At 43.6% G+C, this 120,917-nt stretch overlaps 3 protein-coding genes and 1 long non-coding RNA gene across 6 annotated transcripts in view; 3 read left to right on the top strand and 1 right to left on the bottom strand.

Annotated features, from left to right (window-relative positions):
• Nucleotides 1-14,732, top strand: part of GALNT16 (polypeptide N-acetylgalactosaminyltransferase 16) — a 107,402-nt gene extending 92,670 nt beyond the window's left edge. For 2 of the 3 annotated variants that reach the window (XM_040226207.1, XM_040226206.1), the window contains 6 exons: nucleotides 24-150; nucleotides 1,310-1,402; nucleotides 2,704-2,787; nucleotides 8,659-8,800; nucleotides 9,601-9,723; nucleotides 12,598-14,732. In XM_040226207.1, the coding sequence (XP_040082141.1) occupies nucleotides 24-150; nucleotides 1,310-1,402; nucleotides 2,704-2,787; nucleotides 8,659-8,800; nucleotides 9,601-9,723; nucleotides 12,598-12,735 (707 nt within the window). In that variant the 3' untranslated portion in view covers nucleotides 12,736-14,732. The remainder of the gene's footprint in view (nucleotides 1-23; nucleotides 151-1,309; nucleotides 1,403-2,703; nucleotides 2,788-8,658; nucleotides 8,801-9,600; nucleotides 9,724-12,597) is intronic. The other variant, XM_040226208.1, reaches the window with a different exon arrangement.
• A 7,296-nt stretch (nucleotides 14,733-22,028) lies between these two features.
• On the top strand, nucleotides 22,029-38,006 carry LOC120852777. The gene is made up of 2 exons (XR_005718644.1): nucleotides 22,029-23,419; nucleotides 37,807-38,006. It is a non-coding gene; the product is annotated as an uncharacterized LOC120852777 (long non-coding RNA).
• Nucleotides 38,007-39,926: 1,920 nt separating this feature from the next.
• On the bottom strand, nucleotides 39,927-53,123 carry ERH (ERH mRNA splicing and mitosis factor). The gene is made up of 4 exons (XM_040226210.1): nucleotides 52,754-53,123; nucleotides 49,307-49,394; nucleotides 44,410-44,530; nucleotides 39,927-40,427 (listed from the first exon to the last, which is right to left on the bottom strand). Exons 1-4 carry the CDS (start codon nucleotides 52,754-52,756, stop codon nucleotides 40,325-40,327), a joined length of 315 nt encoding a protein of 104 aa, XP_040082144.1. The 5' UTR covers nucleotides 52,757-53,123; the 3' UTR covers nucleotides 39,927-40,324.
• Nucleotides 53,124-53,215: 92 nt separating this feature from the next.
• Nucleotides 53,216-105,039, top strand: SLC39A9 (solute carrier family 39 member 9). The gene is made up of 7 exons (XM_040226209.1): nucleotides 53,216-54,005; nucleotides 72,532-72,640; nucleotides 90,072-90,269; nucleotides 97,501-97,569; nucleotides 98,620-98,705; nucleotides 99,201-99,335; nucleotides 101,055-105,039. Exons 1-7 carry the CDS (start codon nucleotides 53,892-53,894, stop codon nucleotides 101,283-101,285), a joined length of 942 nt encoding a protein of 313 aa, XP_040082143.1. The 5' UTR covers nucleotides 53,216-53,891; the 3' UTR covers nucleotides 101,286-105,039.
• The last annotated feature ends 15,878 nt before the right edge of the window (nucleotides 105,040-120,917 follow it).

Below are 120,917 nucleotides of genomic sequence, written 5' to 3'. Positions count from 1 at the left end.
CCTGATGGCTGCTGTCTCTGCAGAGCTGTCCTTCCGGGTGTGGATGTGCGGCGGGAGCTTAGAGATCGTGCCCTGCAGCCGGGTGGGCCACGTCTTCAGGAAACGGCACCCGTACAACTTCCCCGAGGGCAATGCCCTCACCTACATCAGGTAGGTCACAGTGCAGAGAGCATCACCCCAGGAGCCAGGCACCGAGACCCCAGCCCTGTCAGCGACTCCTGTGGCTTTGAGCAACTACCCCAGTCGTAGTCTCCCCGTTTGTCCCTTCCGTTCTGGGATCCTGGTACTGTCAGAGCTGGAAAGATGAAGTTGGAAGCGTCTCCTCCAGGCCTGTCTTGTCCTGACTGTCTTTGTTCATGAAGGTCTTGGAAAACTGGTGAAACGAACAGCTGGGAGCTGCCCTCCACACACTGGGTACCGGTCACGGATGTTGCTTCCTCGCTCTGACTGGGTCAGCGTCTGCCCATCCGTGTTCCCAGCCACAGCGTGCACTTCATCTTGAAGGGGAGTGGGCAGGTCCTGGAAGACCACCCCCTCGCCCACTCTCCGGATGGCGGAGGCAAGGGGAGGTGGGAGGCGTGCCAGGAGCACTCTCCTCTTCTGAGGACGAGCCTTTATCTTGTCAGACTTGCTTGTTGGCAGCGGGGGCTCCTCAAGTCTAGCTTATCAAATGGCCGTTTGTTTTGCTCCCCTTATTCCATTTTACTGTTTCTATAATTATGAAAGTAATACATGGTCACTAAAACTTCAGGCTGTATCCATGTATATTGTATGTATATAGATATGTATATCTGTACATATACTGTACATTATAATTTTTACTCTTCATATCACATAGGAAAAAGTGAAAGTCCCTTTCACCGAGTCTTACGCCTATCCGCTTATTCTCTCCAAAAGAAGCTGCTGTTAACAGATTTCAAGCCTGTCATTTCAGATTTTTTTCAAGGCTGCCTAGTACTCTGCTGTGTGGTTGTAGTTCATTATTCTCCTATTGATGGCCATTTAGGGTTGTTGCCAATGTTTATGACACAAATATTCTTGTATATGTCCCTTTGCCCAAGTGCTGGTGTTTCAGTAGAATAGATTCCTCTAAGTGGAGTGTCAGAGAGGATCCATTCCTGCAGATTTGATGGATGCTGACAGATTATCCTCCAAAAAGACTGTTCTCATGGATACTCCCACATCAGTGCCATTTTGCACACACTCCTGAACGTCTCCTCGCCTGGTACTGCACAGAACTGATCTGGATCCCAACCCTAACTCTATCCCCAACCTGGTGACCTTATTTTGCTTCTTCCTCTCCTTTTAGGAATACCAAGCGTACCGCAGAGGTGTGGATGGATGAGTACAAGCAGTATTACTATGAGGCCCGGCCATCGGCCATCGGGAAGGCCTTCGGCAGGTGGGCCCCTTCCCTAGCCTTGTGCCTTTGCTCACAACCTTAGTGAAATACTAAATCGTGTGTACTCCAGAGAAGCGTTCAGGGTGTCCTGAGCAACTGAACCCCGCACTCCTGGGCTCTTTGGAGACTGTAGGGTATACGAGACAGAGACAAGGTTCTGGTCCTGGAAGAAGAAGCAGCTTCATGGGGAGAAATAACCAGAGAGGGCTTGCTTTTGCAAGCACTGCCCATCCACCAGCTGCCTGCAGGATGGATGTCTGTGGAAGTGCTTAAGGATGGCTGTCTGCAGAAAACACCAGGGGTTTGGCTTCCTTGCTGTTTCAATCTGACAGCGATCTGTTAGCTTGTTTTTCTGCCCTGGACTGTTATGACTACAGTCTAATTAAGCATTTTCAAAATCAGTTGAGTATGATGTGACCAGTATTTTTTTTTTTAAGTGACAAAGAACTAGAACATTTCAAATTAGAACAGAAAATAACAGTTGATTGCAGTTGAAGATAGATACTGTTTTGTGAAACTCTTATTTTAGTTGTATGTCCAAATATGCCCATGGGTATACTGGGTCACAATGTAAGATGTATATATTTCTTACTTAATGTTGTGGTCAGAAATGTTTGAAAACATTATTAGTGATCTTCAATGAATTTTCCTCTATTTATTTGTATCTATCCCTTAAAGAAAAAAAGTTATGTCACTCTTTGTTTTAGTGTGGAAGTAACATTTGCTGAGGGCATACCCTGTGCTAGGCACTTATGTCTATTCATTTGACTCTCATAAAAACCTTTGGAGGTGGATGATTGTACCCCAACGTTACTGAGAACAAACAGGCTCAGAGGGTGGTGCTGGTCTTCTGTCAGTGCCCATTACGATCCTTGGAGCTGAGCAAGATGTCCATGGACACATCAGACAGTTCTTATTTGCTCAATTTTTGGAAAAATGTTTGAAACATGGTTTTCTTGTCGGTAGACGCTTTCTGCTCAGCTGGAATGCAGGAAAGGAAAACTACTAGCTCATTAAGGCTCTGCTCTCTCTGTGAAAATAAGCACCAGGCTATGGTATGCTCACTGAGGTCTTGAGGAGGAAGAAGCCAAGATTAAAGCTTGGCTCCAATTTGAGGAGAGAAATAAGGCATGGCCAGGAGCCCTGGGGCGAGCTTGTGGGTCAGAGAATGAAGTAAGGCTGGAAGACAGACTTGGATAGCTAGCTCCAGGAAAAGGGACCTTCCCCCCGGGGAGGTGGAAAGAGGGGGCTGACTTCCCAGGCTTCTTCCCACTGCTAAGCCTTTCCTCCTCCTTCTCCAGCGTGGCCACGCGGGTCGAGCAGAGGAAGAAGATGAACTGCAAGTCCTTCCGCTGGTACCTGGATAACGTCTACCCAGAGCTCACGTGAGTGCCACCTGCAGTTACTGCATCTGGCCTGGGTGGGGGCCAGCGGCGTGGGGACCCTTGACCCTGATGTCTCCCCGGCCCAGGCAGTCTGGCTCTTTCTAGCTGTTGGTGTTTGTGACGGGTCTGGAGGAACCTGGAGGATGTTACCAGGAGTGAAGAGTGAGATGTGGTAGGAGCGAAGAGTTTAACAGACTGGGCCTTAGAGCTAAAAATGGGCGTTGTCCGGACTTCCCTGACCAGTGGTTAATTCTGCACTTCCACTGCAGGGGGCACGGGAACTAGGAGCCCACCCACAGCCAAAATTAATTAATTAAAATAATCTTGAAAAAAAGAAATGAGCATTGTCCCCTTAGGAAAGCAACAGCACATTATGTAGCAAAGGCCGCAGAAACACTCACTTCCTTTGACTCTCTTCTCTCCCTTCTGGGAGTTTATCCCAAGAAAATAAAGCAAACGAGCGAAAAAACTGTTGACAAATAAATGACCACTGTAGACTTCTTTGCTGTGAAAAAAAAATAGAGACAAACTAACAACAGGGGCTGGGTTTAGTGAATCATGATCCATTGACCTAAACAAATATTATGTGTCAATTAATATTATAATCATAAACTGTGAGTAAAACATGGAGAAATGTTTGCTTCAGCAAATGAGGAAAGAAAGTGAAAGTGAAGTCGCTCAGTTGTGTCTGACTCTTTGGGAACGCATGGACTGTAGCCTACCAGGCTCCTCCGTCCATGGGATTTTCCAGGCAAGAATACTGGAGTGGGTTGCCATTTCCTTCTCCAAGAGATCTTCGCGACCCAGGGTAAAGTGAGCAAATGAGGAGCCAACATGCAAATGGTGTATGTATGTGGGCTATAGGACAGTAAGCTGTAATGACTGGGGGGCCTGAGGGTGGGCAGAGTTGATTCTTTTTATTTCAGAATCCTTCTCGGCATCTTGCCTATGTCATTCCTCACCTCCTCCAGGTCTTGAGTCATCTGTCCCGCCTGCAGGAGACGCCCCTGAGCTCTGCGTTTGCAGACTGACCCTTCCTCAGCACTCCCTGCTTCTTTTCCTCGACACCCTTATTGTCATGGAGCTTCTATGTGGGCAATTAATGTTATTGTCATCTTCCCACATTTGACAGTAAGCTCCATGAGGCGAGAGGAATTTATCTGTCTTGTTCACTGCCTTATCTCCAGCCCCTAGAACAATGCCTGTCACAGAATGGGCACTCAATAAATAGTTTTATTTTATTTGATTTTTGTGTGCCAGATCTTGTTTTGGTGCCCAGGTTTCTTGCTAATTGTGGTTCCAGGGCTTAGTTGCCCCATGGCATGTGGGATTCTGGTTCCTTGCCTAGGGATGGAACCTGTGTCCCCTGCGTTGGAAGGCAGATTGCTAACCACTGGACCACCAGGGAAATCTCTAATATTTTTTTCTAAATAAATTGCATAGTCAATAAGGCTCAGTAATAACTTTGAAATTAGCATTCTCCCTTCTAGAACTGTCATCTCAGGAACAGCTGTCTCCCAAAGGATGCTGTCATGATTTTCCAGAACATTCCACTGCTCAGAGCCTCCATATCCTCAAAGGAAGCAAATCTTTGAGGGAAGATTTGATTTTGGGAAAACAGCCACAGTTAGGTTATAACCAAGTCCAGTGAATGACTTAGTTGATTAACCCAGATATTACAGTCCTGGGTCCCAAACACAGGGTGAAGACGGAAACAAGTAACAAGAATAAACTGACTCTGTGAGCAATGTTCAAGGAATTCCAAAACAATTTGAGGGGCAGCAGCATCCTTGGAGAAAGTTGGCGGCCTGGATAACCCCAACTCCCTAGACGATGGCTGTGAAGGGAAGAACATTAGTTTATGCAAGTATAATAAATGAACAGCTTCCTCAAGTGGCCACTTTTAAAAGGATAGTTTTATTCAGACGTGCCATTTCTGAGCGAAACAAGCATAGTCAGGTCTTTCTGTTCTGTCAGAGCTCATATTATCTGGTTGGAGCCAAGGACTCCGGGCCTCAGGCAGGAGCTGGGGAGCCGTGGAAGGGGATTGACGACGTACACCTCCTCCCACACCCCAGTCCCAGTACAGTGCCCCACATCATCCCCTGAGGACCGAGAGGAAGAAGTATTGGTAGTTTATAACTAGCATCAGTCTGGATCCATCACAAGACAGGAGAGTGGATGAAACCAGCCGTGCTAAATGAGGAGCATAAGTCATCTTCCATTTGTTTTGTCACCATGTGGAAGCTTAAAAAAAATGAATTTTTGCTGTTAAGGTAGAAACTGCAGTTCATTTATCCAGGTTACTCATCGTCAGTCTGTTCCTTCATGTTCTGCCTCGGTTCTCGGGGGCCTGGAATGGATCAGATTGTTAGATAGAAAGGAGTTCTACAGGCCCAGATGACACCGAGTTTCCTCCACAGGGGACCCCAGTAGTTGGGCCACACTTGAATGTGGTCAGTGGGGAGACTGAGGCTGAAGGGAGAGGGCTGTGCTTTCCTAGGCCTGCCTGCAGTCCTGCTGTTGCTCAGCCGCTTTTCCAGATCAGAGTTCTGCGGCTGGCTTCAGCAACTGCTTATATATACTTTTATTAGGATGGTCAGGAACAGTTGTGCAGGCTGTGCATTGCACAAATACCACATTTGAAGGGTGCTAGTCACACAGTATTGTACCTTTATTACAGTTCCTGGCAAATGATGGTAAAAATCTTCTAACAAAATCAGTATATTATGATGGTTTTCTAACATAAGTAAAGTGTCTTGAAAAAAGGATGCCTATTTCTGTTTCTAGAAAGGCGTCATACGGGCTAACAGGAGCCCTGGCAGCCCAGCTTCGAGGTGGTCCACAGAGAGGAAAGCAGATACAGACTTAAGAGGGCTGCCAGCAAACAGGAGAGCTTAGCCTGGCTCTGCCAGGAGGCAGGGGAAGGGTGGTGATGGCCATCCCAGCTGCTCCAGGGCTGCTACCACATCAGATACCTCGGGAGCTGCATCTGGCTGGTCTTTATTTATTTATTTTTAATTTATTTGGCTGCACCAGGCCTTCACTGTGGCATGTGGGATCTTTAGCTGGCACATGCAAACCCTTAGTCGTGGCCTGTGGGATCTCGTTCCCTGACCAGGGAGCAAACCCAGGTCCCCTGCATTGGGAGCGCAGAATCTTAGCCACTAGATCACCAGGGAAGCCCCTGCATCTGGTCTTGAGATTGCTGCCCGGGCCCCTGGTTTCCTCCATAAGCGTCAGTGGGCAAGCTTTGGTGTCAATGACCATTGCCACACTTGGACAGTGCCCACCTCATCTCTGCAAGCTGATTGTCTTGCACATCTTCCTAAGCAACAGCAGTTAGGGAGGGGAAGAGAAGAGAAAGGTCTGGAACAACCTTGGCCTCTCAAAGAGGGCCCCGTAGGACCTTGTCTCTGGGTAGAGGGGAAATACAGTCCATTGCCCCTGGATGAAGCAGCGGGGGTGGAGCTTTGCCTCTCAACAGTCTTGCACCTAGGAGGTTGCAAACTTAAATCCTACAGTGATCAGACAGGTAATGTAAATAAGTCAAGTGAGTGGGGATGCAATAGGGAGTGGAGGGGACTGTGGCAAACTGAAATGGGCAAGCCCCACCCATAGGGTAGACAGCTGCTGCTCATGACAGTGTGTTAGTGCTGAACCAGAATGCAAGTTTGATGTGACTTGACCTTCCTATATTTTTGAGAGAAGCTGGATTTTTCTGTGTGATGTTAAAATACTGCCAACTAATTAAAAGCACCAACGACCACACTGTGCAGGTCAGACAAAACCTGTCCAGGGCCTGATTTAGCTTGGGGGCCAATAGTTTGCAGCCTCTGTTCTCAAACTGCATATGACCTCTTGCAAGAGACAGGGGAGCGGTTCTGAAGGGGCACTGCTGTCAGGAATATGGAGAGAAACTGGAACGTTCTCCACGAGCCTCCAGGGGAGCGGGTTGGTTCTGGAGCTCCGGGGGCTTCCTGTCAGCCCTGAGAAAGGGAGACCTGGTTTGGTTGATGTCCACATCAGAGACTGCCAGCAATGTTCTGATCTGCAGCCCCCAGGAGGTTCTCTCCTCAACAGACATGATAGAGGCAGATAAATTAGACATCGGTCAGACTATAAGCCCCCTGATTTCCCATCACCTGACCTGTGGGTCCATAATTCAAGCGCATACATAACCTTCTAAACCCAGGAATACAAGCCCGTGTCAGCTGGGGCCAGCATCCCGTTTGGGTTTATTACCCATGGGGTAAGACAGTATGTCGTATATTTGAGCTTGTGTGTGTGTGTGTGTGTGTGTGCGCGCGTATGTATGTGTTTAAATATACTTTCCTGTGCATATAAAATGTTCTAATAACACACTGTTTTCAAAACCTACCTGTTTTACTTAACAGTATCTTATAAACTTCCCCATATTACCAGATAGTCTTTCTCAGAGTCCTTTTTAATAATGGCTGAAGGGATTTCGACAGATGAATCAGAATTTACTTAGTCCTGTGCCTATTGTTGGATATCTAGGAATTTCCAGTGTTTTCAGTATAACCAGTCACTCTGAATGAGTATCATTTAAACTAAATCTCTGCACCCATCTATAATTATTGCCCTAGAATAGTAAGTTTCGGGAAGTGGGGTCATTAGGTAAAAGTATGCACACTTTTAAGGCCTTTGATACATAATACCACACTGTCCTCTAGAAAAGGTGGGCCAGTTTATGCTCCCATCTGTGGGGTATGAAAGGATCCAATCCCACAGCCACTGCCAACACTAGGTAGTAATATTTAACATATATGGATATATGCATATATACACATATATACACACATACACTTAAATATATAATTTGTATATTAGTTATATATTATACGATCTTCCCTGGTGACTCAGATGGTAAACAATCTGCCTGCAGTGCGACAGTCCTGGGTTCGATCCCTGGGTCAGGAAGATCCCCTGGAGAAGGAAATGGCAACCCACTCCAGTTTTCTTGCCTGGGAAATCCCATGGACAGAGGAGCCTCGTGGGCTACTGTCCATGGGGTCGCAAAAATCGGACACAACTGAGCAACCGACACTTTCACTTATATATATACACTTAAATATTTTATGTATATAAATATATAGAAATTTCCCTGGTGGTCCAGTGGCTGACTCCATGCTCCCAATGCAGGGGGCCTGGGTTCGATCCCTAGTTAGGGAACTAGATTCTACAAACTGCAAATAAGAGATCGCATGCCGCAACTGAAGATCCTGCAGGCCACGACAAAGCTCAAAGATCCTGCAGGCTGCAACCAGGACTCAGCACGGCCAAATACATAAATATTTTAAAATTAATAAATAAATATTCATATATGGCAAACAAACAATGGTAACTCTTTAATACATATTTCCTTAGTTATTAGTGAGACTGAACACATCTTTATATTTGTACATTTTACATTTGCCTCTTCAAAGCAACTCCTTCCTGTCCTCTCTAGATTGCCCACTGAGCCCACATCTGAGTCTCAGCCTTTCCTCTTTCAGGACTGGGGAGCTCCGGCTTCTGGTTTGAGCTCTCTCCCACCAGCTCCTCTCAGCCCTGGTCTGAAGGGCAGTCCCTGGAGCTCCCAGAGCTGCCCAGAACCCAGGGTGGGGCGAGGCCCAGTCTTCCCAGGGGGGCCCCTGCTCCCTCACCATCCCCTGCTCACCTTCCCCTGCTGCCAGGCCTGCCCCTCAGTGTCCCTCCCCATGGAGACCTGGGTGCCCTGGGATTGCCTGGGCCCTGCTCTCTGGGTAAGCATGGGTCACCTCAGGGTGGGGGGCCTTGCTCTCTGGGTAAGCATGGGTCACCCCGGGAAGGGCAGAGGCCAAGCCTGATCGCTGCCTTTTCTTTCAGTGTCCCCGTGAAGGAAGTGCTCCCGGGCATCATTAAGCAAGGGACTAATTGTTTAGAGTCCCAGGGCCAGGACACAGCTGGTAACTTCCAGCTCGGAATGGGGAACTGCAGAGGGTCTGCCAAGAACCCCCCAGCGGCCCAGGTACGTTGCTTGGGACCTCCGGATCAGGCCCAGGAGAGGGGTTAGGGGCCTCCCTCTGCTCAGTCTCATCCTCTCTCTTGTCTACACCCTCCACAGACCCACTTTTCCAAGGACCCTGCCAGCTGCCCCTCACACTCTGCTCCTTGGGTCTGCTCCCGCCACACTCCACCCACGTTGTGGCCTGTCACACAGTTGCCCCCTGAGCACCACCTGCTTTCTGCTTGCAGGGGCAGAAATGCCACCCAAACAGAACCTAGTACTCTCCTCGGATGCAGCTGTGGGCAGCCTGCATAGACAGGCATCAGAGTGTCCAGGACTCCTGTGAACACGTGTCCAACATATGAGAGTTCATGCACCCATGCCAAACTAGAACAGGTCGTGGAGAGCCCGGCATGGACCTGACCCCAGCTGCCCTGCTCCCATGTCCTACCTTTCTCCCCATCCCCTGAGCATCCTTTCACACATCCTCTGGCTGGCTCCAACTAAGCTTCTCGATCCCAATATTTTATGATGAAAAAGTTCAAACATATAGAAAAGTTGAAACAATTGTACAGTGATTAGCCATCCACCCATCTCTAGTATTTGTAGAAAATTCTACCAAAATACACAGTGTATTTGCTTTATCATCTATCTACCCATCTATCCCTTCATTGCTGTATTTTTTGGCTCAGGCAACCCATTCCAGTATTCTTGCCTGAAGAATCCCATGGATGGAGGAGCCTGGTAGGCCACAGTCCATGGGGTCACAAAGAGTCGGACACGACTTCACTTTCTTTCACTTTCTGCTCCTTATCTTGCAGGCGTGGCTCTTCACTGACCATCTCATCCAGCAGCAGGGGAAGTGCCTTGCTGCCACCTCCACCTCCGTCTCCCCAGGGTCCCTGGTTGTACTGCAGGCATGCAACCCAAGAGAAGGCAGGCAGGTAAGCCTGCTTGCCCCCACGCACAGGTTGACCAGCAGCCCGGGGAAACATAGTGAAGGTGTGACATATAGACTCAAATAAGCCCTCCAGAGTGAGGACTGGGGATGCCTAAGCCAGTATCCAGGCAAATCTGTTGTTTTCCTCATGAGGAAGTACTTTGGGTAAACAGTTGTTAAATGTCCATCCCGCATCCTGTGAGATCCATGCGGGCTCACTATTTTTATCTTGTCAACACTGTATCCCTAGTCCCTGACAACCAGTACAGCCAAAACAAACGTGAGGTTTTAATGAGAACCTGTGCCAAGGGTTTTACGTAGATCATCTCATCTAATCCTCCCAGCAGCCCAGCAACCTGGGCCTTAGTGTGTGCATGCGTGCGTGCTAAGTCGCTTCAGTCGTGTCTGACTCTTTGAGACCCCATGGACTGTAGCCCGCCAGGTTCCTCTGTCCGTGGGATTCTCCAGACAAGAATACTGGAGTGGGTTGCCATGCCCTCCTCCTGGGGATCTCTCCAACCCAGGGATCAAATCTGCATCTCGTATGTCTTCCACATTGGCAGGCAAGTTCTTTACCTCTAGCACCACCTGCGAAGCCCCAGGCCCTAGTCCTAACCCCATTTTAAAAATGATAAACTGAAGCTCCTTGAGTTTAAGAAATGTATCAGATCACACCTCTGTGAAGGGGTGGAGCTGAGATTCAAACCCAGTGTGACTCCTAAGGCCACAGTCCTGCCCCAGCACATAGTAGGTGTTCAGTAAGTATCTCCTGTCTGATGGCTGGTTGGGGAGACTGAGACCCAGCCATGGTGCTTTCCAAGCTGGCATGCCGGTCTCATGTGAACACTGCCTTCTCCACTTGTCAAGCTTTCACTTGCCCTGTTTTCACTAATCCTGGCAGACAGGTCAGGCTTGCCTGTTGAGGAAGAAACAGATGCTCAGAGAGAGCAGTCACTTGCTCAGGGCACACAGCAGCCGGTGACAGAGTCAGCCCCGCTCCATGCCTGGCTGAGAGGGCTGCTCATCTTCCCGGGAATGGACCGGAAGGCCAGAGTTCTGCTTCAGCCCCTCCTCTGCCCGCCCCTTCTCGGTAACACCCCTGTGCCTGACCCTGGCCAGCTCCCTGGCCAGCTTGCAGGGCAGTGAAGGGGCAGGAGGGCGCCTGGCCTCTCATTCAGTCGCCAGAGTTTTCTTACCTCCCCCTTTTCTGTTGCCTGGGTCAGCTCTTTGTTCAGGGATGACTGGCAGTTTGCTATTTCATTCTGGAAAAGCAACCAGATCCTTCCTCTCCCTCCAGCCTCCGCTGTGTATGTGCGTGTGAGTGTATGAGAGAGAGAGAGGCTTGGGTACCATGGTCTGCTCGCTGGCTGGGACTCTGCAGCACGTCCTGCCAGCCCCTGCCTTCACTGCCCCTGCAGGGATGCGTGTCTCCAGGCTCCCCTTCATCCGGGGTGCTGGCTTCTGTGAGAGTCAAGCCTTGAGCCCACTCCTGCCCGCTCCTCGCTGAGGTCAAAGTCAAGGCAGTAGCTCCCAGGGCAGCCACCCCTCGCTATGCTCCCCTTCATGCTGACCCAGGACTCCCAGGAATCTCTTTGGCCATATTCCTTCTGCCCTGCAGGTCCTACAGGGCCCCCAACAGCGGAGCCCCTCTTCCAGAAGGACAAGGGTGAGCAACTGTCCCACTACCAGCGACTTCTCAAGTCTAGGCCTCCGTTCCTAGTCCTCTGTTGACCCCATTTCTGAGGCCACCTGGGTATCAGTTGTGGGAGAGATACCTGTGCAGAGCGGTGTCACCCTCTTCACCTCTCTGAGCCTCCATCTCCTCACTTATAAAATGAAGGGCTCCCTCCCTGCTTTCCCTTGGAAGGAGTCTACAAGAACTGAGACTGTGGCAATGGAAGGGCACCGTGAGATGGTATTTTTTCTCTGGCCAGGCGACTCTGGGGGAGGGACCCCAAGACTGTGTCTGATGGCACCAACAGGAAATGAGAATCCCATGATTTGGGGAGCACTTCCTCATGACTGATCGATTCAGTCTACATTCATTCTTCATAGAACAAAACTAGATGAAAGATGGATGAAAGAATGGCATGGCCCAGCAATGCCCAGCCGGGGAATGTGGCCAGCCCCTCCCAGGGGGTCAGAGACTAGAAGACCACAGGCAGTAGGATGCTGTGGGTTCCAGAGGGACCAAAGGCCCTGTCCTGCCCACTGCCCAGGATCTTTAAGCCAGGAATCCCTCTCTGCTGGGACCGCATGGGCAAGAAAGCCTGTTTCTCAGCAATCTGTATCCCCCAGCCCGCACTCCTCAGGGAAATCCAGACCCTGCAGCACCGCCCCCACGCCTTCCACCTTGTTTCCACCTCCCAGATGGTTCCCTTCTCTGCCCACGCCGTGTCCCCCTGCAACTGTGGCTGCTCATCTCCCTTCTAACAGTGGCTCCAGCAAGTACATGGCCCCTCCCACCCAGAAACTAGGACCCCACCTGCAGCAGATCTTCAGCTGCAGCCAAAGAGACTGAGCCTGTGTCTAAAGGGAAGCTGGAAATGCAGATTTCTATGTGACGACTAAGCCAAACTTTAGATAAGCGCTGTACAGGCCAAACAAAATCCACCTCTGGGTTACATGCAGCCCATGGACCTCTGATCTAGACAGTAACTTCATGCCAACCCATGGAAGCAAGAACACATCAGGAGGGCTGGGTTTAAAGCTTGTATGTGGGGTGCAGTGCCTCTTGTCCTTAGTGCAAAGGACACAGACTATTTAAACAGGACTGTGTCCTAGGGCCACTTACACCCATGTGTAATGTGGATATGGATGTTGTTATTATTAATCCTTGTTTTTCTCTCCCCCGCCCCTTTTCTGCCTCTCCCCTCAGAGATGGAGGAGAAAAGCCTCTTTCATCCAGCATTCAGTCAGCGGCCTCTGCCTGGAGGCCAAGCCCGCCCAGCTGGTGACCAGCAAGTGCCAGGCTGACATCCCAGCCCAGCAGTGGCAGCTGTTGCCGCACACATGACCGTAGCCCCCGGCCTCCTGTACCTTTTGCATGAGACTTTGGGACCAGAAGGGGGTTGGGGTGGGGGAGTGTAAAGCGGGCCGTCGCCTTCTCGTCACATTTCTGCCGGAATCCTCAGCCAACACCGCTGCCACGACACACGATGCTCCAGAGCGGGACGGGGAGGACGCAGGGGAATGCCCGCTTGCTGTCCTGGCCACCACCCGGACTTGCCTGGGGATAACTGGACTGCGACTGGGCAGCCTGGCCCTTTGTTACTGCCCTTCACCCTCCCAAGGCCTGGACAGTGGTTTGGGGCCTCTCCTCGTGGGCTGGGAAAAGGAGGACAGCAGTCCCCCCAAGTCTTGCTGGGCCCCGGGGGCCTGCCTGTGGGGTCGGGCACAAGAGGAGAGCGTGGGCAGCCGTGGACAGGAGGCAGGCAGAAGGCAGAGGGAGGGGCAGCCTGTGGGCAGATGGGGAACAGGAAGAAGTGAGCCGCTCAGGGGTCTGTCCTGGGCAGGCGCTGGGTTGGGGGCGGGAGGGATGGGAGCCAGGGCCAAGGATGGGTGAGCTGCAGAAAGACGGGAACAGAAAAGCCGCAAAGCACGGAAAAGAATTGGTCTCGTATGGGGACCTAGTTCCTCCCAGGGCGCAGTGCCTCCAGGCCCGCGCTCTGCTTCCCACGTTCTCAGCAAGGCGCTGCAGGGGCACCTCCAGGGGCACCTCCAGGGGCAGCCTCAGGACCCAGTTCATTAAACAGATCCCACTTCTGTTTGGATATGTGTCAAGATCAGACCTCTCCCTTGGGCCTTAAAGACCAGCAGGTTCCCTGAGCGCTGCCTGGGCGCACCGGGTGGACCCCGGTAAGGACAGGCTCCACTGAGCAGCTCCGTCCTCCCTGCTAGGTTTTGACTCCTGCCTTCTCTAAAGCCCTTGCCTCTGTAAATACAGCATCATTACGGGGTCAGGGCACAGGGCGGTAAGAACGAGGAGCATCGGTAAGCCATGGGGACTGTCATCCAGGCTGGACTCCCCCACTGCCGGAGGGAGGCCCTCGGAGCTCGCCTACTGCAGCGGCCAGCAGGCTGGCTGGCGGCCCCAGTTTGTACAGAGTTCCCAGTTCCTTCTCACACCCACTGGGCCTCTCTCCCCCTCCTCCAGGGCCTGGTCTTGGAACCGCTTCTGCTATTAATATTTCCAACATTCCTCTTCCCCCGCCCCACTGGCTTAGGCCCAGTGATCTTAGGCAAAAGTCTGGTGATACCAGGATTCCTGCGGGGGGGGTGGGAGGGAGGGGTTGTCTCCCACCCAAAGCAAATCAGCCTGGAATGCCTAAGGAGTTCATAGATTCTGGAGGGCCCCAAAATCTCCTGAAATGGTCCCCCAAATAGTGCATGTGTGTGCATATATGCACTGTCCTGGGGAGAGGATCCATGGATTGTCCTAGGTTCATACAGAGGCCTCTGGTCCCTGGAGGGTCTGGCTTTTTCTGGATTGGAGCTGCCGCGCCCCTCCCCCTCCCTAGTGTGCCTCAACTGCTTTGGTTCCGCTCCCGCTGCACAGCCTTGGGGCTGTGGCCCGCGACACCCACCCTGGAGGGCTCTCAGTGGTTTCCTTTCACCTCCTGGCTCTCCGCAGTGCTCCTGGGCCTCAGCTTGCACCCTCTGCGCTCACAGCAAGGAGCCCTTGGCCCCCAGAGCCACACTTTTCCCATCCTCTGTGAGATGTTTATCCACTGCCATCTCCCTTGTGTGTGTGTCTGCCCCGGCGGGTAGCGTGGCCTTTGGGACTGGAATCTCGGGCATCTCTTACTGAAAGTAAGAGGACTGCCATTCAGCCTTTCAGAGGGCCCCCTCCTTCCCTGTGACTGGGGGCTCAGCACTTGTCAGCCTCCTTTGGGACTCAGCCCTGTTCTGTTTTTGCTTTTCCTCTTCTTGACCAAAGCATGTGCCACTCGCTGTCCCTGAGGACCTCGTCTTTATGAAAAACACCTGGAATAAAACCACTTCTCACATGGGCACGTGCACCAGCGCCTTCCTTTTGATTCCAGAGCCAAGGCCTTCAGCACCTCCCTCCCGCCCTCTATTCCAGAAAACAGCACGCTCAACTCTCACCTCCCCCTGCACTTGGTAGCTTGCTCCTCCACCTACCTCCCCCTCCGTGGGACCTCAGGGACTCCTGGACAACAGGCTGGCTGCCCTGGGGGAAACCATGAGATGGGGCAACCAGGACGGGAGCCCAGGCTCTTGTGACCTCATCATGGGATCCTACTTTGGGGCTTCGAAGTGGAAACCAAGGGCCTTCTCCGAATGCTTGTCTTTCGGTTTCGCCAGCCCTCTCTCCTTCCCTAGGTGCCAGCTGGTCCCTCTGAACTGCCCTTCCTCTCCCCTGCCACACAAGAAGGCAGCGGTAAAAATGCAGGTAGGGCAATTTTCCTAAGTAAAATCAGCGAAGTCATTCCAGCATGAGTCTTACCACCCTAGCCTTGTTTGCTCGGGTAGCAGATGCTCTGTCTAATGTTTCCATAGAAACCAATGGAAAGCCTCACCGTTTCTGTGATCAGAAACTGAACCTACTCAGGTAAAAATAAGCACGGCCTCGGCACACAGATGAACTGTAGTGGGCAGGCCAGCACATGACTAAGCCTCCCCGGACACAGCCATTCCTGCCCCCACCCTGACCTGGTCTTAGGGTGGCTCATTTGGGATTCTCCAGAACTGACCACCAGGCCCAATGGGCCCAGAGCAAAGTCTGGCTGGTGATGGTTCCGAGCACACGACATGGCTACAGAGTCCGTCTGTCCATCATCCTCTCAAGGAGCTCAGCGCACGGCCCATCGCCTTCTCGGGCCACCCTCCCGGCCTGGCTGAGTCAGCGTTCCTTCCACTTGGGTCTAGCTTCACTCCCACCCTTGAAGGGCTCTGGTGCTGACTTCTCCTGAGTTGCGCTCTCTCTTGCCCTCCTCTAAGCCTCTCCAGAGGCCTGTTCTCTCTCTCACCCCTCTTTTTTTCCCCTGGGAACTAAGGCTATCTGCTGTTAACCAGCCCCTGGAGGATTCAATAAAGCCCCGGGGCTGGCCATTAACCACGAAAAGCCTTGGGCCTTATGTAACCTGAACCCATCAGAAAAGAGGAGTCTTCCAGAGTGCCCAGGGAGGGGAGGCTGGGCGGCAGTCTGCGTGGGGACAGCAGCAAGGGGTCCTCCGTCCCTGGCCTCTGTGACTTGCCTTCACAAAGGCTTCTCCTGGAGAGACTCCTGCCTCCCCCGGGATGGGTATCTCCGCCCGCAGCTAGGAAGATATCACCCAGGCAACATCTCCATCCTCCCAGGGGTCTGGCGCCCCAAGGCCTGCGGAGGATGGTTTCCGGTGGGGCGGGGTCCTCTTCCCACCAAAGAGACAGGAAAGGAGGCCTGGAGAGGAAGGGCAGCAGTTCACGTGTCCACAGCTTTATCCTCGTGAGTGTTCACAGAGTCTGTGCTATTTCTGAGTCCCCTGCGATGGTCTGTTTCCTCCAGAACAGGAAGGGGGGGACACAGGCAGCTTCTCTCACCTTAAAAGGTCTTCACAGTCAGGCTCTTAGCAAAGACCTTGCGGTGGAGCAGGGAGGGAACACTCTGTCCTGACCTGGCAGCTGGGCTGTGGGCAACTGAGCTGGATGGAGGCTTTGGAGAGCTGGGAAGGGTGTAGCAGGAGTGGGGACCCAGAGACTTCCATCAGCCCGGAGCCATCCCAGTCTGCCACTAGCTAGCTGAAAAGTTACTTCATCTCCCAGCCTTGGTTTCCTTACCTGTGAAATGTGTTCACTCATAGCTCTTGAGGATTTTTGTGAGGACTGGTTTATTTAATGACTGCAAAGCACCCGGCCCTTTCTACTGCTTAGTAAGTGTGTGTTATTGCTGCTATTAACAAGCATTTTCTGAGTGCCCACTGCACGTCGGGCACTTTGCCAGGGGTGAGGACACAAGTGTAAACAAGACAGAAACGTTCTAGAACTGTTGTTCTAGCAGAGGAGATGGACAGATACAGGCATGCGTGCGTGCTGTCTCTTCAGTCGTGTCTGACTCTACGACCCTATGGACTGTGGCCTGCCAGGCATCTCTGTCCGTGGAATCCTCCAGGCAAGAATATTGGAGTGGGTTGCATTTCCTTCTCCAGGGGATCTTCCCAACCCAGGCATCGAACCCAGGTCTCCTGCATTGCAGGCAGATTCTTTACCACCTGAGCTACCAGGGAAGCCCGGACAGATACATAGGCACTAGATGATAAAACCACAGGGGAGGTGGGAGCTATGGGAGCACCACAGAGGGGCCTGGGAGCCAGGGAGTCATAATGCTTCCTGATTAGCTGGGCTCTACATTGACAAGACCTTCTGGGTTTTACCTGTCTCGGGCCAGGTAAAGCATGGGCTGGGTGAGGCCTGATGAAGCCAACTGGCCATAGCAGCCCAGCCGGAAGAGACTCAGCGGCAATTACCCAGCGGTCTTGCCTTTTTCCCCCAGTGCACGCAGCATGGTGATGCTGTGGACCAGGCTGTAATCAGAGAAGAATTCTAGATAGAACTACGGCAGCCATTTAAACCCAAACAGATGTGTCGTCTTCTTTTTGAGCCAGTGACTATTCCTCCAGGGTTCAGTTTTCTCAGTCTGGGGAGGGCCAAGGAAACGGTGGGAAGAGATGCCCTGGAAAATGCAGTGATTCTTATGTGGATAGAATGAGTACAAATGACCGGGGAGGTGTTCAGAAAGACTCGGCTTCTTCTTGCTCTCTTGCTCCCTGGTTCCGGCTATCTCTGAGCCCTCAAGCAATCGGAAAATCAGACCTGTCTTTCAACAATTCTTTCAAATAAGTTGAGTGTCAAGGTGCATCCAGATAACCTGCTGGGATCACCTGTGCTTGTTGGTGTGCTTGTGTCCAGGCTCCCACCTAGATCTGCTGACTCCCAGTTCCATCTGTGTGATGGTGGGTGCCCCGGGCAACATTGTGCTCACCACGTTTGTACTGCTCTGAAGCGGGGGGAGTGTGGAGGGGGGAACCGTGCCGGGGAGAGTCTGGCCAGCTGGCTGCAGACTGTGCACACTGAATACACTGGCCCCCGACCTCACTGCAAGAGGAAGAAGCCAAGGGGGAGGCATGCGGCCCCTTGGGCTCCCTGGGAGCCGGATGAATGTGGAGACCAGGTTTGGGGGCCAGAGCAGAGCCAGAACCGGCTCCCCCTTAAGGAGAAACGCCCCCAGCTGGGAAGGAGAGTCCGGAACCAGGAGAGGAGTCAAGGGGCCTCGCTGGGGCCTCTGCCACCATCTGGGTGAGAAGCGGCTGTCAGCAAGCCAGGAGGCTCTCTGAGGCCCACGTGGCTTGAAGCCCCGCAGCCCTCTAGGGCGGCTGCAGAGCTCCAGGCTCCTCTGCTTCCGGTCAAGGGTGGCTCTAGCCCCGATGGACGCTGCTCTCCAGAGCCTGTTCTCCCTAGGGGTGGGAGTGTCGGAGGTTGTTAACGTGTCAGGTCACAGTGAGAAAATGGGAGCTCCCACCCTCTGTCCCTCACCCTGCAATCCAGCCAAACTACTCTGCGTCCTATTTCTGGAAGTTGTAGCTTGCCTTCTCTTGTTTATACTTTTGTGTTTCTTCTACCCTCTACTTATCCCCATGGATCGAATGCTACCCATTTTCCAGCCAAATGCTGCTTTCATAAGGAAACCTGCCCTACCTTCCACCTGCCTAAAACCATCTCTCTGGCCTGTTTCTTCAGTATCTTGAATGTTCCTCTCTGGCTGCAGTGAGCACCTTCTTCCTTATGCCTCCTTATGCCAGTGGACTTGTCTTCTCTCTTCTATTGAAACTGAACTATAGGATCTGTGTCCGCTTCAGCCTCGTACTTCCCACAGCCAGATCACAGAGCCTGGTTCTCGGACTACCGGTAAATGCTGGCTTGTCGAATGAATGAAATGAAAGATTGTAGCTGGGTTTTGCTTGTTTTGTTGTGAGTGATAAGGTGTTTCTAGCATTTAGGAATCAGAACATTGCATTCAGAAAGCATTCAATCTGTATTTGTTCATTTTTTCTCTCACTTTTCTTTAAAAGCTTGGCATCTTCACAGCTCCACGCTTCCTGCTTATTAGTCTCTGAGCCCCAAAATGAAACACGGAGGATGCCGGGGGCTCCCACGATCGAGCATTTCCTGGGATCCCAGAATAGAATAGGGCTACCACGTGTGTTTTCTCATTTGGTGCCCATGCTTCCGTAAGGTAGGTTCTGGTGTGACCTCTTTAGGGATGAGGCAGTGGGGGCTCAGTCAGGAGAAGAAACTTGCCCAAGGACAAATAGCAAGGTTTAAACTCAGTCCCACAGAAGTGCAGGTGGGCCCACAGACGACCAGCATCCGCAACGTGTGGGAACTTACTAGAAATGCAGACTCTTGAGCTCCATCCAGACCTATTAAATCAGAAATCCTGGGAGTGGTGTTCAGCCATCTAAGTTTAACAAGCCCCTGGGGCATTCTCATGCACACTGGGGTTTGAGAGCCACTGGTCTGATGACTGAGATGGTTCCTGGTCTCCTCCTGGAGGGCGTGGGTTACCACCTGGCACCGAGGGTCAGAGAGCTGACACTGTGTGCGGCAGGCCCGGCCTCTGCTAAGCAGGCTGCAGAGCTCTGGGCTGTGATGGATGACTCTGGGGCAGAGGGTGGGTGGGCACGAGCCTGGGCCATGGCTTGCCGCTGAGCCAGATGCCGCATGCCAACCTTGCTCTGTGTGATTTATGAGTTTCTTCCTCAGTACCAACCACAGATGGCTGACTTGGTTACAGAAGAGTTTCTACTCCAGAAGATTCATTAATCAGGAAATCAGCGCTACACCTCCCAAGCCTACAGGATGGGTATACGTTTTACCATGAGTTGTACAATTAAGTCCTTTTTATGGATCAGCCAACTGATGACATTCATAGCCAGTGTGTGTGTGTTAGTCATTCAATCATGTCCGACTCTTTGAAACAAGCTACCATGGACGGTAGCTCTCCAGGCTCCTCTGTTCAAGGAATTCTCCAGGCAAGAATACTGGAGTGGGTTGCCATTCCCTTCTCCAAGGGATCTTCCCAAACCAGGGACTGAACCCAGGTCTCCCACATTACAGGCAGATTCTTTACCATCTGAGCCACGAGCGAAGCCCCTCCATAGCCGATACTATCATTTATCCACCAGGGACTGAGTCACACATTTCAGCTTCTTTAATCCTAACAACAACTCTATTGGGTAGGTGTTTTATTATCACCCCATTTACAAACTAGGAAATTAAAGCCCAGAGATACCTGCCCAAGATTACCCAGCTAAGTCAGAGGTAGAGCCAGAATTTGAATTCATGAAGTCTGACCCAGGGTCCAGGCTTCTTCCTGCCCTTCATTGCCTTTTACATTTTAGTTTGTATCCTTGTACCAACTTCTGTATTTTTATTTTCCCATCTTGCAGTTAAGGAAAGTAAGCTCCCTTGTAAAGCTCTCAGTCTTATCCTGGATCCCACATTTTGTCCCCCTACACCCACATCCTTCCATGGCTGATTCTTAGATACCAGAGAGGTAGGGAGGGCTGGGGTTGGCTCTACTATCATCTTCTACAAATGTAGACACAGGTTGAGAGGCTGAGACACCCAGAGTCACGAGGTAGAAAACTAGGAGCCTCAGGAGACCTGAGAACACAATGTTCCGTGACGCAGTGACGGGCAATTGCTGACGGCTCTGCCTGGTGCCAAGTGTCAGGAAGATGAGATGCCCCTGCAAGACCTAGCCCCCCAGGCCAGGGCTCTTTGCTACATACACTGTCTGCTGTCTCCCTGCATCCCGACCAGGACTACCTCCACGTGCTTTCCTGACCTTAAGGTTCTTTGTTCTGCATTATTGATCCTTAGACGCTAGTCCTGTGCCTGGTCAGGTGGCACCTCCTTTTGCACACCAGACTCTGTGGCTTTGTCCAGCTGGGCTGAGGACTTGGTTCTTTGCAGAGCCCAGTAGGTTCATCCACAGTTTTCACCAGGCACCTGGGTCTTTGTACGCTCATTAAGCAGCTGGGCTTATTTTAAATTTATAACCAAGTGTGTCCATCCCAGTTATTTCTTGGCTGCTATATTGTGTGACAGCAGGGGTGGAGAGGAGCATCCCGGCCTGGCAGGAAGAGAACGACCGCTCCAGCTCTGGCTCAGCCCTTTATGAGCCAGGTAATCTCCAGCAAGCAGCTTAGGCTTCCTGAGCCTCAGGGTCCTCAACTGAAAAACGGGGGTGATGTGGGTGAAGGTCAAATGAGAAGATGTCTGTGGTTAGGTCCCAGACTAGAAAGCAAATACAGCCATCCAGGAATGATCAGAGAGTGTTTTTTTGACCCTGGGGCAGGCCAGAATGGCCAGACACCAAGGCTGTGGATTTCCTAGCTGCTAAGGACATTTTCCAGCCATCAGGAAAAGACCTAGCAGCTTATCTGCTGGGGCACGTGGGAGAGGGAAGCCGACCAGGAAAAGAGGAGAAGCAGAATCCCAGCAGAAGCAGAATCCCACTTTGTTCCTGGCTGGACCTTGCTGATATGGTTCCAAAACCTTTCTCTTGGCACTTGCTTTTACCTTTGAGAAGTAGAGAAAGCCAATTCAGCAGCAGACTTGATGTTTCAACAAGGATTTGAGAAGCTTCAGACTGGTGGGGAGGGCAGGATGGGAAACCTGAGGGAGGGTTACGAAGCAGAAGCGGGGTTCCACCTGGGGTCCTCAGAGCAGAGCTGCCCTCTCATCGGCATCCCCTGGCTGACATGCACCAGGGCTCGCAGGGTATGCCGCTTAGAGCAGGGGAGATGGGGGCTGCGATGACTGCCCTTGGCCAGGGTCCTCTGTCTGCGGAAGCCACACAGGGCCTAGCCTCGCCACTCTCAGTAGGCCTGAGGGAGAGTAACAGGGCCACCCCTTGAGAAGGCCCCACAGATCCCAACTGATGACACAGAGAAAGTCCCTGTGTCACTGTTGGGAGGCCGCTTCCCAGCCCAGGGTCTGCTCTGCCCAGTGAGGCAGCACGCTGAGAGCTGCGGCCTGGCTGTTCCTCTAGCTAGCTGGGCAACCTGCCCCAAGTCACCTCACCTCTCTGAACCTCAGTCTCCTGCCTGGTAAAACAGTGATGAAACTACCTGCTTCTGAGGGATGTAGTGAGAGCTGAACGAGGTGACATTTGTGAATGGACCGGAATAAACAAACAAAACGGGGCATGGTGTTTACAGGGGTGTCCAAAGCCTGTGAGGGAAGAAGTGTTAGTCTTGTTTGCAGTTGGACCCCCAGAGTTTGACGCAGAGGATGTGATCAGTAAGTGTTCGTAAATGAATGAATGAATGAGTGCAGCTCTGTGTGAGACAAACAAGTCTCTGAAGCCCTTGATTCCATCCTCAGCCCCAGCCCTGGACCAGGTTTCCCAGGCCTCCAAAAGGGCACATGCATTCAAGATAGGTATGTGTCAGAACTGCACACTTTGCAGGCAAAGGAGTCAGGGCAGGCACTGATCTGAGAGATGGACAAAGGATGTAATTCATGGGCAAGAATGCTGGGAACTTCCTTGAGATTCTCCACCTCCATCCCTAACCGCTGGGGGAGGATCCTTCCTAAAGGTTCCTGAGGGTCCATATTTCCTCCTCTTACTTTGAATCAGGGTTGTATTCGAATTGCCTGACTTCCTTACATTCCCACTAGAATGCAAACTGCCTGAAGATAAAGACAGCGCCTCGCACAGCACCTAGCACATGGTAGACGCTCAAGAAATGCTGGTTGAATGAAAGAACAAGAGCAAGAAGGCTGCTGTTCTCTCTATTCTGAGAGACTAGTCTTAGTAGGGTTTGGGGGTGGGGCATGTCAATTGTTCTCAGCTTTCTTATATTATATGGTTATTGTTTGGGTTTTCAAGGAATCAGGCGAGGTTTGACCAGTGAAAACACTTTTTCAGCAGGCACAGGGAGACCCAGTATTTGAAAGTTAATGCCAAATCAGTGCTTGATTAAACAGACAATGAATGTGAGAACAAGGATAATACAGCAGAGATAATGCAGCAAATTCAGATGGGGATCACCTACCTTGTTAGAAAACTGCCTTACATACTAATGAATTCATTAAAGGCTAAGTCAGTGAAAACTGCAGCTTCGGGATTAAGGTTTTAGTTTAAACTGCCAGCAGAGAGAAACTGACAAAGGCTTCTCTGTGGTCAAAGCCCTGGTCTTCTTGAAGCTTTTGCCCAGGGCCATGTCTCAGCTCCTCGTGTTGGAATCCTTAGTTTATTTGCATACAAACTGCAAACATCTACAAAGTCTTTGCTCAAGCAATTTTTAAGTAAAATATTATTGCTTCCCTGAAGGATATAATTCGTTGGGTTTTCTCCTCAATATTCATCTCACTTAGCAGTCACTCACATTGACCCAGATTTTCCACCCCGGGAGTGTACAAGAGTGGGAGAAGCCAAAGGAAGGTGGAGCAAAGAAAGGCATGGCTGGTCAGGCCCTGGAACCTGCTTTATAGAACGTGCAGGACGGGACTTCAGTGGTTCTTTTTTTAAAAGATATTTAATGTGGATCATTTGAAAATCTTTATTGAATTTGTTAACGTTATTGCTTCTGTTTTTTATGTTTTTTGGTTTTTCAGCCTTGAGGCAGGGAATGAATCCATACCCACTGCACTGGAAGGAAGAGTCTTAACCACTGAACCACGAGGTAAGTCCCCAGACCTAAGTGTTTTAAGTATTATTTCATTTGATTCTCAAGCCAGCTCTTTGGGAGTTGACCTTATCATTATCTCCATTTGTAAGGAGGAAATCAAGTTTAGGAGATGTTATGTGAGTCGTGCTCAAGGTCACAGAACTAGGAAACAGCAGGACCAGGACTCCAAGAATGGCTCCAGAATGAGATCCTTGAATCATATTCTCTGTAAATCACTTACCCTTTACAGAGCTCTAAATGTACCAGGCAGTCACCTAATGCATAAACTGTTAAGAATCTCAAAAACAGTGACAGCAGTGTGGGGTCTTTCTAAGCATGGCTCCCTGAACTGCACACCCATAAAGCTGGCCCTGAGTCAGGGTTCTGGGTGGAAACATGTCTGTTTTGTCTTGGAACCGTGTATTAAGTCTGGCACATGACAGACATTTAGACTGTTGGCTAACTGAAAGAAGCAATGCAATAAATATTCATCTACCACTACATACCAAGCCGTGCTCTACGCACAGGGAGTATAGCAGTGAACAATACTTACAAGGTCCCTGACCCCCCAGGGCATACATTCTAGAGGGAGAGAACAAGTAACCCACAATATGTATCAGATTATTCAGAGATGCTGATAGGTGTTACACATAAGTAAATAGGGCCTATGTGATTGAGTTACTAGGAGGGTTCAGTTCAGTTCATTTCAGTCGCTCAGTCGTGTCCGACTCTTTGCGACCCCATGAATCGCAGCACACCAGGCCTCCCTGTCCATCACCAACTCCCGGAGTTCACTCAGACTCACGGGTAAAGGCTTTAGGACAGGGGTTGGCACTGATGCAAGATGTGAGTGCTAGGAGGCAGCCAGAGGAAGAGCGTTTTGGCAGAGGGGGTAGTGAGTGCAAGGCCTTTCACTTGGCCAGAAGGAAAGAACCACGTAACTAGGGGACGCACCTGTACTGGGGTTTCCTGTGTGATGAGCTAGAGTCTTGAGTTCTGCCTGCTGCCTTCCTGTCTGTCTCATTTTGTTCTGCTCCCCCTTTCCAGTCACTTTGCCAGTCCTTACTCCACTGTTTTGTTTTTTTTTTTAATATTTATTTTTTGGACTGTGCTGGGTCTTCGTTGCTGTGAGGGTTTTCCTCTAGTTACGGTGTGCAGTGGCTACTTTCTAGCTGTGGTGGTGGGTTCATTGCAGTGGTTTCTCTTGCTGTGGAGCACGAGGTCCAGGAGGCGCAGGCTTCTGTAGTTGCGGCATGTGGGCTGAATGCCTGCAGTTCAAGGACTTTTCGAGCACAAGCTCAATAGTTGTGGCACATGGGTTTAGTTGTTCCTGGGCATGTGGGATATTCCCGGATCAGGGATCAAACCTGCATCTCCTGCCTTGGCAGGTGGATTCCTTACCACCAATCCATCAGGGAGGCCCACCAGTCTTCTCTGAATCCCTCAAATACACTAAACTTTTCCCTGCTTAGGGCCTTTGCACTGTAGATCCTCTGCCTGTTACCTACTTCCCTCACTCTGACTGGCTGGCTCCTTCTCATTTTTCAGATCACAGCTTAATGTCAAGCTTGAAAGGGGGTCTCTGCCTCTGCAAGCTCAAGTAACTTGAAATATTATTCTCTCTCAAAAAACCCCGATGATTTCCTTCATAGTAATAGCCACATTAGTTTTTAGTTTTGACTGTAAGCACCATGAAGGCATCATGGATTGGGGTCATGTCTGCTTCATTCATTTATGAACTTCATTTGAGGTAATAAAATGAGAATTGACCTCCGAGCCCCACATTACTTTATAATGAAACCAGATTAATAGGTAAGTGCAGGTGAGAGTAACTCTTTGAAACTATAATTCAATTAATTCGCTAATTGATTAACTAATGAGTCGACAAACATGTTGAGACTCTATTATTTAGAAGGCATTAGGGATTCCAATATGAAAGACTGGGTTTCTTCTTCAAAGAGCAGAGCTTATTGAGGGAGCTGGACAATCACACCAACAATGCCACACAGTGTGATTAAGAGTCATGACAGAGAATGCTACTAGAGCTTAGAAGATAGAGGAGTGAGTGGAGGGATCAGGTGATCAGGGAGGTCTTCCTGGAGGAGGTGATACTGAGTTGAGCCTTAGCCTATGATCAGGGGTAAGAGTGTGTGGGCCTTGCAGAACTAGACTGCTCATAAAAGGAAGGGCCTGTGCAAAGGCAAGCAAGAGCTCATACGGTGTACTCAAGGGACAGAGAAGTGTGGTAGGAGCAGGAAGGGGATGGGTGGGAGCTAAGTTTGACAGGTGCTAATCATAAAGAGCCTCGGGGATCCAGCTACAAACTTGGATTTTTATTTTAAGAGTAATAGAGAGCTTTAAGAATACTAAGCAGCAAATCGACATGATCAGACTTTTATTATAGGAAAAAAATCTCTGCTGCACAGCAAGAAAGAGGGTGGGCTAGGAAAGAATAGTGGTGGAATCTGTTCTTTTATCACCAGGACAGTCCCCTTCTTTTCCAGGGAAATGTTCCTTCTCTTGTGGTTTGAATAGAAGCTTCCAGTAAAAAATTACCTCACAATTTAGTGACTGCAAATAACTAATATTTGTTATCTCATAGTTTCTGTGGGTCTGGGATCCAGGAATGGATTAGCTGGATGGTTCTGGCTCAGGGATGTCACGAGGTTGCAGTCAGAGTGTCAGCCAGGGCTGACATTCAACTAAACCCAGTCATCTCAAAGCTCAACCAAACCCAGAGAATTCACTCCCAAAGCTCGCTCACATGACTTCTGGCAGGGCTCTGATAATCTGCCTCCAAGCCTGCTCATAAGGGTTTCTCTACTGGGCTGTCTCACAACATGACAACAGGCTGCCCCCCAAGTGAATAATCCAAGAGAGAGTGTGCCTAAGATGGCAGCCACAGCCTTCTTATAACGTAACATAGGAAGTGAGAGTCCATCATTTCAGCCGTATCTTTTTATTAGAAGAGCAGCATCAATAAGTCCTCACGTGAGAGCAGACCTTTACTCAAGGGCACAGCTACCAGGAGGACCATCATGGGGGACCATCCTAGGGACTGCCTACCACACCGCTGAATTAGTCATTAGGCCAGCTGACCCAAGCTGGGCCAACTAGAACATTTCCTTGGGATCTGTGCACTCAGTCAGAAAGAAGAAATCTTTCTAAAGTAGTGAAGCTTGGACCTCCCTGGTGGTCCAGTGGTTAAGAATCCTCCTGCCAATGTAAGGGACATGCCCTGGGGTCCATGCTCTGCAGCAAGTGAAGCCACTGCAATGATAAGCCCAAGTGCCACAAATAGAGAGTAGCCCCTGCTCACCGCAACTAGAGAAAGCCCACATGTGGCAACAAAGGCCCAGCACAGCCAAAAATCAAATTAAAAATATGTATATATACATAATTTTAAAAATAAAATAATTAAATTAAAAATATGAATATATATATATAAACAAAATAATAAAGTGGTGAAGCTTGAAGACTACGGATAGTCACGTTCTCCATCAAGTGGAAGAAGCCGGTCTGTGGGAAGAATGAAGCTGACACTGAAAGGGAAGCGGAAACCAGAAATAGTAGACTTTGCCAATTGCAGTAGTGGGCTTTCCACGTTTCTGGTTGCATTTGACCCTAAGCCCCACTTGTGCTCGGGCCATTCCTGTAGTTTGGTTATATGCATCAATACACAACACCTCCTCTAGCTTTGCTAAGGTAATTCAGATGGGTTTTTGTCATTTGTAGCAAGAAAAATGACAGCTGACTCACTGATGCAGTCACACAGGGAGGCAGGCGAGTCAGTTAGGAAATGGAGTAAATCTGGTGGGCGCTGATAATGGGCTGATCTGGGGTGCTGGGAAGGGTGATCAGGGTCTAAACAGGAGAACAGATAAGCACTGATGGTGGGGACCGTATAGGACTATCTTATTCATCATTGTACCCTCAGAGGTTAACCCTGTGTCTGGCACAAAGTAGCTGAAATGAATGAATGAAGGCAGGGAGACATAGAAAAAGCAGGACTTGCTGACTGGCAGGACATGAAAATGAGAAAGAGGGAGAAGGAAATTGTACTCAGATCTCAGGCTTGAATGACTGGCTGGCGGGCAGCCCTATTCAAGACGGGAAATGCTGCCTTGGAGGGAGTCAAGCGGAAGGGTGATGAGTTTGCTCTTGAATTACTGGAGGAGTGGCTAGTCTTAAGGAACAAAGATGTTAACCTGTTTACATGAGGTTGTCTCTGTCACTGTCTGCCTTAGCTCTGGCCATGTAACTGAGGGATACAGCTACACGTACTCAAAGTCTTATTTATGGGGCTAAAGAAAGACCTAATTTGGCAAATAGAGAATGACCACAACTGCCTTGTGGGAACTGGTGGCCCTTGATTAGGAATGGTCTGAAATTAGCATGACAAAAATCAGTGGTCAAGTGCCAGCCTAATGAGTCCATCTGACTCCCAGCACAGTTCTTCACGGTCCCTGTATGACAGTCTACTCCCAACAAGCTTGGGAGAGATTATGGAATGGGCTGAGAAGTTTGAAATTGGGTATTCAGAAAACACATTTGTTTTTCTCTAACGGGAACAATGTGTCAACACAAATACCCACACTCAGGCTGGGTGTAGTTGGCAGCTCTTTAAAAACTGGCATTGGAAAGCTGTCAGGGGTGGGAAATGCCCCCTCTCAGATTGATACTTTGTCCAGCCAGAAGCAGTCTAGGGAGATAGTTTAAGTAAAGGTTATTAAATTCCGCCAGAATTTAGTTTGAAGCGCTGACTCTGTTCACACCCCTGAGCAAAGCTCATCAGCATGTGTCAGAAATACAGCTTCAGTGGCTCCAAACATCCCCAGCTGCTCTTGGTTTTTCGGGAATGCCAGCCTGACACAGTACAGCTAGCTAGGCTTCCCAGTAAGCTCCTCCTGCTCCAGTGGCCCCAAGGTACTGAGCAAAGTCTTCCTCTGTCATCCAAATGTGTCCTGCTTTGAGAATGCCAATGCACTGGCTTGCCCTCTTGGGAGCTCAGGTTGCAGGGAGGGAGGTGGGCAGGTGGAATGCAAGAATAAACGGCGGTGCTGTAAATGGCCAAGCACTACAGAGGGGTGAGGAGAGAGTGCTGGATGCCAGCACCACAAATGATCAGCCTCACAGCTACCTCTACCCACAAGAGCAGTAGTCAGGACAGGATTGTAACTGCGTTATCAATTTTCTTTTAAACTTACCATTATGGGAAACTTCAGGCACATATGAAAGCCAAGAGCAACTTCCCTGGTGGTCCAGGGGTTAAGAACATACCTGCCAATGCAGGGGACATGGGTTTGATTCCTGGTCCAGGAAGATCCCACAAGTCTCAGGGCAATGTGCCCAAAAAAACTGAAGCCCGTGTGCCCTAGAGCCCATGCATCACAAACAGAGAAAGTTCGGACACAGAACAAAGACCCATTGCCGCCAAAAAGAAATTAAAAAAAAAAGCAGAGAGATTAACACCCATCTCCTAGTCTCAACAATTTTAGATTATGACTAACTTTATTTCTTCTTCCTGGGCTTCCCTGGTGGCTTAGAGGGTAAAGCACCTGCTTGCAATGCGGGAGACCCGGGTTCAATCCCTGAGTTGGGAAGATCCCCTGGAGAAGAAAATGGCACCCCACTCTAGTAGTCTTGCTTGGAAAATCCCATGGACGGAGGAGCCTGGGAGGCTGCAGTCCATGGGGTTGCAAAGAGTTGGACACGACTGAGCAACTTCACTTAACTTTATTTCTTCTATATCCTTCCGTTGGATTATTTTGGAACAAATCATAGATATTTTATCACTTTATCTGTAAATACTTCACATATGCTCTAAAAGATAACAACTTTAAGAAAAAAAGCATAATGCCATTATCCTACCTAAGGAACTTCATAACGATTCCTTAACTCTGATGGAATTGTATGTGCCATGCCAGGCTAAGTTGTTTCAGTCCTGTCCAACTCTCTGCAACCCCAGGGACGGTTGCCCACCAGGTTCCTCTGTCCATGGGGATTCTCCAGGCAAAAATACTGGAGTAGGTTGCCATTTCCTCCTCCAGGGGATCTTCCTGACCCAGGGATCAAACCCATGTCTCCTGTGGCTCCTGCACTGCAGGCAGATTCTTTACCACTGAGCCACCAGGGAAGTCCATGGAACTATACACTATAGTGTGAGCAAAGGAGGCTCCTGCGCTCCCATCTCCTTTACTCTTCATCCCTCAAGCAAGGTGTCAAATTCAAAGAAACAAAAAAGGCAGAGATCAGAGTCAGGTAAAACTGTGCCCACACTAAGCTCATCCCCAATGTCTCAGCAACTCTAGTATTTTAAAACATTTCTTGAGATAGGCTAAAACAGAAATTAAAGAAAATAGCAGCTCTCACATTTTTATCAGACCTTCGGCATTTCTCAGAGCTACAAGGACAGCCCGTAAGAGAACCACGAAGTGCTGGAAGATAAACCAGATTCTTTGATCCGCGGATGGTCGGGCTGCCAGAGTCCGAAGTGAAAGTGAAAGTGAAGTCGCTCAGTCGTGTCCAACTCTTTGTGACCCCATGGACTCCCACCAGGCTCCTCCCACCATGGGATTCTCCAGGCAAGAGTACTGGAGTGGATTGCCATTTCCTTCTGCAGGGGATCTTCCCGACCCAGGGATCGAACCTGGGTCTCCTGCATTGCAGGAAGACGCTTTAACCTCTGAGCCACCGGGAAAGCCCGGTGCCACAGCGTCCAAAGCCTCCACTAAGGTACAGGGATACTTCATAGACTTCTTTTAGGAAGTATTGTTTTAATAACAGTATTCAATATTTCTGGGGAATACATTTTATTAAAGTATAACATATATGTATAGAAAAGTTCACAAAACTCTAGGAGTTTGTTTTGTAAAAAGTTATTACTTATCGAGCTCTACATTTGTCTTGAGGATTAAGTTAAATACTAAAAATGGGACATAAACAGCTGGACAGCTACTAAGGCAGCCAGTCATATAAATGTTTACCATGTGAACTCATCTTTGCAGGATGAGACGGCATCTCCATGGGTGGACTAGGGTAGGAATCAGAGCTAAGTAGGAGATGTCTGTGCAGAGGGTAGCCAGGTAGGGGCTGTCAGAGCCCCATGGGGTGAAGAACCTGTCCACCTGAGTGATCCTCCTAGCTATGGGCTCACAGGACAGCATGCTCAAACGCTCTGTTGTTTGAGGAGTGACCACCAGCCTTTTACATGAAGGAAAGACACCAATTTCTCAGTCCAAGTACTTTAATAGCCCCAGAGGGCCTGGCTCAGAGAAATACTGAGAAATACCCATAAATACTCAGAGAAATATCCACAAAATACTGGGGTATCAAGGCTTTCTATCTCAGATTCCTTAGGGATGTATCAAGACTTCATGCTAAAGAGCATTTGCCCTCATTAGTGTCTGTATCATCAGATCATTTTATGAGACTCCTCTGAAGGGAATATGAGTCTAACTCCACTTTGTCACTACAACTGCCACTTCCCATTGGGATTGGCTTAATAATTGGAAAGAATATTATGGCAGTCCTTTCTGGAATTGCTTCATAGGTAGAAGGAAGTGGATGACCATGCTTCTCACAGGCTTTGGGGCTCAAGAATAATGTCAAGGACAAAGTAGACTCTGGAATGGACAGGCCTTTGGACAGAAGGGGCCTAGCATGATCCAGTGCCTGTCACACTGTTCACCCTGGAGCAGTACTGAAAGACTCAAACATACTCCTTCCCTTAAAGACTAGAGGGCAATACAGTTGGCCAAGCCTTGGGAGTCTTGGAACAGAGCAGATACTCCACAACACATGCCAGTAAGTGAAGGTAGGAGTTAGCATTACCATGGCAACCCCTCCAATCTCACGCTTCCCAGGAAGAAACCATGATCTATCCCATTTCTCTTAAACTATAGTCCAGAGACCTTAAATTCAAACATCTGTTGACAAGCGGTCTGTCTCAGTTAAGTGATGCAATCAGTCCTCATTAGCCTTCTCCCCACTCTCTTGAAAAGCATAAAGGAAATTACCTTTAGCACAGAAGAGGCTTTTAAGCCAAGCTCTTCAACAGTATACCTTAAACTGAATAGCCCATTGAAGCACTGAATTACAAAACAGAAAGGAGAGGGCTAGAGAAGCTGACCCAGGATCTCTAAATGTAGCTGAAAGGATTACTATTGTCTCCAAAGGTAAACTATCTTCTTAGCTCAGGCTTACAAGTCAAACTACGTAGTGGAGAAGAAAGTGAGTAACAAGAAATTATCACCCTCTAAGGTTTCTTTCACTGAAATTCCCTTCAGACCATCAACTAGCTTCTTCCAACTTCTCCATCTCCCAACTGTCCTCTTGATTTCAGTCTCTTGGCCCCTCCTAATCTCTTAGTCCATCATTCACTTGCCTTTTGTCTGGTCCAGGGCTTGGGTAGCCTTCTGATATTATGCTTGTGACGTATGATTGTCACCTAAATTCTCTCCTCTCCCATTCTAGTATTCCCTCCTGTAACAATTAGATAGTGTTTCTTGTACTAAAGTTGTACTTTTATCTGCCTTCTATTAGATGGTGGGATTTATACTGCCTAAGATGATTCTTGTTCATTTTGAGATCAATTATTTACTTTGCAATGCGTAGTCAGATTTGCTATTTACTATACATCCAATTCACACCAGGCACTTTTCTATGTTCAGTTCAGTTCAGTTCAGTCAGTCAGTCGTGTCTGACTCTTTGTGACCCCATGGACTGCAGCACGCCAGGCTTCCATGTCCATCAAACTCATCTCCAATGAGTCAGTGATACCATCCAACCATCTCATCCTCTGTCATCCCCTTCTCCTGCCCTCAATCTTTCCCAGCATCAGGGTCTTTTCCAATGAGTCAGTTCTTCGCATCAGGTGGCCAAAGCACTGGAGTTTCAGCTTCAGCATCAGTCCTTCCAATGAATATTCAGGACTGATTTCCTTTAGGATTGACTGGTTGGATCTCCTTGCAGTCCAAGGGACTCTCAAGAGTCTTCTCCAGCACCACAGTTCAAAAGCATCAATTCTTCGGCACTCAGCTTTCTTTACAGTCCAGCTCTCACATCCATACATGACTACTGGAAAAACCATAGCTTTGACTAGACAGACCTTTGTTGGCAAAGTAATGTCTCTGCTTTTTAATATGCTATCTAGGTTTGTCATAGCTTTTATTCCAAGGAGCAAGCAGCGTCTTTTAATTTCATGGCTGCAGTTACCATCTGTAATGATTTTGGAGCCCAAGAAAATAAACTCTGTCACTGCTTCCACTTTTTCCTCATCTACTTGCCTTGAAGTGATGGGACCAGATGCCATGATTTTAGTTTTTTGAAGGTTGAATTTTAAGCCAGTTTTTTCACTCTCCTCTTTCACGTTCATCAAGAGTCTCTTCAGTTCCTCTTCGCTTTCTGCCATAAGGGTGGTGTCATCTGCCTATGTGAGGTTATTGATATTTCTCCCAGCAATCTGACTCCAGCTTGTGCTTCATCCAGCCCAGCATTTCACATGATGTACTCTGAATATAAGTTAAATAAACAGGGTGACATATACAGCCTGACGTACTCCTTTTCCAATCTGGAAACAGTCTGTTGTTCTGTGTCCGGTTCTAACTGTTGCTTCTTGACCTGCATACAGATTTCTCAGGAGGCAGGTAAGGCGGTCTGGTATTCCCATCTATTTAAGAATTTTCCAGTTTCCACACAGTCAAAGGCTTTGGTGTAGTCAATAAAGTAGAAGTAGATTTTTTCTTGAACTCTCTTGCTTTTTCTATAATACAACGGATGCTGGTAATTTGATCTCTGCCTTTTCTAAATCCAGCTTGAACATATGGAAGTTCTTGGTTCAGGTACTGTTGAAGCCTAACTTGGAGAATTTTGAGCATTACTTTGTTGGCATGTGAAATGAGTGCAATTGTGCAGTAGTTTGAACATTCATTGGCATTGCCTTTCTTTGGGATTGGAATGAAAACTGACCTTTTCCAGTCCTGTGGCCACTGCTGAGTTTTCCAAATTTGCTGGCATATTGAGTGAAGCACTTTAACAGCAGGACTTGAAATAACTCAACTGGAATTCCATCACCTCCACTAGCGTTGTTCATCGTGATGCCTCCTAAGGCTCACTTGACTTCACATTCCAGGATGTCTGGCTCTAGGTGAGTGATCACCTAGACCAGTGATCTGGTCGTTTTTGCATAGTTCTTTTGTGTATTCTTGGCACCTCTTCTTAATATATTCTGCTTCTGTTAGGTCCATACCATTTCTGTCCTTTATTGTGCCCATGTTTGCATGAAATATTCCCTTGGTATCTCTAACTTTCTTGAAGAGATCTCTAATTTTTCCCATTCTGTTGTTTTTCTCTATTTCTTTGGATTGATCACTGAGGAAGGCTTTCTTATCTCGCTCTCCTTGTTCTTCTATGGAACTCTGCATTCAGATGGGTATATCTTTCGTTTTCTCCTTTGCCTTTTGCTTCTCTTCTTTTCTCGTATTTGTAAAGCACCTCAGACAACCATGTTGCCTTTTTTGCATTTCTTTTTCTTGGGGATGGTCTTGATCACTGCCTGCTGTACAATGTCATGAACCTCTGTCCACAGTTCTTCAGGCACTCTATCAGATCTAATCCCTTGAATCTATTTGTCACTTCCATTGTATAATTGTAAGGGATTTGATTTAGGTCATACCTGAATGGTCTAATGGTTTTCCCCACTTTCTTCAATTTAAATCTAATTTTGCAATGAGTTCATAATCTGAGCCACAATCAGATCCGTCTTATTTTTGCTGACTGTATAGAGCTTCTCCATCTTCGGCTGCAAAGAATGTAATCAATCTGATCACAGTATTGACCATATGTTGAAATCCATGTGGAGAGTTGTCTCTTGTGTTGTTGGAAGAGGGTGTTTGCTATGACCACTGCATTCTCTTGCAAAACTCTGTTAGCCTTTGCTCTGCTTCATTTTGTACTCCAAGGCCAAATTAGCCTGTTACTCCAGGTATCTCTTGACTTCCTACTTTTGCATTCCAGTCCCCTATAACGAACATCTTTTTTTTTTTTTGGTGTTAGCTCTAGAAGCTCTTGTAGCTTATCACAGAACCATTCAACTTCAAGCTTCATAGGCATTAGTGGTTGGGGCAGACTTGGGTTACTGTGATATTGAATGGTTTGCCTTGGAAATGAACAGTGATCATTCTGTCGTTTTTGAGATTGCCTCCAACTACTGCATTTCAGACTCTTTTGTTGACTAGGAGGGCTACTCCATTTCTTAAGGGATTCCTGCCCGCAGTGGTAGATATAATGGCCACCTGAATTAATTCGCCCATTCCAGTCCATTTTAGTTCACTGATTTCTAAAATGTCCATGTTTACTCTTGCCATCTCCTGTTTGACCACTTCCAATTTGCTTTGATTCGTGGACCTAACATTCCAGGTTCCTATGCAACATTTCTCTTTAAAGCATCGGAGTTTACTTCCATCACGTCACATCCACAACCAGGTGGTGTTTTCACTTCGGCTCTGTCTCTTCATTCTTTCTGGAGTGATTCCTCCACTGAGCTCCAGTAGCATATTGGGCACCTACCAAGCTGGGGAGTTCGTCTTTCAGTGTCATATCTTTTTGCCTTTTCGTACTGTTTCTACGTTATCTCATGGAAAACAGTGTGGTATAGGATATTTTGCCCCTCAACATGTAGGCACATGGAAGTTTGTTAAAAATGTGGAATGTGAAAGTCCACTTCAGACCCAAATCTGCACTTTAGCTGTGCATTTAGATGCAAGAGCTCAGGTGTGCAACATTCAGAATGAGAGGTAGTGCCAACACATCAGGATCTCCCAAAAAACTCTCTCTTATTTTTCAGTTGTTATTAAGTGCTTAAGATTATGTTTCTTGGTAAATTTACCCTTTTATAATTATAAAAACAGCCCTCTTTTGCCTGGTAACATTCCTCATTATGATGCTTGCTTTGTCTGATACTATATCTATGTCAGTTTCTTATGCTTAGTGTTTGCATGGAATATCTTTCCCCATCTTTTAAACTTATCTGTGTTTACACACACACACACACACACACACACACACACACACACACATATAATATTTGTTTGTTTGGGCTACACTACATGGCTTGCAGGGTCTTAGCTTCCTGATCAGGGATTGAACTGGGCCTCCAGCAGTGGTAGTGCAGAGTCCTAACCATTGGACCACCAGGGAATTCCCGGTTTTTATTTAAACTGGGTTGAACATGTAGTTTTGTCTTGCTTTACTGATCCAGTCTTTTAACTGAAGCATTAAGACTATTTACATTTAATGTAATTAACAGTAGGATGGGGGTCTAAATCTACCATTTTGCTATTTGTTATGTCTGACCACCTGTTCTTTGTTCTGGGGGTCCTGCAACAGACTAGATATAACATTTGTTCTATAACAAATGCCTGTGCGTGAGGGAATTACTGGGCAGGAGGAAAGCACTCAATATCTAACTCTTTCCTTTTTCTCATTGGTTGAATGGTTTTGGTGAATGTCACAAAATGTGCTGATTCGTTCTACTAAAAATACGTTAACCTCCCCACACCTCCCATAGCTGTTACAAACTTTTCCCGCCATCTTCAGTGCCCTTGTATCGACTCCTCCCTTTCCCCAAGATGGTAACCAATTTTACCTATTTAATGGATTGAGATCATCTAACACAAACTCTCTGCACCTTGTACCTTTTTCTGAGTTTAACCATTCTACCAGTACACCTAAACATATATTTCAACTGGCACTGATCTTTCATCAATTATTTAATTACTATATATATATATATTTAATCTTAGACTTTTCCTTTACTTATATACAGGAACAAATTGCCTTTGAAAGTGTACTTCCAACTCATCATTGCACATTGCCACCCTTTTTCTTTCAAGTTTCCAATGAACCTTGCCTTCTCTGCTTATATTTCACTATTTCCCTTACTCTTTACCTGCAAATTTGGCTTTTGTCTTCATATTAAACCAGTGAAAAGGCTTTCTAAACTCCAAATCCTAAGACTTCTTACTAATATAATTCCTCACTTTACCTGTTTACTGAAAAATTCTCTTGACTTGGCTTCTGAGACATTATATTCTCTGGTTTTCTAATCTCGTCTACACAGAAGAGTGAAGTTAATTCTCATGTTGCAAAGATTTGACAGGTTATGCTTTAAAAACCTTTTAGACTATCCATAGCCTTTGAAATAAACTCTGTAGCTTCAAGTTCAAGGAACTCCAATACCAACCTTCCTGGCCTTTATGCCATATACCATCTCTCCAAAACTTACTGTACTCCAGCCACAATGGCTTATTTGTTGACTGCAGCCATGAAATTAAGACACTTGCTCCTTGGAAGAAAAGCTATGACAAACCTAGACAGCATACTAAAAAGCAGAGACATCACTTTGTAACAAAGGTCTGTCTAGTCAAAGCTATGGTGTTTCCAGTAGTCACGTATGGTTGTGAGAATTGGACCATTAAGAAGGCTGAGCACCGAACAACAGATCCTTTTGAACCGTGGTGTTGAAGACTCTTGAGTCCCTTGGACTGCAAGGAGATCAAGCCTGAATATTCACTGGAAGGACTGATGCTAAAGCTCCAATACTTTGGCCACCTGATGTGAAGAGCTGACTTAGTGGAAAAGACCCTGATGCTGGGAAAGATTGAGGGCAGGAGGAGAATGGGATGACAGAGGATGAGATGGTTGGACAGCATCACCGACTCAACACGAGTTTGAACAAGCTCCAGGAGTTGGTGATGGACAGGGAAGCCTGGCATGCTGCAGTCCATGGGATCGCAAAGAACAGACACGACTTAGCGACTTTCTAGCTCTGTTCCTAAGGAAAAATAATGGTGGGATGTATTACTAGGCAAAACTGCTGAAGGTAAAAATGACCTCTAATTAGTAATTTATGCCTCCACTGGTGATAAGACACAGGTTTGTTTTTCTAAATGCGGTGATTCTTGTAACAGAGACACATCTCTTGTAACGACCTACAAGCACTGTCTATGGACACTGGCTCCTACTGTATACAAGGCTTCTAAGCCAAGGTAATCCTTGCACTTACCTGTCTTGTCTCTTGCACCTGACCTACCACTTGTCTGTCTGTGCAGAGGCTAATTCTTAGATGGCTGTGTGAACTGCCGTGAGGGCTACTCCCTCCCGTGGAAGAGTAATGCTTGATGCTGGGTCAGCAGGCTGTTTTCTGTCCTGTGTTTTCAAGTAAACTGGTGATATATGTGACCTACTCAGGTCTTGTGAATCCAAATATTTCTATCTTTAAAGTTCCTTTGATAGTCACCAGAGATTCATTATCTAGTTACTTATTTTGGGAGGGCCTCATATTCCCTTCAAGATCTTTGAGGTTAAGACCATGTCTTTTTCTTTTCAATTAATTAATGTAGGTTGTGCTGTGCAGCATGTGGGATGGTTCCAGGACCAGGGATCAAACCTGGGCCTCCACAGCAAAAACATCAAATCCTAACTACTCGGGTCACCAGGGAACTCCCAAGACTATGTCTTTTTCACCTAGCAAAGTGATCTGAATCAATGTGAACCTATTTTTTTCACCATTAATAAAGGAATAATTATTTCCTATCTCAAAGGGTTGCTATGATGATTAAATAAGATATATATAAAAATGTTTCCCAAGCAGTAAATGCTATGCCTAAGTGGTGATCATACTAACACATAAATATATAGTCCCTATTCTAAAAGTATCCCTATTAATGTAGTAATGTTTATTAAACACTTCATATATTAACTCTGATTTTCATTCCAACCTTAAAAATTAATAAAAACAATTTGATAAAGAAGTGGTCATACTGATATAGAACTGATTTCACACTAAGAAATGCCCTGCCCTCTTTCCTCCAACCCAAAGACTGGTCTACTTCTAGGACAGAAAGAAACGGTCTGCTCACCCTTGTTGAAAGTAAACAGCTTACCATCATTCTCATCCCAAACAACAGGAGTAAGATATGCAACCTATCCAAACATGCCATATACATACACATACGTGCCAAAAATACCCAAGGCACTTTAGTGAGTTGCTGGCAATATTTTAAGCCAGAGAAATACAAGTTGAGTGAGACTGTTAAAATATCCCCTTTCTAATCCTGGGAGGTGTTAGATCAAACATTAAAAAAACAGAAGCAAGCAGCACCGTCAAGAACTATTTTAGAAATTTCCAGGTATATAAAATAAGGTGGATTACAGAATATCAGGATCTTTGTTAAGTTTTCTGGTATGTTTCACCTTTAGGCAGCAGTATAAAACATCACTCTATAAGCAGAAATCAAACCTGTTTGACTTGTAGTCAGAGAAGGGCCACATGGTCAGTACTCTTAACCCTGTAAGAACATGGAACAGTGGCTGTAGCTCAACCAAACCACTGAAAAGTTTCATCACAGATTCCACCTTAACAATGGAAAAAGCCTACTTCTGTTCCTCTTCTGTGTAATAATGGAAATGGTTAAATGTATATTCCCCCATGTTTATTCAAGTCCTGTTCTTCCTTAAGCTTTAAAAGTATAATTCAAAATACTGCTCACCTTTTTCCTCTCATCACCCAACATCTAGGACCTAGATGTTTTCTTTCACATTCCTTAGAAAATCTTACTTCCTCTGTAAGTCCAACACTAAGAAACATTTTATCAGACTCAAGGGATCCCATTCCCTCCAGATGTGTTCTAGAGTATTTTTCAAAAAGAAAAAAAGAAATGAAGCCAAGATCGTATCTGTTAGAGAAATAAAACTATACTAGACAGGCCAACTGAAAAGTAGGGCAGTCTGACTGACTTTAGGATCTATTTTTCTGTGAGAACATTTTTTAAAATTGGCTGATTCACAGTGAAATATTAACTACAGCTACATATATAACTTCATTCTGCATAAAACAAGTATATAATGCCAGTCATGAAGCCTCCAAAAAAACTGCCCATCTTACAGTGTGTAAAGTTATTGTTAGCCATTGGTAAAGTGTGATACTAACAGAATCAGGGAATGTCCACATACTTTGACTGGGGATACGATGGGAATGCAGTGTATGTTCAAGTCACAGTGTGACCATAATCTTTACATTAAAAGCAAGATCATCCTGTACTCTTCTGTGGTCTTTCCCTTACCCTTGTACAGGAGCGGTAATCAGCATTCCACTGCTGAAGGCTATTGAAGGCACAAGGACCTTCCAGAAAAAGGACATCACCAAGGCTAGGGAATTAACCTGGGTGCTGCTGTAGATAAACTATGTCACCAGAAACTGTTTCATCATGTTTGCATCAACAGTAGGTGTAAACCTTGGAAATACAATTGAGATTCCCTTACAAAAGGGAAAAACTAGGAAAAATGAGGTAAAAACTCTAGCTTCGTATAGCCACAGGAAAACATATTCAGCACATATATAGGCTTTCAACTTCATCGTGTAGCAGGCTATTGGTTTAGAAACTGATAATGCTTTACAAGAATACCCAATTCACATCAGAGACACAAGAAAAGGGGGAAAAAAATCACTCAGGGGGGAAAATATAACTAAAGAACATTTATTTGTTTTTCACCAAGACTTTATCTTGAGGACGTAACTAAACTGTGCCTCCACTCCCCACCCCAATTTGAAGGAGGATTAGTACAGTGGATGTTATAAAGCAGGTATGAACAGTTTGAGGGACTGGAACCAACATTAACTGACAAAGACCAACTTTCATCTAAATCATCATAAAAATGTTTAAGTAAAAAAAAAATGGGGGGGGGCAAAGGGGTTTTCAGATTGAACAAGATCATCACATTTTATCTAATACATTCAATTCTGGCTAGGGTATACCAAAATGGAAACAGGATAACTATAATACAAAACTTCCACTACAGCACACTGCACACACCTGCGTTCCAAGCCCACCCCCGCTCCCCTAACGCTTCCAAACTCAACTATTTCCCAGCCTGTTGGGCCTGTCGACGAAGGAGCACGTAGATCTTCTCTTTAATCCAATCTTTGTTATAAGGCTGGTATGTCTGGGTATCAGCTCGGTAACTGAGGAACATAAGAATAATAAGCAAAGTTACAATGGTCAAATACCGTCACGGTTTTAAAACTGGAAATTGTTAACTGTTCTAGAATGGCACAGATGTGCACATGTTCATACATGAATACAATGAAAACGTAAAACCGCTGATTACCCAACTGTTGAATTTTATGCAATATGAAGTTTAGATCATCCAGTACAATCTCACAGCAGAAAAAGAAACCGAGGTCTAGAGATCTTAAGTTCAACGCTCAGTGTGTTACACATCTACTTCTTGACAAAGTATGCCCAGAAACCATGTGTTCTTTTTCCTACATAGTTAACTATTCTTAGGGTTCCTTCAGTGATTAAAAAACTAACAAAAACTTTAGATTTACTATATTTACTTTGAATCAACTTAAAAAAAAAAAAAGAAGAAGACCTTTAAAAATATGTTGCTGACACAAAGATTTCTTCCCTGGAAAGCATTAACAGAAGGAAAATTTTATATACACTCAGTATTTCAGGATTTGCTTTTTAATGAACAATGCTGCTAAGTCACTTCAGTCATGTCCAACTCTGTGCGACCCCACAGACGGCAGCCCACCAGGCTCCCCCGTCGCTGGGATTCTCCAGGCAAGAACACTGGAGTGGGTTGCCATTTCCTTCTCCAATGCATGAAAGTGAAAAGTGAAAGTGAAGTTGCTCAGTGTCCGACTCTTAGCGACCCCATGGACTGCAGCCTACCAGGCTCCTCCGCCCATGGGATTTCCCAGGCAGGAGTACTGGAGTGGGGTGCCATTGCCTTCTCCGGAACAATGCTAGAGGCTGAGAAGAGTCTGGAGTATAAGGAGTGACATCAGCAATGAAACTTTAACAGGATTCCAGGGTTTTTGGAGTACAATGCATCACTTAATAGACAACTCACTCAAAGTATGTTTAGAGGACAACAGATAGAAATATTCCACTGACCTACAACTGAACAACTACAACCAGCTAAATTGCTGATTAAGCAATAAATTCATTTTTTAGAGTAAAGAAACCTAAAGCTATAGTATAAAAAAAGAAGATAATAAGCAAGCAGAGACAGCAGAAACACAAAGTACATCACAGTGTTTCAAGGCCATGAGCACTATCTTTTAGGTTCTCAGCAAAAAAAATTATATACATATGACCACAAATGACAGTAAATACCTCTAACTGTTAGAAGCAGAAGTGTTAATCACTCAGTCATGTCTGACTCTTTGCAACCCCATGGACTGTAGCCCACCAAGCTCTTCTGTGCACTAGAGTGGGTAGCCATTTCCTTCTTTAGGGGATCAAACCTGAATCTCCAGCACTGCAGGCACATTCTTTACCATCTGAGCCACCAGAGAAGCCTATAAAGAAGTTGCCAACTGCTAGGTATTGCTCTGAGCACTCATCTGAATAAACTCCATCCTATTTACAACTCTGTGAGTAGATACAATTATCCCTTTTTAATAAAGGAGGAAACCAAGGCTCAAAACAGCCTGTAACTTATTAGCTAAGTGACTTCAGGCAAGGAGTAAAAGCTTAAACTCTCCTGACCAGAGTTCTTATTGTCTGTGAACCACTGATCTAGAAACCTATGATCCATTTTTTGGGGGTGGGGGGTGGGGTAGAGTTTATCTCTTCCCTCTTACCCACTCCTCCAGGTCCTCACTAAGCTACAATCCAATCTTTGAAGAGAAACAAACTCCAAAGTAGGAATGCTTTATACCATTAATAAAGTCTTCCCCTGAATGGTAAGGTCAGGATGGGGTTTAGTAAAATGCACAAGCTCTCTACTTTTACAGAACATTTTGGCTTTTAACTAATGTCCTTTTGTTACAGTGAGAAATAATTTAAAAAGTAAAGTCACTGTAACTCTTCAGATTAAGAGTGACAAGAAAATACAATTACTACATGACTATTTTAATTTTACAGTCACTATCAAGTAACTCTTAAATCACATTCCCTAATCCCTTCACCCTCCTAGATTTCTCACCTCTTTTCACAACCTCCAACACTTCCTCCCTCACCCTTAATTCCAAATGGTGTCCTCCTTTCTATTTTCCTGAAGTAACTAAAGCAATTAGAAAACCTCCCCAAGCTTCTACCACATCCGCCTGCCTTCCCCACTTTACTATTAATGGATTGTCTAAGATCCTATCTAAAGCCATCAATTTCTCCCTCTACTACATCACATTAGCCTGCCAACATACTATTATTTCTCTCACCTTAAAAACAAAATTAAGGGGGGGAAAAAGTGTTTTTTTTCTCCAGCTATAACCCCATTTCCCTCCTCTCCTTTTGAGCCAAATTCTACAAAAAAATTGTCTGTATTGGCAGCCTACAATTCCTCTCTTCTTACTAGCTCACTGGAATATATAAAGATTTTACTACTGTCACTCTAGGCCTTCCTAGGTGGCTCAGACAGTAAAGAATCTGCCTGTAATGAGAGAGACCTGGGTTCAATCCCTGGGTCGGAAAGATCCTCTGGAGAAGGGAATGGCAACCCACTCCAGTACTCTTGCCTGGAGAATTCTACGTAGCCTGATGGGCTACAGCTCATGGGGTTGCAAAGAGTTGGACACTACTGAACGACTAATATTTTCACACTTACAGTTCACTCTACCAAAACTGCTCTGGAAATCATCAAAGACTTCCACAGGGCTACGCCAAATTTCAATTCTCAGTCCTCATTCATTTGATCTACCAACAATATGAAGTATCAATACTTTTGAATGGGTTGGTCCACCAAATTCATCTCCCTCTACTCTCCTCAGCCTCCATTTATTCTTCTGCAGCTTCAAAGGCTTCATTTTAGACTGATTTATTCACTGTGCAATCCTCAGTGCCTTGGAACACATATGGTACATAACCGGCACTCAAATGTTACATGAACATATATGTGTCTCTTTCTGTGTGTCAGGCAATAAACAGATCAACTATAAACATTACAAACCAACACAGTATGATATATATACAGCTCTATTGGCCTCAATAGTTTTTTGAGTTTTTATATCAAAATAATCATAACAAAATTATCACACATTATAAACACATTTCATTAAAGGCCAGAACTGGATCACTGAAATACTCTGAGTGAGCAACGTAAAATGACTATAACTGAAACACAATAAAGAGGTGAAGAAAACTGCTCTTGAAAATTCCAAGGAAATGCTTATTTTCACCCGGATCTTTTGTGAGACAGCAAGCCCAGGCTTGGTTCCAGTGTTGAAACAGGAAGTGCCTCAGAGTAGGACCTACATGATTTTCAGCACTGAAAAATATTTTTTTCTTGTAGCATAGTATCTGACACATAATAAATATGCCTGGTGACTGAAGCTCTCATTATAAGGTACTTCCATTTTCCTCTGTAAAATCTGCTGTACTTAATACCCGGCCTCTCCAACAATGCTGAGAAAATGAAGTATTATAGACTCACGTGCTCCTTGGTAACAGTGGTGACAGGTAATTACTGATATAAATTATAATAAGCATAATGTTAGGGGAAAAAATTTAGTTTTACAAAACTCGGAGAATAGAAAAGGTTAAGTGTCAAAAAAACAAACTTATTCTAACATACCAAAATACACATGATCAATATTAGGAGGAATTAAAATTAAATTCTATTTCAGTCCTACATATATTTTAAAAAATCATGAAAACAGAATAATCTTAGTTTTAATTTAAAGCTAACTGCTTTAGGATAAAGACTATAATTGGGGAAAAAAATAAGTAAAAGATTATTTAGTTTAAGGGACAAAGTTCTCGGTTCAAGGCGGATGCACGCTAACTCCATCAATTAGCAAAATTCATAAGGTTTTCTTGTGCCTTCAGCTTTATGTTGACAATGTATGAGCCACGTGTAACAGAAAGATTAATTACTACATCACAGGCAAAACACAAAGATCGTGTCATGCAGAGTGCACTCCTAATAGCATAAATCACCTCCAACAAACAAGATAAAAACACAATTTAAGAAATATGGTGGCTAATACTTACACAAGGCAGCTGAGGTCTGCCAGGTCATCAATAAAATCAAACAACTGACTGATATCATATGTGATAGAGGGGCTGTTGGGATTCATTCTCTTCAGATGTTCTTCATACATTTTACAAACACCTAAGAGAGGGGAAAACCAAGATCTTACAATTGTATGAACTTTAGATATGAGTAGGGCTACATGCTTATATCACAATACTTTGTCCTACCCTGTACATATAGGTCTTTGTGTACCTCCAAATTGATTTCATAGATTTCCTAATAAAAAGTAACAGCCAACCACAGAGTTATCAAAAGCTATCTTAATAAAGCTTGGTTCACTACACTGTGATCAGAAATATCACTTAGGAGTTTCTGAATAGAAAGGGTGAATGGAAAGGAAATAAAAACCAGGAAAATTAACTAATTGTGGCACTAACCCACAGCTACCATCATACTTAGTGGCAAAAGACAAAGGTTTCCCAGTCAGACTAGAACATCGGCTCTTGTCACTTGAGTCATGTTCAACATTGCACTGGAAGCTCTAGTAAGGGTGATTTGGCAAGGAAAAGAAATGACTGGCATTCACACTGGAATAAGTGTACCTATCTCTATAAATGTATACAGAATACCTTAAGGAAACCACAAAACACAAACTATTAGAACTAATAAATCAGGGTGGTAAGACTGCATGATGTAAAATCAATATACAAAAATCAGTTATATTTCTATACCCCAACAATAAAAACACTGAAAATGAAATGAACAACATCAGAAAAGAATAGAATTCTTACAAATAAATTCAATAAAGAGACATAAGACACTCTGAAAACTGTAAAATGTCACTGACAGTAAAGATTTAAATAAACAGAATGCTATCTCAAGTTCATGGACTGGGCGACTTAGTATTAAATACTCCCCCAAATGATCTAGACTCAACAATCCATGTCAAAACCTGAGGTACTTCTGTAGAAACTGACAAGCTGACCCTAAACTTGACACAGAAATACAGGGGTCCAGGACAGCCACAACAATCTTGGAAAAGAACAAAGTTGGAAGAAAGACGTACATTTCCTCATTCCAGAACTCATCACAAAACTACAAAACTGTAATCAAGACAGTGTGGGACTGCTTATTCATGAAGACAGGCATACAGACTAATGGAATAGAAACAGGAGTCCACAAATAAACCCTCACATTTATGGTCAACTGCTTTCCCAAAAGGATACCAAGACAAATCAATAGAGAAAGAGTATTTTATCAACAAAGGGTGCTAGGACAACTGTGCATTCATACGCAAAAGAAACTTGGACCACTCTCATGCCATGTATAAACAGTCACTCACAATGAATGGCCCAGAGACTTAAATCTAAGTCAAAATTATAAAACTCTTGGAAGAAAATGTAGGCACAAATCTTTGTGACTTTGGATAAGCTTCTTAGATAGGCTGGACTTCATCAAAATTTAAGCCTTTTGTACTTCAGAGGACACTGTCAACGAAAGTGAAAACACAAGCCACAGACTAGAAGACAATCTTTGGAAAACACGTATCTGATAAAACAGGGGTCCCCAACCTCTGGGATCAAATGCCTGATGATCTGAGATGGAGCTGGTATAACAATAATAATAGAAATAAAGTGCACAATAAATGCAATGCCCTCAAATCATCCCAAAACCACACACACAACTCCCCCCCCCGCCCCCCCGCCAATCCCCCACAGTCCATGGAAAAACTGTCTTCCACGAAACTAGTTCCTGGTACCAAAATGGTTGGGGACCACTGAGATAAAACTATTCTCAAAAATATACAAACAATTCCTAACACTCAACAATGGGAAAACAAACAACTCAAGTAAAAAACAGGCAAAAGATGTGAACAGACACCTCAACAGAGAAATATACAAAAGGAAAATACACATTATGAAAAGATGCTCGACATCATGACACGAGGAAATTGCAAACTGAAATCAGGCATCATTATACATCTATTAGGATGGCAAAATCCAAAACACTGACGACACCAAATGCCACCAACAGGAACTCTCATTCATTACTGCAGTGAATGCAAAGTGATACAGCCACATGTGAAGACAGCTTGTCTGTTTCTTACAAAGCTAAATACAGTCTTACCGTATGATCCGACAATCACACTCCTCAGTACTTACTGAAAGGAGCTGAAAGCTTAGGTCCACACAAAAACCTACACAGGAATGTGCACAGCAGCTTATTCACTGACAAAACCCGTAAGAAACCAAGATATCCTTCAACAGGTGATGGATAACCAAACCGTGTTATACCCATACAATGGAGTATCAGTCAACAACAAAATGAAATGGGCTACCAGGCCATGAAAGACATGGTGACATCTTAAAAGCATACAACAGAGGATGAGATGGTTGGATGGCATCACCAACGCGATGGACATGAGTTTGAGTAGGCTCCGGGAGTTGGTGATGGACAGGGAGGCCTGGTATGCTGCAGTCCATGGGGTCACAGAGAGTAAAACACGACTGAGCGACTGAACTGAAGTAAAACAGCTGATCTGAAAAGGCTGCATACTATAATTTCAACCATACAATATTCTGGAAAAGATGAAACTCTAAAGACATTAAAAAGATCAGTGGTTGCTGTTTAGGGGAGAGATGGGTGAGCAGGTGGAGCACAGGGGATTTTCAGGGTACTAAATGTTAGACACATGTCGTTGCACATGTCAAAATCCATACAATGCTCAAAGCAAAGAGTGAACATTAATGCAAACTAGACTTTAGTTAAAAATGTATCACTACTGATTCTACAATTCTAACAAATGTACCACACTAACACAGGATGTAAATAATTGGGAAAACTGGGAGGGGCAATGCAGGGGTTATGACAGAACCAGTACTTTCTAATCAATTTTCCTGTAAACCCAAAACTACTCTAAAAAACTGAGTCTATTAATTTTAAAAAAGGGATGAGGGGAGGGAAAGCTCTGTATCCCAGATGAATATTAACTACTATAACAAAGAAAAATAAGAAAGTAAGAAAATTACTATTTGGCAACCACCATGTGAGAACTGATTCCAGTATTTCCATTTTAACCTTTAAAATGGAAAATAAACTACCATTTCTAATTTAAAAAGAAAAAAGGAGCTAGAAAGCCACAAAAAGGCATGGAAGAAACTTAAACACATTGCTAAGTGAAAGAAGCTGGTCTGAAAAGAGCTACATGTCAATGATTCTAATCTATGACATTCTGGAAAAAGCAAAACAATGGAGGTAGCAGAGACACCAGTGGTTGCCAGGGGGCAGGGAGTGAAGTGAAGAGGGATGACTAGGGGAACACAGAGGATTTTTAGGGCAGTGACAATCTCAACATTACAGTAAGATACTGTAATGGTGAATATATGACATTACACATTTGGCAACACCCACAGCACTGCACAGCACAAAAAATGAATCCCCAAAGAAACTATGGACTGTATTCTGCTTCATCAACTGTAACAAATGCACCATACCTCATATTCTTTTTTTGGGGAGCGGGGTGGGGGGGTCGGGGAGGGGTATGTGTGGCATACAGGACCTTAGTTCCCTGACCAGGGGAACCTGAGCCCTCTGCATTGGAAGCAGTCTTAACCACTGGACTACCAGGGAAGGTGTCATTAATAGGGGAAACTGCGGATAGGGAGAAGTACATGGGAACCCTCTGTACTTTCTGTTCAATTTTTCTTTAAGCCTAAAACTGCTCTAGAAACTAAGTGTATTAAAATATTTTTTTTTAAGTTCAGTTCAGTCGCTCAGTCGTGTCCGACTCTTTGCGACCCCATGAATCACAGCACACCAGGCCTCCCTATCCATCACCAACTCCCGAAGTTCACTCCTTCCTAAAATCAGCAAAGGTTAGTAAAGAGTATTGCAGAATCAAAGGCCAAACATGATAATATAGATAAAGCAATAATCTAGAGTGTGTGCACAAAGTCTACCTTAATGGCAAGTAAGGCCATCAGCAGAGGAAGGGACTTGAGAAAAGGAAAGAACACAAGCTTTGCTCGTCTTTAAAGATTAGAATAGAATCTGAGGAGCCATTTCTGATTATGAGTAGCTTTTTGTCCCCTGGAGGTTTACCCATCATTGGTTTTAAAAAGAGATTTTTAAGCCTAATCCAATTTAGATAATCAACAATTCCAGGGACATGCCAGCAGCAAATTTTATATTCCTATAAAATCTTTACAGGAAGAGGCGAAGAACGTGCAATTTGCTAGCAAGGGTGCAGGGTGTACACAAGTGGTTTACTGGATGTAATGATTTAATGATGTAATGAAAGGACATAGGATGAATCCGGTTTGTGATGATCCAATCTATGTGCTCTAATGGTTTATTGAGGGTTAATACCTCCCTTCAGGGTGGTGCCAGCTTATCAAACGTATAATAAATTATACTGATTTGGTTCCATTTGCCTTTATTCACTGAGCTAATTTTTTATTTAACATTCTGATGGACATCTTAGCTTTTAATGTTTGTTTAGTAATTAGACTATTAGGTTGTGAAGGCCCTATTAGGCTTCTCAAGCCTGTTTTAATAACTCTATTGAGTTTAACTAGACTATATAAGGGATATCTGTAAAATATTTATACAGCACAGTAACAAATAAAGAATATTTACAAAACAAGCAGAGGCCTGGGAAAGTCACTATATATATAAGCTTGATTCTAAAAAGTAAACATAATAGTGAATGTCAGGGTAAACAAACTCAAGACACCTCAGAGTCTCAGCACTTACCACTCTCACCCTGGGAGCAAGCATGGACCAGCTGTTGTGGATGCAGTTAGCGTGGGGGCCAGGAGTCTCTATAGCCCATCCCACCTCCAGCCCCCAACCCCTCACCACCCCCAAAACAAAATCAATGATTTCTACCCCTTGATTAGTGTTTAAACTCACCTTCCATACACTCATTCACAGATTCATAGTCAGCGTAAGTTCTGCCTTCTGGCCTCTTAGTAGGCTGTACCAGCAAGATGGTGTGAGACTGCACAGGGAAAAGTGATATCAATATAAGTTTCTAACTCAGTTTTTGAGAAATTCATAGTACGGGATAAAATCCCCATTACCACACAATTTTTGTTGGTTATTAAGACACTATTAATCAGAGTGCTCTTTCTGCAGTATCGATGCCTCTGCCCAAGCGCAGCGGCAGAAGCTGGAGTCACAGCTTTTCTGTACGGTCTTAGTCTCCCAGTCCTTAACAACTGCTCTCTCAAACTCGCTGCACTCACTGCCTGTTAAATTCTCAGCATACACTACCTTGTACTGTTTTTTCTCTTTTGCACCTTTCTTCCCAGCCAGATTATAAACCTGCTTAGGTGTTCTATCTCCATTGGTCACTCTAATCCCATTAGGTTCCTAATGAAAACAGATATGGGTTGATGAAAGGAGAAAAAAAGGAAAACACTATGATGATTACAAGCACTTTATTAATCTGTTTTTTCTAACTTTAGCATTACAGTGAAATCACATCTTATCCAGAGATTAAAACATTAAAGGTATAAGATAAACTGGCAATCTAAAATTAGTATATACCGTTACAGTTACCCTAGAAAATCCATTAAATTATTCACCCAGTAGGTGAGTCACCATAAGAGGCTGTATTATACTAAAATACTGTATTTTTAAGCACTAGAATCACAAAATAGCTAGAGGATGATGACACAGGAAATGTGAATATGCCTAAAGAACAGCAGATCCTTTCGTCTTCCATCTCGCCCTCACTGGGGAGCATGGTTTTGTTCATGGGCCTATTTCAGGGTTTTTCAACTCTGGCACTATTGCATCAGGGGCTGGAAGATTCCTTGTTGCAGAGGCTGTCCTGTGCATTGAAGGACGGTGGTATTCCTAGCCTATGCCCAGTAAGTACGCCCACGCCCTCCTCCCGACGTGTGACAACTAAAAATACCTCCAGAACACCGGTCTGTTCAAAGTGTAACCCCTTCTGGTTTTTTTTTTTTGCCAAGTGTATAAGGTTCACTAAATTCAAATATGATGTAACCTCACTGTAAACCCAATGCTAAACCAAACTGTAAGCTTCAGGAGATGGTGAAGGGCAGGGAAGCCTGGTGTTGCAAAGCGCTGGACATGACTGAGTGACTGAACAACAAATTCTTCTCTTCTGCTGTACTAGTTTTTAATAAAAAACAGACAAACCTCTTAAGGACAGGAACCAAACGTTCTGAAATGATCAGACTTTTTAATGACCAACAAACTGCAACTGAAATAGCTATGCAGAGTTTCTGAAGAAGCACTGCCCCCGCCCAAACAGAACTTTGAACATGATGTGACAAAGGGATTTCTCATACTCCTCCCTCTCCACCAAGAAGCAGTCACTCAGATTAAAAGTCTGTGAGGATCTGAGATAGACCTCGATGACAAGAGACGGAAAGTAATGCTCACCTATAAAGACCTGGACACAGCTGAGCCCTTTCTTAAACAGTGATCAAAAGAGAACACAGAATGTTAGATTACTGGCTATTTAAAAACCACCAATAGTTCCAATGGCTCATATGTTGAGAAGAAAGTAACTTTATAGAAACTATACTGACATTCCTGCAGAAGGACCTGTCCCACATACTAGCCAGACCAGTTGCTACTACATTAATTTTCTTCTTATTCTAATAAGAAATAAGGACCAATTCACTTAAAGAGTAAAGATATGAAAATGGCTATACAGTATGCTGCTTTTTATATTTACCCTTAAAGTGAAACTGAACTAAGTTTACTATTCTTAATACTTACTGCCCAAAGACAAGGCTTAAAAATTAGAAACAAGGAATGGCTAAATTTACAAAACTGTAAACAAAATTATCAGATCTTTCCTTCTTCTGAACAGATTTGGTCCGGCATTCCTTAGGTTACTCTCTCTTAGGGGAATGACCAGTAATAAATAAATAAGCAATAAAAATATAAGTACATACAGGAATATATATATCTATTGATATTTGCCACAATAGAAAAATAACACTGTGAAACCTAAAAAAAAGTTATGCAGAATTACCTTAATGATATCCTATTCTGTTTACCAAGCAGTTATGATCCACTTTAATGAAGAGTTAATCTGTTAATCTGTTTTTAAAGTCTCACAAACATGAACCCTAAGAATAGTCAGTCATTCTACTGTTACAGAAATTCTACAATACAACGCATCTCTCAAACTACCAAAAAAGAAAAGAATAAAAGAAAAGAAATTGAACCAATATTTAAGACTTCTGAACCAGTATTCACTTTAAATACAAATTCCAATTTTCAATTCTACACGAAATGATAAAAAATTATCACTGATAATTGCTCAATGATAATGGGGTGTTCATAACTGCTGTCATATCCCCAGATTTTAATCTAAGCATTTAAAAATAATACCAAATAAAGGCAGAGAAAGAAGGAAACTCCGAAGTGAAATGACTTGCTCAAGGTCACACTGGTAGTTAAGACAGGAACTGGAAATCCAATCTAATTCCCAGTCCTCCTTGGGAGACTATGTTGGGTCAAACACTAACCTATCTCAATCCAGAAAACTACGACCTGAAAAAATTCCTTGTTAACAATAGCTGCATGATGTGTTAATCTGCAGCAACCAGAAAACGAAAATTAAAGTGTGGAAGCAACCACGATGACTTGGAATCCTCGTGAGCATCTCCTTTTTGCAGATTACAAAACACAGACACACAAGCCCAAAAAACAACCCTTCCCACCCATTCCACTCAGATTCTAAGGAAAGTGGACCCTGAGGTGAATCTATCTTTTTCAGCTTCCAGACCCAAGAAGACTATAAATAAAGATAAGCACAAGATGGATGGCTGGAGGGGGAGGGGGACACCAAATCGGCCCCTAAAGGTCTTAGAAAAGAGGGAAAATGTATTTTTTCAAAAAAGGCAGAGCCCAGAAAAACAAAAGGGAATGTGGTCGGGAAAGCACGCTACAAAGCAAAGATGCTCCCTCCCGGTCCACACGGGGGATGCAGTACATTCAATCTGTCAGCTTCGGGACGGAATTGTCAAACATCCTTCGGCCATTGTTCCTATAGAAGGCTGGGGCATTTGAAGGGAAAGGGCAGCACCCCCACGCCTGCCTCTACCAAGCAGCAATCGGAAGAAAGAGCAACCTCCGCAACGCACGCCGCGCCCGAGCCAGCAGGCGGGCGCGCAACCGCGGGGCGGACCCGGGACCCAGGGCCTAGCGCCAGGCCCAGTGTCTCCGCGGCGGGAAGGAGAAGGGTCGACCCACAAACTGGAAGGCCGAGCAGCAGCACGCTCGCGCTGGATGGGGTGGGGAGATATATGGGCGGCGGTCGCCCCGGAGGGGGGTTAGGGGTTCGGGGAGCCGGTTAGGCCTTCTCACCATCGCGCCAAAGTCTCCCGCTGCAGCCGATGCCGACTCCGTCGCCGCCGCACACGAGCTTACCCGCAACGCCGCTAACAGCCAATCCCCGCGAGAGGAGCCGCCGGAAGTCGTCAGAGGCGCACCGCGAAAGAACCTTTCGGACCATAGAGGCTCACAGAGTTCCGGCAGCTAGAGCAGAGAGTGACTCTATTTCAGCCATCTTGGATAAGGGAAAGGAAGCACACAGGGAACGTATCGGAACTTGAAAAAAAAGCACTTTTTTCTAGACACGATTTTCGGTACTCGCGTTATTAGATGCGCGGCTAAAGTGATCACCGGTATAGACAGTGACACAAGCCACCTTTCAGTGGCCCCACTCAAAAATGGCGGCTGTATAAGAACCCTGGGGCATAGGTCGGTTGTAACCCCGGAAGTACCCTTCTAAAGGAGGGGGCTGTAAGGCAATCCGGAAGTGGATGTAATGAAGAGGTGCCACTTGGCGGCCATGGCAGCTGTAGTATCGGTGGCTCCGGGTCAAGGCCCCTCGGAGTGGAGTAACACGGGCAGCACTGGGTATAGGGTAGAGACAGCCTTGTATCAGCTTCACTGCTGAACCCCACGACCCGCCATTACCGGCCTGCAGGACGCCTTTCCTCACTCTAGACTCGGAGGAGAGTTTGCCGTGATTGGTGGGCTGGTCCCGGAGCTGGGAGGGGGTGGCGATCACCTGCGGGGTGCTCAGGGAGATAAGGGAGCAGGGAGAACGAACTAGTTCACTGGGGTTTTCGTCCTTTTCTTGCTGCCATCGGGAACATTGCTTGTGGAGGAAATAGGCCCATTGTGCTGCCCGCATTCCGACGATTGAACCAATAGCTCCTTCGTATAGTTTCCCATTGACTCCTCATCTCTGTTAACCCATGGGAATCCAGTGACTGGTATATGAAAACTTACGCGCTGGGACCTAAGATTGCTGAAAGTTGTCTCTAGTATCAGCAGAAAAGGGGCTCTTTACAGATACGTTCAAGAGAGAAGTGCCTCGTGAACGCATCTGCCGGTGGGGAGGACGAAAGAACTGGAAAGTCCACCTGTTCTCTTGGAACAATCACACGTGTTTAAGGACCTGAGCTCCCGAAAAATTATAGACTAGTGGTATTGGATGAATAAAGAAGGCAGAATGGATGATTTCATCTCCATTAGCCTGCTGTCTCTGGCTATGTTGGTGGGATGTTACGTGGCTGGAATCATTCCTTTGGCTGTTAATTTCTCGGAGGTAAGCGCTCAATTTTCTATTTTCTATCAGCTGTCAGGATGGCAGCAAGGAAGTAGTGACAATTGAAAGGGAAGCTGCTTCCCCATTTAATAGCAGAGCTAAAGGTTTTCTTAAGGATGACTTTTTTCAGAAGATGCAAAACATTTAATAATAGAAACAAACCTCTTATTTAGCACGAATTCTTAACGGAGAGGGGTAGGGGCGGGGAGTGGTGGATCCACTGAAGATCCTTGGATACTCTGAACTTCCTGAAATTGCATACCAAAATTTGCGACTCTACATTTTCCGGGAAAGACACCGTAATGTTATTTTGATACCCAGAAGTTTCAAAGAATCAAGGTTCTGGATTGCTGTCAAAATATACTTAAAGAATATTGTTTGTTCATATGAGCTGAAGTCAATATAATTTCTTTTTGAGATAATCAGGCATAGCTTTTTGGGAAAAGGTGGTTTTGTTTTGTTTTGTTTGGTTTGGTGTGGGGGGGGATACCTGTAATTAGAATGAAGTAAGGAAACAAACTAAATTGTTCTTAACTCAAACTTCCTTTTAAAGAAGAACATTGGATAGGTTTTTGAAGTTGTTTCCAAATCTATTTGCTTAGAAATGAATTTTTTTGTTAGTATGGTTTACATTTTGTTTTAATTTCTTTGGTTCTTTATTATCACTTGAATGAACATTAACAGGGAAGAAATATAGATGAAAGCATTGTTCAATGGAAGTGCAGATGGATTCTTTGGGCTGTTGTAAGGAGTTCACAGCTTGCACAGTGCTCAAAGATTAGGGGAGAAAAACTACTGCATTCAGGATTTCTTGATACCTTGATGTTCAACAGTAAGATAGTTTCAATGTCAGTCCTGAAAGTGCTTTCAAAGAAAAGGGAAGTGGAGAATGGTCTGAAGTAAAGGAAAGGTATAGACCAGCTGTGAGGTAGGCCTTGAGTTAACCTGAGGGAGGAGAAGGCATTTGGTGGTAAAGAAAATAGCCTGTGGGTGGGAAGAAAGTTGGGACTAGGTGTTATGAGTTTGAGAAATAAACCCCACAGTCAGATAGAAGGGGGACTTGAATTGCTACTACTCCTTATCTGTTTCCTTTTTTTTTTTGTTTTTTTTTTAGCATCTAATGATAACTTTGAGCTACAATTTTTTGAGCATATACATTACCTAATTTCATTAAAAAAAAAAAAACAGGTACAGATGAGGAGACTGAGACTTAAATTATGTAACTTGGACAAGTTTATGAAATGTGTTAGAATCAGAGCTGATCTAGATTATTCTGGCTCAGAACAGTTCTTAGCCACCCAGTAGTCCATGTACCAAATCTAGCCTGCAGACGTGTTTATTTATTTGGCTGCACCAGGTCTTAGTTATGGCATGCAGGGTCTTTAGCTGCAGTGCGTGGGATTTTTTTTTTTTCAGTTGTGTTATGTGGGATCTAGTTCCCTGACCAGGGATCGAACCCCAGCCCCCTGCATTGGAAGCATGAAGCTTCAACCACAGGGCCACCAGGAAAGTCCCTGGATTTACTTTAGATTAGCAGAGTGTCGATTTTATTGTTACTGTTTTTTTGTCTTTATTCCTCAAAGTAACAGTTGGCTAGAGCTGAGTAGTGGTAGATTGTCATGGTCCTTCTTAGCTGTGAAGCCTACTTCACTCATTTGAGCTACCTGCCTGCCCAGTACTTTGTGAGTGTGCTGTCTCTCCTCTGACTAAATCATGAAAAAAAAGTAAGAGTTTCAGTTGCTCAGTCGTGTCTGGCTCTTGGCAACCTCATGGACTGTAGCCCGCCAGACTCCCCTGTCCATGGAATTCTCCAGGCAAGAATACTGGAGTGGGTTGCCATTTCCTTCTCCAGGGGGTCTTCCTGATCCAGGGATTGAACCTGGGTTTCCAGTACTGCAGGAGGATTCTTTAACACTGAGTCACCAGGGACTGTCTTCTAATTACATTAGAATTGAGTTGACATTATTAGGGCTGACATTTGTGAAGTTTAAATTGGTTTGTATATTTAAAGCCTCAGTAGAGAAAACATTTATGAAGAATTAAAATTAATTCAAATAAAAGACCGATAAAACTTTTTATTTCTATAAAATTCCTAGACCTTTTCCAGTTTCAGTATTTTCTAACTGTCTTCAGTGATTTTTGCAATATGCTGCTGCTGCTGCTGCTAAGTCGCTTCAATTGTGTCCGACTCTGTGCGACCCCATAGACGGCAGCCCACCAGGCTCCCCCCTGGGATTCTCCAGGCAAGAACACTGGAGTGGGTTGCCATTTCCTTCTCCAATGCATGAAAGTGAAAAGTGAAAGTGAAGTCGCTCAGTCGTGTCCGACTCCTAGCGACTCCATGGACTGCAGCCTACCAGGCTCCTCTGTCCATGGGATTTGCCAGGCAAGAGTACTGGAGTGGGGTGCCATTGCCTTCTCTGTTGCAGTATGCAGGTATATGCTGTCCTCTTTTCTCACTGAAGGAAATGTGTCCATGAGTGGTGTATTAAGTAGGCCATTAATAAAGATAATTAGTATGATATGTCATTTATGGCTTTCTAAATTGATGGTCAGGTGGTCTTTTTCCAGCTGTACTTGAAATGCTATAACTCACCATTCATATCTGTTCATTATTATACCAGGACCAATGCATTTTAAGCTGTTAGGATAAAAAAATTAAAGTTATATATAAATTAGTCAAAGACACTTTAGAATTCAGTTGATTTTTGTCTCCTAGGAATTAGCATTTTTTCCCAGATATTATACTATTATTGTAAATCAATGTATCATGAAACTACTAGATAATAAATCTGTAAAAAATGAACTTCATTCATGGAGACCAAGAAACAGAGTTTCTATCCTTAGAGAATAGCTCCCCAAATTCCTACATTGACTAAACAATTTTTCTTTTTAAGGAAGTGTAGCTTTTCTTTGGGACTGGATTATTATAAATAAAAGGACCAATAAATCTAATTTATCTTGTAGTTAACTTTCATTTATGTGAGAAGATATGGGTTTTATTCATATTCTTAATCTAACTACTACTTTGTCTTTCAGCACTTTTTTCTTCAGAATTTCTCAGAGCAGGAACAAAAGATCAATAAAGCCATTAATGATGGCAGGATTAGTATTTAGAAATGAGATAAAGTCAAGTAGTCTGAAATTACTGTAGCAGTGGTATCTGTCTGCCATATCTGACCATCATGAGGTATGTGTGGCATTGATTTCTTAGTCACTTTCTCCAACATGCCTTGTCCCCAAACCAACTTTCTTGACTCATGGTTTTGTAACTTCCTTATGCCTAAATGGGGCTTCACAGATGGCGCTAATGGTAAAGAACCCACCTGCCAGTGCAGGAGACATAAAGAGACTCAGGTTTGGTCCCTGGGTTGGGAAGATCCCCTGGAGGAGGACATGGCAACCCACTCCAGTAATCTTGCCTGAAGAATTCACAGACAGAGGAGCCTGGCAGGCCACAGTCCGTAGGGTCGCAAAGAGTTGGACACTACTGAAGTGTCTCAGCACACATGTATGCCTAACTGATTTCTAAAATAAAGGAACAAAATCTCTGATTCTCAAATGCATTTATATGGGACTGATAAGCAGCCGTGAAGAGATACCCCCACATCCAAGGTAAGAGAAACCCAAGTAAGATGGTAGGTGTTGCAAGAGGGCATCAGAGGGCAGACACACTGAAACCATACTCACAGAAAACTAGTCAATCTAATCACACTAGGACCACAGCCTTGTCTAACTCAATGAAACCAAGCCATGCCTGTGGGGCAACCCAAGATGGGCGGGTCATGGTGGAGAGGTCTGACAGACCATGGTCCACTGGAGAAGGGAATGGCAAGCAACTTCAGTATTCTTGCCTTGAGAACCCCATGAACAGTATGAAAAGGCAATATGATAGGATACCAAAAGAGGAACTCCCCAGGTCATTAGGTGCCCAATATGCTACTGGAGATCAGAGGAGAAATAACTACAGAAAGAACGAAGGGATGGAGCCAAAGCAAAAACAATACCCAGTTGTGGATGTGACTGGTGATAGAAGCAAGATCTGATGCTGTAAAGAGGAACCTGGAATGTCAGGTCCATGAATCAAGGCAAATTGGAAGTGGTCAAACGAGATGGCAAGAGTGACCGTCGACATTCTAGGAATCAGCGAACTAAGATGGACTGGAATGGGTGAATTTAACTCAGATGACCATTATATATACTACTGCAGGCAGGAATCCCTCAGAAGAACTGGAGTAGCCATCATGGTCAACAAAAGAGTCCGAAATGCAGTACTTGGATGCAGTCTCAAAAATGACAGAATGATCTCTGTTCGTCTTCAAGGAAAACCATTCAATATCACAGTTATCCAAGTCTATGCCCCAACCAGTAATGCTGAAGAAGCTGAAGTTGAACAGTTTTATGAAGATCTACAAGACCTTTTAGAACTAACACCCAAAAAAGATGTCCTTTTCATTATAGGGCACTGGAATGCAAAAGTAGGAAGTTAAGAAACACCTGGAGTAACAGGCAAATTTGGCCTTGGAATGTGGAATGAAGCAAAGACTAATAGAGTTTTGCCAAGAAAAGGCACTGGTCATAGCAAACACCCTCTTCCAACAACACAAGAGAAGACTCTACACATGGACATCACCAGATGGTCAACACCGAAATCAGATTGATTATATTCTTTGCAGCCAAAGATGGAGAAGCTCTATACAGTCAACAAAAACAAGACCAGGAGCTGACTGTGACTCAGATAATGAACTCCGTATTACCAAATTCAGACTCAAATTGAAGAAAGTAGGGAAAACCGCTAGACCATTCAGGTATGACCTAAATCAAATCCCTTATGATTAAACACTAGAAGTGAGAAATAGATTTAAGGGCCTAGATCTGATAGATAGAGTGCCTGATGAACTATGGAAAGAGGTTTGTGACATTGTGCAGGAGACAGGGATCAAGACCATCCCCATGGAAAAGAAATGCAAAAAAGCAAAATGGCTGTCTGAGGAGGCCTTACAAATAGCTGTGAAGAGAAGAGAGGCAAAAAGCACAGGAGAAAAGGAAAGATATAGGCATCTAAATGCAGAGTTCCAAAGAATAGCAAGAAGAGATAAGAAAGCCTTCAGCAATCAATGCAAAGAAATAGAGGAAAACAACAGATTGGGAAAGACTAGAGATCCCTTCAAGAAAATTAGAGATACCAAGGGAACATTTCATGCAAAGATGGGCTTGATAAAGGACAGAAATGGTATGAACCTAACAGAAGCAGAAGATATTAAGAAGAGGTGGCAAGAATACACAGAAGAACTGTACAAAAAAGATCTTCACGACCCAGATAGTCGTGATGATGTGATCACTAATCTAGAACCAGACATCTTGGAATGTGAAGTCAAGTGGGCCTTAGAAAGCATCACTACGAACAAAGCTAGTGGAGGTGATGGAATTCCAGTTGAGCTGTTTCAAATCTTGAAAGATGATGCTGCGAAAGTGCTGCACTCAATATGCCAGCAAATTTGGAAAAGTCAGCAGTGGCCACAGGACTGGAAAAGGTCAGTTTTCATTCCAGTCCCAAAGAAAGGCAATGCCAAAGAATGCTCAAACTACTGCACAATTGCACTCATCTCACATGCTAGTAAAGTAATGCTCAAAATTCTCCAAGCCAGGCTTCAGCAATACGTGAACCGTGAACTCCCTGACGTTCAAGCTGGTTTTAGAAAAGTCAGAGGAACCAGAGATCAAATTGCCAACATCCACTGGATCATTGAAAAAGCAAGAGAGTTCCAGAAAAACATCTATTTCTGCTTTATTGACTATGCCAAAGCCTTTGACTGTGTGGATCACAAGAAACTGTGGAAAATTCTGAAAGAGATGGGAATACCAGACCATCTGACCTGCCTCTTGAGAAATCTGTATGCAGGTCAGGAAGCAACAGTTAAAACTGGACATGGAACAACAGACTGGTTCCAAATAGGGAAAGGAGTACATCAAGGCTGTATATTGTCACCATGCTTATTTACCTTATATGCAGAGTACATCATGAGAAAGGCTGGGCTGGAAGAAACACAAGCTGGAATCAAGATTGCCGGGAGGAATATCAATAACCTCAGATATGCACATGACATCACCCTTATGGCAGAAAGTGAAGAGGAGCTAAAAAGCCTCTTGATGAAAGTGAAAGAGGAAAGCGAAAAAGTTGGCCTAAAGCTCAGCATTCAGAAAACAAAGATCATGGCATCTGGTTCCATCACTTCATGGGAAATAGATGGGGAAACAGTGGAAACGGTGTCAGACTTTATTTTGGGGGGCTCCAGTATCACTGCAAATGGTGACTGCAGCCATGAAATTAAAAGACGCTTACTCCTTGGAAGAAAAGTTATGAGCAACCTAGATAGCATATTCAAAAGCAGAGACATTACTTTGCTGACTAAGGTCCGTCTAGTCAAGGCTATGGTTTTCCTGTGGTCGTGTATGGATGTGAGAGTTGGACTGTGAAGAAGGCTGAGTGCTGAAGAATTGATGCTTTTGAACTGTGGTGTTGGAGTAGACTCTTGAGAGTCCCTGGGACTGCAAGGAGATCCAACCAATCCATTCTGAAGGAGATCAACCCTGGGATTTCTTTGGAAGGAATGATGCTAAAGCTGAAACTCCAGTACTTTGGCCACCTCATGCGAAGAGTTGACTTATTGGAAAAGACTCTGATGCTGGGAGGGATTGGGGGCAGGAGGAGAAGGGGACGACAGAGGATGAGATGGCTGGATGGCATCACTGACTCGATGGACGTGAGTCTGAGTGAACTCCAGGAGATGGTGATGAACATGGAGGCCTGGCGTGCTGAGATTCATGGGGTCGCAAAGAGTCGGACACAACTAAGCGACTGAACTGAACTGAATCAAGTTATTTTCTTCTTCAGCATATGAACAGGAGAAAAATTAAACTTCTAAAAGCAGCTGAAACATGCTTTATAGAAATGAGGTTTTGTTGGATAAAGGAATTGGACACACTAGTTTAGCAACTACATTGTGTTTTTAAGATTCAGATGTTGAGCAGTTTTCTTTGGCTCTAAGTGAAAATGCTATATAGGTAGGTTGAGCAGCTGTAACTTAACATTTTGTTGTTGTTTAGTCGCTAAGTCGTGTCTGACTCTTTTTGACCCCATGGACAGGAGTGGGTTACCTTCTCCAGGGGACCTTCCTGAACCAGGGATCAAACCTGCACCCGCTGCATCGCAGGCAGATTATTCACTGCTGAGCCACCTGTGAAACATTATCTAGGATAACCGCAGCTCATCAGGTGCTCTGATGAGTGAAGTTCAGGTGTCTAGAGTGAGATTTTAGATCAGTGATCTGAGGATTATCATTTACCTGAGCATGTCTCCTCTTTGTAACAGAGCTGGTAACAGAAAGCAAAGCATTTGCCCAGAGCTCTAGGGCAGCACTCCTCAAACTCTGTTGCTTGACCAGTTTTATCTTTAACTTCCATTCCTTTGCAGAGCAATATACTTGTGAAAATAAAATGGAAAAAAAGGCATACAAAATACAAGCCCAGGTGCAGTATCGTGAGATTTAACAGACATATAACTACTCCTATAGTTGTAAAGATCATATTGCTATAAAATGTTTCAAAGACTTCTCTCATGTTGTACTTGGTGGTGGTGGTTTTAGTCGCTTAGCCATGTCTGACCCTTTGTGACCCCATGGACTGTAGCCCACTAGGCTTCTCTGCCTGTGGGGTTTCCCAAGCAAGAATACTGAAGTGGTTGTCATTTCCTTCCCCAGAGGATCTTTCTGACCCAAGCATCGAACCCACAGGTCCTGCATGTCAGGCTGCCTCCTGCATTGGCAGGCGGATTTTTTTTACTACAGCCTATACTTTTTGCAGACCATTTTGGGTTATAATGCCATATTTTCTCATGTGTTAAAACAGTATAGATCCATAGATATCCAGATGAAAGTAGTGTTACTCCTATCTCAATAAAGTTTTTAAGGTAATTAGTAATGCTGCTGCTGCTAAGTTGCTGCTAAGTCACTTCAGTCTTGTCCAACTGTGTGTGACCCCATAGACAGCAGCCTCTTATTTCAAAAGAAACTGAGACCATGTAGTTCAAAATCAGTGTTGCGCAAACTGTTTAACATCCAATTCTCTTCTGTTAAATGGCCTTGTAGAATTGTTGTGAGGATGTAAGGAAATAACATAAGCACAGGGCTTAACAATGTATCTAGAACATAAGAACTTTAGAAAACATTGAGGATTATTCTCAGTATTGATTGTGAAAACTTTCTAAAGATTTTCATTTTTATAACTTTGTTCTACCCAGGGATTGAACCCAGGTCTCCCGCATTGTAGGCAGACGCTTTACCGTCTGAGCCACCAGTGAAGTCTTCTAAATTATAATTTTAAAACTTTTTCTTTTGGAATAGATTTCTAATAATGGGTAAACTCCTCCCTTCCCTACCCCAAATCATGAAACTTCTCTGCAATTTGGAATCCGAAAGGTCTTGCTTCGGGGTTGTCTTTCCAGGTCATCATGAATGTTCTTTTTGGAGAGGCCAGGGCTTTTCCACTGGTCTCCCTGCTGTATAGTATTTTTCTCGGTATCTAACTTTTTATTCTTCTTTTTGTTAAACTTTTCTGGTTCAAATTACTTCATGTTTTTCATTTCTTAATTGGACCCTAATACAGCTGAGGTAATGGGTCATAAGGACTTCCAGGTGACTCTGGTAGAGAATCAGCCTGCCTGTGCAAGAGACGGAAGTTTGATGCGTGGGTCAGGAAGATCCCCTGGGGGAGGAAATGACAACCCACTCCAGTATTCTTGCCTAGGAAGTCCCATGGACAGAGGAGCCTGATGGGCCACAGTCCATAGAGTTGCAGACACAACTCAGTTGTGGACACAACTGAGCACGCACACACAATGGGTCATAAAATCATGTAACTACTGAGACTGAAGAGTAAATCAGCTCTGGAGTGAGATAAAATGGTCCACGTGTCACGATATGTGGCAGCTGACCTCCAGGGTCAGTGCCTAGGGGTCTCAGGGAGTCATGAGATCTGTGGTCCGCCGTCGCACAGAAGAGCAGGTGTCATTTAATGACACCAGCCCTGGCATTGCCAAATCTTCCTGCTTTTCAGAAGCTGAAAATATTGAATCTTCTAAATTTTATACTTTGGTTGCTAATTCAAATATTATTACATTGCTGTGTGGGTCAAAAACACCTATGTTTATGAGCTGCCAGTCTCAAACTTCTGGACTGGACTGCTGATTCCTAAGCTCTCTGTGAAGTAAAGAGCAAACTAGCAATAGAAGGGGAGGGACAGCAAGTAGAGGAAACAAGTCACACCATGACATCAAGTGGGGCACTGAAAAAATTTCAAATTGCTACAAAACTTCAAAGCACCGTTGTTTAGAACCACTTTGAAAAGGGGAAAACGTCTCTATCTGCATATTAAGGGCACTGTGCTCTCTAATCCCACCGTATAATAACAATAGCTACAGTATCAACTTATGTGTTAAGTTCTGCTATGATTTTAACAGTGACCTTGAAAGGGAAGAGCCTCAAGCTTTATTAAGTTCAAAGCCACTATTTTTATACCCTCTAAATAAAAAATTTTTAAGCCTAGCTGTATAATTGAGGCTCTTTGTGGAAAATTTGTAAAACATGATAACGTGTGAAAGGAAGATATTACCCCCACTGGAGAATTACTAGTAACATTGGTTAGTAACTAGTAACACTGCTTCTTTGCATTCATTTTTTTTGCATGTTTGTTTGCATTTTTAATATGGTTGATTATGTAGTGTGTATGTGCGCGTGTGTGTATATACATATATATATATATATATTTGCATTCCCCCTTCTTTTACCTGGTATTCTTTTCATTAAAAACATGTTCTAGGCACTTTTGGCCTCATTTGGCCACACCTTGTGGCTTGTGAAAACCAGAGTTTGAACCGGAGCCCCTGGGCAGTTAAAGAATGGAATCCTAACCACTACACAGCCAGAGAATTCCCTATAGGCACTTTTTCATGTCTTCATTACATTCAGTTATTTTATATAAAGAAATTCTTATTATGCATTTGTTTTCAAGTTTTTGCCATGATACTGTTGGGTTTTTTTAAATGATAATAGTGTTGAATGGATATTTTTGTGTGTAATGCTATGACCACACTTCAGATTGTTTCCTCAGGGGTAGAATGACAGGATTAAAGAGCATAAATATCCTCAAGAAGAGTCTCAGTCTATATTACCAGGTTTTCTTAATGTATTTTTTCCAACAAATGCAAATGACACTTTATTCTCACAAACACTGAGTACCATCATTTTTAATTTTTAAAACTTTGCTAATTTGATCCAAAATCACTGCAGATGGCGATTGCAGCCATGAAATTAAAAAATGCCTACTCCTTGGAAGGAAAGTTATGACCAACCTAGATAGCATATTCAAAAGCAGAGACATTACTTTGCCAACAAAGGTCCGTCTAGTCAAGGCTATGGTTTTTCCAGTAGTCATGTATGGATGTGAGAGTTGGACTGTGAAGAAGGCTGAGCGCCGAAGAATTGATGCTTTTGAACTGTGGTGTTAGAGAAGACTCTTGAGAGTCCCTTGGACTGCAAGGAGATCCGACCAGTCCATTCTAAAGGAGATCAGCCCTGGGATTTCTTTGGAAGGAATGATGCTGAAGCTGAAGCTCCAGTACTTTGGCCACCTCATGCGAAGAGTTGACTCACTGGAAAAGACTCTGATGCTGGGAGGGATTGGGGGCAGGAGGAGAAGGGGACGACAGAGGATGAGATGGCTGGATGGCATCACGGACTCGATGGACGTGAGTCTGAGTGAATTCCGGGAGTTGGTGATGGACAGGGAGGCCTGGTGTGCTGCGATTCATGGGGTCGCAAAGAGTCGGACACGACTGAGCGACTGAACTGAACTGAATTTGATAGAGAAAAATTATTTTCTTCTCAGCTCAGTCACACTTCTTGTGTCTTAATGATGTTCGTGTCAGTGGTTTCCCAGGTCTTTCCCATGCATCAGCGGGTTTTTGTTTTTGTAGTCACATGGAGCAGTCTTATGAGATTTCGTTTTACTTTTAGAAAGGACTCATACAAAAAGAAAAGCAAGTTGGTCTTGTTTTCCGAGTTTGAAGGAAGTAGCATCAGTGGAGTATTGCTTGTTACTACCTCTATGCAAATGAATTTAGGAAAGGGACACCTGTATGCCACTGGCATAATGGTAACACCGCAGCATTGTTCACTCGAACTTCCATCCAAGTATCTGGGTTTTGTATTGTGATTCTTGTGGAGGAGGGGCTTAGAAGCATGCTCCCAGTGAGGTTGGAGGTAAGTGCTAGTGACAGCTACTCTGCTAACATCGTATGCCTACACGATAGTAGTAGTGGTGGCAATCCTGTCTTCCAGAGAAGGGTATTGAACTTGCTTAGTGTCACAGAGCCACAGCTTAGAGGCAGGAAGCTTTTAGACATCTTGTCTCAGTTGTCAGGACTTGAAGAATCAAGTTCATATTTGAGTTTTCTTGATTATTGTTACTATTACTGTCACTTAGCAGCAGATCATGTAGTAGGTAAACTGACATCAGAAAGTGTCTCCTTGAAGCAGGTTTATTTGTAAGAATATGGAGAAAGCCTTTATTGCTTCAACAAGAGTTACTTTGTGCCCCGTGATATTTCATCCCTTCAGTGCTTACAGCTTTGAAGGGGTCAGTCTTATAACAAGAGATGCATCTTTCATTTTTTAGGAAACTGCAGTTGATGTTTTTCAGTACAACTTGAGCATGTATAAGGGAGATTGAAATAAACAATCTTCAGTATTAAAAGCTTTTAAAATTATTGGCATGTATTTAGTTGAACCAAGCAATTTATTGACTGTTTCTGTGAGCAAGGAAAGAAAAACCATCTTACTACCTTGGTGTCTGCCAAGAAAACTAAATTGACTTCAAAGCTTGTGCTACGCTGATAGCTCAATGGCACTGAGTACAAACTGCTGTTTTAATTAATTTTTCCGGTCAGTCCTTTGGCTTAGTCAGCTACAGACGCAAAGTTGTAAAATGAGATAACACCAGACAAATGGCATTGCACAGTTCATACCTCTCTTGAGTAAATATTTCACTTGTTCAACAGATATTATTGCTTTGGGAACTCTTTTCATCTTGAACCACACATGAAATTTGTACTTCTTCATTTAAATATAGCTTTTCAGTGATTTTCCATAAGCAAAGGAGAGAACTTGTCAGCATTTTGACTTTGACATGTACGCTGTTCTGAGATTAAATAACAAGTTGTGAAGTTGTGTGAAAGAATACAGCTGTACAAATAACATGGAGCCACATCTCAAGTGCTTGAAATAAATTGAGTCTAAAATGATTTAGGTAGTTTAAAAAATTTTTTAAAGAAAAATTGAAACTATAACCCATGGCAGTTATGTTTATTTTTTTGATTATTGGATTTTTTGTTTCCTTCAGAAGTGTTCCCTCTATAATTAGGTGGCTGTGAGAAAGTTACTACACGTTTATCAAGCTGATCAGTTATGTACAATAAATAATCTTCATATCACTTTGCTGGAGATTGAAGCAGTGACTAAATAGTGATTGAAACAGTGCTGAAGATTGAAACAGGTTTTGAACTCCTTGGAAAAAAAAGATGTCATTTAAGGTATTTGCATTAATGAAACAAATGACTGCATTGCCTCACATTTACTGTGGCGGAATCCTATTATGTCCTTATTTTATGTACTTTAATACCCCTTGAACCAAAGGATAAATTCTGAAATCAAATAACCACTGAAAATTCTAGATATGGTTACACTTTTAAGGGACATGTTAGGCCTATTTCCCAACACAAGTGTTCTAAAGAGGTTCCAGAGCATTTATATATTTGTTGATATTAAGGGCCAGTTGAATGGCAGGTACCAAGTCCCCAGTGCCTTGTATGAATCTGGGTATTTAATTCATTCTCTTTGTATATGTTTAGGGAAGAATCTATTATGTGTCAAGATCAGTTCAGTTCAGTTCAGTCACTCAGTCGTGTCCGACTCTTTGCGACCCCATGAATCGCAGCACGCCAGGCCTCCCCGTCCATCACCATCTCCTGGAGTTCACTCAGACTCACGTCCATCGAGTCCATGATGCCATCCAGCCATCTCATCCTCTGTCGTCCCCTTCTCCTCCTGCCCCCAATCCCTCCCAGCATCAGAGTCTTTTCCAGTGAGTCAACTCTTCACATGAAGTGGCCAAAGTACTGGAGCTTCAGCTTCAGCATCATTCCTTCCAAAGAAACCCCAGGGTTGATCTCCTTCAGAATGGACTGGTCGGATCTCCTTGCAGAGCAAGGGACCCTCAAGAGTCTACTCCAACACCACAGTTCGAAAGCATCAATTCTTTGGCGCTCAGCCTTCTTCACAGTCCAACTCTCACATCCATACATGACCACAGGAAAAACCATAGCCTTGACGAGATGGACCTTAGTCGGCAAAGTAATGTCTCTGCTTTTGAATATACTATCTAGGTTGGTCATAACTTTTCAAGATACTAGTCTATAAACTAAGTATTCAGCAGTAAATTAAAAACAAAAGTTTCTGCCTTCACAGAACTTAAAGTTTTGGTTTAAGGAGTTCCAAGAACAAACATAGGTTTGTCTAACTTAGTTAAATAACTTAGTTAAGCATAGGAGGTTTAACTTCATTTGGTAAATAAGTGTATGTACTCTAATTTCAAAGTAGACTGAAAACATAATACAGTAATTTTAGCTCACGCTGCCTTTCCTTTGAGGAAATATTACAAAATGAGATGATTTACTCAAGTTTACCTCAGAAATCTCTTTTTCCAAATTCTCAAATTCTTTTTTTTTCTGACTCTTTAAAATGATATTGTGATACAGGTCTTGGGCTTCCCTGATGGCTCAGTGGTAAAGAATCTACACGCAATGGCTGGCCTGAGTTTGGTCCCCAAGTCAGGGAGATTCCCTAGAGAAGGAAATGGCAACCCACTCCAGTATTCTTGCTTGGGAAATCCCATGGACAGAGAAGCCTGGTGGGCTACAATCCATGGGGTCACAAAAGAGTCAGACATGACTTTGCGAAATCTAAACAATAACAAACACAGATCTCATTAGCCATAATCTGAATCAGATGTCCAGCAATAGCAGAATGGATAAACTGTGGTGTTCTTATGGCTAATATTGATAAAGCGTCTATGAGCGTTTTTATACAAGTTTTGGGGGGAGACATATGCTTTCATTTCTCTTGGTAAATACCCAAAAGTGGAATTACTGGTTTAACTATAAGAGACTACCAGTTTTCTGAAGTGATTGTGTCATTTTATGCTCTGCCCAACAACATATGGGAGTTCCAGTTGGTCTGTATCCTTGCCATCGTTTAGTGTTGTTGGTCTCTTTAATATTAGCCATTCTAGTGGGTGTGAAGAAGTATCTCATTATAGTATAAGTTTGTATTTTAATGATGACTAATGATGTTGAACATTTTTTATCTTTTCATGGGCTTACTGCCCATTCATATATCTTTTGTGAAGTATCTGTTCAGTGTTTTACCTATTTTTAATTTTTAACTTTAATTTTGTCTCTTACTGAGTTGTAATCATTCTTTATATTTCAAATGCAAGTGCTTCGTCAGTGGCTTAGGTTGGGTTCCCCAGAATACAGACTCTGAGAAGATTTGCAGAAAGATTTACAGGAAGTTTATTGGGTGGTGTTCTTGGGAATAACCAAGTGTTAGTTGCTCAGTCATATCTGATTCTTTGTACCTCATGGACTGTAGCCCATCAGACTCCTCTGTCCATGGGATTCTCCAGGCAAGAATACTGGAGTGGGTAGTCATTCCCTTCTCCAGCGGATCTTCCCGACCCAGGGATCGAACCCGGGTCTCCTGTGTTGCAGGCCGCCACATGAGCCACCAGGGAATAGCACCTGTGAACGAATGAGCAGTACTAAGCAGATGAAGGAGTTGAGCTGTAATTTGGTTCAGATCACTCCACAGAAGGCACTGCAACTTTATGGCCCTTCTGACATATTCTGACTTGAGGCTTTGTACCTGCATCTGCATAGCAGCAAGTTGGGCTAGTCACTGGATATGGACTGCTCGAGGGGAGGGACTATAACTTTTAGGTTAGTTAGTTCCCTTTGGCCCAAGGGCAGTATCTCAGAGGCACTTAGCTGAAAGCCATCAGTAGGCAACATTGCCAGCACTTGGGGGAACAGGTGTCTCCAACCTGAAGGGGCCTGAGTGCATATTGTTACCATAACACCCACCACAAATATATGTATTTCCAATACAGGTATATGTACTTTCTTCCAGTATGCAGCTTGCCTGTTCATTTCTTAATGGATCAGCAAACATTTAAAATTCTGAGGCTGAATTTTTTTTCTCTTAAAATAGTTTGTTTTTTGTGTCCTTGTGAGAAATCTTTGCCAACTCCAAGATTGCCAAGATTTTCTATATTTTTTTCTAACAGCCGTTGAGTTTTAGGTTTTATATTTAGGTGTATAATCCATCAGGAATTAATTTTCATGTATATGATGTGAGCTACCACCCAAGTAATTCTTGAAGGCAATTAGCTCTTTCTCTTTTAGGTACATCCCTTTCCTCTCTTCTCATCTTTCCTTAATTTGCAAAGCTGAGGCATCTTTCATTTCCATTTCCCAGAGTAGAGCATAGTCAAAACGCTGAAAGGACAGTCTTCTTTCCTAGTAATTTATTCATTAGTTTGAATTGTGGAGTTCTGAAATTAAGGCTCTCAAAGTCCGGTGCAGTTTTACCCTTATTTTTGTCCTTTCTTTGCAGTAAAACTTGACATTCATGATTGTTTTAAGCAAAGGTGACTTTTATGAATTGTTTAGAGAGAATGATGAAAAGACTAATTACTTGCCATGTCAGAGCTGTGTTTCCATCTTGTGCTCTCCATACTCTGACAGTTGGTCTCAAATGAATGCTGTGATTAGCAGTGCTTTGGTGAGTTTAGTAACTTGGAAAAGACAAACTGTTAGAATAGCTCAATATTAAACATTAAAATAGGCACACCAGCTGTTTGATGTCCTTTCCCCAAAATGCTTCAACCACATTCTCCTTTTGCCTCCTATATCTTCATAGGATGTGTAGAAATATTATTTTAAAGAAGAAAAGTTGAGGTGCTGACTTGTTAACTAATTTGAACATGGAGTTAGTTCTGCCTCCCAAGCCAATGCCTCAACCATTGGAGGGTGTTTATACAAGTTTTATAGTTGTATACCATTAGAACACAACCATTGGATGCGTTCAGAACTCTCTCAGTTTGTAAGTCATTAATAGCCATCCAGAATGTGTGAAGGGCTGACCTGGCCAAGATGCTAAGGGGATTCCCCTCTTGCTATAGGGCAAGTATTAGCTGGGGCTGACATTGTAGCTATAGTTCCTCCATTTTCAATAGAGACACAATATGGATCCCTTCTTTCTTCCCAAACAAGGAGCAGGTAATATTTCTACTAGCTTTTCAGCTAAGAACCTCCCTTAGAGGCAGTACTTGTGTGTGTATACTCCCACAGCTTCACAGTTGCAGCTTCAGTAGTATTTCAGAACTAATACAGCTATTGTTATTTTTGCTAACCTCATAAAAGAAACTAAAACAGAATAGAAAAGACGAGTACGTGATACGCTGTTAAAATTACTAAAAGTTTTTCATAAGCAACATAAATGCCCTCTTGTAGTTTTAAAGATTATTTTTCATACTGCCGAGACTCTTAAGAAGGGTACATCGCTGCTTCAGGAAATTTTGAAACATAATCCTTTATATCCTTTATGTCAGGATACAGTCTCCGAAGGAAATCTGAGTAAAAAGTGAAAACTGGTATTAGTGGATTAAAGCCATAGATCATTTATGGCATTGATTCTAATGATGGTTTCATAGATGTGTACTTCCAAATACATAAAGTGGTATACATTAAATCTCTACAGCTCTAGTATGTCAATCTTAATTGAGCATTTTTTTTTAAACTAGAGGACATTTTAGTATTAAACTAAATATGTTTTTTCATTGTATGAGTACTACATGTTCATTGCAGATAAATGAATGTTTTATAAATTATATATTACATATTATGTTTATAAACTATAAAGACAAAATTGTTAATGTTTTACACTTGTTCTGCTTATGTGTATACTTTTTCAAAAGAACTATGAGATTATCAATACATATTGTTTGCCAACAGTTTTTTCCTCGTAGCAATATATCATGCCTTTTAAAAAAATTAATTAACTTTATTTGTTTTTGGTTCTGCTGGATCTTCGTTGCTGCACGGGCTTTCTCTTGTAGTGAGTGGGGGCTGCTGTTTGTTGTGGTACACGGGCTTCTCATTGCGTTGGCCACTAAAGCGTCTGCCTCCAATTCGGGAGACCTGGGTTCGATCCCTGGGTCGGGAGGATCCCCTAGAGAAGGAAATGGCAACCCACTCCAGTATTCTTGCCAGGAGAATCCCATGGACGGAGGAGCCTGGTAGGCTACGGTCCACAGGGTCGCAAAGAGTTGTACACGACTGAGCGACTTCAGTTCACCTCACCTCACCTCAAGCATGCAGGTTGCAATAGTTGCAGCTCGCAGGCTATAGAGTGTTGGCTCTGTAGTTGTGCCACACGGGCTAAGTTGCCCCATGGCATATGGGATCTTACCGGATCAGTGATGAAACCCATGTCCTCTGCATTGGCAAGTGGATTCTTAGCCACTGGACCACCAGGGAAGTCGTGTCATTACCTTCTGTATCCATGAGTAGACCTCTGTCATAATTTTTAATTGCTGAGCTACTAACATTTTCACTTTTCACTTGGTGCTCTGGTGAAGTATTTAAGTTTATTAGCTAATCTCCTTTCTTGGACATTTAGATTATTTTCAGGTTTGCATTCTTAATATGTACAGTGGCCATCTTTTCATAGTTCTTTCTTTCTTAGGAAAATTTCTAGACATGAAATTGCTGGATCAGAGAATTCACATTTTTGAGGCTTTAAATCTAAATTACCAAATTGGGGTCCAGATAGGTTGCAGCAGCTCCCAATTCCTCCAGTTTAAGATGAGTATGCTAACTTCTCCCTATTGTGGGTAGTAGACAAGTTTTCCCACATCACTGCCAATCTAGTAAGCTTAAAAATGATATCTCCTTGTTCTAATTGGCATTATTATTCATGAAGCTTGGGCTTCCCCGATGGCTCAGCAGATGAAGAATCCACCTGCAAACCAGGCGAAGCAGGAGACAAGGGTGTGATCCCTGGGTCAGAAGACCCCCTGGAGGAGGGCATGGCAGCCCACTCCAGTATTCTTGCCTGGAGAATCCCATGGGCAGAGGCGTCTGGTGGGCCACAGTCCATGGGGGCGCAAAGAGCCAGACTCGACTGAAGGGACCGAGCACACTAATGAAGCTGATCCTTTTTCATGTTCACTGGCCATGGTAGAGTTTGGCCTCACAAATAAGCAGCTCACCGTCTTCATTGCAGATACTACCGAAACTTTTCCCCTGTTTAGTCATCAATCTTTTCAACAGCTTATGTTTTCTTTCCAGGAGCGACTAAAGCTGGTGACAGTTTTGGGTGCCGGCCTCCTCTGTGGAACTGCACTGGCGGTCATCGTGCCTGAAGGAGTGCATGCACTTTATGAAGATATTCTTGAGGGTGAGAGAGAGATGGGCCTTTTTGAGCTATGTTATTGACGTGGAGGGCTCAAAAGAGAAGCTTGGTGATATTTTTTTCTGAAAACAGTTCACACGTTTGCCATAGAATATATGCCAAAGCATATCTTTTGATGTCTTTGACAATAAACACGTCAGTAGCAGTTTGTGAATTGAATGCCTCAGTCCACAAATACTACTTAAGATTTATTTGCAAAAACACATGAATTGCAGGCTTTCTAAGAATGACAGTCATTCTTTTTAATGCCTATGCAAAACTTCCAAGTTCCTACATGACAATGACTGTATTTTTAGTGTTCTTTAAAAAATATATATATATATATAAAAACACATTTGGATTCAAGGACTCCTTTAAAAAATTTTTTTAACCATTTTGTTTTTAAATTTTATGCATTTATTTATGGCTCTGCTGAGTTTTCATTGCTGTATTGACTTTTTCTACTTGCTGTGCACAGGCTTCTTACTGCGGGGGCTTCTTGTTGCAGAGCATGGAGTCTAAGGCATGCAGGGTTCCGTAGCTACAGCACATGGGCTCGGTAGCTGCAACTCCCAGGCTCTGGAGCACAGACTCAATAGTTGTGATACACAGGCTTAGTTGCTCCAGGGCATGTGGGATCTTCTCAGACCAGGGAGGGAACCCATGTTTCCTGCATTGGTAGGCGGATTTGGTACCACTGAGCCACCAGGGAAGCGACTCAAGGACTCTTTATAATGAACCTTGTAGATAATGAGGACTTCTGTAGTAAAGGATAACTAAGAAACAGTGTCAGACTTTATTTTTTGGGGCTCCAAAATCACTGCAGATGGTGATTGCAGCCATGAATTTAAAAGACGCTTACTCCTTGGAAGGAAAGTTATGAGCAACCTAGATAGTTTATTCAAAAGCAGAGACATTACTTTGCCGACTAAAGTCCGTCTAGTCAAGGCTATGGTTTTTCCAGTAGTCATGTATGGATGTGAGAGTTGGACTGTGAAGAAGGCTGAACGCTGAAGAATTGATGCTTTTGAACTGTGGTGTTGGAGAAGACTCTTGAGAGTCCCTTGGACTGCAAGGAGATCCAACCAGTCCATTCTGAAGGAGATCAACCCTGGGATTTCTTTGGAAGGAATGATGCTAAAGCTGAAACTCCAGTACTTTGGCTGCCTCATGCGAAGAGTTGACTCATTGGAAAAGACTTTGATGCTGGGAGAGATGGGGGCAGGAGAAGAAGAGGACGACCGAGGATGAGATGGCTGGATGGCATCACGGACTCGATGGACGTGAGTCTGAGTGAACTCTGGGAGATGGTGATGGACAGGGAGGCCTGGCGTGCTGCGATTCATGGAGTCGCAAAGAGTCAGACACAACAGAGCGACTGAACTGAACTGAACTGAAGAAATTAAAGAGACCTCTCCTGACCCTAATAATAAGCAGAGAACAGTACAGCTACAGAAGAGTAAATGCTGGGCGGTCAGCTTGGTTTATTCATCTGCTAAATGATTTGGTCCTTTGTGTCAGCTGGGAGGCATACTTGATTCAGATTCATGATTCAGCAAAATCAGATTTCCCACCTGTCAGGAAGCGTCCCACTTGACTGAAACCACAAATGTTATATTGGTGAGCTGACTCTTCAGATGCCAAGAGTCTGCTAAACTTTGAGAATAGAATAAAGAAGTCAACGCCTTCCAAATTTCATACTGCTGCTAAGTCACTTCAGTCGTGTCTGACTCTGTGTGACCCCATAGCAGCCCACCAGGCTCCCCCGTCCCTGGGATTCTCCAGGCAAGAACACTGGAGTGGGTTGCCATTTTCTTCTCCAGTGCATCAAAGTGAAAAGTGAAAGTGAAGTCGCTCAGTTGTGTCCGACTCTTCTCGACCCTGTGGACTGCAGCCTACCAGGCTCCTCCATCCATGGGATTTTCCAAGCAAGAGTACTAGAGTGGGGTGCCATTGCCTTCTCCGAAATTTCTTACTAGTCACAACATAATAAATATTTTTTCAGATGTTAGTACAGGAAAAAAACTGTGTCCTATATTCAGAGGGATGATGCTCATATGCCTTGGGTATGAATATGGTCATAGTGGTAAAGTGGGGATCATGGGGGTTAGTGCAAAATAGGACAGAGGCTGAGGATTGGTCAGCCTTAGGAGGAAAAAATAACAAATTAGGAGCCTTAGAGCAGTGGTTTCTCCTCTTTTTTGATCATATATTCTATTGAGAATAAAAGATAATACATGTGCTATTGCACTGATATACTCTACATTATGAAGAACACTCCTTAAATAGAAAATTTTGGAAAATGAGATTTAAAGTAACAGTATATAGGTCAGTATTTCCTTTCATGTTCTAGTGGATCATCTTGAATTTTCCTGGGTGTGCTCATTCCACTGTGGAAATTACTCTGCTAGAAAACATTCAGCCTATGATTAAAAGACACTTAAAATTTGTTTTGCTTGGCTTTGTGCTAAGAATTACGGGTGGTAGTTGTTTGCTAAACTTGTCTGATAATAAAAGTTTCTTGAGGAAGTGGTGCATTTTAAAAATACAGTTTTCTGATCCCCAACCTAGATTATTTAATCAAAATCTCCAGGGAAGATATTTGGGTATATCTAATTTTAACAAGTTGTCAAATGATTCTTATTAGACAAGTTTGGGAAACACTAGAGTAGGGGGAAAAAGTGCTTCAGCTTTAGGTTTTTATTGTTTTGTTTTTTTTTTGCTGATAGTTTTATGAGATAATAATGTATATACCATATTTCAGGTATAGTTTTAAAGTTAAATGTAGCTACTATGTGTTGGGTTGCTTTCCTTTATTTTCAGTTTTCCTTGTTTTGGCCCAAAATAACTTTGTGGATTCGTTTGAAAATAGATACATGTGCTTTATAAACCTATTTGTTGAAAAATAAGCATTCTGATCTCTTTTCATCACAGATTATTCTCCTGCCCCAAGCCAATCATTAAAAAATCTTTTAAGGGACTTCCGTAGTGGTCCAGTGGCTAAGATTCTTTGCTTTTACTGCAGAAGTTGTGGGTTTGATCCCTGGTCAGGGAACGAAGATCCCACATGCTGGTTGGCCTTCATAAAAAAAAAGAAAAGAAAAGAAATATTTTACAACTATTTTCATTTACATATTTTATATTCAAAAGGCAAAAGGATATGACAGTGAAAGACAAAGCCTTCAGGTTAGCAGGTACCCAATATGCTATAGGAGACGAGTGGAGAAATAGCTCCAGAAGGAATAAAGAGGCTGAGCCAAAGCAGAAACGATGCCCAGTTGTGGATGTGGCTGGTGGTGAAAGTCAAGTCCAATGCTGTAAAGAACAATACTGCATAAAAACCTGAAATATTAGGTCCATGAATCAAGGTAAATTGGAAGTGATTAAATAGAAGGTGGCAAGAGTGAACATCGACATTTAGTAATCAGTGAACTAAAATGGACAGGAATGGGCAAATTTAATTCAGATGACCATTATATCTACTACTGTGGGCAAGAAGCCCTTAGAAGAAATGGAATAGGCCTCATAGTCAACAAAAAGATTCCGAAATGCAGTTCAGTTCAGTTCAGTTGCTCAGTCATGTCCGACTCTTTGTGACCCCATGAACTACAGCACGCCAGGCCTCCCTGTCCATCACCAACTCCCAGAGTTCACCCAAACTCACGTCCATCGAGTCGATGATGCCATCCAGCTGTCTCATCCTCTGTTGTCCCCTTCTCCTCCTGCCCCAATCCCTCCCAGCATCAGAATCTTTTCCAATGAGTTAACTCTTCACATGAGGTGGCCAAAGTATTGGAGTTTCAGCCTCAGCATCAGTCCTTCCAATGAACCCGCAGGACTGATCTCCTTTAGGATGGACTGGTTGGATCTCCTTGCAGTCCAAGGGACTTGCAAGAATCTTCTCCAACACCACATTTCAAAAGCATCAATTCTTTGGTGCTCAGCCTTCTTCACAGTCCAACTCTCACATCCATACATGACCACTGGAAAAACCATAGCCTTGACTAGACGGATCTTCTTGGCAAAGTAATGTCTCTGGTTTTTAATATGCTGTCTAGGTTGGTCATAACTTTCCTTCCAAAGAATGTCTTTTAATTTTATGGCTGCAGTCACCATCTGCAGTGGTTTTGGAGCCCCAAAAAGTAAAGTCTGTTTCCACTGTTTCCCATCTATTTGCCATGAAATGATGGGACCAGATGCCATGATCTTAGTTTTCTGAGTGTTGAGCTTTAAGCCAACTTTTTCACTCTCCTCTTTCACTTTCATCAAGAGGCTCTTTAGTTCCTCTTCACTTTCTGCCATAAGGGTGATGTCATCTGCATATCTGAGGTTATTGATGTTTCTCCCAGCAATCTTGATTCCAGCTTGTGCTTCTTCCAGCCCAGCGTGTCTCATGATGTACTCTGCATATAAGTTAAATAAGCAGGGTGACAGTATACAGCCTTGATGGACTCCGTTTCCTATCTGGAACCAGTCTGTTGTTCCATGTCCAGTTCTAACTGTTGCCTCCTGACTTGCATACAGGTTTTTCTCAAGAGGCAGATCAGGTGATCTGGTATTCCCATCTCTTTGAGAATTTTCCGCAGTTTATTGTGATCCACACAGTCAAAGGCTTTGGCATAGTCAATAAAGCAGAAATAGATGTTTTTCTGGAATTCTCTTGCTTTTTCGATGATCCAGTGGATGTTGGCAATTTGATGCAGTAATTGAGTGCAATCTCAAAAACAATAGAATGATCTCAGTTCGTTTCCAAGGCAAACCATTCAGTATCACAGTAATCCAAATCTATGTCCCAACCACTAATGATGAAGAAGCTGAAGCTGACCAGTTCTATGAAGACCTACAAAACTTTCTAGAACTAACACTAAAAAGATGTCCTTTTCGTCATAGGGGACTGGAATACAAAAGTAGGAAGTCAAGAGATACCTGGAGTAACAGACAACTTTGGCCTTGGAGTACAAAATGAAGCAGGGTAAAGGCTAACAGAGTTTTGCCAAGAGAATGCGCTGGTCATAGCAAAACACCCTCTTCCAGCAACAGGAGACAACTCTGCACATGGACATCACCAGATGGTCAAAATTGAAATCAGATTGATTATATTCTTTGCACCCAAAGATGGAGAAGCTCTATATAGTCAGCAAAAACAAGGCCTGGAGCTGACTATGGCTGAGATCATTAGCTTCTTACTGCAAAATTCAGACTTAAATTGAAGAATGTAGGGAAAACCACTAGGCCATTCAGGTATGACCTAAATCAAATCCCTTACAATTATACAATGGAAATGACAAATAGATTCAAGGGATTAGATCTGTTAGAGTGCCTGAAGAAGTGTAGACAGAGGTTCGTGACATTGTACAGGAGGCTGTGATCAAAACCATCCTCAAGCAAAAGAAAGGCAAAATGGTTATCTGTGGAGGCCTTACAAATAGCTGAGAAAAGAAGAGAAGCAAAAGGCAAAGGAGAAAAGGAAAGATAAACCCATCTGAATGCAGAATTCCAAAGAATAGCATGGAAAGATAAGAAAGCCTTCATAAGTGAACAATGTAAAGACATAGAAGAATACAATATAATGGAAAAGACTAGACATCTATTCAAGAAAATTAGAGATACCAAGGAAACATTTCAGGCAAAGATGGGCACAATAAAGGACAGAAACAGTATGGACCTAACAGAAGCAGAAGATATTAAGAAGTGTCAAGAACACACAGAAGAACTTTACTAAAAAGGTCTTAACAATCTAGATAACCACAATGGTGTGATCTCTCAACTAAAGCCAGACATCCTGGAGTGTGAAGTCAAGTGGGCCTCAGGAAGCATTACTACAAACAAAGCTAGTGGAGGTGATAGAATTCCAGCTGAGCTATTTCAAGTCCTAAAAGATGATGCCTTTGAAGTGCAGCACTCAATACTCCAGCAAATTTGAAAAACTCAGCAGTTTCCAAATTGCTGAACTAGACTGGAAAAGGTCAGTTTTTATTCCAATCCCAAAGAAAGGCAATGCCAAAGAATGTTCAAACTATGTCAAAATTGTGTTCATTTCATGTGCTCGCAAGGTTATGCTCAGAATCCTTCAAGCTAGGCTTCAGAAGTTCTTGAATTGAGAACTTCCAGATGTACAAGTTAGATTTATAAAAGGCAGAGGAACCAAAGATCAAATTGCCAACATCTGCTGGACCATAGAAAAAGCAAGGGAATTCCAGAAAAATATCTGCTTCATTGACTACACTAAAGCCTTTGACTGTATGGATCATAACAAACTGTGGAGAATTCTTAAAGAGATGGGAATACCAGACCACCTTACCTGCCTCCTGAGAAATCTGCATGCAGGTCAAGAAGTAACAGTTAGAACCAGACATGGAACAACAGACTGGTTCCAAATTGGGAAAGGAGTACGTCAAAACTGTATATTGTCACCCTGCTTATTTAACATTTATACAGAGTACATCATGAGAAACGCTGGGCTGGAAGAAGCACAAGCTGGAATCAAGATTCCCAGGAGAAATATCAATCACCTCAGATATGCAGATGACACCACCCTAATGGTAGAAATTGAAGAGGAACAAAAGAGCTTCTTGATGGAGGTGAAAGAGGAGAGTGAAAAAACTGACTTAAAACTCAACATTTAAAAGACCAAGATTATGGCATTTGATCCCATCACTTCATGGCAAATAGATAGGGAAAAATTGGAAACAGTGACAGACTTTATCTTCTTGGGCTTCAAAATCACTGCAGATGGTGACTGCAGCCATGAAATTAGAAGATACTTCTTGGGAGGAAAGCTATGACAAACCTAGACAGCATATTAAAAAGGAGAGACATCACTTAACTGACAAAGGTCCACATAGTCAAAGCTATGGTTTTTCCAGTAGTCATCTATGGTTGTGAGAGTTGGACCATAAAGAAAGCTGAGAGCCAAAAAATTGATGCTTTCAAACTGTGGTGCTGGAGAAGACTCTTGAGAGTCCCTTGGACAGCAAGGAGATCAAACCAGTCAATAAAGGAAATCAACCCTGAATATTCATTGGAAGGACTGATGCTGAAGCTAAAGCTCCAGTATTTTGGCCACCTGATGTGAAGAACTGACCCACTGGAAAAGACCCTGATGCTGGGAAAGATTGAGGGCAGGAGGAGAAGGGGGCAACAGAGGATGCGATGGTTGGATGGCATCACCGACTCAATGGACATGAGTTTGAGCAAACTCCGGAGGCAGTAAAGGACAGGGAAGCCTGGTGTGCTGCAGTCTGTGGGGTTGCAAACAGCTGGACATGACTGAGCAACTGAACAACAGCAGCATTCACTCTTTGGCATGAAAGACTACGTTTTGCCAAATGCATTAAGTCAAAATACAGAACAGTTCCATCACCCTCATCTCCTTTTGTACTCAAACTTTTCCTCCACTCCCAATCTTGAGCAACCTCTGATCTCCTCTGTGTCTATAGTTTTGTCTTTTCTCAATGTCATATATATTCAGCCTTGTAGTCTTTGGGTCTGGCTTTTAGTTAGCTTAATGCAGTTGAGAAGTCATCCTGTTGTTTGGTGTATCAGTGGTTTATACCTGCTCCAATATTCTTGCCTGGAGAAGTCCCTGGACAAAGGAGCCTGGTGGGCTACAGTCCATGGGGTCACAAAGAGGTGGACACAACTGAGTGACTAATACCCACACCCCATAATGTGTGAGAGTTCCAGTTGACTCCCTTCCAGACATTTTTGTTGTCTCTTTTGTTTTAGTTTTTTATTTTAATCACCCAAATAGATGGGTAGTGGTGTCTCTCTGTGTATGTCTGTGTGTTTTGATTGATTTGACTGTGTTGAGTCTTAGGTGTAGCATGGGGGATCTTGTTCCATCAAACCTGGGCCCCCTGCATTGGGAGTGTAGAGTCTCAGCCACTGGACCACCAGGGAAGTCCTTTCTGCTCTTCAGTTATTGTAGTTCAAACCAACTTTTCTGCAAACTTTGAGAAAGGAATTTGTGTACATGTAACTACAGCCTATGGTTTAGTTCTTCTGTGGACCTTATAATTATGATAATTACTAGCAGGTATTTTTTCAGAGCTCAGTATACCATGTTAACTAAGTACTCTGACACTTTAATAAGCAGTATTAAATACAAATTAATGTGAAAAGGAACTTCTCACACACTCTTCTACAATTATAGCTCGAAAATCACTGGACTTAGATGATTATCTGTGTTCATGTGAGGAAACAGTCTTTCTGTAGAAACAGAAGTTTTGGGAACATAGTTTATTGAGTACTGCAGTACTTGTTTACTATGGAGCTAATGTTTGAAACCACCAAAATTCTTTGAAAGTAGAGGGTTAAATCTGCTATTATATTAACATTTATCCTATCATCCATTAATAAAAATGGAGCTCTTTAAGGCTCTTATTATAGTTTCAGGATTCTGAAATTGTTTTATTGTTCAGTACTGTATCTGACCAGATATTCACTCCAGATGTTTCACATGTTCATGTACATCTCCTGAATTAATTCCATTTAATATACAACTATGTTCCTGAACGTTTCAGTCAGTTTCAGTTCAGTTGCTTAGTCGTGTCCGACTTTGCGACCCCTTGAATCGCAGCATGCCAGGCCTCCCTGTCCATCACCAACTCCTGGAGTTCACTCAGACTCACGTCCATCAAGTCAGTGATGCCATCCAGCCATCTCATCTGTCGTCCCCTTCTCCTCCTGCCCCTAATCCCTCCTGAACATTTAGTGAGCACTTAACCACAATACCAGGTATTGTGTAAATATATCGCCTGATCATTCACAACAACCCTCTAAGGTGGATACTGCTTTATAGATGAGACTTGAGCTCCTGAGAGATTAAATAATTTGCCCAAGCAACTCACCCAGTAGGTTTCAGGACCAGGATTTGAACACAGGCTGTCTCACTCTGTCTGAAGTCTACACTTTCAATGACACTCTGCTATGTCGTGAACATTGTAAGGAATTTCATATCACCAAAACATTGTTTATCTGCTAAAGAAATGTAAGTTTCCTACCCTATAATGAGATTTTTTTTTCCTTTCAGAAATAGTAGTATTTTAATTAAAAAAAAAGATTCATTAACATCCCTTTAAAACATGTTTGACTATAGTCAGTTTTTTCTTTTACATGATAAACAGATAGTAAGTAAGAGCTACTCTACCCTGTTGGGCTTCCCTGGTGGCTCAGACCATAAAGAATCTGCCTGCAGGGTGGGAGACCCAGGTTCAGTCCCTGGGTCGGAAGAGCCCCTGGAGAAGGAAATAGCTACCCTCTCCAGTATTCTTGCCTGAAGAATTCCATGGACAGAGGAGCCTGGCAGGCTACAGTCTGTGGGGTCGCAAAGAGCCAGATGCCACTGAGCGACTAACATTTTGACTATTACTGAAAACACATCAAGTGTAAAGAACTGTCTGTCTTTGCCCAGAAAAAAAAAAAAGGTATATAATAAAAATCTGTAAAGGTTATAAGATATAAGTAGAAGGTAAGAAATTTAAAACAATCAATAGAGGCCAAAAATATAAACATCAAAGCTGGGGGTCACCCTTACCCCCAAAGAAACAGATTACCTGAAGGTTTGATTCTTAGAATGCTTTGTCCTTTGTAAATGTTAATCTGAAGGAGTTCTAGTGAATGTCTTCAAAGGGTAAATTAATTCTATTATATTTATCAATAATTTAACATATGTGTCTGTAACATAGGAAGGCTATATACCATACTGGTGGAGCTTATTGGAAGAATTCCTTTATGAGTATCTAGGGAGAGAATTAAGCCCATAATGATTTGCTGAACACTCTGTTAATGGCATGAGAAATATATGTCTGATGAGCAATGTCCAATGATAATACTGGGTTTATATACTTTGCAGTGGGGAATGTGACATGGAACATGTCTCAGTTATTCGTTACCAACCAGTGCCCTGTGTGAAATAGACACAACAGTAACAACCGGAAAGTTCTTTCAAGAATGAGTAACATATGTACCCAAATTTTAATTAAATAGCTGGGTGTTAAAATTTTGTATTTTATTTTCATATAGTTGATTTACAGTGGGTGTTCATTTCTACTGTATAGCAAAGTGACTCAGTTATACATATGTATATTATTTTTCATATTCTTTTCCATTATGGTTTATCACAGGGTATCGACTATATAGTTCCGTGTGCTATGCAGTAGGCCCTTGTTGTTTCTCCATTCTGTCATAGTTTGCATCTAATCATCCCAAACTCCCAACCATCCCTCCCCAACCCCTCTGCCCCTTGGCCATGAAAAGTCTTCTCTATGTGTGTGAGTCTATTTCTGTTTTATAGATAAGTTCACTTGTGTCATATTTTAAATTCCACATGGAAGTGATGTCATATGGCATTTGTCTTTCTCTTTTTGATTCACTTCACTTAGTATAGTCTCTGCTGCTAAGTTGCTTCAGTCATGTCCTACTCTGTGCAACCCCATAGACGGCAGCCCACCAGGCTCCCCCATCCGTGGGATTCTCCAGGCAAGAATACTGGAGTGGGTTGCCGTTTCCTTCTCCTAGTATAGTCTCTAGGTCCATCCATCTTGCTGCAAATGGCATTATTTCATTCTCTTGTATGGCTGAGTAGTGTTCCGTTGTATATATACACCCCATCTTGTTTATCCATTCATCTGTCAGTGGCCGTTTATGTTGTTTCCATATCTTGGCTAGTGTAAATAGTAAATAGCTGGTTTTTGAGATCTCAGGTTTTGCTGGGTTGAGTTTCATGTCCTCCAGTAGAAGAGGAAGGGTGATGTGTTAATACTGAATATCCAGATCTCATTACTAAACTGTTAATGTGCTAACAAGTCATGGGATTATCACTCACTTTAAAAAGCTTTTTTGTTTTGTTTTGACTAATGCTTGCAAATAAAACCAATAATGCCTACCGTTCATTGTATATAATCCAGTAAATATTTTATGTTTTTATGTATAAAATTAAATTCCACTTAATTATACATATTCAGATCTTGTATGGAAAGCTTCAATCAATAACACACTTACTTCAAGTTTTATATATATATATTTTATATATATATAAAAAATAATGTTCCTAACATTTATTTGCCATATATATATATAAAATGTTACTGACATTTATTTGCCACAGTTTTATTTATACATAAAATTAAATGTTAATTCTTTTAAAGTGCTAACATCAGGAAATTATATACTTATATTAATGAATGCTCAAAAAATGTTAGAACTCTTTCTTTAATTTACCTCCAGAGTACGAGATGAAAATCATCAGTGGCAGCAGAGTTTTCCTTGAAAGCAGTTTAGGTTTGCAGAAATATAGTTTATTCAACGCTAATCTGTTTAATAACATAGCTGACCCATTTTTTCAGTATTATTTTAGATCAGAAGCTGGTATATTAGAAAGTAGGAGTTTTATTGTGACTCATAAACTTGACTCCGAAGGCTATGCCAAGAGTTCCAAAATGATTTAGATAAAGAAAGCATTGTTAGGATAAGATATAGGTTCTTATACTCATCTAAATTTAAAAATTCTGTATCTTATTATTAAGGGATGTGAAAGTTGGACCATAAATAATGCTGAGTGCCGAAGAATTGATGCTTTTGAACTGTGGTGTTGGAGAAGACTCTTGAGAGTCCCCTTGGACTGCAAGGAGATCAAACCAGTCAGGCCTAAAGGAAATCAACCCTGAATATTCATTGGAAAGATTGATAACTAAAGCTGAAGCTCCAGTACTTTGGCCACCTGATGTGAAGAACCGACTTATTGGAAGAGACCCTGATGATGGGAAAGACTGAAGGCAAAAGAAGAGGGCGGTGGAAGATGAGGTAGTTAGATGGTATCACTGACTCAATGCACATGAACTTTAACAAACTCCAGGAGATAGTGAGGATAGGAAAGCCTGGCATGTTGCAGTCCAAGGGTTGCAAAGAGTCACACACGACTTAGCGCCTAAACAACAGTGAAGGAAATAATGTTGGTCATCCTTTGAAAGTTGTGATTAGGCTTGACATTTAATTTCAGAGCTATGGATACCCCCAAAGTAATTGCCTTTAAAAATAATTATACAACTGTTCACAAATAATAGTATGACTAACACCCTCTCTGTTCAGTTCAGTTCAGTCGCTCAGTCGTGTCCGATTCTTTGCGACCCCACAAATCGCAGCACGCCAGGCCTCCCTGTCCATCACCATTTCCCGGAGTTCACTCAGACTCGCGTCCATCGAGTCAGTGATGCCATCCAGTGATCTCATCCTCTGTTATCCCCTTCTCCTCCTGCCCCCAAGCCCACCCAGCATCAGAGTCTTTTCCAATGAGTCAACTGTTCGCATGAGGTGGCCAAAGTACTGGAGTTTCAGCTTTAGCATCATTCCTTCCAAAGAAATCCCAGGGCTGATCTCCTTCAGAATGGACTGGTTGGATCTCCTTGCAGTCCAAGGGACTCTCAGGAGTCTTCTCCAACACCACAGTTCAAAAGCATCAATTCTTCGGCGCTCAGCCTTCTTCACAGTCCAACTCTCACATCCATACGTGACTACTGGAAAAAACATAGCCTTGACTAGACGGACCTTTGTTGGCAAAGCATTGTCTCTGCTTTTGAATATGCTATCTAGGTTGGTCATAACTTTCCTTCCAAGAAGTAAGCGTCTTTTTAATTTCATGGCTGCAGTCACCATCTGCAGTGATTTTGGAGCCCCCCCAAATAAAGCCTGACACTGTTTCCCCATCTATTTCCCATGAAGTGATGGGACCAGAAGCCATGATCTTCGTTTTCTGAATGTTGAGCTTTAAGCCAACTTTTTCACTCTCCACTTTCAGTTTCATCAAGAGGCTTTTTAGCTCCTCTTCACTTTCTGCCATAAGGGTGGTGTCATCTGCATATCTGAGGTTATTGATGTTTCTCCCAGCAGTCTTGATTCCAGCTTGTGCTTCTTCCAGCCCAGCGTTTCTCATGATGTACTCTGCATATAAGTTAAATAAGCAGGGTGACAATATACAGCCTTGACGTACTCCTTTTCCTATTTGGAACCAGTCTGTTGTTCCATGTCCAGTTCTAACTTCCTAACCTGCATATAGGTTTCTCAAGAGGCAGGTTAGGTGGTCTGGTATTCCCATCTCTTTCAGAATTTTCCACCCTTTAATGAAGTGTTAACCCACCTTTGTACCTCAGCTCACTTTAGCATAACCTTTCACCTAATTTAGCACATACATCTGTTACCTATTAAGTCTGGATTTATAAAGAATTGTGCATAATTATCTTGAAAGTGTAAGTTTTTCAATCACGTCCAATTCTTTGCCACCCCATGGACTCTGTCAACCACCAGGCTTCTCTGTCCATGGAATTTTCTAGGCAAGAATACTGGAGTGAGTATCCGTTTCTTTCTTCAGAGGCAACCCAGGGATCAAACCTGTGTCTCCTGCATTGCAGGTAGATTCTTTACCATCTGAGCCACCAGGGAACCATTCTAAAATATAAGACTAAAATATTGTATTTTATTTTGATTTTAAAACATCTTTTTGCATTGGAAGGAATTAATTGCCTAACTTTCAAAATGAAATGTCACATTGAAAAATTACAGAAGTATGAGGCCATTTCTTTTTTGCCTTCAAAATCTATTTGTTGAGTATATACTCAATTTATGGCCTTATATTGATTGTTAGAGTTCATAGATCTACAATATAGCTTCTGCCTTCAAGAATTCACAGCCAATGGAAAGTGAATAAATTAACAGCCAGTGACAGCAGGGGTTGGCAAACTTTTTCTAAAAGGGCCAAATAGTAAATATTTTAGGCTTTGTGGGCCATATGGTTTCTGTTGCAGTTACTCAGCTCTGCTGTCATAGCATGAAAGCAGCGATAGACAGTCTGTGAACAAATGAGCATGGCTGCATTCCAGTGCAAATTTTATTTACAAAACTAGACATGAACCCTTGTCCTGTAGCTTGCTGCTGTCTGAATTGTAGTATAGTGATACAAAACTTATGGTTGACACACACCAGTCTGCTGGATATGCGTGAGGAGAAGAGGACACGGAAAATGTCAAGGAGGAAGGAGCTTACAAGCTGAGTCTTGAAAGACAGGCTGTTATCCAGGAGAAGCAGCATGGAAGGCCCATGGATTCATGAACTGCAGACTAAACAAAGGCAGAGATGAGAGCTCATTTTGTTAAATATTTAGTGGGGACCTTTTAAAAAGGTAATCACTCAAATCCTTTCCAATAGCATCTTTCTAAGTAGTATGGAAAATTGTAGGTACCAAATTCTATGACTGACTTCACATGTGTAGTTTCTTTACATTTATAAATATGAAGAATTGGTTTTGTATATTAAAATGGAAGCATACCAAAAATTGCCTTGTCTTTAGAGAAAGTCAAGTGTTGTACTTCATTTATTTTTCATTCTCAAGGCCATGCTAATTATTTGGCAGTGTATAATAGTTCATTGATTTTTCACAAACCAAACACCCTTATGTTACTATGAGGCCACATTTTAATTGTCCAACACTACCAATCAAAATTCTTAGACTGCTTCTCTCATAAACTTAATGATTTTTCATCTCTGAGCTTTCAGTCAGTTCTCTGGCTTAAAATCCTTATTGCTGACAATAATTTTGCTTGCGTGAAGAACAGCGTGGGCATACTCTGTGTGCCCACATTTTCCTCCTAGACCTGTCTAGAGTTTGGTTCTCTTTAATTGATCACTGCAGTGTAGGTTTCTAATTTCCAGGAAATGCCTCTTATTCCAAAATCATCTATTTCTTCATCTGAAAGTCTCTCTTTACCTCCATCAGTGCTTCCAAACTGAATGTAGCAACTCAGTGGATCTTGAGATAAATTTAGTAAGTTGGGCTTGTGACTGGCATTTAAGAGGAGCATAAGGGAGGGACAACGAGAAGGAAATTTTTTTGCGTTGTAACCATTGTAAAGTTGCAAAGAGTCATACAACAACAACATTAGATAAAATGCATAACACTGGGAACAAAACAAGGCTGTCTCCTCTCAACCACTTATACTTAACGTTGTACTTGGAGTCCTAGCCAGATGCTAGTTTGCAATAAGGCCAGAAACAAAAAGATAAGGCATAAAGATTGGCAAGAAGTAAAACTATCTATTTGCAGATGACATGATCACCTATTAAAAATGGTTAAAAATTTTAAACCTCATAGTATCAAATGTTGACAATGGTATGGAGCAACTAGTACTTTCAGACATTGCTATTGGATATGTAAACTGGTACAACCACTTTGGAAAACAATTTGAGAGTTTTATCTTTTGTTATGTTTAGTCACTTCAGTTGTGTCCAACTCTTTGTGACCCTATGGACTGTAGCCCGCCAGGCTCCTCTGTCTGTGGAATTTTCAGGAGAGAATACTGGAATGGGCTGCCATTTCCTCCTCCAGGGGATCTTCCCGACCCAGGGATCAAACCCGTGTCTTTTATGTCTCCTGCATTGGCAGGCAGGCTCCTTACCACTAGCACCACCTGGGAAGCCCATTTTCTTTTATAAATATACATATACCCGAAAGTTCTGATCCTAGGTATTTACCCAAGGGAAAAGAAAATTTGCATCCACAGAAAGATTTCTACCTGGATTTCTCTGGTGGTCCATTGGTTAAGCATCCACCTGCCAATGCAAGGGACATGGGTTTGATCCCTGGTCTGGGAAGATGCCACATGCCACAGGGCACCTAAGCCCGTATGCCATAGCTACCGAGCCCACGCTCTAGAGCCCGTGCACCATAACTACTGAAGCCCAGGTACCTCGAGGCACAAGAGAAGTCCAGCATCACAACCAGAGAGTAACCCCTGCTTGCTGCTGCTAGAGAAAGCCCACTTGCAGCAGTGAAGACCCAGCGCAGCCTAAAAATAATACAAATGATTTTTTTTTTAAAGGGAAAGACTTGTACCTGAATGCTCGTAGCGACTTTATAATGGACCAGTGTTGGAAATTACCTAAATGTCCATCAGTAGCTGAATGAGTAAATAAGTTGTGACATGTCCATACAATGGGACATTATTCAGCAAAAAGGAGGACCAAGCTACAGATACATGCAAAGCTTAGATAAATCTCAAAATAGTCTGCTAATCAACAGAATCCTTATGCAAAAGAATACATATTGCATGACTCCATCTATAGGAAGTCCTAGAAAAGGGAAAACTCAGGGGACAAAAAGCACGTTCAGCACTTGCTTGGGACCAGGACTGACATATTGACTCCAGGGGAGCACAGGAGAACTGTTCTGGTATTTTTGAGTACTGTTCCAAAACTTGAACTTGGTGGTAGTTTAACTAGAGTTTTTACATTTGTGAATTATGCCTCAATGAAGTGTGCTTTAAAAAAAAAAGATTGAGACATTTAAAAGCAAATAAATGAAAAAATAAAGCAAACAATGAAATCACTATTTGGAAAAAAGTCTTAAGGCTAAAAAATTACTTTGGGAAGATGAAAAAGTTCTAGAACAATGTGTATACTTAAAGCCACAGAATCATATGATTAAAAATATTTAAAATGATAAGTAAATTTTATGTAATGTATATTTTACATTTTTAAAAAAGGTTAAAGGAAAAAGCTATGTAAACAAAAAATCTTTAAAGAATTAGAAAAATGTATTTTTGTTATCTTAAGATGGTTTGTGCTTCTCAATAATTAAGGCAGGGTCTAAAATATTACAGCAGGCTTCTGTGATTTCTTTAGTCAAAGGTTAAATGCTTAATCTAATTATAAATGATAAATATGTTTAGTATTTTGGCCTGTATTTATAAAACCAGCAAAGATAAGAATTCTTGAAGTATTCATGCTTTGAGTGTCAGATATTTGAGTATAAACTAGTAATATTAATATTGCCTAGTCAGGTGTCATTTCCTTTAATTCAAAGTACCCCAACAATTGTATTTCTAGAACTGAATTTAGACTGAAGGAAATGTCTCATTTAAACTGCTCTGCCCTTTTGGGCTGTAATTGGTGATTGTCCTCTGATATTTTTTAAAGCTAAAGTGTTTTATACTCAGTTTGCTCTTTATTTACAGTTTTTGTATCAACCTAAGTATAAAACTGGATGAATTATTTTCATTGTTATTGTTCTTCATTTGCCTATTTTCATCAGAATAAATCTTTTTGTGGTTTCTGGTGAGACTGGTGTGAATCTCTAGACAGAAGGGGGGATTGGAAGATGATATCCCCTGGGAAAATGACTGCTTTCTTGCCTGGTGATTTGCTTCCACTTCCTAGGTTTTGAGAATAATAGGCAGTTAAAAACTCTGCCTGCCAAAAGCAGAAGAGCTTTGGGAATTTTTTCATCTTTAACTTTAAGGGAGTTTATGACTTGCTAGATTTCAGTATAGGAAGTGAATGTCTTTGCAGGAAAATCTGTAGAGCTCAAAGTACCAAAGAACAGAAGCCTCTACATAAGATGCTTTAAGGGAGTAAACATGTTATCTCTTTATGGTTCATCCTGCTCTAGGGAAGCACCACCAAGCGAGTCAAACACAGAACGTGATTGCATCAGACAAAGCAGCGGTAGTACCAGTTGCCCATGAACATGAGCACAGCCATGACCACACACAGCTGCATGCCTACATCGGCGTGTCTCTCGTACTGGGCTTTGTTTTCATGTTGTTGGTGGACCAGATTGGCAGCTCCCATGTGCATTCTACTGACGGTAAGTGGCCCCAAGGTTTTCTAGGCAGTGCAAAAAATTTGCATTTTAGGTGATCACAAATGATTGAATGATTCAGTATGTATCAGTGGCCATATTTAGTACTAAAACTCTTATCTTAGGTTCTGGTGAATATGTTATTCATTTGAGGAAGCTAGTGGGTTGTGACATGTGGCACAAGAGAGTGTTTATTGGGTTACTACCCTGGTTATCTTAAAGCTGTTTCATTTGATGGAGGTCTAGGGCAGAAGTTCTTAACCCTTTTTGTGCCATGGAGCCTTTAAGCAGTCTAAAGCCTGTGGACCTTTCATTGGGATAAATAGTTTTTAAATACATAAAGCATAGTACATAGGACTACAGAGAAAATCAATTTTATTGAAATATAGTTACTAAAACATTAAAAACAAGTTTGTGATATAGGATGTCTGTTTATCAATGTATTAAATAATGATATAATATATTTAAATTATAAGCAAGTTAGAGTTAAATTGTTTAGGACATTAGTATAACAAGCTATTGTTGAGCAGCTTAACTAAGAACATTAAATTCTGAGATGAGCTTTAACAGGCAGCAGATTGTCAAGTTGAACATTGTTGTCAAGTTGATCTGGGGTTTGTTTTGATGGTTATTAGTAATGGCAACCCACTCCTGTACTCTTGCCTGGAAAATCCCATGGACGGAGGAGCCTGGTGGGCTGCAGTCCATGGGGTCACTAAGAGTTGGACACGACTGAGTGACTTCACTTTCACTTTTCACTTTCATGCATTGGAGAAGGAAATGGCAACCCACTCCAGTGTTCTTGCCTGGAGAATCCCAAGTATGGCGGAGCCTGGTGGGCTGCCGTCTCTGGGGTTGCACAGAGTTGGACACGATTGAAGCGACTTTGCAGCAGCAGCAGTAGCAGCAGTGTAGAAAAGCCTGATTCACAAAGATACTTTATTACAGATACACTTAAACACATTTGTAGCTTGCTTTCCACAGATAGATAAACTTCTTTCAAGGACAACTAGAATTCTCTAAGACTTTTAAAATCAATTCCAGTCATAGTAACTTTTTTGTCTTGAGATCAATAAATTTATCTTTGGTTAAATCAACATCTTTGATATATGGTTTATATTAAATAAAAAAGGATTCTGAGCCATGATACACCTTTGATACCATTGTGATACAAATAAATTTAAAAGGGTTATAATAGACATGAGAATTTATAAATATTTCTTTTCAAATATACTGACAGAATTTTACAGATAGAAACTACTAGAAAACATAGATATCTTGGTCCTCAGTGAGAGATCCCATGACTTCTGCTGTTTGGTGGCGAAATGGCTGTTCGGTACGGAGTCGCCTCAGTTACCCAGCTCCATCGCGTGAGCATTTACAGACAGGAAGATTGAATCAAGCAGTGTGGCAGTGCTTCGCAGTCGAGTTCAGTCACTCAGTCGTGTCCGACTCTTTTGTGACCCCATGGACTACAGCACGCCAGGCTTCCCTGTCCATCCCCAACTCCTGGAGCTTGCTCAAACTCATGTCCATTGATCAGTGATGCCATCCAAACATCTTATCCTCTGCCATCTCCTGCTCCTGCCTTCAATCTTTCCCAGCTTCAGGGACTTTTCCAGTGAGTCAGTTCTTCACATCAGGTGGCCAAAGTATTGGAGCTTCAGCTTCAGCATCAGTCCTTCCAATCAATATTCAGGACTGATCTCTTTTAAAATTGACTGGTTTGAGCTCCTTGCAGTCCAGGGGACTCTCAAGAGTCTTCTCCAACACCACAGTTCAAAAGCATTAATTCTTCCACGCTCAGCCTTCTCTGTAGTCCAACTCTCACAACCATACATTACTATGGGAAAAATTATAGCTTTGACTAGACAGACCTTTGTTGGCAAAGTAACGTCTCTGCTTTTTAATATGCTATTTAAGTTTGTCATAGCTTTTCTTCTACGGAGTAAGCATCTTTTAATTTCATGGCTGCAGTCACCATCTGCAGTGATTTTGGAGCCCCCAAAAATAAAGTCTGACACTGTTTGCACTGTTTCCCCATCTATTTGCCATGAAGTGATGGGACCAGATGCCATGATCTTAGTTTTTTGAGTATTGAGTTTTAAGCCAGCTTTTTCACTCTCCTCTTTGACTTTCATCAAGAGACTTTTTAGTTCCTCTTCACTTTCTGCCATAAGGGTCGTGTCATCTGCATTCTGTAAGCAGTACTTCTATAAGCCCTTAATTTAAAGTAGTGATGAGTGAAAGTGATAATAAGAAAGTATCTTAGGACGACTGTAAAATAATATAAAATTATCTGATTTCTATTGGTAAAGGTAGTGCTAATATTACTTGTGGATTATTGTCTATATTTATGACAAAAGGAAATGCTAAGTTTCAGTTAAAGGTTAGTAAAAATAAAAATGAATTTTTTTTTCAATTTAAGGTCACAAACACCCTCTGCATTCTCCCTGTGTGGAAAAGCTGGCAAAAGACTTGAACAAATAGTTTATGAAAAGATGTAAAAATAGTTTTTAAATACACGAAAGATGTCCCCTACATTTAAAATAAGAAGAATGCAAATCGAAGTTCCACTGAGATGCCATTGCTCACCTGTCAGATAGTCACAAATTCAAAACCTTGACAACATATATTCTATTGGCAAAGCTGTGATGACATAGGCACTCTCATCTGTTGCTGTGGATGTTCGTAGTGGTACAGTCCCTGTGGAGGGGAGTTTACCTTTCAAGCCAGAAGTCCCACTTCTAGGGATCTGTTCTGGTGACTCAGCTCCAGTGTGAAGGCGCGTATGCACAGTAGTCAGTGCAGCGCTGTCTGTCATTGTAAAACCACTGCAGTGTCACTTCAGTCCAGCCACACAGCCCAACTGAGTAAAGCGCTGCGTGTCTGTGTAATTGAGTTCTCTGTAACAATGAAATAAAATAACGAATCCAATCTCTGTCAACCAAGAGGGAGAAATTTCCAGGAGCTATTGTTAAGTGAGGGAGAAAAAAAATAAATTTCCATCTGTCATATATTTGTGTAAGAAAGGAGGAGAAACAAGGAAACGTGTATATGTTTGCTTATCTTTACAAAAAAGAAACATAAGGATCAACTAGAAACCAAAGTTGATTACTTGTAGGAGTGAGGGCAGTTGTGGGATAGGGTAGAAGGGTTATAAGAGAGGGCATGACACTTCCCTGGACATGCCTTTTCGATACAGTTTAACTTTTGGAAATATGTTAATGTTTTCCATATTCAAAATATATAAAGAAGTCAACAAGGGTCGGGGAGCTAACTGAAACAGATGAACTATACATCAAATGAATAACACAATCACACTGAAAGGGATTTAAAAGAAATAAATTCAAGTAGCTCATGAATGTAGTTATTTGGCAATATACCTTTAGTTGTGGATAGAGTTGGGCAAGAAGCATAAACAATACTGAACTCCTTTTAGTAGGCTTTGTCTTTTCTAATGGTGTGGGCAAAAGTGTTCTGAAACTATTTCAGATATGTTACAGGGTTAAGGAAATGAGTAGATGTGCTGCTGTTGGTGAAACCAGAGTCCTCACTGAGGAAGAAGGGACATGCAAACCGGGAATGAGGGAAAGCAAGAGAGAACCCCTGCGGGGGTGGATTGGAACTGGAGCTATGGAATCATGATTTGGAAAACTCGTATGTGTATGTGTACATATATACATGTGTGTTTACATAATTGCCAACATCCGCTGGATCATGGAAAAAGCAAGAGAGTGCCAGAAAAACATCTGTTTCTGCTTTATTGACTATGCCAAAGCCTTTGACTGTGTGGATCACAAGAAACTGTGGAAAATTCTGAAAGAGATGGGAATACCAGACCACCTAATCTGCCTCTTGAGAAATCTGTATGCAGGTCAGGAAGCAACAGTTCGAACTGCACATGGAACAACAGACTGGTTCCAAATAGGAAAAGGAGTGTGTCAAGGCTGTATATTGTCACCCTGCTTATTTACCTTATATGCAGAGTACATCATGAGAAATGCTGGACTGGAAGAAACACAAGCTGGAATCAAGATTGCTGGGAGAAATATCAATAACCTCAGATATGCAGATGACACCACCCTTATGGCAGAAAGTGAAGCGGAGCTAAAAAGCTTCTTGATGAAAGTGAAAGAGGAGAGCGAAAAAGTTGGCTTAAAGCTCAACATTCAGAAAACGAAGATCATGGCATCCGGTCCCATCACTTCATGGGAAATAGATGGGGAAACAGTGGAAACAGTGTCAGACTTTATTTTGGGGGGCTCCAAAATCACTGCAGGTGGTAATTGCAGCCATGAAATTAAAAGATGCTTACTCCTTGGAAGAAAAGTTATGACCAACCTAGATAGTATATTCAAAAGCAGAGACAATACTTTGCCGACTAAGGTCCGGCTAATCAAGGCTATGGTTTTTCCTGTGGTCATGTATGGATGTGAGAGTTGGACTGTGAAGAAGGCTGAGTGCTGAAGAATTGATGCTTTTGAACTGTGGTGTTGGAGAAGACTTCTGAGAGTCCCTTGGACTGCAAGGAGATCCAACCAGTCCATTCTGAAGGAGATCAGCCCTGGGATTTCTTTGGAAGGAATGATGCTAAAGCTGAAACTCCAGTACTTTGGCCACCTCATGCGAAGAGTTGACTCATTGGAAAAGACTCTGATGCTGGGAGGGATTGGGGGCAGGAGGAGAAGGGGACGACAGAGGATGAGATGGCTGGATGGCATCACTGACTCGATGGACGTGAGTCTGAGTGAACTCCAGGAGATGGTGATGAACAGGGAGGCCTGGCGTGCTGCAATTCATGGGGTCGCAAAGAGTCGGACACGACTGAGCGACTAATCTGATCTGATGTCATAGCTGTGTGTGTAGAGAGGGCCTAGAATTAAAGACACCCCACTGGCAATGAGCATATCAGGGCTCTTCAAAGAAAGGAATGATTCTAGGATGAGGCAGGGTAAGTATAAATGAGCTTTAAATGTCTAGTGCTCAAAATATATATGAAGATAAAAGATGGGGTTGTCACAGGATATAGGAACCAGCTTGAAGGGGCTTCCATTGGCCAGATCTCGGACAGTTTGTCCACTGAGATGATTAAGATAAAAGAGGGGAGGGCATTCGCTTCCAGCAGAACGCTAAATACTGGTAAACATGAAAGCAGTTGAAATTGGACATTTTTGCAACCTTTCTAGTAAAAATTGGCTCAGGCCAGAGTCATCAATGAATGTTAGATCTAGGGGGTATGTTTTGATTTGCTTATTAGTTGCAAAGGGGGAAAAAAGTAACTAAATGAAGAAATCAGACAATACCTTGATCAGATGATCAAGATTAATGTCACTGGTATTCTGCTTCAGTGTGTATGGAAAGTTCCTTTTAGATCAACCTCCCTGCAGGTAACTATAAACTTTAGACAGAGCTTTGAAAACCCACTGTCTAAAGACACTAGAGAATCACCTAAAGGAGGCAAATTCTGGAAGGGAGTCTACACTGGGAACCGATTTTTACAGCTTTTAGTTCCTGTTTCTGCTTTTAGCAGTCAGTGACTATGGGGTAGCCAACTGATAGAAGAGTCTTTCTGGCCTAAAGAGGACAGAGTTCAAGGTAACTACAGTCACTGCAAAGTGAGAGGAGAATCTTAGAAAGGAGACAGAGAAAGTCAGCCCTAAATTCTGTGTATAAACTAGCCAAGTCTCTGGCTAAGCCCTGAACCATGCTTTCTTGGGCAGGCTCCAGGCAGGTCCGCTGAAGATGAAAGAATTAAACTGAGACTTAGGCAGCTGCCCAGAAGACAGAATTTGCAGTTTGAGCCAAATCAAGTTACTTTAAAGCAAAGCAAAAAAGAAATCAACATTCTTTGGAGGAATGTAATAGAATCCATGGTATCCACAAGATAACATTTACAGTGTCCAAGATGTAGTCCAGAATTCACACCACCAGTGAGCAGCAGGTGTACATCCTGTGCGTCTGGATGTGATCGTCTGAGAAGCGGCACCTATGTAGTATTCCATCCAAGAATGCTTTTCTAAGGACACATCAGATCCAAAAGTAAGGACCACTCTGTTAAAGAACAAGAAAGGTGCAGGGAGGGGAATGTATTCTTCAGAGATACCAACGTCACAGAAGTCAAAGGCAGAGAAAATGTTCCAGATTAAAGGAGACTAAAGAGATAGTCACAGCTAAGTGTACCATGCAGTCTTAGACTGGATTCTTCCTGGGAAAGGAAACATGCTCTGAAAGTTATTCTTGGGCAATTGACAAAAGTAAAATATGCGAGAGAGTAGAAAAAATCTCAATGGTATTTACTGAATTTGATAACTTTACTGTGATTATGTAAGAAGATATCCTTTCCCATCAGAAATATACACTGAAGGATCTAAGGATAGTTAACGAGTAGTATAAAGTGTAGTATACTCTTAAATAGTATATTCCAGGAAAGGAAATGTGTGTGTGTAGTGTGGAGAGAGAACAAGCGAGCCTAAGTATAGATGATAAGGCAAATACGGCAAAATGTTGGACAGGGTGTTAGAGAAACTGGTTTAACTGGCCTGGACAGTGAGAAATACGATGTATCAGTTGATGTAGAGCTCAAGAACCTACTTAATAGAGCAGTTTGGATTGAATTTGAAAAGTAGCAGATTCTTAACGTGTTAACTGACCTGTCAAAAGAGTGGTGAGTTAGGAAGATGATTCTGACAAGGACGTGTAAGATGAATTTGGTTCAGGAGAAATGGGAGTAAGAGGAGACATCCAGATCTACTGCTAGTTTAGGGGTTGGAGAAGGGGTTGTTTGGGTTGATGGAAATTTAGGTTAGGATGGTGGCAGTAAATGGAGATAGGCAAATGTAACAGACATTTTGATGTTGGAATAAAGATAAAGTTGCAGGAGGCTGAGGAATGGGCAGGCGGAGGCAATGGCAATTAGACTGGTCTAGAGAGCAGTGGCCAGAGGCTGCAGAGCAGGCTCCTTGGAGAGGTGGAATGGCAAGGGGTGTGAGGCAGCTAGGGTAACATCTTGCCCATCCAGGGAAGGCTGGGTCAAATGAAGAGTTCCCATCTGCCCGTCTCCTCAGGACAGGAGAAATTTCTAAGTGTTTGAAGCAAAAGGAAAAAGACAATAGTAAGGAAAGTAATAATAGTCTACTTAAAACAGCTTTCAAAGAATTCTTCCACCTCCAGGTGAATGTTCTACTAGTTTCTGTTTCCGTTGCTTCATGGCTGACTTGCCTATTTTTTACTTCAGATCCAGAAACAGCAAGGCCCAGCAATTCCAAAATCACTACCACGCTGGGTCTGGTCGTCCATGCTGCAGGTAGGTTCAGATTGCAGTGGGACCCCTTTCTTTTCTGCCGCACAGGTACCATCCACAGGAACCTTCTGGAGAGGGGCTGTTTAAGGAAGTCCCCCGACAGAAGCATGAACCCCAGTGTACTCAGTGTCAGGGGGTGGTAAGCTAAGAATGGTTTTTATATTTCTAATTAGGTGAAAAAGAATAATTCATGGCACATGAAAATTACATGAAATTCAAATCTCCGTGTCCATGAGTGAAGCTGTATTGGAATACAGCCGTGGCCACCTGTTTACGTATAATCTGTGGCTACTTTCACACAACAGTGGTAGAGCTGAGTAGTTGCAAGAGACCAAATGGCTCAGAAAGGCTAAACTATTTCCTGTCTGGCCCTTTAAGAGAAGTTTGCTGACCTTTTCCCTAGGACCTCATCTCGAACACTTCTGTACTGAATAGCCTTGCTGCCTGTTATCTACCCAGAATGCCAGTTGAGGCAGGGGTGGGCTGTAGGGCGTCAGAAGTCTCAGCAGTGCTGACTGGGAGCACCTTTGAATCATAACCACAACCAGTCCCAGTTGTAGGGGGCTGTAAGTGACAAAAGCACGTGAAAGGTGACACCCTGTTATCTGGACTTAATGCATGCTTTTCTAACAAAACATTCATCCATTCAGCCAGTGTTCACTCATTCCGTATAAATCATCTATGCTGTCATGGTATCTTTGCTTTTTCACCTGCAAGATGCAGAGATGCCTCCTTTGAAATTTCTTGCTTTTTCTATTATTGCAATTTAACTGATTAGTCAGTAGATTTTTGAATGTCATACTTTTTCAACAATAGCAACAATAACTGGCATATTAAATACCAGATAGCACCTGTGCTAAGCTCCTCACATGTTACCTCATGAAAACCTTAGAAATATGTACCATTTTAGAAATGCGAAGGCTAAGGTTCAGAAAGCTGAAGTAACCTTCTCAGAGCCTGGTCCAGTTCTATCTAACTCTGAAGCCCACACACCCACCACACTATTAAAGTTGTTATTTATAGTGTTTTATGTTTCATTTTTTCCAAATTTAGCTGACGGTGTTGCTTTGGGAGCAGCAGCTTCTACTTCACAAACTAGTGTCCAGTTAATTGTGTTTGTGGCAATAATGCTACATAAGGTAAGCAGAACTTTGGTGTAGATTTGTTGTGGGCTGAACCTGTAATTAAAACTTCTCTTTGGTCTTTGTGTTTTTTTGGAATGCAAAGGTTTTTATAGTTATTTTCTTAACAGCTGTTCACCTTAGAGAATTTAATAAATCTGTTTAAAACTGGGTCTTTTGCTACCATTTTATTAAACTTGTAAGTTGAAGGGGTTTTATTTTTTATGGCGTATACACAAACTGTTAAGTCCTCTACAGATTTCTGTATTTCATGGTAATTTTTGTTCATAAATATTTTTCCTTTCTTGTACTTAACTATTTCACAGACTCACACACACACAAATGGGACATCTTCTAGCTTAGAACATTAATTCCTAAAAGGTGGAGCTCAGATTTAGTGTTTGTTATACTTGGTTTTCTTGTATGATAATAATTTAGTCAAATGACAGATACTTCATCATGTAGAAGCAATCCAAATTTCTAGACTAATAAGGGATAGTTTTTCTTTTCCAGGCACCAGCTGCTTTTGGGTTAGTTTCCTTCTTAATGCATGCAGGCCTCGAGCGGAATCGAATCAGAAAGCACTTACTCGTCTTTGCACTGGCAGCACCAGTTATGTCCATGGTGACATACTTAGGACTGAGTAAGGTAAGTCTGACTCAAGCTTATCTGGACAAGTATCTAACTCCTTGTGATCCCCCAAAATGTATGGTCTCTTATGTTGAAGTTTTCAATTAAATTACTGCCTCAAGCTAAAAAGAAAATTCAACTTAAAAGCCTGTACTGTACAAAGTGTACATCTTAATTCCAAGTCAATCCTCTTCATAAATTTAGAACATTTTCTTATCCATTTAATTAAAAAAACTTCTTTCCCATCAGTTCCAAAAATATTTGCACAAATACATGATCTTTAAAATAATCCAATTTAAAGCTCATCAGACTTGCTAGTTATATTTAACTGGTACATAATAAGTCACAATAGTATGGATTTAATGTTTCAGTGAGCATAGGAAGTATGAGTAACGAGTTTGCAGCAGCTTCTAGAGCAGTAGGGAATGAGCAGAGATCTCTATATTCAGCTAAGACTCAGATTCTTCTACTCCTGGCTCTCATATCACTGCATATTAAGTACCCAGGTCTTTGTCATTACACTGATCGTATCTCCGGTCCTGAAGTGGCACGTGTCATTCGTCACATCAGACCCCAGGCATTCTACTCTGGTGCTCCAGTTAGACCTTCCTGTGCCTTATTATTCTGTCCACAGGGCTGCACTTCTTAACAACAACCCTTTCGTTTTACTTAAATATCAATTGGCAGGCGACAGAGGAAAATCTTAGAACCAAACCAACTTAGGGCTTTCCCCCACACTCTCTGAAGATCACTGATTCTTCTGAGTGTTATTCAGTTTGTATTGATATAGAAAAGCTTGCACTGAAAGGAACATGAGAAATGAAATGGTTAAAGAGTGGTTAAGTTCCTGTCAGTCAAGGCTGATCTGGATCGCTAACACCTCATTGTTCACCTGAAGAGCTTTATCTTCTTTTAGTCAATGAGTAATAATACATAATTCCCTTTTAAATATTATCCTGTTTATCACTTCACTGATCAATGTAAGTTTCTGGAACTTTTGACAAAAAATGTGATAATTTTGGAGGCACGGAGTTACAGGTTACATTTATGGCACGTTCTTAAATTTTCAGTTATTCGTCTTAGTCTGTAGGGCCACATTTTTAACTTAAAAAGAAGATGGAAATTAGTTGTGTAAAGATTAGCTCTTGAGATATTTCTAGGCTCTGTGAGGGCAGGTACTGCATCTCAGTTATCACTGTATCTCAGGCCCTGACCTAGAGCCTGGTGCATATGGGAGGCTTGTTCATATTGGTAGAACAAACGAATGTATCAAGCTTGATATGTGCGTTAATGCTGTTGATTCCATCTTAATAATCTTGAGGTTTGTTTGTAAAAGTAATCCCAAGTGGCTCAGTGGGTAAAGAATCCGCCTGCAATTCAGGAGGTGCAGGTTCAGTCCTTGGGTTGGGAAGATTGCTCTGGAGGAGGGCATGGCAACCCATTCCAGTATTCTTGTCTGAAGAAACCCATGGACAGAGGAACCTGGCAGGCTACAGTCCACAGCGTCGCAGAGAGTCAGACACGACTGAAGTGACTGTGCACGCATGCACACGTGGCCCGTAGTCCTAAACCCTTTTTTGGAGGCTTTCCATAAATAACAAAATTGTTCTGATATCAAGGTTCCCCACTTTCCAAATCACACCAGTTATGAATATTGGGTGCTTTCTTTATTGTTATTCTTCCTGACTCTGCATGTTACTTGACTTAATTTTCTTCTCTTTCTCTCTTACTTCACAGAGCAGTAAAGAAGCCCTTTCAGAGGTCAATGCCACTGGGGTGGCCATGCTTTTCTCTGCCGGGACCTTCCTTTACGTTGCCACAGTACATGTCCTCCCTGAGGTGGGCGGAATGGGGCACAGCCACAAGCCCGACCCCACTGGAGGGAGAGGCCTCAGCCGCCTGGAGGTGGCAGCCTTGGTTCTGGGTTGCCTCATCCCCCTCGTTCTGTCAATAGGACATCAGCATTAACTGGTGAGGGTCCAGCCTCGGTCCATGGCCGTTCACCATTCAGTGAGAACAGCCGGCACGTGACAGACGCTCACTTCCTCAGTCTCTCGTCTCGCCTTTCCCATCTCCATCTGTATTCCTAAAGAGTCCAGAGGGAGGTGAGATGAAAACCTGGAGTAACGGAAAGCTTTTCAAGTAGAAACAACACACCGCGAAGGATACAGACATTCTGTTGTGTTGTCTTTTCAAGGGCCCTTGGCATTTTGAGTTTTGATGTTTCCCTTAACCCTATTCTCAGGGAAGATGGAATTTAGTTTTAAGGAAAAGTGGAGAACTTCCTACTCATAATGAAATAATTATGAAAGTACAGTATTCTGTAATTAAGCTAAATCTCTTAGTTTAGAGGCTCTGCCACTTTATCTATTGATTTTTTAACATGGTTCTCACCGTGTAAGACTGGTGCTTTAGCATCTATGCCACTTGCCTTGAATGAAGGTCATGATGCCCACTGTGTTAGATGCTAAAGATAAGTAGTTCATCTGGGGCTAGAGTCAAGAAAATGATGGCAAGACACATTGAAAACTGACTTTACACTTGAGAGATCCGGAGAAGCAGGGACATCTGGGGAGACTGAAACACCCCCTTCAGCACGTGCCTCTCCCCAGAGAGCCTGCCTTCCATCAGATGGGGGAGCAGAGGTGGACTAGCTTTTAAAGAGGTGACGTGTTTTATAAAACATTTTTTTTCAAGTCCTCCTGTTTGTAGTAGAGGAGCCAAGTTCTAATAGGTTCAGACCAACCTAGGCTTCCCTTCTGACTGTTCTAAGAACAGTCAGATCCCAAAGTATCTTTGGAAATTAAGGGGTGTTAAATTTTAAGTGAATTTGGACAGTTACTGACATCTTTGTAGTAACCTTTTTAGAAGAAAGATCACCAAAACCTACTTGTCCTTCTTTTGTCTCTTAAATATTTATCTTGGTAGACCAGCAGTCCCTGTGGCAAAATACTGCCCTTTTGGGACTGCCAGGTCAGTATCACGTAAGCACCTGTAGCAGGGAAGAAAGTCAAGATGTATCACAAATGGGAGGTGTTTGCCTGTTGATTTAAAGCTTATTAAAATCATGTCTTTTGTCTCTTCATCTTTTCCGTATTTTATTCCTAACTTTTCCCTCCGGCCCTTCCTCCCTACAATTTGCTGCTTACTGCTGGTGGTGATGCCAATATTTGTGTGAGTTAAGTTCTCATCAGGACAGCCTCTTCTTGGAACTGTGATGATAAAGATAATATTGTTTCTGTCCTCTGTTCCTTTCAATGAAGTTACCTTTGTGTCAATTGCAGCTTTGTTAAGCCCTTAAAATGTCAACTTCCTTGTATGTGAGATGATACAATCACTGATACTCTGGTAATTTAAACAATTGAGATATTAAAAATAGTAAGCAGACTAGGATAATTTGTCCATATTTGCCAAAAATCCCTGTAAACCTTGTGTTATCAAATAAGTGTATAATATTATATTGTTAATTTATTTTGATTTTCTGTACCATTTCAAAACACATTTCATAAAGTGGGAACCAAGACTATTTTTGTCAGGGCATTGGATTTAGGATTTTGTGAAACATTTTATATAATGCGTAAACCAGCATGCCCAGGATTTCTGTATTTCCTTCCTAGATTTGTCACTGGGTCAGCAGCTGTGGAAAGAGAACTTGTGAGCCCTCTGCTGGCTAGACCAAAGTAGCATAAACAGGATCTGGTTTTGGATAGTGGCTGGGAACCCTTGTGAACAGCATAAAAACCAACAGAAGGTGCAGCAGAAAAGTCTAGGTGACTTTCCTGCTAACAGCTGGGACTTCAGAGAGTCATGGGGTTTCACCTAGTCCTTCAAAATGATATGGTTGTCTTGATTCTCCCTGGAAATGTACTTCATTAAATAAATAGCTCATTTTAGTGTCTGGTCTGGTTTGAATAGTGGCACTTTTCTATCATATTGTTGTGCAATGATCAGAAATTTGTTCTGCTGGCCAAAGCCTCTTTCTGCAGTGCCTTGCCATGACACTTAAAAGTTGGGCTAGAATATCTTGACGGGTAGGGCCTTGAACTCTGGCAAGGGCAGAACCATCTAACCTCTAAATTGGCCTTCCCCTCTGGACCCCACATTAACAAGCAAACCTTTCAAGGCCTATCAGCTCTCAAGAGCTATGGGCTGTCCAAGATTTTAAAACTGCTACCCCAGGAACCACTCATTTCCCTCCTGGTCAGCAGGCAGAAATAGCCATACTAATCTTACAGGGCTCAAACACATCTCCAGGCAGCAGGGTACTGAGTGGCGTGGCAGGGGCCTCCTTCTTGTTGGGGGGGTGGAGAGAACCTAACTGATGTGGGCAGTGTCCCAGGAGAGGCCACACTGATGGTCACTTACTGGCACATTTCAGCTCCATTTTCCTCTTGTTTAAAACTGCCTCCTTAGATGTGGATGCCTTAATGCTCTCACACGTTTGGAAACCTTGGCAATACTTCAGTCGCTGCTGTGATTACAGATGGAAATATTGGCTACTGAAGAGATGCAATTGATGATGAAAAGCACTGTCCTTCCTTCCTCATAACCAAAGTTAATCTTAATTACAATTTGACTCCCTTTCCTCGATACAGATAGACTTTCTTCAGATGTCGAGGGCTCTCTTAAATGGCAAATTAAGGTGAAGATTATACTCGTCCATTCCTTTCATTTGTTCGCCAGTGAATTGCTTTTGTCAGTTGCCATAGCCCCAAAGCAGCCATCTTCCAGGTCTGATGGCTTTCCTGTGCGCGCTATTGCCAGATTTCAGTTCTTCAGGCGAATTCTGCCCTGGAGTGCAGAGTGTCGAAACACCACCACAGAGGCTCTGTGTTCTCCCTTTCCCTCTTCACCTTTTTATTTCCCTGTTCAAAACAGCCAAGTCTGTTCCTATATTTTGAATCGTTAGAAAAATGAGAGAGGTGGCTGTTTTGAGTGGTGAGTTCTTTGTAGAAAGAAGAAAATGCCATGGTGTTTTTTTTTACTGCTTTTACGTGTCACTGCCTGGTTTTCCCTCTTTTTCAAGGATTAGAACTAGGAGGACATGCCAGCCCCTGGATACATGGTAGCCAGGTACTGAACAGGGGAACTGTGTGTGTGTCAGTAGCACAAGCCCCCAAAGCATGCTCCTGCCTTTGGGGCCCCTGAGCCGCGTGGGAGGCTGAGAATGACCAGATCATCCAGAACTGCTGTAGGGCAAGGCGAGAAGCCTCTAATAGTGTTCCCCAGGGGTGCCCTCCTGGTGTTACAGAATCTTTTGCTCAACGCAGAATGGTCCACATTACCTTTCAAAGAGCACTGTTTGAGATGCTATGAAATTAAAACCAGTCATGTAGCCCCTTTGTACCTGAGACATCTAGATTCACCTGAGAAGACCTGAGGGAAATGTAAAGACTTGCATGAAAGGGCTAGACAACCATTAGGAGTTTTCTAGATATGCTCAGCCTAACACAAGGAGGTTGACTTTGATCTGTTTTCTCATAGCGTCTTCTACTAAGTGGGAAATCTCATGGGATAACACTGCAGTTCCCCTGGTTTGGTAGCCTAAACAGTGATTTTAAATGTCCCCTTTTTCTGGATCCTTTGTAAACATGAAATCATTCCACGGATGGCTGCCTTATAATTTTTGTCTCTTTCCACTTTAATTGTGAATGGTTAAAAAAAATGTTTTTGCTGTTTTCTGATTTGTTTTATGATATTAAATTTTTATTAGTGCATACCATATGTGAGTGGTTCATTATTGATCCTCTCGATAGTTTTTCCATTGGATGACCAGACTGGACCCACATTCGAACATCAGAAAAGGTAATGAAATGGTTTGAGGGGCAGTGGAAAGATGTATCTATATGAACCTCCTTTAGGGAAGGAGAGAAAGAAAGACGGAAGGGAGATAAAGGACTCAATATACCATCTGCCCCAGAGATAGCAATTTATTGACAATTTTTTTTCCTTTGCCTTTGCTGTCACCAAATATTTATGAAGGTACCTATCTAATCCCAGAAAAGAGATGCAGGCCAGTAGATCCCAATCACATGGATGCATTTCAAAGGGCACAGTTACTAATCTGAGTATGTAGACACTAGGAACAATGGGCCCTGGAAACAGATTTAAATGGAAGTGAAAATTATAAATTTGATAAATATTTTCTCCCTCTATAGTACTGAAGCTCAGATTTTAACATATACTGATAAGAGCCATATATAGCCATATGTCATTTGAATGTATCACTTGTCTGCTTATTCATTAGATTTCATTATTACTAATCCACTGTGTGCTGACTTTCTATGTGTATCACATATGCTACAACTAGTTACAAAGGTTGTACCCAGAGTGTTAACATGTTTGCAGAAAACCTCTCCTCATGAATAAGAAAATAGGCCACAAAGACATAGGTACTCATGATTCCTGCCATCTCTCACCCTCCTTTTGCCTTAAGCAGTGGGTTGTGAAATCTTCAAAAGCCAGCTTCAAAAGCCCTTTTATCCTATCACCCTGAGATCAAAATGTATGTATCTATGTACCTGTATATGAATACAGATGTATATATACACAGGCTTAGTCAAAATAGCCAACAGTCATTATTCTGTTTAATTTCTAATTCTGAACAAGCTAGAGCGGTGTCATGCAGTGTAGTTTGTTGGATGTAGGAAATAAACCAGCTTTGTGTACCCCTGTTTGCCCCGTGTCAATGCCCCTCCTCCAGATCTTGTTCTACCGTCTTCTTTAGTTAGGCCAGGGCTTCCCTGATAGCTCAGTTGGTAAAGAATCCACCTGCAATGCAGGAGACCCCAATTCAATTCCTGGGTCGGGAAAATGCACTGGAGAAGGGAAAGATTACCCACTCCAGCATTCTGATCTGGAGAATTCCATGGATGTGACCACTGTATTTAAAGTTGTAATCTGCTCATCAGTGGTAAGAACCACTGGGGTAAGAAGCTGATCACCTTTTAATCTGCTTTGTAATATATGTCCCCTTTACTTTGTCCCTCTTCTCTGCTAAAATATAAGCTCCAGGAAGCTAGGTTCTCAAAAAATATATATGTTGTTAAATGAATCAGTCTGTTTTGAGGGGCCACTCATCTGTGCTCTCCCCTCCTTTCCTCCACTAGCTGCTGCCCTGACTCCCGGCAGGACCTGCTGCTGGCCTTGCTATAGCTCTGCCTTGTTCTTACACTGAGGTGAGGGCTGTCAGGGCAGGAGACTGAGCAGACAGGTGCGAAATTGACCCGGTTCAGGTTATAAATCCACTGCTAACATTAGTAAGGCTGTGTGACTAATTTAGGGATGGGAAAACCTGGATCCCATTTCTGGCTTAGCTACTGATTGCTATTGCAGTGGTAGCTACTGCACAGTTTCTATAAATTTTGGATGAGTGAAAGCATTTGTCCAGTCTGGTTGCCTTACTTATAAAGGGATCCTGACAAATTCTGGAGCCGTCAGAGGAGAGAGCACAGTGAAGAAGGGATGGGAAGCCGGGGCCCTGGAGACAGGGTGGAAGGCACTGGAATGCTCTTGAGGGCGGAATTTGACAGCCATCACCAGATACCTTCAGGGACTGTCAAGTGTGAGAAGGTACAGATACCATACTCTCCCTAGGGTGGAACCAGAAGTGGAGCCCTGCCTCTCCACCAACCCACTCTTCACCCAGCAGGGTTAACAGCGCTTTCTACGGACGAGGCAATTCCCAGAGCTGAGCGTACAGAAGGGAATAAGGGTCTGTTCCAGTCCTTAGCGATCTTGTTTTTCAGTGAGGGGTTCAAATAAAACAACTGGCAATGAAGCCAATTATTATTATTGGGAGCCAGGAAGGCATAGAGAACACGTGGGGGCAAGAAACCCCGGGTGGGCTTCGGAGAGAGCGTCAGAGGGAGATGACGGCTGCCCTGAGCCAAAAGGCTGGGCAGGACGACCTCGAAAAGGTGGGATAGGGAAGACCCACGTGGGCAGAGGCCCCGGGGCACAGGAAGAGGGACCCTAATTCAGAGGTGCCACGGCTGGAGGGAGGAGAGGGGAGGCGAGAGCTGGTGTGCTGGCTCCCTATGTGGCTCCAAAGCTTCCAGATTGAAAACCCTACAGATAACCGAGCCCAGCCAAGGTCCTTGTAATTCCTGCCTCCGCTCCCTCCAGGGCCCCTCCCAGGGGCAGTCCTGGATGCCGTCGCTCTGAGCCCGTCACATGATGCCTCGTGCAGGTAGGGGTCCGCAGTGTCCCGATCTCTGCGCTCTAGTGGCTCCCCTGGCACCTCAAGGTGGGGCTTGATGATTCTTTGCCTCCCTCATTCCTGGCTAGGGCCCAAGGACTCCCCTCATTCCACCTCTGAACATGGGTGTCAGTTTTATTCAGAGGACCTGACCTGCCTGGGAGGGGTGCCCAATCTTCCTTCCACCCCGTAGCTCTCCCTCCCCAGCTCTCTAGTTTACCTAAGAGACCTGGCCTGGAAGTGCCCCACCCACCATCTTCCTCTGCTACCACCATCTCCCCAAAGCCTCCACCCTCCACCTCTTTCCTCCATGCCTCCAGTCCCGTGTGAATTCGGTCTTCCCTGGGGCTGAGGGTGCGGTGGTGGTGGTGGAAATGTGAGAATTCATAGAACCCGCCCTACATTCTCCTCTTCTCTCTCTGCCTTCACCCTTGTTCTATATTTTGAGAAACCAGAAAAGAATATGTTACTGGATCTAAAAGAAATAGTCCAAGGATAATGTGATGCTGAATTGGAAGGGCCCCTTTCGATATATAAAGCCATGAGCTTTGCAAAGTAACTTGCCCAAGATCTTTTCACGGAGTAAGGACGGAGCCACCACTGGTACCCAAGTCTCTAAGCACCTGGTCCCATGGGTTGTTAACCCGGTTTCAGAGGAGAAAGCAGCACCCTAGCTCTCCCTTGGACTTTCTGGGAGAGCATGTGAGACTGTGACAGTGAATGGCTGTGGGCTTATTGGCCAGACTAAGTCCATCTCCCATCCCCTAGTGAAGTATTGTCTTTGCTCTTAGAAGCTAAATATGTACATTTGAACCCACACATCACACATAGGGGAAGTCCTTTTTACCTCTGGTGTTTTTCGGAGCAGTTGTGCTGTCCTCGGTGATGCCCTTGGATGCTGAGAACCTGCGTCAGTGCTGTGACAAGGCTGGCAGGTTAGGAGGTCCTTGGCCACCCCCAAAATACATCACACTGACAACCTCAGATGTGAACAGTTGTTGGGTAGAGAAGGCAGAAGCCTACTTGGCCAGAGGGTGACCTCGCTAATGAGAACTGAACTATAATGCAAGGGACTTCCTGTCTCAAGACGTCTAGAATGGGGGCTTGCCTGGGGAAGGGCAGTGGGTCTATGCTCACACGTGCTCTCCCCACACCCTTTGTCTTTCAGCTGCAGGCATTGATCTTACACTTGGTTTTCTGGGATCAGGAAATGTCTCACAATCTTCCTCTGCTACCAACGTCTCCCGAAAGCCTCCACCCTCCACCTCTTGTCTCCTCCGCCCCTCCAGCCCCTTCCTCTTGGGTTACCCTGCGGGCAGTCAAGCCCTGCCACTAGTATAAGAGTCTGAGACCTACGCTGGTCATGAGAAATTAGTCAAAATGGAATACAATTCTATAAAAAGAAGTGCTTTCATCCCCAGAAGGGATGCCACCAGAAACAACTTCACAAAAGAAGAGTCATTTGAGCTGAATCTTGAAGTAGAATTTGCGGAAGATACAAAAAGTATTCCAGCATAAGGGCATTCCAGGCCAGTGAAAAGAAGATATGAAAGCTTGTGGTAGCTCCTTGAAATATTAGAATCAGTGCAACCAAAGCAGAGAAGGTGTGATAAGGTGATGGGGTTAAGCCCTGACAATAAGTCAGGACCAGATTGAGGAGCGTGTTAAGTCAAAGGTCAGAAATGGGGAACTGGGGCTGAAGGAATGGAGATCCAGTCAAGGATTTTAAACATGAAGCTCACATGAACCTTTGAGTCTTGAGAAGATCCCATGAGTGATGGTGGTGAGCCAGGATTCCTTGGGGGACCCTGGTGGGGAGTCATTTGAAAAGGCTACTACATAGTCCAAGTGGAAGATGACTGACTACACAGTGCAAGTTGAGAAGCCCAGAGAAGTCCAGGGATTGTCCTTGGTTCACACACCTAATGGCAGAACCTGGAATTAATCCTTCCTAACGCCAAAAGCAGTTGACAAGTCTGCCATCCATCTAAAGATTGCTTTCACGCCTCCCCACAGATTCTGTTTTATAGATGAGGCACAGCGGAGGGCCTGAGAAGTCAGTCTCCATTCAGTTGGCAAATTGAAACAAGAATCTGAAGCACCAGAACGGGGGCCAAGTAAAGAAGAATCTGTTCAGCAAGCATTTGCAGAGCACCTACTGCATGCCCTGGACTCTGCCTCCAGGAGCTCACAGTCTGGAAGAGAAAAGAAACTCAAAATGGATTAAAGATCTAAATGTAAGACCAGAAACTATAAAACTCCTAGAGGAGAACATAGGCAAAACACTCTCCGACATAAATCACAGCAGGATCCTCTATGATCCACCCCCCAGAATTCTGGAAATAAAAGCAAAAATAAACAAATGGGATCTAATTAAAATTAAAAGCTTCTGCACAACAAAGGAAAATATAAGCAAGGTGAAAAGACAGCCTTCTGAATGGGAGAAAATAATAGCAAATGAAGCAACTGACAAACAACTAATCTCAAAAATATACAAGCAACTTATGCAGCTCAATTCCAGAAAAATAAACAACCCAATCAAAAAATGGGCCAAAGAACTAAATAGACATTTCTCCAAAGAAGACATGAGGATGGCTAACAAACACATGAAAAGATGCTCAACATCACTCATTATCAGAGAAATGCAAATCAAGACCACAATGAAGTACCATTTCACACCAGTCAGAATGGCTGTGATCCAAAAGTCTGCAAGCAATAAATGCTGGAGAGGGTGTGGAGAAAAGGGAACCCTCTTACACTGTTGGTGGGAATGCAAACTAGTACAGCCACTATGGAGAACAGTGTGGAGATTCCTTAAAAAATTGCAAATAGAACTGCCTTATGACCCAGCAATCCCCCTGCTGGGCATACACACCGAGGAAACCAGAATTGAAAGAGACACATGTACCCCAATGTTCATCACAGCACTGTTTATAATAACCAGGACATGGAAACAACCTAGATGTCCATCAGCAGATGAATGGATAAGAAAGCTGTGGTACATATACACAATGGAGTATTACTCAGCCATTAAAAAAATACATTTGAATCAGTTCTAATGAGGTGGATGAAACTGGAACCTATTATACAGAGTGAAGTAAGCCAGAAAGAAAAACATCAATACAGTATACTAACGCATATACATGGAATTTAGAAAGATGGCAATGATGACCCTGTATGCGAGACAGCAAAAGAGACACAGATGTGTAGAGTGGACTTTTGGACTCTGTGGGAGATGGAGAGGGTGGGATGATTTGGGAGAATGGCATTGAAACATGTATACTATCATGTAAGAAAGGAATCGCCAGTCTATGTCTGATGCAGGATACAGGATGCTTGGGGCTGGTGCACAGGGATGACCCAGAGAGATGTTATGGGGAGGGAGGTGGGAGGGGGGTTCATATTTGGGATCGCATGTACACCCGTGGTGGATTCATGTCAATGTATGGCAAAACCAATACAGTATTGTAAAGTAAAATAAAGTAAGAATAAAAATTTAAAAAAAAAAAGAAGAAGAAGAAAAACTCCCAACAAGGCAGACAGACAGGTGCTAGGATGGAAGGATGGGCAAACGTTCACTGCAACCAAGAGGAGAGTGCAATTTCAGCTGAATTAGTGCCATACCGTGCGGAAACCAGGACAGGAGCCTGAATGATGGAATTAGGATTGGAGGAGGAAAAGACGTCTATGGAAGAGATTCAGTACTACAGCAGGGCCTGGCCTGGAGCCCAGATCTTCCTGTTTCTTCTGGTTCCTAGCCCTCTAAGGACACTTGTGCTGGGCCCAAGCATCAGACTGACACGGGAGCCAGGAGAGCTCAGGGAACCTGAGGAGGAGTGTCCCTGGGTCCTTCGCTCAGCACCAGCCTGGCCACCTGCCTGAGGGTGGGGCCAGGGCCAGGGAGGGCTAGGGGCTGTGGAGATGGCACTATGGGAAGAGCCACTTCTGCCCAGGTTGCTGAGAGATTTTGAGGCCCAATCAGGCTGTGACAGTCTAGGGAGACCCTCGTCCCTGTTTTCCTGCCTGAGAATGTCTTCCTGCCCATCTCTGGCCAGAGTGGGTTAAGAAAGCCTCTGTGTCTGACTCACTCTGGCTGAAGCATAAGATCAGAGAGCTGGATCCCTGTTGGCACTCACACATTTAACTACCGTGGGCTGGGCATATACAACAGACATGCTAATACCTGCTTCATGGAAGAATGGTGACTACCACGTGAGCCTGCAGACTATAGGTAAAAGCAACATTATGAAAATGTCTGTTCATTTTCAGTAAAGGAATCAACAAAATGAAAATAATCTATGGAATGGGAGAAAATATTCACCATTTATCTGATAAGAGATTACCATCCAAAATATGTAAGGAACTCAATGAACTTAAGAGCAAAGGAGCAACCTGATGAAAAAACGGGCAAGGGACCTGAGTAGACATATTTCCAAGGAACAAATACAAATGGCCCACAGGTACATGAAAAGGTGTTCAACATTAGTAATCAGCAGGGAAATGCAAATCAAAACCACAATGAAATAGCATTTCACACCTATGAGGATGGCTATTCTCATTAAGACAAGAGATAAATATTGGTGAGGTTGCGGCGAAAAGGGAACCCTTGTGCACTGTTGGTGGAAATGTAAATTGCTACAGCTACTATGGAAACCACTATGAGGGTTCCTCAAACAATTAAAAATAGAACTACCATATGATCCAGAAACCCCACGTCTGGTATCTATATCTGAAGAGAATGAAATCAGTGTGTTAAAGGGCTCTCTGCATTCTCATGTTCTTCGCAGTATTATTCACAATACCCAACTATGGAAACAACTGAAAGGGTCCACTGATGGTTGAATGGAAAAAGAACATTTCACACGCACACACACACACATGCACACACACACAGGAATATTATTTCACCATAAAATCTGTCATTGCAACATATGTGGGTCAACCTGGAGGACATTATACTAAGTGAAATAAGCCAGACACAGAAAGATAAATGCTGTATGTTTCATTTACCTGTGGAGTTGAAAACATCTATTTCTGCTTCTTTACGCTAAAGCCTTTGACTGTGTAGAGCACAACAAACTATGGAAAATTCCTGAAGAGATGGGAATACCAGACCACCTAACCTGCCTCCTGAGAAACCGGTATGCAAGTCAAGAAGCAACAGTTAGAACCAGACATGGAACAACAGACTGGTTCAAAATTGGGAAAGGAGTACATCAAGGCTGTATATCGTTACCCTGCTTATTTAACTTATATGCAGAGTCAGTTCAGTTCAGTCACTCAGTCGTGTCCAACTCTTTGGGACCCCATGAACCGCAGCATGCCAGGCCTCTCTGTCCATCACCAACTCCCGGACTCCACCCAAACCCATGTCCATCAGTTCGGTGATGCCGATGAGATCCAATCATCTCATCCTCTGTTGTACCTTTCTCCTTCTGCCGTCAATCTTTCCCAGCATCAGGGTCTTTTCCAATGAGTCAGCTCTTCACATCAGGTGGCCAAAGTATTGGAGTTTCAGCTTCAGCAGCATCAGTCCCTCCAATGAACACCCAGGACTGATCTCCTTTAGGATGGACTGGTTGGAACTCCTTGCAGTCCAAGGGACTCTCAGGAGTCTTCTCCAACACCACAGTTCAAAAGCATCAATTCTTCCACGCTCAGCCTTCTTCACAGTCCAACTCTCACATCCATACATGACCACTGGAAAAACCATAGCCGTGACTAGACGGATCTTTGTTGGCAAAGTAATGTCTCTGCTTTTGAATATGCTATATAGGTTGGTCATAACTTTCCTTCCAAGGAGTAAGAGTCTTTTAATTTCATGGCTGCAATCACCATCTGCAGTGATTTTGGAGCCCAGAAAAATAAAGTCTGACACTGTTTCCACTGTTTCCCCATCTATTTCCCATGAAGTGATGGGACAAGATGCCTTGTTCTTAGTTTTCTGAATGTTGAGCTTTTTCGCTCTCCTCTTTCACTTTCATCAAGAGGCTCTTTAGATTCTTCACTTTTTGCCATAAGGGTGGTGTCATCTGCATATCTGAGGTTACTGATATTTCTCCTGGCAATCTTGATTCCAGCTTGTGCTTCATCCAGCCCAGCGTTTCTCATGATATACTCTGTGTATAAGTTAAATAAGCAGGGTGACAATATACAGCCTTGACGTACCCCTTTTCCTATTTGGAACCAGTCTGTTGTTCCATGTCCAGTTCTAACTGTTGCTTCCTGACCTGCATACAGGTTTCTCAAGAGGCAGATCAGGTGGTCTGGTATTCCCATCTCTTTCAGAATTTTCCACAGTTTCTTGTGATCCACACAGTCAAAGGCTTTGGCATAGTCAATAAAGCAGAAATAGATGTTTTTCTGGAACTCTCTTGCTTTTTCTGTGATCCAGCGGATGTTGGCAATTTGATCTCTGGTTCCTCTGCCTTTTCTAAAACCAGCTTGAACATCAGGGAGTTCATGGTTCACGTATTGCTGAAGCCTGGCTTGGAGAATTTTGAGCATTACTTTACTAGCGTGTGAGATGAGTGCAATTGTGCGGTAGTTTGAGCATTCTTTGGCATTGCCTTTCTTTGGGATTGGAATGAAAACTGACCTTTTCCAGTCCTGTGGCCACTGCTGACTTTTCCAAATTTGCTGGCATATTGAGTGCAGCACTTTCACAGCATCATCGTTCAGGATTTGAAGTAGCTCAACAGGAATTCCATCACCTCCACTAGCTTTGTTCGTAGTGATGCTTCCTAAGGCCCACTTAACTTCACATTCCAGGATATCTGGCTCTAGGTGAATGATCACACCATCATGATTATCTGGGTTGTGAAGATCTTTTTTGTACAGTTCTTCTGTGTATTCTTGCCACCTCTTCTTAATATCTTCTGCTTCTGTTAGGTCCATACTATTTCTGTCCTTTATTGAGCCCATCTTTGCGTGAAATGTTCCCTTGGTATCTCTAATTTTCTTGAAGAGATCTCTAGTCTTTCCCATTCTATTGTTTTCCTCTATTTCTTTGCATTGATCACTGAGGAAGGCTTTCTTATCTCTCCTTGCTATTCTTTGGAATTCTGCATTCAAATGGGTATATCTTTCCTTTTCTCCTTTGCTTTTTGCTTCCCTTCTTTTCACAGCTATTTGTAAGGCCTCCTCAGACAGCCATTTTGCTGTTTTGCATTTCTTTTTCTTGGGGATGGTCTTGATTCCTGTCTCCTGTACAATGTTACGAGCCTCCATCCATAGTTCATCAGGCACTCTGTCTATCAGATCTAGGCTCTTAAATCTATTTCTCACTTCCGCTATAGTCATAAGGGATTTGATTTAGGTCATACCTGAATGGTCTAGTTTTCTCCACTTTCTTCAATTTCAGTCTGAATTTGGTAATAAGGAGTTTATGATCTAAGCCACAGTCAGCTCCCAGTCTTGTTTTTGCTGACTGTATAGAGCCTCTCCATCTTTGGCTGCATAGAATATAATCAGTCTGATCTTGGTGTCAACCTTCTGGTGATGTCCATGTATAGAGTCGTCTCTTGTGTTGTTGGAAGAGGGTGTTTGCTATGACCAGTTCATTCTCTTGGCAGAACTCTATCAGCCTTTGCCATGCTTCATTCTGTACTCCAAGGCCAAAATTGCCTGTTACTCCGGGTGTTTCTTGACTTCCTACTTTTGCGTTCCAGTCCTCTGTAATGAAAAGGACATCTTTTTTGGATGTTAGTTCTAGAAGGTCTTGTAGGTCTTCATAGAACTGTTCAACTTCAGCTTCTTCAGTGTTACTGGTTGGGGCATAGACTTAGATTACCGTGATATTGAATGGTTTGCCTTGGAAATGAACAGAGATCATTCTGTCATTTTTGAGATTGCATCCAAGTACTGCATTTCGGACTCTCTTGTTGACTATGATGGCTACTCCATTTCTTTTAAGGGATTCCTGCCCACAGTAGTATATATAATGGTCATCTGAGTTAAATTCACCCATTCCAGTCCATCTTAGTTCTCTGATTCTTAGAATGTTGACGTTCACTCCTGTCATCTCCTGTTTGACCACTTCCAGTTTGCCTTGATTCATGGACCTAACATTCCAGGTTCCTATGCAATATTGCTTTTTATAGCATTAAACCCTGCTTCCATCACCAGTCACATCCACAACTGGGTATTGTTTTTGCTTTGGCTCCATCCCTTCATTCTTTCTGGAGTTATTTCTCCACTGATCTCCAGTAGCATATTGGGCACCTACCGACCTGGGGAGTTCATCTTTCAGTGTCCTATCTTTTTGCCCTTTCATACTGTTCATGGGGTTCTCAAGGCAAGAATACTGAAGTGGTTTGCCATTCCCTTCTCCAGTGGACCTCATTCTGTCAGACCTCTCCACTGTGACCCAGCCGTCTTGGGTGGCCCCACATGGCATGGCTTAGTTTCATTGAGTTAGACAAGGCCGTGGTCCGTGTGATCAGACTGGATAGTTGTCTGTGGTTGTAGTTTCAGTCTGTCTGCCCTCTGATCCCCTCTCTCAGTGCCTACAGTCTTACTTGGGTTTCTCTTACCTTCGACGTGGGGTCTCTCTTCACAGCTTCTCCAGCAAAGCGCAGCTGCTGCTCCTTACCTTGGAAGTGGGGGTAGCTCCCCTCGGCCGCCACCCCTGCCCTCGGGCACGGGGTAGCTCCGCTTGTGCGCAGAGTATATCATGCAAAATGCTGGGCTGGATGAAGCACAGGTGGAATCAAGATTGCCAGGAGAAATATCAATAACCTCAGATATGCAGATGACACCACCCTAATGTCAGAAAGCAAAGAGGAACTAAAGAGCCTTTTGATGAAGGTGAAAGAGGAGAGTGGAAAAACTGACTTAAAACAACATGACAAAATTAAGATCATGGCATCTGGTCCCATCACTTAATGCAAATGGGGGAAACAATGGAAACAGTTACAGACTTTATTTTCTTGGGCTCCAAAATTACTGTAAATGGTGACTGCAGCCATGAAATTAAAAGACACTTGCTCCTTGAAAGAAAAGCTATGACAAACGTAGATAGTGTATTAAAACCCAGAGATATTACTTTGCCGACAAAGACCTGTCTAGTCAAAGCTATAGTTTTTCCAGTAGTCATGTATGGATGTGAGAGCTGGACCATAAAGAAGGCTGAGTTCCAAAGAAATGATGCTTTCAAACTGTGGTGCTGGAGAAGACTCTTGAGAGTCCCTTGGACTGCAAGGAGATCCAACCAGTCCATCCTAAAGGAGATCAAGCCTGAATATTCATTGGAATGACTGATGCTAAAGCTGAAGCTCCAATAATTTGGTCACCTAATGTGAAGAGCCAACTCATTGGAAAAAACCCTGATGCTAGGAAAGACTGAGGGTAGGGGGAAAAGGGGGCAACAGAAGATGAGAAGGTTGGATGTCATCACTGACTCAATGGACATGAGTTTGAGCAAACTCTGGGAGGTAGTGAAGAACAGGGAAGCCTGGTGTGCTGTAGTCCATAGGGTTGCAAAGAGTCAGACACAACTGAAGCGACTTAGAACACATGTATTAAAGGTATACAATTTTCATTTGTAAATCATATCTCAGGAAAGCTGGCAAAAAAGAAAAACAATAGGAAAAAGAAAATGTGTGTTCATTATTAGGAATCTATTCCTGAGCACAGCTGAAAGGCTGGAATTTTATAGGGCAAGTGGAGTTTTACCTTCAGTACTGCAGGAGCCTGGAACCTTAAATGAGTTGGCAACTGAGAGAAGCTACTGGAAAAAAAGGGGAAAGACTGAAAGAAAGGTCCAGATTTCTCCAGATGGCACCTTACACAGCAGTGTGCTGCAGTGTGAGAAGTATGGACTTAGGATTCAAACCAAATCCTGCCACTTTCCTTTATTCAGCACATATTCGAGTGCCTACCATGTTCCCAGAAATGAATTGCTTGGTGATCTTAGGTAGACAACTGTTTTGAACTTCATTTTTCTCATCTGGAAAACTAAAAGTAACACACCTCACTGGGGATGTTTCGAACATGAAATGAAATAAATACGACGTAAATCATATATTCAGAACATCAGCTCTTTGTTTGAGTCTGCAGTGCACCAGGACCCTGAGTTTCCACCCTGACTTACTTTCTGATAAGACTGGACAGCCCTGGCCCACACTCGGGCTGGGGCAGCGGACTGGCATCCTGCTTGGTGTGTCTTCTGCTAAAGTACCCGCCAGACATCCTGCACTCCCACCAGCTGGAGCAGAAAACACAATGGAAGTAGAAACGGCTTCTAACAAGCCTGCCTTGGCTTGATCTGGATTGGTGAGTTGAGGTAAGCAGGAGCCATTTAGTACCTAGTGGACCTTCACACTCACGCTGCTTGCCTCGTGGCAGTCTTTCCACCTCTCCCTGACTATCATTAGCTAATGTCTATTAGGATGTCTATACAGATGTCTATAGACATCTCTGGCTATAGACCAGAGGTCTATGTCAATAGACCTCTGGCTAAGGTCTATACAGATGTCCTGTATGCAGAGAGAAGAGGCAAAGATTGCTTTCTCTTTGCCACTGAAGAAACCTGTGCTCAATTTCTTCCACTGAAGAAATGGATGGAACAAGATGGTGCTTTCCCAGGAGCCATCTGGGCTCACCCAGCCCTTCTTCTTGGGAAGGACTTCCTCAAAGATGATTCCAGGCATCCTGCCTTTCTCCCACAACTGCAGAAGCAGCCGGATGGGCAGGCTGTTGATGCTGCCATGTGGGTGCTGCCAGGAGCCCACCTGCCTGTGACTGCCCCTGCAGCCGGTCAAATGCTGCTAGGAGCTGTAGTTGGGAACACAAGCCTGCAGCCCCAGCTATCGCCCAAAACCAGACAGATGCCTCTGGTATTCGCTCTCGGAAAACTGATGGCTGTGCGTGCTCTTTCCTCATGTTTGTCACCTGCCACTCAGAGTCCCGCCCTGATCCCCTGACCAGTGAACTCCACACCACCAGCTTCCAACACAAGTTTTCAGGCTCCCGTCTGGAAAAAAACAGAACTCCCAAAGTAGGAAATTTTCCAAGCATTAAAGCATGTGCCCCAAATAACCCCCCAATGCGTGAAATGTCTACTTTGTATCCCCTCTGAGGGTTCTCATCATCTTCCTAGTCCTGTCTCTTTCCTTCTGATGGACTCAGGCCCTGGACCCTGCATTATAGCTGAGCCTAAGATGTTCTGCAGGGCAACACGAGCCAAGAGGGGAATTCAAATAGGCCCCTTTGGACAGGGAGAAACAAGGGGATGCTCCCTGGGCTTAGGACCCCAGGACTTGGTTAGGGAAAAGGTGCCAGGCTGGAGATGGCTTTTGTTAAGCTCCTTCTTAACTAGGTGGCTCAGATGGTAAAGTGTCCGCCCACAATGCAGGAGATCCGGGTTCAATCCCTGGGTTAGGAAGATCGCCTGGAGAAGGAAATGGCAACCCCCTCCAGTACTCTTGCCTGGAAAATCCCATGGTTGGAGGAACCTGGTAGGCTATAGTCCATGGGGTTGCAAAGAGTCAGACACGACTGAGCGACTTCACTTTCACTTTTCTTAACTAGACTCATACTATGTAGACCTGGGAAGGCCTCAGAGGACCACTGAGTGAAGATCATAAATTCAAATGCCTACAGGGAGAAGTCAAGCAGGTTAACAGTGAGAGAAGTGGGCAGGTTGAAAGACAACAAGATAGTTGCTCTGTAGAGAATGCCATTTTAGGCATTACAGTATAAACTTTTACAAAGGCTTCTAAAGGTTGATGAGTCAGAAAGTGGCTTGCCTGGGAGGGAGTGAGGAGGGGACGCTGAGTAAGCATGAGCATGAGGGAAGCTTCTGGGGTGATGGAAATGCACTGCGTCTTGCTTTGGGTAGTGGTGACTGTGTATCAGTTCAGTTTAGTTCAGTCACTGACTCTGTGTTTACATTCATCAAATAAACTTCATCAAACAAATACTTAAGATCAGTATGTTTTGTCATACTTTAATTAATACTTCAATTTTTTACTTTTTACTTTGGCAAATTAATAAAGTTTATCTATAAAGTGATTTGACACTCAGGCTACCTATTTGCAGTGCTGGAGAAGACTCTTGAGAGTCTCTTGGACACCAAGGAGATCAAACCAGTCAGTCCTAAAGGAAATCAATCCTGAATACTCATTGGAAAGACTGATGCTGAAGCTGAAGCTCCAATACTTTGGCCACCCGATTCGAAGAGCGGACTCACTGGAAAAGACCCTGATGCTGGGAAAGGCTGAGGGCAAGAGGAGAAGGGGAAGACAGAGGATGAGATGGTTGAGTGGCATCTCCAACTGGATGGACTGAGTTTGAGCAAACTCCAGGAGATGCTGATGGGCAGGGAAGCCTGGTCTGCAGCAGTCCATGGGGTCTCAGAGTCTGACACAAGACTTAGTGACTGAACAACTACCTATTTGCAAACCTCTGTTCCAATCGGACTTATTTATCTTACAAGTGAGGCATCTAGAAACCCTGAGGAGGAGGGTTTTCCCAAGCGCTCAGAAGAAACCTGCCTGCCCAGAGATGGCTGCGGCGCCCCGGCCAGGGGTACGGAGACTGCAGCCTGGTTCTGTTGGCTGCGTCTCACCGCGCAGATTCGCTTCCCTGCGTTTGGATCGGTGCCCATAGGCGGCGGTGCTAACAGAATCTCTCCGCAGGCGGTCCCCAGGGTTTGGACAGGCGTCTGCCCTCGCCTGAAAGTGAGACGATCAACTAGAGCCTAGAGCCGCCGAGAGGAGCGGAAGTGGATGGAGCGCCAGGCCCCAGGGAGCACGGGCCAGGCGCGCAGACAAATCACGGACACCAGCGGCACGGACCGTTCGGGACTGGCACTGAGTGCCAAATTCCGACGCCGGCAGCCAAGTTCTGGGAAGGGAAATCTGATCCGGATGGGGGCAGCGGTGGTGCAAAGTGAGACCCACCTGAGTCGGGCGGGGAGGGGTTACCAGCCGCGATGGAGTCTCCTCTCCCGGCGGGTGCTCGGGCACCGGCCGAAGTCTCACCTGCTCCCTGCCCTGCCCGAGGAGGTAAGGGGTCTCCGCCCTAAAGGAGAGAAAACTAAGGCTCACTGCCGCTTCCCCGCGCCTCGTAAGGACTGAGGTGGGACTCCAAGCCCAATCGTCTGCTCTCCCGCATCCAAAACGAGTTTAAGGATCTGCAGGGGTGACTTCAAGCCCGTCACAAAGCAGACGTGCCCCCGGTTTCGATGTAGGCGCCCCATGAGAGAAGGAGCCCGGGGAGAAATGGGCCCGCGGGGCGGGGGTGGCGAGCTGGGGCTGCGTCCCGGGGCCAGGCTACCCGCCGGGACCTTCCGGATGCACGGAGCCCGGCCCTCCCGCCGGCGCCCGCACTGATTGGCGCTCGCGGCCGGCCTCCAGCCAGCTCACCTGCCCCTCCCAGCCAATCGGGGCCACCAG

The sequence above is a fragment of the Oryx dammah genome, unplaced genomic scaffold (genome assembly GCF_014754425.2).
Source record: "Oryx dammah isolate SB20612 unplaced genomic scaffold, SCBI_Odam_1.1 HiC_scaffold_26, whole genome shotgun sequence".
NCBI lineage: Eukaryota > Metazoa > Chordata > Mammalia > Artiodactyla > Bovidae > Oryx > Oryx dammah.
Note: the sequence above shows the minus strand (reverse complement) of the source record. Positions and strands in the feature narration are given on the sequence as shown.

Bases quoted from the DNA above. Each gene is read 5' to 3' on its own strand.
- ERH (XM_040226210.1), bottom strand. The intron at 44,531-49,306 runs GTGAGTTTAAAC...CCCCTCTCTTAG, and splicing joins TGTGAATGAGTGTATGGAAG to GTGTTTGTAAAATGTATGAA. The intron at 40,428-44,409 runs GTAAGTATTAGC...TATGTTCCTCAG, and splicing joins GCAGACCTCAGCTGCCTTGT to TTACCGAGCTGATACCCAGA.
- SLC39A9 (XM_040226209.1), top strand. From the start codon at position 53,892: ATGAATAAAGAAGGCAGAATGGATGATTTCATCTCCATTAGCCTGCTG. The intron at 90,270-97,500 runs GTAAGTGGCCCC...TTTTTACTTCAG, and splicing joins CCATGTGCATTCTACTGACG to ATCCAGAAACAGCAAGGCCC. The intron at 97,570-98,619 runs GTAGGTTCAGAT...TTCCAAATTTAG, and splicing joins TCTGGTCGTCCATGCTGCAG to CTGACGGTGTTGCTTTGGGA.